Source organism: Oncorhynchus clarkii, chromosome 2 (genome assembly GCF_045791955.1).
Source record: "Oncorhynchus clarkii lewisi isolate Uvic-CL-2024 chromosome 2, UVic_Ocla_1.0, whole genome shotgun sequence".
In the NCBI taxonomy this organism is placed as follows: domain Eukaryota; kingdom Metazoa; phylum Chordata; class Actinopteri; order Salmoniformes; family Salmonidae; genus Oncorhynchus; species Oncorhynchus clarkii.
Window position 1 is genome coordinate 46,090,521 of NC_092148.1, and position 144,179 is coordinate 46,234,699.

Consider the following 144,179-nt stretch of genomic DNA (forward strand, 5'->3'; position numbering starts at 1 on the left):
AGGTCATAAAGTGATACTTCTCTAGAGGGTAAATGTTTGGGTATGAACTGTGAATCATTATCACCCAAAATGTGGGTTGTTATGATGTGGGACTTTTGAATCATGCCCAAAGCCAGAACAATGTAGAGCAAGGATGAAAACAGAGTTAAGACATTAAAGTGAAAGCAAATGCAATGCTTAGTCCATTTGCAAAATATTATCTCAAATGCAATATGGAAATTCTAAACCATCCGATTTGATGTCTTATTTATGTTGATGGTCACAAGTCGCATGGTGTCTGGAATCTGATCCACTGCAAAATCAAACATAAACACATTTTATGGGTATGGTATCTTAATTTTTTTTGCTTGTTTGCTTCCATTTGGGTGCAGAACTGCAGCAAATGTGTACAGTATACTGTATTAGACCTTGTTCAAGCGGGCGCTTGAATGTATATTTAAACCCAGAAAAAAATACAGTGATGATTATTTACCTTTTGTGATTATCTGGCAATTGGTGCTGGGTTATTAGCCGACAGTGGAAAAAGGTCTAGAATAACATAGACACACCAGGCTGCGGTTAATCAAGTCTTTAGCTTTAAGAGTGAAGAGGTGGTCTGGGCCTGGCGTGACAGCAGTAGCAACACAGAGAGATGATATTGTAGCTCGTTTGTGGTGAAAACTGAGCCGTACTGCTTTTTCCTGAAGAGACGTGTGAGGTATTCCTTGGGAGAACTATCCCAGGCTTCTGCATATTAGAGGGTGTGTTTTTAGGGATTACACACATCAACTGTAAGGAAAATGAGAAGTGTTTAGTCTGCTTGACCCGGCTCCTTATTATTGATGTTCAAAAGAAGCCAAACAGAGGTCCAGTGCAAAAGGGAGTGGTAGGTGTGAGGTTTTCAGCATTGTGCGCTTTGGCTAGGTGCTTGGGCCCAAAAAGTGGTCCAGTAGCAACAAGAAATTCAATGGCAGAACTCAAATTTTTTGAAAATGCAAGAAGTGATATCATAATTTCCACTTATTCAATGTGAGCATGTCTGCTGATACCATTCAGCTAGTTTTTTAACCCTTCTCAGATAATTTAGTTAATAAGTCCATTAGACATGTTGTGTCTCAGTCAGTATGGCATAGCACTTGCAATGCCAGAATCATAGGTTTGATTCTTGCTGGGGCCACCCATATGAAAAATGTATACACGCATGACTGTAAGTCGCTTTGGATAAAAGCATCTGCTAAATGGCAAATATTATAAACTGGGTGGTTCGAACCCTGAATACTAATTGGCTTACAGCCGTGGTATATCAGACTGCATCTCACGTGAATGATAAAATACGTATTCCTACTGCCTAATTACGTTGATAACCAGTTTATAATAGCAATAAGGCACCTCAGGGGGTTTTGATATACGACCAATATACTGCCTAAGAACAGCCCTTAGCCATGGTGTATTGGCCATATACCACAGCATTGTTGAATACTCGGTTTTGATTGGCTAGAAGGGCATTCTAGAATGGACATTAAAACAGATAACGGGGACAGTTGGAATATATATCATGACGCAATATCCGCCTACATGTGCAGATTGTACTTGTTACGACTTCTGCCGAAGCCGGTTCCTCTCCTTGTTCGGGCGGTGTTCGACGGTCGATGTCACCGATCTTCTAGCCATCGCAGATCCATTTTTCATTTTCCATTTGTTATGTCTTGTTTTCCCACACACCTGGTTTTCATTCCCTCATTACGTGTTATGTATTTAACCCTCTGTTTCCCCCATGTCTTTGTGCGGAATTGTTTGTTGTAAGTGCTTGTGCACATTGTTGTCTGGTGCGCGACGGGTTTTGTACCCATACGTTGTTATTCTGGATGCCGGTGGTTTTGGATATTAAACTGCTCCGGTTGTTACCCAGTTTTGCTCTCCTGCGTCTGACTTCTCTGCCACCAGTTACTTACCGCTTACAGTACTTGCTAAAAAGTTACAGAAAGTTAAGCCAACAACCACACAAACTGAAATTGGATGCATTGTAAACGCAGGTCCAACAAGGGAAAAACGTTGCTAGTTAGTAAGCTAGTATTGATTTGTTTTTTCAGAGACATATATTTTTTTAGCATCTGATGACGTAATGTGGTGAGTGATGAACATGTGGTGAGTGATGAACATCCAGCCTACAGAGGTTAAGTTATATAAGAAACCAAATGGCAAATTGAATAATTGAATTCAATAACCTCTGTTATTGAGTTTACAGAAAAATGTCTGGGTATGAGGCATAGACACACAACAACAAACTGTTTGTTGTGAATCTGTTTTATAAACCGCCACACAATTGACTCACCACACATCATGTGAAGTGGTTTGAAGCCGTCCTGACTGTGAGGTGAACCTCATTTGAATGAATGTCTGTGGCTCTGTGCCCTCCCATGCTGAGAGAACCCACTCATATCTGTGAGTGGCATCCCTCCAGGCAAATTACCAAGCCCAGGGGAACGAGCCTCTGTGTCTTGGGACCATGTGGCGTGCTATGATTCATAAAGACATTATTGATGCAGCACAAGCTTCTGTGAAAATATCAAGGGAGCCGAGTCAAAAAGATTAGACTCGTAAGTGGTGTCACTAAAGTCACGTAAAATACTGTTAATGAATAAGACCCATTGACCCATTCCTTTCGTTTCTATACACAGTAAAAACATCTCCTATGGAGTCAAATTCAACACTATTTTGAGGTTCATATGGTTCCTCCCCCATTTTGAGGTAAAACTACTCTGGTCATTGTGTTTATATTTTTGGAGTTAAAACAACACTAAATGGAGTGAGTTGATTAAACTCCCTTGCCATTTAGCACTTTTCTGTGTTGTTTTTCATTAACAATCAACTGTCAGAGTAAACAATGTCTCTGTCGATTTACCTCCTTTGAGTTAAGAAGGTGTAAAGTCTCATTTTCATATTTCTAAAAGTGTCACATTACAGTGGCTTGCAATGTGTAATCCAATCTCTGTTGGAAACCAACTAGCAGTAGGAACTTCACCGATTTGTATATCAACCATTACAATCAGAATGCCTGCCAAAGTAGGGGGGATAGAGTGCAGTTGGAGACCACTTCGTACAGTAGTTCCTCATGTAAACTGGAACAACCATCTCAGTAATGGATGCAATAAATCCAACCACTTACAGATTGGATTCGTTTTAAAAATGTTTTACTTATATTTGTGAAGCATAACATAAAAACCATCCATGCGAAATCATCATATTGAAACAAACTCTTTAAAAAATCTACCTACAACTGAGAATGCTGGGAAAGATGACAATGAGGCTCCTCCCAAATATGTAGATATTCCATAGATTTAACTCCATGTCTCTGGTAGAGCTAAAAGTACTCAGTGATCAGCACCAAATCCAGAGAGTGTATCACTCTGTTAAGATAACTCCAGTTGAGTTAAGATAATGCCAGTAAAGTCCATTTAAACCTAAAATGTTAACACTGATTTTAACTCTCCTTGATTTACTGTGTACTCTTTTCAGAAGTTATTCCATTGAATTCAAGTGTAGGATTTGTATGTGAGTACCATTATTACTACCAAGTAGTAACAGAGACACTGCCTCCAGACTTAAGAGACAAAAGCAACAGAGAGTGAAACAACCTTGATTTTCATCTTTAATTAAAAGCAAAAGGTTTATCCCTGCAGCACCAGCCTGCAGTCTCTAAAGGCCATTCCAATTACTGGCAGAAGACATAAAGAGCCCTTCAACTTTGAGTGGCCAGACTCAGTAATTTGAGAGAGAGGGATCGAGAGAGGGGGAGAAAGGGGCGAGGGAGAGTTGTGTACTTTTTTCCACCAGGGCCGGCGTGGCTCTCTCTGGGAGTGTGCTAGGCAAAGGGCTGAAGGGAGGAGTAGGCAGGGCTTTTTGGGGGGTTGCAAGAAGGAGGGCGTTTACTTCGGTGGCCCAACCCCTTCCATAGAGTAGAGATGCAGAAGCAACTCGGCTCCCAAAAGTAACTGGAAGACAGTTCCCTTTGAATGGAGAGTGAGTTGCAGAGGACTACACCGGCAATATGAGAGCCCTGCGTTTGGTCCTGCTGAGTGCCTTCTTGCCCCTGCTCTGTCTGCCCAGCCCCAGCCATGGAGGTAAGTGCAACAAGCCAAATTAGTTTGTCAAGCTATTAGTCTCCAAGCTGACCGATCCCCTGTTATGTCAGAAAGTCACAGCTGTAGCTATGGGGGTCATTCAAGTCAACTCTCACTTTCATGGGCTTCTCTCCTATACATATCAATTATAATCACTTGGGTTTCCGGGTTGAAGTTGCCTCTAATCGCTGACTTCGGTTCAGCTAATCGATCCTTCACCCTCCTCACTTTTGGGAGGTAAAAAAGAAAAACTGACATCGGACCCGGGCATAGGGGTAACTTCATCCCACACCATTAGATATCGATCAGTCAGGTTTCTTTCAAACACATTTTACTGCTGTTTTACATGAAATTACATACACCTGGAGAGATCTGCTGTAGGCGTTGTGCAGTGCTATAGGTCTCAGACAGCAGATGTTTAAGTTTATGTGTAATGTTTGCTCAGGAACAGTTTTGTGGGAGCAGTGTGTTGGTAGAGGGTACAGTCAGTGGTTAGATAGCTAACTTTAAAGGGAGGTGCGTTTGAGGTCCCCTCCTCGAGCTCTGAAAAGCTCTTTCAGAAGCAGCCCAGGGCCAGGGTAGGCAAGGTTTGATTTCACCCATCCAGGGAAATGATCTTTAGGGGGTGGAGTGTCAAGAAAGAGCTGGCTTCCTCTCTCCCTCCCTTCTCCTCTCTCTCTCCCTTCTCCTCCCTTGGCCCCACAGTTCTGAGATAGATTGAATCAGGAGCAGCAGCACCTCACGGTGCAGTTCCCGGCCACGAGGAGTTTTGGAAGTGTTTGTGGTTGGGGGAAGGCAAATCTGGTGTTCGCCCTGAATCTGGTGAGGGAATGAAACGATGCCTTTCAAAAGCTCACTGGATCCTACAGAAATCTGTACACATGGCAATTTGGCAGGAGTATCCCCGGCCCCATTGCACAGATGTTTAGTTTATTGTTTGTGCCAGGCTCTTAGATCTTTCAAATCACATTGGACATTTTACTCCAGTTAAACTCCAATGGGAAAACAGTGACGAGCCCCAGTCTGGGGTTGGGAATGCCACTTGGTCTGAGTGGAAAACTGCTTGTTAAGTCTAGTTTAGGGAATAATTTCAACCTTCAAAGCCTGTGTAGTGAATGTCATCTGTAGCACTGTAATGGGATGTTATCAGGTGATAGCATTGATATCAGTTGGCACCACAGTCTGTAGTGTTAAACTGCTGACCCGATAGCGCTAATGCTAAACAGATGTTCCAGAGTCTGCGCCTTTCTCCCCCCCCCCCGCCCCACCTTCCCTGTCACCCTCACCCTTCCAACCACAAGCTGTCAGGAACACCTCACAAACTACCTGGAATGTGCATCTCTGACCTCACCTCCTCTGTGTTTGCATCTTGTCCCTGTGTCACGGGGTGCCACATTGCTCGCAGCTGGAACTGGACGAACTTGTACGTCATTGTACGACAGCAGAATGCTATAGAAAAGTCACTCTAATGATTTCTCTGGTCTGTGGAGCTGTTGCTAAATGACTCGGGTTCATAAACCTAATTCTCCTTAACTGCTACGTTAATTGTCCTAACCTGCAACAAAAAGTCTAATCTGACAAAAGCTCTATCCTTTCCAGTCAAAACTACTACATCTCATTCTCTACCTCTGTGTATTTTGTGGCTATGGTAACAGAGCTAAACAAATATGGATTTTGAAGCTGGGCTTCTTGGAGCTTCTATACAAGGAGCCCATGTGTTCTGTGTGAGTTGCCAGAAGGGTAAACTGCATAGACTACAAGTGCCTGCACATTAGATTAATGAATCCAATACTTGTTTAAGGGAATTGACGAGATTAGTCGTTGGTGACTGGAGCTCTCTGACTAATGCAGCCAGCAACCCTGAATTCACCCCCCACTTTAAACAGTTTACTAACTAAAATGTTATGATACATTGTAAATGCACATTATGTAGATGCAACATACTGGGCATGCAAATCCGACAGTGTATAAATGCCCTTTGGACATCATCATAGAATAGGATGGCAACAATGTACAGTGCCTTGCAAAAGTAATCATCCCCCTTGGCGTTTTTTCATATTTTGTTGCATTACAACCTGTAATTTAAATATAATTTTATTTTGATTTCATGTAATGGAAATACACAAAATAGTCCAAATTGGTGAAATTAAATTTAAAAAAACAACTAAAAATATAAATAATTTATTTTTTTGTTTTTAAATGGAAAAGTGGTGCGTGCGTATGTACTCAGCCCCTTTGCTATGAAGCCCCTAAATAAGATCTGGTGCAACCAATTACCTTCAGAAGTCACATAATTAGTCAAATGAAGTCCTCCTTTGTGCAATCCAAGTGTCACATGATCTGTCACATGATCTCAGTATATATACACCTGTTCTGAAAGGCACCAGAGTCTGCAACACCACTAGCTAGGGGCACCACCAAGCAAGCAGCACCATGAAGACCAAGGAGCTCTCCAAACAGGTCAGAGACAAAGTTGTGGAGAAGTACAGATCAGGGTTGGGTTATAAAAAAATATCAGTAACTTTGAAAATCCGAATTAGCACCATTAAATCTATTATTAAAAAATGTAAAGAATTTTTGCACCACAACAAACCTGCCAAGAGAGGGCCACCCACCAAAACTCACGGACTAGGCAAGGAGAGCATTAATCAGAGAGGCAACAAAGAGTCCAAAGATAACCCTGAAGGAGCTGCAAAGCTCCACAGCGGAGAATGGAGTATCTGTCCATAGGACCACTTTAAGCTGTACACTCCACAGAGCTGGGCTTCACGGAAGAGTGGCCAGAAAAAAAGCCATTGCTTAAAGAAAAAAATAAGCAAACACATTTGGTGATTGCCAAAAGGCATGTGGGAGACTCCCAAAATATATGTAAGAATGTACTCTGGTCAGATCAGACTAAAATTGAGCTTTTTGTCCATCAAGGTAAATTCTATGTCTAGCAATAACCAACACCCTTCATCACCCCTCATGGGGATGTTTTTCATCGGCAGGGACTGGGAAACTGGTCAGAATTGAAGGAATGATGGATGGCGCAAAATACAGGGAAATTCTTGAGAGAAACCTGTTTATCTTCCAGAGATTTGAGACTGGGACAGAGATTCACCTTCCAGCATGACAATGACCCTAAGCATACTGCTAAAGCAACACTCGAGTGGTTTAAGGGGAAACATTTAAACGTTTTGGAATGGCCTAGTCAAAGCCCAGACCTCAATACAATTGAGTGGTGTGACTTAAAGATTGCTGTACACCTGCAGAACCCATCCAACTTGAAGTAGCTGGAGCAGTTTTGCCTTGAAGATGGTGCAAAAATCCCAGTGGCTAGATGTGCCAAGCTTATAGAGACATACCCCAAGAGACTTGCAGCTGTAGTTCCTGCAAAAGGTGGCTTTAACAAGGTATTGACTTTGTGGGGAGAATAGTTATGTACGCTCAAGTTTTCAGGGTTCTTTTTGTCTTATTTTGCATCTTCAAAGTGGTAGGCATGTTGTGTAAATCAAATGATACAAATATAATCTATATAATCTATGGATTTCACATGACTGGGAGTACAGATATGCATCTGTTGGCGACAGATACCTTTAAAAAAATGTAGGGCAGTGGATCAGAAAACCGGTCAGTATCTGATGTGACCACCACTTGCCTCATGCAGTGCAACACATCTCCTTCGCATAGAGTTGATCAGGCTGTTGATTGTGGCCCGTGGAATGTTGTCCCACTCCTCTTCAATGGCTGTGCGAATTTGCTGGATATGGCGGGAACAGGAACATGCTGTCGTACACAGCAACCCAAACGTGCTCAATGGGTGACAAGTCTGGTGAGTATGCAGGCCATGGATGAACTGGGACATTTTCAGCTTTCAGGAATTGTGTACAGATCCTTGCGTCATGGGGCCTTGCATTATTATGCTGAAACATGAGGTGATGGTGGCGGGGGAATGGTACAAACAATGGGCCTCAGGATCTCGTCACGGTATCTTGTGCATTCAAATTGCCATAGATAAAATGCAATTGTGTACGTTATCCGTAGCTTATGCCTGCCCATATCATAACCCCACCGCCACCTCGAGGCATTCTGTTCACAACGTTGACATCCGCATACCGCTCACCCACACAACGCCATCTACCCAGTACAGTTAAACACAAGATTCTTCCGTGAAGAGCACACTTTTCCAGCATGCCAGTGACCACCGAAGGTAAGCATTTTCCCACTGAAGTCAGTTACGACGCTAAACTGCAGTCAGGTCAAGACCCTGGTTAGCACACAGATGAGCTTCCCTGAGACGGTTTCTGACAGTTTGTGCAGAAATACTTCGGTTGTGCAAACCCACAGTTTCATCAGCTGTCCTGGTGGCTGGTCTCCGACAATCCCAAAGGTGAAAAAGTTGGACGTGGAGGTCCTGGGCTGGAGTGGTTAGACGTGGTCTGTAGTTGTGGGGGCCGGATGAACGTGCTGCCAAGTTTTCTAAAACGGCATTAGAGGTGACTTATGTTAGTGCAATTAACATAACATTTTCTGGCAACAGCTCTGGTGGACATTCCTGCATCAGCATGCCAGTTGCACGCTTCCTCAAAACCTGAGACATCTGTGGCGTTGTCATGTGAAAAACTGCTCATTTTAGAATGGCCATTTATTGTCCCCCGCACAAGGTGCACCTGTGTAATGATCATGCTGTTTAGTCAGCTTCTTGATATGCCACCTGTCAGGTGGATGGATTACCTTGGCAAGGGAAAAATGCTCACTAACAGGGATGTAAACAATTTTGGGAAACATGATTTTGTGTATGGAACATTTCTGAGATCTTTTATTTCAGCTCATGAAACATGGGACCAACACTTTACAGGTTGCGCTTATCATTTTGTTCAGTGTAATTCACTTGTTTTGACAATGGCCCATGGGGTGACAGTCGTGATAAGATCAACCTCTTACATTAGTTCTTGATCTTCGCTATGTCTGCTATAGGCTGTAAACCCAAACTTCCTGATATTGTACATCTGCTTTAGGCAGTATACCCAAATGTCCTGACATTGTTTAATGAATGGTATGTGCACTGAGCATTGTTATTTGCATTGGATAAGTGCCCTCCACTGGCTAAGACTAGTACTGCTACTACTACAATCGGAATCAGCCCCAAAGGACACACAATTTTATTACAACCTTTTGCTTGATACTAGGGGCGTAGGCACGACTGGGTCTGGGTGGGTGCAGGCACAGGTGTAGGGGATCCAGGCCCACCAAATAGGCTTGAGGAAAAAAATGCTTTAGTCGTCAGTGTTCCAAATGGGACGTTATTTGTCTTTATTTGACTTGCATTGTACTTGACTTGGGCAGGACCTCAACGAAACTGAGTACCGGCACCATTTCTTCTGCTTGAGTTCCTGCACCTCCTATAGAATACTAGTTCAAAAGTATTGAGAAGTTCCTGCAACTAAATATAAACGGTACCGGCACTCGAAATGAGTACTGACACCTATTTCAGTCCAAGTCAAGCACTGGTCTAAACATGCATATACCATCAGATAGAATTCATAGCAAGCAGTAGGGAGGGGGTGGGAAAATGAAAGGAATATACGAAAGGGATATTGACAATAACAATAATAATAATACAATAATAATAATATATGGTATTTGGCAGATGAGTTTCAGAACACTAAAGGACATCTTACATAAAATCTGGTGCTTTACATAAAATCAATTTCAGTTAGGCCTATGTAATGAATATGAATTATTCTTTATTTACAAGGGGGAAAACTATAAAAACAAATTGTGAAAAGAAATCAGCTCCTGGGTGGCACAGCGGTCTAAGGCACTGCATATCAGTACAAGAGGTGTCACTACAGTCCCTGGTTTGAATCTAGGCTGTATCACATACGGCCGTGATTGGGAGTCCCATAGGGCGGCACACAATTGGCCCAGCGTCGTCCGGGTTTAGCCGGGGTAGGCCGTCATTGTAAATAAGAATTTGTTTTTAACTGACTTGCCTAGTTAAATACAGGTTAAACTGCTTAATTTCCAAATAATATGTGGGCTCTGGCACGTGTCACTTTGCGCTGATACCATGTCCAGAAAACAGCAGCTATCACTGTGTTGACTCTCTAGCCAACTTGGCTAGCAAAAACAAGTAAATGTGATGTTGGAGCATTTGCCAAGTTATTTGATATCAGTGATTTTGCCATGAAGGGCTTCCAGTACATTCAGAGACAATGATCAGCGCTACAAACATTTTTATTAAACATTCCTAGAAATCATGAAACACGCTTCTCCACTTCGACAGACGCTCGATCCCTCCCTCCGCTGAGACATGACATGAAATAAAAAAATTGAGTTATTTAAATGTATGCTCTGTTGTGCCTTGCAAGTAATAGGATACAACAACCGTCCCTTTACCAGTGTAATCATATAGCCTAGCTTGAGACTCGAGTTTTGAAATATAAGGGACTCTACATTATTATGAAAGTAGGCAAATGCATGGGGAATTGAATTGAATTGGAAATAGAACTTTGTCCAATGCACTTTAGTTAGGCCCTATAGGCTATTTGATAATTTAACTGATATCACACAATGCATTGTAGGCACACTTGATCTCCCGCGCCCACATAGAATAGCATTCTACTTGCATTGTGACTCATAAAGTGATCTTGACTAAGAAAAGGTTGTGGACCACTGTTCTGGTCTATATAGGCTACAGCCTATTATGAGGTGCATTAGCATACTGTTTAGCAAAAATGTTTGCTGTGATGGTGTCTCACGCAAACCTGATCTAATTCGATTGGCCAACATGCTAGTGATTAACACTAGAAAAGCCTGGCCTCGTTGGATCCCTTCGGGCCAATGACGTGTCTTTTGAAAGTCAACAGTCTAATAAACACATTTCATATATACTATCGGAAGAATAATCATTTGGTTGTGTTTATGAGGGTGTTCGGTAACGCTATACAAAATAATGTATTTCAAAGAACACAATAGAATTCATTTGTTTATGTAACTGTAGGCTACATGTACACAATAAAAAAACAAAACAAACAATTCAAGTGTTAAAATCCATTAAATAAACACCATCACAAAGAACAGAAATTATTCATTAGTTAAGGGCAGTTCTTAAGGAATGAATTTATGAAAAAAAAAGTATTTCAAAAGAACAGAATGGCATATTGTCTGTTTAAATATATTAATGTGCTTTGAGTGTTGCAAGTGCACGTGGGAGCTCAGGGGGTCATTTTTAAGAGTTTAGTAAGGATAGGTGATTTGGAAACTGCAGAATCGTCTCTTTTTGATACTATATAGACATCAAAACGTCTTACATGCTTGTCACTCTGTAGGAGAATTTGCTAAAGATCACTTTCTGAGTCAAAATGCAAGCCAAGATCTTATTAATTTAATATAAGTAGACATGCACTCAATTGACTGTAGCGCATATGGGGCCCACAAGCTAATGGTGGCTGAAAACACAATCATCGCGGGATGAACGAGTGACGAATTTCCAGCCAAGGATGGTTCATTTAAAAATAATTCCTTCCTCCCTCGCCCCTTGCCCTGCAAGTGCATCATGACGCCTGACGATTATACGTCATCAGAGGTGTCCACTTAATTTGAGGGCTGAGGGGATAGGGTGTGTCTTAAGTGTTTGGACCGCAACCTATGGCTCGAGGAAGCTCAGATCACGTGTCTGCAGTTATCTGATTGGCCAGCGACAGGCCTGTAGGTGCACTTGATTTGCTCTCTGGGCCTGTCGGGTAGGGGGAGTTCTACCTTCAGACACATGTAATGGTTCAATATGGGAGCCCTGCCTACCAGGCGCTGGGGCTGCTGAATCAAGTGCACTTACCGCCAACATCACAAAACAAATAAAAACAATAGGATCGCAGGGCTTTAATCGTTGTTTTTTTTACGACCGGTTGGTGACCACTGGTTTAGGTGTAGTTTTGATGGGTCATCATCAGATGCACAGGCCTGGCAGGGAAAAAAAGAACATGTCCTCTTAAAACTGCTTATAACACAAATTCTGTTTGTGATATTAAGAGTCTAACACAATAGTGTGTTATATAGACTTATTTAGGAAAAGTCAAATATGGGGGGACTTAACTTTAAAAAAGTTGTTTTAGTCTAACTATAGGTCTATGGTTTATTATATGTAGGTCTGTGTGAGTCGCATGTTAAATGCAAGAGTCATGGATTTACGTAGGCCATCACATGTGTGGGGTATAGTATACAGTAAAGCATAGGGTAAGCTATACTTTTATGATAATTTAATGTTGATTTAAGTTCCCAAATTTTGGACCACATACATTTTTGCTGGCTCTGCCATCAACGGATTTCTGCCTACGCCACCGTTTGAAATCATATGGAAATAAGAGGATGCCATAACATTGCAGAGCATGGGAAAGAAAATCAATGTTGACAGTGTTCTAATGAAGGTAAAGCTCCCTCCTCTTCCTGTCTGCTTTTTATCCTGGCAGCTTAAGACAGCAGGTTTCACTATTCGAGTGAGTTCTGTGTTATTAATGACCTTTCTGCCTGTGGCCGGGGGCAAAATCCGTTGTGAGAATCCACATTTCTTAATTTGGACATTCCCTATGCCTTCTCCAGCTCTTCCCCCACCAGGCGGAATAAGTGTAACTTTATAACCCTAGTAAAACTTACCATATGATAGGGCTTTCCATCTCTGCTTGTACTTATTCGCCTGAGATATGGCTTTTTCTTTGCAACTCTGCCTAGAAGGCCGGCATCCCGAAGTCACCTCTCACTGTTGACGTTGAGACGGGTGTTTTGCAGGTACTATTTAATGAAGCTGCCAGCTGAGGACTTGTGAGGCGTCTGTTTCTCAAACTAGAAAGTGCATTTGTGAATATACCCAAGTCAAAGCCAGTGTTTCTGTCCCCGAAAAGTGCAATCGTTACATTTTCTCCCTCAAGGTAGTAGGAAAAACAAGTGTAACACAAAGTTAAACAGCACCGCCCAGCATATTTATTGTTGATAAGAACTGTTTGGGAATGTAATGCCGTGGATTTCATGATCAGACCGTGTTAGCCCGATCCGCTAAGGTCAAGGCATTACATTTCCCCTTTGGCGACCAATGAAGTACTGGAGAAGATCTTATCATATCTGCTTTTGAAGAAGTCTGTGTTAGCCCATCGAGCTGAAGAGTAGGCATGAGATCAGGGAGCTAACCAATGTCTTCAGTTCTCAGGCAAAGTTATCATTTTAAAACATCATTTTCTGATAAAAACAGTATCTGATTTGCCCAATAGGCAGTACAAATCTGCTTCTCTAAGCTAATGTAACAGTGTAAATAAGTTGTTCAATTCCTGCATAAAATGGGTAATACAGACAGGAAGTCTCTCCAGTGCCTCGACCAGCACAACTGGGGTTACCTCTACCCGTCCCGTCCGGAGCCAGTCCCAGTGGGATGCAGAGACGCGGCATTGGACCACTTCTAGGGGTTCACCCGCCGCTTCTGGGCTGTCTTCAACCATCCCCCTGACGGTAGAGAGGCTGGGGAATGGCTCTTCCATTTGAGGCAGGGGACGAGGAGCACCCAGGAGTTCACCCTGGAATTCTGGACCTTGGACGCCGGAGCAGGCTGGAACGACAGGGCCCCCATCGACCACTACCGATGCAGCCTGCGTGAGGACGTCCGACATGAGCTGGCCTCCACGGTAAAGGATGTGCAGCGATCGCTAGGGTTTGCCAATTACTACCGAAGATTTATCCTGGGTTTTGGCCAGGTGGATGCTCCCATTACCTCACTGCTGAAGGCGGGGTCCTGTATGGTTGCAGTGGTCGGCTTAGGCGGACAGAGCTTTTGAGCACCTGAGAGCTCTGTTTACCTCGGCTCCCGTGCTGGACCATCCGGATCCCTCTTTTGCATTCATAGTGGAGGTGGACGCGTCCGAGGCTGGGATAGGAGCCGTGCTCTCAAAACGCTCGGGTACGCCACCGAAACTCCACCCCTGTGCTTTCTTCTCGAAGAAGCTCATCCGGCGGAGCGTAACTATGATGTGGGGGACCGGGACCTGTTGGCTGTGGATAAAGCGTTGAAGGCTCCCGGCCTCCTGCCTGGTTGCGCCGGCCATGTGGGAGCTGGACGCGGACATTGAGCAGGCATACAGAGCCCGCTCCCCTCCAATGTCCCATCGGGCGTATGTACTGATGTACGTTCCGTCTGCTGTCCGTGACCACGTCATCCTCCTCTGGTCATCCGGGGATCAGTCGGATGGTGCGCTCTCTGACTGGGAAGTACTGGTGGCCCACCTTGGCAAAGGACGTGAGGGTTTATGTTTCCTCCTGCTCGGTGTGTGCCCAGTATAAGGCTTCGAGACACCTGCCCAGAAGTAAGCTACATCCCTTACCCATTCCACAACGACCTTGGTCACACCTGTCGGTGGATTTTCTAAACAATCTTCCTCTTTCACAGGAAAACACTACGATCCTGGTCGTTGTGGATCGTTTCTCTAAGTCCTGTCGTCTCCTCCCTCTGCCCGGTCTTCCTACGGCCCTACAGACTGCAGAAGCCCTGTTTACTCACGTCTTCCGGCACTACGGGGTGCCTGAGGATATACAGTGCCTTGCGAAAGTATTCGGCCCCCTTGAACTTTGCGACCTTTTGCCACATTTCAGGCTTCAAACATAAAGATATAAAACTGTATTTTTTGTGAAGAATCAACAACAAGTGGGACACAATCATGAAGTGGAACGACATTTATTGTATATTTTAAACTTTTTTAACAAATCAAAAACTGAAAAATTGGGTGTGCAAAATTATTCAGCCCCTTTACTTTCAGTGCAGCAAACTCTCTCCAGAAGTTCAGTGAGGATCTCTGAATGATCCAATGTTGACCTAAATGACTAATGATGATAAATACAATCCACCTGTGTGTAATCAAGTCTCCGTATAAATGCACCTGCACTGTGATAGTCTCAGACGTCCGTTAAAAGCGCAGAGAGCATCATGAAGAACAAGGAACACACCAGGCAGGTCTGAGATACTGTTGTGAAGAAGTTTAAAGCCGGATTTGGATACAAAAAGATTTCCCAAGCTTTAAACATCCCAAGGAGCACTGTGCAAGCGATAATATTGAAATGGAAGGAGTATCAGACCACTGCAAATCTACCAAGACCTGGCCGTCCCTCTAAACTTTCAGCTCATACAAGGAGAAGACTGATCAGAGATGCAGCCAAGAGGCCCATGATCACTCTGGATGAACTGCAGAGATCTACAGCTGAGGTGGGAGACTCTGTTGATAGGACAACAATCAGTCGTATATTGCACAAATCTGGCCTTTATGGAAGAGTGGCAAGAAGAAAGCCATTTCTTAAAGATATCCATAAAAAGTGTTGTTTAAAGTTTGCCACAAGCCACCTGGGAGACACACCAAACATGTGGAAGAAGGTGCTCTGGTCAGATGAAACCAAAATTGAACTTTTTGGCAACAATACACACCTGTTACATGGGTATTGTTACGCGTCATACTTTTTGTCTATTGTTCCGTGTTTGGGCACATTTATGTACTTTTGTGCTTTCGTTGGACCGGAATAACAAGTGCGCCTATTCACTACACTCTGCTCTCCTGCACCTGACTTTGCCTCCAGTACACACAACGCATTATACATTATCTACATTTTTACTCCAAGACGTCGGCAATTTGAAAAACTGAAAAATTTGATTGTGCATTGAACCATGATGTACGCTGTAGTTTCAAAACTCTGTAGATAGGGCTAAAACAATGACGCAATATCTGAATTCCGACATCTTTATGCACCTTCTCCATTGTTGTAGTTGAGTTGAGAGTGTCTTGGGAGAAAAACTGTCATTAAGTTGTCATAAAATGTACGTTTTGTATCATGCATTAGCAATTTATGTTATCAGCAACTACCATTGTTTAGTTGGCTTCAAATAAGCCACTCTTTACATGTCTATTTCTGAATCTAAGAATATCGTTTCCATGTGGGTTTTATGCTAGCGAAGGATGCCCTTTTTTAGGAGTGCTGATCATATCTATTTTATAACTGAACATTCATCTATACTGTGTCCCATCATTGCAGGTAATTTATTGTTGACGATCGTACAAAGTATAAATGGTTTTATAAGCTCATGAGCACCAGCTAGCTTGTTAGCGTGGTTGTTAGCTTAGAAATATGTGGTGCATTCTATTTCTTGGCCACTAATGTGACATCGAGTCACTTTTCAGGTACATTTGACATATTTTGATGATAGTAGTTTATTGTAATGTTGTAGACATGAGATTACGTTTGAAAACTATTTATTTGTATTATTAGAAATAGGAAGAAATAATAATAATAAATATCTACTATACAATCACCAGGACCTTTTATAGACATTCAGAATGTCTTTTTGTTAGTATATTATACAGCAGATCTATGGAGAAGTGTTGTTGGAGTGCTATTAATATGCCTTTTGATGACTGAACATTCATCTATACTGTGTCCTATCAGCTTGGTAATAAATAAACTATCCATCCACTACTCCATCGTGTGCTGACTCACTGACTAGGCATGGGACCGAGAGTTCACACTGAGACAATACAATTTTCATATAATCAAATTGTATTTGTCACATGCGCCGAATACAACCGGTGTGTAGACCTTACAGGGAAATGCTTACTTACAAGCCCTTAACCAACAATGCAGTTTTAAGAAGAAAAAACGAGTTAAGTATTTACTAAAAAAAACTGAAGTAAAAAAAAAAAAGATTCTTATTTTAATTAAATAAAATAAGAAAAATAGAAAAAAAAATAATTAAGGAGCAACAGTAAAATAACAGTAGCGAGGCTATATACATGGGGTTCCGGTACAGAATCAATGTGCGGGGGCACCGGTTACGCGAGGTAATTGAGGTAATATGTACATGTAGGTAGAGGTAAATTGGCTATGCATGGATAAAAATAGTATCCAGTGTTGGGATGATTCAATGGGGGAAGTGTGAAAAAAGAGCCTGGTCTGATGCTTAACAACATGGCAATACCTTGATCAAAATATCTCTGTTTCTTCCCCATTCTAATATAGACAAAAGTGCTTCTGTGAGAGGCTTAGAAAATGTTCCGATTGCCATCTCAATAGTTCCTGATTTCAAGTATGCCTACTATTTGATTGTATTTTTTTGTTCTTTCAATTAGGTTGAGATAGTAATGGAGATTAAAAAAAGGACTTGTAAGAGAGCAATTAACTGTTATCCCAAGAAAACGTTTTTGTTATTTTACTTCAGGACCCATGAGAACCTTTGTAACAATATATCGGCTTGGAGCCAAGCTTTACATCAGCTATGGCCAAATCTACGTGATCTAATGATCATACAAGGGAATACAAGGGAAAATGCATTCCTTAAAATGACTGAATATCTGTTATGAAAATGTCAACATACAGTATATCTTTGAAGACATACTTGTGAGGCTTTGTAATATAAACCCTCCATGAAACTTTCCTTCTGTTAATAATATAAACATAGACAGCCTTGGTGGTCGCTCACATGTTTTAGTGAGTCATCGGCTACTTCCAAAATGGCACACTTGAGTTGAATATAGGTCTATTGCTGCTGGTCTGTGGGAGTTCTCTTGGGTCCACACAGTGTCTGAGTGTGAGTCATACACTCATGAGGCCACTGTGGTTAAATCATGGGATACTGTATCTTACACTAACACAACCAACACATTTTGAGTCCTCTCAATGGTGCTTGTTAGAAATGTTGTGGTAGCGTTTTTGGGAAAACTCTCCCTTTTAACTATCTCAAAACCAATGGAAATCCAACATTAATTTTCCTCTAACATCCTTGTATGTTCTATCTAGAGAGCATTTCTTTCCAGCAACCTTACACAGAAAATATAACATGATTGTCTGTTGTCTTCAGTTGACCTGAATATGCAGTTTGAATATCTCCTGCCATTTTATGTATCGCAACATGGCTTTGGCAGGCAGACAACAATATGCAAGGAGGGCGACACAGAGGCATATCAATGCCAACTTCTGTCCTGTTGAAATCTTCTTCAGGCCTGATAAAACCCTGAAGTGTTTCTGGGTAATTTGTAGCCTGCCTGTTCTCGTCAGAGGCTGGGTCCTATGGGAGAAAATCAAGGGGCCTGCTGGGGTAGCTTGGTTCTGCTCTTGCAGCTGACAAGACGTGACTAAATTGTGCTGGATAAATATAGCTGGGTGTAGCCCGACCCAGTAGCGTAATGCTTCACATGTTGCAGAGAGGAGAGGGGGTGTGAGAGGGGCTGCTTGGAAGCTCTGGGGAGAGGAGAGGAGGAAAGGTGTGCAGAGTGGTAGTTCACACAGATTCCAGTGTTCAGGGGCTAGAGCATGTTGTCATCTCCCAGTCACGGCAGATTGAAATAGACAGAGGAAATGGTTTGTTCCATGGAGCTCTGCCTGACTGACTGCAACGTCTTCTTCAGTAGCTGCCTCGGGTGCTGAGGGGACTTGCCAGGAGACCAAGCCCTTGTCTGAGCTGATATAATAGCCAAGGCTAATACAGTCTTTATTGTGTGTTTATTTACAGCACTTGAGATCATTGCTGTTTAATGCTCATTGTAAACCAAACAAATGTGTACTGTCTTACACAACATTCTGAAGCTCTTGAATGTTTATTTGGTACATAGGGATACATACTGAATGTAATAAGACAAGTCTCCATAAAATGTTATTGTATAACAAATTGTTGTTCTATGTTGCTCAATAACAATCAAATGGTGAACAATAATGCTAGCTAAATTATTGGTTTTGGCAAAACAGTACAACTCGCAAAGTAGACAAATCATAGGTCAAATAGAAAAACACTATCAAATGGAAGCAGAATCAATGTACAATGACAAGAGCTACCCAGTATTTTGAGGTGAAAGTATTGGAATATGCTCCCACAGCCACATAACCAGTGCATCAGGTCACATACACTATATATACAAAAGTATGTGGAGTCCCCTTCAAATTAGTGCATTCGGCAATTTCAACCACATCCGTTGCTGACAGGTGTATAAAATGGAGCACACCACCATGCAATCTCCATAGACAAAAATAGGCAGTATAATGTTTTAACTGGAGAGCTCAGTGACTTTCAACGTGGCACCGTCATAGGACGCGTCTAGGAGCGACGACAGCTCAGACGCGAAGTGGTAGGACACACAAGCTCACGGAATGGGACTGCTGAGAGCTGAAGCGCAGAAAACTTGTCTGTCCTCGATTTGCACCACTCAGTACTGAGTTCCAAACTGCCTGTGGAAGCAACGTCAGCACAGGATCTGTTTGTCGGGAGCTTCATGAAGTGGGGTTCCATCAGTGGAGGCTCCTCAGATGAGAAACGGGAGGACCATCCTACTCAGTGAACTTCATAAAAATATAAAACAATTTAAAGTTATCCTTTTTAGATGAAACTATACTAAATATATTGACATTTCACCAAATAATTGATTGAAACACACTGTTTTGCAATGAAGGTGTACAGTAGCCTCAACATCACTCTGTAGGGTAGTACCATGGTGTAGCCGGAGGACAGCTAGCTTCCGTCCTCCTCTTGGTACATTGAAATCAATACAAAACCTAGGAGGCTCTTGGTTCTCACCCCCTTCCATAGACTTACACAGTAATTATGACAACTTCTGGAGGACGTCCCCCAACCTATCAGAGCTCTTGCAGCATGAACTGACATGTTGTCCACCCAATCAAAGGATCAGAGTATTAATCTAGTACTGAAAGCATAAGCTACAGCTAGCTAGCACAGCAGTGGATAAACTGTGGTGAGTAATTGACTCAAAGAAAGAGAAAGACAGTTATTAACAGATTAATTTCTTTAAAAATGAAGGAGAAGTGAGAGAGAGTTTATCATTTTTTTCACTTTCAGTTTCACTTAGCTAGCAAATGCGGCTAGCTAGTTTAGCCTACTCAAACACCCGGCTCAAGCCAGAGGGAAGCTATGTTAGCTAGCTGGCTATGACTATCCAACACAACACTGGAACACCTTCAAGTCAAGGTAAGCTTTTGGTTTTATTAATTTATTGCCACCGGGGCCCACCGGTGTAACTTCTTACTGACTAAACACTGTAACGTAACTGCATGATTGTAGCAGGTTTACTAACACATTTCTAGTTAGCTAACGCACTTTTGTACATCGCGCTGTAATGTACAATTTACATTATTTTAGCGCCCAAAAAGTGTAATATGAATACCATTGTAAAGCAACATTTCTCCCCGTTCCAGCAAAATCAATGACGAGACCTTCAAGCTGCCTGATTGAAGAAGGCAGTGAGCTTCATCGGGTCTTTTTTTAAATGGCGTGAAAGTGAAACCTACTGCGTGATGTGTCATTACATACCCATTTGAAATATTGTTTTTAGGGCGGTGCTAAAGTTATCTTCAGAAAAAAACAGCGGCCGTCGTGGCTTTTGAGAGTCATGATGGCAGTGATGACGCAAGAAATTAATGCATTCAATTGTACAATTGACTAGGTATCCCCCTTACCCTGTCCCTTTCTTGTTTTTAATCTGCCAGAGAAGTGCTACATCTGGTTGAGAGAGGCAGTACGACACAAAATGAGTTGCATTATGCGTGCTGTAAGTTAATTACATCATGACACGTCACAATTTAAGGTACAGTGTCAGAGGGGTCAGTTATTTCAACTTTTTAACTCCAGTACTATCAGTCCGTTACCATGTCAATCAACGCTTGAATAGAAACGTAGTTCATACCCCAGATTTTGATGCCAACACAGTCGCTACAATCCCATTAGTTTTCATTGCAGCCTTGTTTGAATGCTGCGGTTGCGCAAATTTGTACGGATTGGCGTTAGTCAACAATAGCTTTATTAGCTATGTTGACTAGGATGTTACTTTAGCTAATATGGGGACAATGATGTAGGCTGTCTGTAGCGGTTATGACATGGTTTGGTTAGGAAAGTTTTTTTTCGCCTGGTCACATACAGCTGATGTGTTGTGCATTGAAGTCCACAAAAGAAAGGAAATGGTGAGAGTGCATAGAGGAGAGAAGGAATACAACGTGGTGTTTACGTGTGACCAGGGGTGTATTCATTCCGCCGATTCTGGTGAGATACGTTTCTTAAATGGAATCAAACAAAACGGGGATAAAAAATACCTGAATTTGTCTAATAGAAACTCTTGTTTGCAATTGTTGGACTAATGATTACACCCTAGATAAGCTAGATGCTATATAACTAGGCTATAACACAGCATAAATGGGTGGGTCTAATCCGGAATGCTGAATGGTTAAAATCACATTCCAGGGCCCTCCCGAGTGGCGCAGCGGTCAAAAGCACTGCATCGCAGAGCTTGAGGCGTCACAATAGACACGGGTTTGATCCATGGCTGTATCACAACTGGCCGTGATCGGGAGTCCTTTAGGGCGGTGCATAATTGGCCCAGCATCGTCCGGGTTAGAGGAGGGTTTGGCTCGGTGTGCTTTACTTGGCACATTGTGCTCTAGCAACTCCTTGTGGCAGGCCGGGCGCCTGCAGGCTGACCATGGTCATCAGGTGAACGGTGTTTCCTACGACACATTGGTGCAGCTGGCATCCGGGTTAAGCGGGCAGGTGTTAAGAAACGTGGTTTGGCAGGTCATGATGTTTTGGAGGACGCATGACTCGACCTTCACCTCCCGAGCCTTTGGGGAGTTGCAGCGATGAGACGAGATTGAAATTGGGGAGAAAAAGGGGGTAAAATACAACAAACAACATTTTTTTAAATACATTTTAAAAAGCGTTCCAGCCTGTTTCTATACCAGAAGTTTCCACTATGAAAAGCATTCAGACATTATCTCACATTTCTTTTAGACTAACATTTTTTAAACAGTGGAGATTTGTATAAACCTTTCTGTCTGTCTCTCCAACATTTGCAACATTGTTTTAATATTCAAATTCCATCTCCAGCTGTCCTATAGTAATGAATGTGTCGGGAGTCAGGATGAGACAGACACAGGCAGGCAGCTTTTCTCAGCCAGTCAAAATCATGAACTAGCATAATTTGTATGGATATATACAAAGAACTATCAAACAGGTCAAACTAAACAAAGTGTAGCTAGTTTGCTGTCTTTATAGCTTCAGTTTGAAGTGATTATGTTTTGTTGTTGGCTAGCTCCTCTGAACAACAGTGTCCTGATGAGAGAGCACATGTTCTATGCCAGGAGAAATCGTGAATCATTAGCTTATTGGTATGAAAGCATCCAAATAAATTTCACTAGAAAACAGCTTAAATGCAAATGCAGCTGCAGCTACTTAGATGTTATTTTGGCTGCAGAAATTAAGTTAGCCGTAGTTGGCTAGCTAGCAAGCAAGGGATAAGCCAGTATGGCAATGGAACATTCAGAATTAACTACTGGGTCGCGTCTATAGACCCAAAACATAAAGACTGAACTGGGTCGTGTCTCTTGTGTTGGGACTATGTCTTGTGGAAGGATGAAATAGTGTAAATAAATTAATCAAAATAAAGTTTTTAATGAAAATATGTCAATCATTATTTGAATATGTTGGTAACCCATTGTATAAAAGTGATAATGTCCTTGAAGCCGGTGTTTGGAGGATATATTGGCACGATTTGCCGACCCTCAACTCTCGGGCCTAACATCACCCATGCCAATATATCCTCCAAACACGGGCTTCTCGGGTATTATCTCGTAAATAATTAGTTGGCTATTAGGCCAAGGAACTTGGTGACACCACTTACCAAATAATAGGCCTTTCTAATATCCTATACACTAGCAGACTTAAATCATCAAGGCCTCAAATCATCAGTAATTAAATACAAGTCATTATTTTAAAAATATATGTAAGTCCTCTGCTTGAGGACCCCCCATGCTTCACTTGTCATTAGTCAACCACAGATTGGTTCATAATAATAGACTATTCCACCCTGACAGTTTCCCTGCTCTTTTCACAAGTGGCACATGGCATATGGAGATTGTTATTGGCCAATCATGTCATCAAGTGGAAATAGGCTACAGTCATAGAGCCTCTGTGTATGGCAAAAGTTAGGAGATGTCTAATCAATAGAAGTTAAAAGTTAAAGGAGGAGGACAGGCTGTAGCCTAGGCAGCCGATAGTGGTGTGCTCTAGATCATTTTCTCCCCGCCTTTTTACCTTCAAAGATAGTTAAGGAGGAAAAGTATGCCTTTGCAGCCTAAATGGAGGATGCTTTATGAACGAGCCGGTCCACGGGGACATAAATGTACTACCAAGAATGTACATCAAGCCTAGACGATTGTGCAGATCTAGCGCCCACCACTGCCGGCTGCCTAGGCTAGGTAGGCTACAACAACCAAGAGTCAACAGGTAGGCTGCTACTTGATATTATGAATGGAGTTGTAGTTATTTTTAACTCTAAGACAAGAAAGCTCATGGAGCCTCAATTAGCCTAGCTCACTAGCTGGCTAGCCTCTTCCAGTTTTATGCAGTCAAGACGGTACTACATAATCATAATGGATGATACATAACTTAACTATGGAAGTTATTAGTCTGCTATAGCGCAAGTCGGCTTGGCTTGTTGCTGTCTCTAGTCTCTACCTCCCTGCACCCAATGTCACTCACAGCAGTAGCACGGCCATTCCCCCACCTGCTAGAGCGGGGGATTGTTTTTTTGGCAGACTACAAACCTTGTTGTGTATTCCTACTCTCCCTCAGGCTTTATCAGCTCTGGTTAATAAATTAGCTTAGAAATATACCTTTCTGCTGCTTCCTTCACCTTGGATCGGACCGAGTCCAGTTGTTATATAGTGTCCTTTAAAACGTGGTTCTATGTGTAAAAAAAAGATTTATGCATATCGGGTCCGGGTGGGAAAGCTCCAGGTCCATTTTGGAATGGGTCCAACTTTTTGAATACTTGTAATGTGTAATGTATCTAAAGCTCTGGCCAAAAAGACTATGACATGACATACTCTTTTTGGCCAGACAGCATCAGATACCATGCGTTTGGAAAGTATTCAGACCCTTTCCCTTTTTCCACGTTGTGTTACGTTAAGGCAAAAAATCTCATCAATCTAAACACAATACCCAATAACGGCAAAGCGAAAAGATGTTATTAGAAATGTTGGCAAAAAAAATTAAATAAATGAAATACCTTATCTACAGTCAAGTCATGTCCTTGGCATGCAGTCACAGTTGACTGAAGAAAGTCATTTTACATTTGCTGTGTTTTTATGTTTCTATTCAATTTATTTCACATCCTAAGCAAAAGAGAATAATGTATTTTCCTTATTCATCATTTGTCGGCATTACATAGCTATGTTAAAACTTCTCTAGGATAGGGGGCAGCATTCGGAATTTTGGATGAAAAGCGTGCCCAAATTAAACTGCCTGCTACTCATGCCCAGAAGCTAAGATATGCATACTATTAGTAGATTTAGATAGAAAACACTCTGAAGTTTCTAAAACTGTTTGAATCATGTCTGTGACTATAACAGAACTTATTTGACAGGCAAAACCCAGAGGACAAACCATTCAGATGTTCGTTTTTTTAGGTCACTCTTTTCAATGGGGTTTCATTGGGAATCCAGATTTCTAAGGGATCTTCTTGCAGTTCCTATCGCTTCCACTGGATGTCAACAGTCTTTAGAAATTGGTTGAGGTTTTTCCTTTGAGAAATGAAGAGGTAGACATGTTCAGAACGAGGCTAGAGAGAAGTGTACTCTTTGTTAGAGGCACGTGACCTGAAAAGCATGCTCCACTTTGTTTTCCTCCGGTATTGAACACAGTTAATCCCGTCTTAAATTTTATTGATTATTTACGTTAAAAATACCTAAAGTTGTATTACAATAGTAGTTTGAAATGTTTGAACAAAGCTTACAGGTAACTTTTGTAGTCATGTTGGGCGAGTTGGAACCTGTGTTTTTCTGGATCAAAGGCGCCAAATAAATGTACATTTTGGATATTTATCGACGGAATTAATCGAACAAAAGGACCATTTGTGATGTTTATGGGAGATATTGGAGTGCCAACAGAAGAAGCTCGTCAAAGGTAAGGCATGAATTATATCTTTATTTCTGAGTTTTGTGTCGCGCCTGGAGGGTTGAAATATGATGGTCTGTTTGTTTGCTTGGGTGCTATCCTCAGATAATAGCATCGTTTGCTTTTGCCGTAAAGCATTTTTAAAATCTGAGACGTTGTCTGGATTCACAACAAGTGTAGCTTTAATTTGATATATTGAATGTGTGATTTCATGAAAGTTTAATTTTTATTGTAATTTATTTTAATTTGGCGCTCTGCATTTTCACTGGATGTTGGCCAGTTGGGACACTACCGTCCCACATATCCCAGAGAGGTTTTAAAACCTTTTACTAAAATGGGCTAAATCAGGGTCACACAGAGTGTTTCTTGGTAGTCTTAAACAAATCTACTTTGAAACAAAAGTATGCACCTCACACATGATTATGAGCTTAAAAAAAGAAGACACCTGTACCATGTCAGATATAGAGTTGTAATGTATTGAATTTTGAGTTTGCATCCCTATATTATACTTTATATAACAAACCCTTTGACATAGGACCATCGGATTTTCAGCATTCATGTTGAATAATTATCAAATGATGACAAATATTAATAACATGAGGTGTCTGTGTCAGTAAGTGGTCCTGTGCGATGACAAACATAGTAGTCAGAATGGATCACTATTTAATGAATTATCTTGATTTGTAGCTACTTGAAAATAATTCACTGTAGGGATCGAACTTAATAAACATATTTTAGAGCCCAAAATAGGCGTATGTTTATTTTTCTGTAATGCTTTTCTGGCTATCGTTATTTATTTTAGGCATTCTAGGGCAGACCAGGGCTTTTGGCACCACTACGCAGTAACCGACCAGCAGAGCTTGTGACTTCATGCTCCAGACTGGCCTCTTACTGTTTATTAAGCATGTGACAAATTTGATTTTATTTAATATTAGAGACCTTAAAGTTAAAGCTGCAATATGTAACTTTTTGGGCAACCAAACCAAATTCACATGGAAATATGAGTTATAAATATGGCATTCTCATTGAAAGCAAATCTAAGAAGCGGCAGATCTGTTCTATGTGGGCTATTTCTATGCTTCCATTTTTTTTTTTTTTTTTTACATTTTGGTTTTGTCCACAGCTTCAAACAGCTGAAAATACAAGATTTTTGGTTATTGAAAATGTATTTAAATGCATTTTACATGGTACAATAATTCTCTACAGTATATGCTTGTTTTGCCACATAAACTGAAATTAGGCTAGCTATTAGAATGTTAGCAACCAAAGGTGAAAATGTATTATTAATATCATACATTTGGCATCCTATTTGTAGAGCTAATGGTAACTACTTCAAAACTTCCAAAGATCCAATCAACCATAGATTAATGACAGGCTACCTAGCTACAAGCTCAACTGAAATGTAGCTTGTTTCCAAACCTAAGCAAGGTACATGGAGGTAGGAAACTGGATGGTTGACTTGTTCTCACCAAAGTGCACTACCCTTCATATACCAGTAGGAGTCACTATTCAGGCAGGAATCATTGGACTGTGGCTTCACATTTTATTTCAATTTACCTCTTTATTTAGCTTGATGGCATGATGTTGAAACGATGACGTTGAGTCAAACACTATCAACATTGAAACAAGGTCAAATAAAACATGTTTAATCAAATATAAAATTGAACATAATTTCAACCATATATATTGAATATAAAATTTAAAATATTAATGTTTTTATGTGGAATTTAACACAATTTTAACGTATACATAGTTCTGATGATTATATTGAATATATAACAACGTGTTAGTCAGGTTATGTAAAGGTATTTACAGTGGAAGTTGTACCCGAATTTCAATGCTAACAACGCTGGTTGAAATTAAATGAAAATAGTACTGATTGATTACTTTGTTCAAATCCAATAACAAATTACGTTAAAACAATGTTGACTCAACCAGTGTGTGCCTAGTGGGAAGTATGTTCTTTGCCCTTCAAATAGACATCTTGGTTCACTGGCCATAGTTCACTGGCCATGTCAATTAAATAGAATCTCAATTCAACGGCTCAGACACAAGAGGCATGTGGCAGGGTCTACAGTCAATCACGGACTACAGGAAGAAACCCAGCCCAGTCACGGACCAGGATGTCTTGCTCCCAGGCAGACTAAATAACTTTTTTGCCCGCTTTGAGGACAATACAGTGCCACTGACACGGCCTGCAACGAAAACATGCGGTCTCTCCTTCACTGCAGCCGAGGTGAGTAAGACATTTAAACGTGTTAACCCTCGCAAGGCTGCAGGCCCAGATGGCATCCCCAGCCGCGCCCTCAGAGCATGCGCAGACCAGCTGGCCGGTGTGTTTACGGACATATTCAATCAATCCCTATACCAGTCTGCTGTTCCCACATGCTTCAAGAGGGCCACCATTGTTCCTGTTCCCAAGAAAGCTAAGGTAACTGAGCTAAATGACTACCGCCCCGTAGCACTCACATCCGTCATCATGAAGTGCTTTGAGAGACTAGTCAAGGACCATATCACCTCCACCCTACCTGACACCCTAGACCCACTCCAATTTGCTTACCGCCCAAATAGATCCACAGACGATGCAATCTCAACCACACTGCACACTGCCCTAACCCATCTGGACAAGAGGAATACCTATGTGAGAATGCTGTTCATCGACTACAGCTCGGCATTCAACACCATAGTACCCTCCAAGCTCGTCATCAAGCTCGAGACCCTGGGTCTCGACCCCGCCCTGTGCAACTGGGTACTGGACTTCCTGACGGGCCGCCCCCAGGTGGTGAGGGTAGGCAACAACATCTCCTCCCCGCTGATCCTCAACACTGGGGCCCCACAAGGTTGCGTTCTGAGCCCTCTCCTGTACTCCCTGTTCACCCACGACTGCGTGGCCACGCACGCCTCCAACTCAATCATCAAGTTTGCGGACGACACAACAGTGGTAGGCTTGATTACCAACAACGATGAGACGGCCTACAGGGAGGAGGTGAGGGCCCTCGGAGTGTGGTGTCAGGAAAACAACCTCACACTCAACGTCAACAAAACTAAGGAGATGATTGTGGACTTCAGGAAACAGCAGAGGGAACACCCCCCTATCCACATCGATGGAACAGTAGTGGAGAGGGTAGCAAGTTTTAAGTTCCTCGGCATACACATCACAGACAAACTGAATTGGTCCACTCACACAGACAGCATCGTGAAGAAGGCGCAGCAGCGCCTCTTCAACCTCAGGAGGCTGAAGAAATTCGGCTTGTCACCAAAAGCACTCACAAACTTCTACAGATGCACAATCGAGAGCATCCTGGCGGGCTGTATCACCGCCTGGTATGGCAACTGCACCGCCCTCAACCGTAAGGCTCTCCAGAGGGTAGTGAGGTCTGCACAACGCATCACCGGGGGCAAACTACCTGCCCTCCAGGACACCTACACCACCCGATGTCACAGGAAGGCCATAAAGATCATCAAGGACATCAACCACCCGAGCCACTGCCTGTTCACCCCGCTATCATCCAGAAGGCGAGGTCAGTACAGGTGCATCAAAGCTGGGACCGAGAGACTGAAAAACAGCTTCTATCTCAAGGCCATCAGACTGTTAAACAGCCACCACTAACACTGAGTGGCTGCTGCCAACACACTGACACTGACTCAACTCCAGCCACGTTAATAATGGGAATTGATGGGAAATGATGTAAATATATCACTAGCCACTTTAAACAATGCTACCTTATATAAATGTTACTTACCCTACATTATTCATCTCATACGCATACGTATATACTGTACTCTATATCATCGACGGTATCCTTATGTAATACATGTATCACTAGCCACTTTATACTATACTATGCCACTTTGTTTACATACTCATCTCATTTGTACATACTGTACCCGATACCATCTACTGTATCTTGCCTATGCTGCTCTGTACCATCACTCATTCATATATCCTTATGTACATATTCTTTATCCCCTTACACTGTGTACAAGACAGTAGTTTGGAATTGTTAGTTAGATTACTTGTTATTACTGCATTGTCGGAACTAGAAGCACAAGCATTTCGCTACACTCGCATTAACATCTGCTAACCATGTGTATGTGACAAATAAAATTTGATTTGATTTGAGTTTTGATTTGATTTGATTTGATTTAAATAGATCTCAGCTCAAAACACTTCACTTGGACCTCAATGGAAGGAGAGCATTGTATTCATGAATCCTGTAGCATGTAATCTGGTTGCTACTCAAAGATGGAGACAGAAGCAAGGCAGTCCTAATTGTATCAAAGCATTCTTTAGCAAATACCGTCCTGAAACCGCTTTGCATTCTTTGTCATCCAAAATGTATTTTTTATTTTTTATTTAACAAATTCTCAGAACACAATGCAATGCCACAGATGTTTTTCAAGTGCAAACATACACTTCAGAAAGTCAAAGATAAGTGAGATTTGGTCCACAGTTGAATGGAACATGTTTTTATATTCCCATAGTCTCACAGAAAAGTCATGAGCACATTATTGGAGTGAAACGTTCAGGTTTTACCTGCCATCTGTCTTTGTCTAAACTTAAACTATAGTTGGCATTCCAGAGACATTCTGTGGTCGACAAATAGATACAGTTTGGGAGCTGATACTGGGAGAGCTTTGTTCAACTGTCAAGTCAAGGAAGCAATCCAACTATGGAGCACTGAAGTTTTACTCACAGTGTCTGCTCAGCATTTAGGATCCCTAGGGAGAATCACTGGCTGAATTATTATTTTTTTGCGTAGGTTTTTTGCCTTTCTTTTTTACGGCAAGAATTTGCAAGATTCAAGCAAACCCATTAATTATCTAGGGTTAAGCTGCATATCTACAGAATATTCTAATAGGTACATCTTTCACTTGTCTAGATCATCAGAGTCTGTTTACATTCTGTCCAAATGGTGACCATTTTTCAAACCATATGGTTGCAAACCATATAACATCAGATCTCTAAATGTGGGATGTACACTACACGAACAAAAGTATGTGGACACACCTAGAAATTAGTGGAAATCGGGTATTTCCCCCACACCCGTTGCTGAGAGGTGTATAAAATAGAGCACACAGCCATGCAATCTCCAATGACAAACATTGGCAGTTGAATGGCCATAACTGAAGAGCTCAGTGACTTTCAATGTGCACCATCATAGGATGCCACCTGTCCAACAAGTCTCTTTTTTGTCCTACTAGAGCTGCCCCTGTCAACAGTAAGCGCTGTTATTGTGATTTGGAAACGTCTAGGAGAAACAACATCTCAGCCGTGAAGTGGTAGGCCACATAAGCTCACAGTACTGGACCACTGAATGCTGAACCACGCAGTGCATAAAAATCGTCTTCACCATCTGCCAGTCCGACGGACAAATCTGTGTTTGGCAGATGCCAGGAGAACGCAACCTGCCTCAATGCATAGTGCCAACGGTAAAGTTTGGTGGAGGAGCAATAATGGTCTGGGGCTGTTTTTCATGGTTCGGGCTAGGCCCTTAGTTCTAGTGAAGAGAGATCTTAACGCTACTGCATACAATGACATTCTAGACGATTCTGTGCTTCCAACTTTGTGGCAACAGTTTGTGAAAGGCCCTTTCCCTGTTTCAGCATGACAATGCCCCCATGCACAAAGCGAAGTCCATACAGAAATGGCGTGTCGAGATTGGTGTTGAAGAACTGAACTGGCCTGCACAGGGCCCTGACCTCAACCCCATTGAACACCTTTGGGATGAATTGGAACGCCAACATCAGTGCTTGACCTTACTAATGCTCTGTAACTGAATGGAAGCAAGTCCCCGCAGCAATGTTCCAGCATCTAGTGGAAAGCCTTCACAGAAGACTGGAGGCTTTAATAGCAGCAAAGAGGAGACCAACTCCATGTTAATGCTATGATTTTGGAATGAGATGTTCAATGAGCCGTTGTCCACATACTTTTGGTCATATAGTGTGTGATTATATATATCATTCACTAACAGATCAGGATGATCACTTTACCAGAAAAATGTTATTAGTCAATTTTACAACATGGTGTAAAGTTCTGACGATGGTCTGTATCTGACCTATTCATGACTTAATTCAAGAATGTGTCTACTTGGAAACAATGGAAAAGTTGTTAAACAATTTTACTCATGGAGAGAGGGGAAAGGATAATATATAACGGGCTGTTCCATTTCAGTCATTCACTCAGTATAACATACTATGGTGAGTCCACAACCAGTCATACAGTATTAACGCCCCGCTGGCCAATAGATGCCGAGCCCACCCTTAGAAGCCCCGCCACTATAATATCAGGCTCGCATTAATTTCCTAAATTCTTCACTCTTCAGCTCACCTGAAGGAAGAACATGTCACGCAATTTACATACTTTTCAAGCACACAAAAACTACAAGATTTGGCTCTGACTTAGATGTCTGTTAGTGGAGAGAGTGTTCTTTTCCCCCTAGATATTGCGAGTTTTGGGTCATGATATTGCTTTTTTTTGTGCTAAAAGCTAACTACTCTCTGCTCTGCTTGTGTAGCTAATGCTTCCTTTCTTGGGTAGGATTTGTGTTTACTAAAAACCCAATACTTTCTGCTGTTCTGCTTCTTTGCTTGAGTAAGATGGCCAGTGGTGAGAGTTCAAAAAGGCTTACCAGCTGAGTTTGATCCTCCGACCGTGCCGTAGGGCATGTGGTTTCACAATAAAAATGTGTGATACTCATGAGTGCTGTCCTGTTTGCCTGGGGTGGAAACATGCTCAGCAGGCTTTGGCTCAGACCAGTTAGTGTGACATTGTCTCCGGTGGTGTTCAACTTCCATTGGGCGTCGGGCTGACTTTGTGAGAAAGATTGGGGCTGTTGGTGAAGGGTCATCCGTTGAAGCAACCTCAGGAATGGGGTTGTCTGAGGCCGGGAGAGAGCAGCAGCAGTGGTCGGAGTTGATAGGGGTGTCATCCCAGCAGAATGAGGCTCATTACGGTTTCTCTGACAATGTAATGAGTCCGGATTCCGGGGATGATATGCTACCCCTGGTTGGCTCTGGATGGCTTTGAATTTGGGTGAACCATTGGTTGTTAATGAAACTTTGATGGAGCAGTGTCGTTGGACGAAAGATCACCTGGGGGTGGATTGACTGTCTTCTCCCCAGTGGAGTTCTTCCAGGTTTGGGGGAAGGTATTTGCCTCCTGTCACTGCATCAGTGAATCATTGCGCAACCCTGTTTAAAGATTTAGCCAATTAGCTAAAGACAACCTGGGATTCCCCTCATTCAGTCAGGCTGGTGCTACCAGGTTATGGCGAGTTCATGAATGTAGAGGGTATGGAGGAGGCAGGGCTCGTTTGTACACCGCCGATGGATGGAAAGCTGGAGTTACTTAGCTCCAGAGACTAACAAAGGGGCTAATCCTAACATGGTGCTTCCGAATAAACAGTGCCGCTTCTCGGCGGATCAGCTGGACAAAGTGTACCAGGCTGATGGTGTAGCGGCCCGGTCATTGAATGTGGTTACAATGCTGCAGATGTATCGATTTGCTGAAGGAGCTGAATAAGACCGTCAAGGCAGGGAAGCCAGTTTTAGAGCTTCTCGACAAAATCCGTGCTGCGTCTGTCCCTCTGTACTATCCTGGCTGTGGGGAAAAGTATGGGGGTGATGGTTGCGGATTTCTGAGACTGACAGGTAGATGTATTTTTATGAGCCAGTTTCACCAACAAGGTTGTTTGGCTCGGCTATGGAGTACTTACAGGCTCCTATTGAGGAGAAACTAGCTCATCAAAACAGGTCCCTTTCCCACAGAAATCTTTCACGGAGGCGGCTCAGCAGTTCCTGGAGCGTGAAGGAAGTGGTCGCATTCCGGCTCTGTCTGGCAAGGTTTCAGCTAGGGCACTCTGTATTACAGGAGTGCCCCACAGGCTTGTGCCTGTGGTTATTGGGTCTATGATAACTGTGGTGCTCCTGGGACTTCTGTTGATGCATTTGTTTCAGCGCCGGGTGATTGCTATGTGTCTGGACGCATCTCACCACTGCCATTGGTTGCTCAAGTTATCCCCATCGTGCCTAAGGGCATTGACTCTTGGAGGGACCTGCGACTGCTGTTGCAGGGGGTTCTCATGGGCCGGGTAGTGTCCCGCAGGGTGATCACGACAGACGCATCATTACAGTGTGTGGGCGACTTGGAAAGAGGGATTTGGTCAACAGCGCAAAGGGCACTTCATATCAATTACCTAAAGCGACTGACTGTTTTGCTAGTGCTCAGGCATTTCCTTCCGATGTTGGAGGTCCAGCATGTGTTGCCTCTCTGCATTGTCGTCTGTTCTTTCAATGAGGGATCTGGACACTTCGTTGGGAAAGGATGCTTTGGTGTATGAGTGACTCTGCTCTATGTGCTTCTCCGGTGGAACTGATTCTATGAGATGGTTGTATACATATGCAATTGGTGTGGATTTGAGGGTTGGTGTGAAGTTAAAGGAGTTTCTCCTTTTCAGAGCTCTTTGGTAGACATTTTGATGTTCTTGCAAGAGCTTTTTGAGCTGGGCCTTTTTCACATGGAAGGTTTACATATCAGCCATCTCGGCGTGTCATATAGGGATTCACGGCTCCACCCCTGGGTCTTATCTTCTGGTGGTGAGGTTCCTGAAAGGCGTATCTTGGCTCAGACCAGTGTCTAAGCCTATGGCACCAACCTGGGACCTGACTGGTCCTGGATGGCCCGTGTCCAGTGCACGCTTTACTCAGGTATATTTCCACATTTGTGACAATTTTTTTGTATTTTTCGCTAATCCAGCTCAAGGTATGGCGCTTTCTCATTGGATTGTGGAGGCTATCTCCCTGACATTTGACAGCAAATGACAAGGCTTTCCTAGCAGTGTGCTTTCTCACTCCACTAGGGGTGTGGTGGTTTCTTGGGCATTGTTCAGGGGCATGTTGGGAATTTATTCAGGTTACCACAGTTCTCTGTTTGAGCCTTAGGCTGCCTTGGGGTGTGGCAGCGCGTGAAGTGCGCATTATAAGGATTACCACAGATTCCTGCATGTTTGAGCTTTGGGCTGCCTTGGCAGTGTGCGAGTGCACAGTTTCCAGCTTACTGCAGGCTTCCTGTGGGTTTGACGTGGTTCTTCGACTCTGGTCGACACTATGCAGCATGCGTGTGCTTTACCAATGTGTAGCAGGTTCTGGTTCCCTATATGGGGCTCATGAGGCTCTGACAGTTCAGGCTTCTCTGGTAAGTATTAGGGAAAAAGGAGGCTTCTGTAACCCCTTTTTGGAGCCGGTGGAACCTGTGTGTTCTTGGGCTGCCTCCTAGTTTGGTACCCATTGAGCCAGCTTGGGGCGTGATTGTATCTCCCCATAGTGTGTTATACCGGGTGATCGACTGAAAGGAAACGCAAAGTTATGAATATAACTACTGCTCCTTGAACGAGGGAACGAGGTATAACATATTTTGACCAACGCCATCAGTGGGTTTGGGATCGCTGAAGAGCGGTAATGAATTCAGGAAATTAAAGTGTGCCCTGGGATTACATCAGGAAGGTGGGGCTTCTGGCCGCGGGCTCGGCATCCTTTGGCCCGCTGGGCATGATTTCAGACATTGACTCCCCATAGTAGGTTATACCTGTACGTTCTGATAAAACTTGCTCATTGTTATAGAGATATGCCCTTCCCTTAGACTTCATATGGGCAAGCTCGGCTTGGAGTGGAAGACTGAGTGAAATACCTCAACGTTTCCACTTATAAATGAGAGCATTGGTCTGGCATTCCACTTTCTTACACATCAGATTCGATTGATGAGTTCGTAAGTTTCCTTTTTGATTTGAATGTCACACGATCTGGAGCAGAAGACCTGTAACTAACATTTCAACAGTGATGGCAAACGGTAATGACGCTGACTCCAGTCCAACCGTTACGGAGTCACACTACCCCCCCATTTTCAGAAAATCTAGGACGTTCTGATCTCAGAAATTACAGCTACCATTGCCACTCAGCTTAAAAATGCCATTGATGCCGCTCTGGCCCCATTCTCTGCTGTCCTGGATGGTGTCCGAGCCACTGCGGATGAACAAGGCCGCCAACTTGACGGCTTTGAACATGACCTATGTGACTAGAGTGACCGCATAGTAGCCATTGAGAAAACAGTCGCCCGTCTGAGCTCCGAATACCAAAAGCTGATTGGCAAGGCCGATGACCTGGAATCCCATTCTCGCCGTTGCAATCTTCATGTTGTTGGTATACCAAAAACTTGAAGGATTGGACTCAGTTAAGTTCATGTCAGATTTCTTTGCGTAGGTGCTGGGTCTGGCCATCATTCCATCACCCCCGAAGCTGGACAGAGCCCCACCGCATTGGCCCTTCCCCAGCGGGCGTAGATGACAACTTAAAGCCTAGAGTGTTTATCGTCCATTTTCACTACTACCGTGACAAGGAGCGCATCCTCCAGAGGCATGGCAGTGACCAGCTACACTTCTGCAGACGCAATGTGTTCTGTCCTTTCCTGATCTCAGTTCGAGTGTCACCAAGAAGAGAGCTAAATTCCTTGATGTGAAACGCAACCTTCACGAGAAGAAAGTGAAATTATCATTCCGCTTACCTGCTCGTCTCCACGCTTAACATGCCACGAGGTTCAGCAGTCACTTCTGAGCCGTATCTTGGATCTATAACCTACTCTTTTGCCAGGTAGCATGCATAGCCTAGCCTACCCACCAAGTTGAAGGTATGTTAAGATTTTTATTTTTAATATGACAACATTTTTGGGTGAACTGGAGACTCCCACAGTTGAGGCTGAAACTGCAGATGACCTTGAATCTCCTCTCAGCCTTGAAGAAGTTATTTAGTCTATTAAGTCAATGCAGAGCAGCAAAGCTCCAGGGCCTGATGGGTTTCCAACTGAAATTCCATACCAAGTTAACCCCTTTCCATTATTTTTTTTATATTCAGACGCTGTTTAACATGATTTATTCTAAACAATTCTCCAACTCCCCTGAGGTGGTAATCTCCCTAGATACAGAGAAGGCATTCGAGAGAATTGAATGGGAGCAACTATTTGCTGTTCTTAAAAAATCTCATGGACCCGTCTCTTATATTCATCTCCCCAGGCCAGTGTCAGTACCAATGACACCCATTCTAATTATTTTGGGGTAGTAAAACCAAATGCATGCTTTTCAACCGTTCGTTGCCTGCACCCGCACGCCTGACTAACATCACCACCCTGGATGGTTCCGACCTTGAATATGTGGACATCTATAAGTACCTAGGTGTCTGGCTAGACTGTAAACTCTCCTTACAGACTCATATCAAACATCTCCAATCGAAAATCAAATCTAGAGTCGGCTTTCTATTCCGCAACACAGCCTCCTTCACTCACGCCGCCAAACTTACCCTAGTAAAACTGACTATCCTACCGATCCTCGACTTCGGCGATGTCATCTACAAAATTGCTTCCAACACTCTACTCAGCAAACTGGATGCAGTTTATCACAGTGCCATCCGTTTTGTCACTAAAGCACCTTATACCACCCACCACTGCGACCTGTATGCTCAAGTCGGCTGGCCCTCGCTACATATTCGTCGCCAGACCCACTGGCTCCAGGTCATCTACAAGTCCATGCTAGGTAAAGCTCTGCCTTATCTCAGTTCACTGGTCACGATGGCAACACCCACCCTTAGCACACGCTCCAGCAGTGATCATCCCTAAAGCCAACACCTCATTTGTCTGCCTTTCGTTCCAGTTCTCTGCTGCCTGTGACTGGAACGAATTGCAAAAATCGCTGAAGTTGGAGACTTTTATCTCCCTCACCAACTTCAAACGATATCTGCTATCTGAGCAGCTAACCGATCGCTGCAGCTGTACATAGTCTATCGGTAAATAGCCCACCCATTTTTACCTACCTCATCCCCATACTGTTTTTATTTATTTACTTCTCTGCTCTTTTGCACACCAATATCTCTACCTGTACATGACCATCTGATCATTTATCACTCCAGTGTTAATCTGCAAAATTGTAATTATTCGCCTACCTCCTCATGCCTTTTGCACACAATGTATATAGACCCTCTTTTTTTTCTACTGTGTTATTGACTTGTTAATTGTTTACTCCATGTGTAACTCTGTGTTGTCTGTTCACACTGCTATGCTTTATCTTGGCCAGGTCGCAGTTGCAAATGAGAACTTGTTCTCAACTAGCCTACCTGGTTAAATAAAGGTGAAATAAAAAATTTAAAAATAAAATTTTGCAATGGAACATGGGACACGCCAAGGCTGCCCACTGTCCCCTTTATTATTTGCCGTTGCCATTGAGCCACTTTCAGTAGCTTTACGGGCATCCTACTCTTTCCAAGGTGTAACATAGGAAGGAGTTGAACATAGGTTATCATTATATGCAGATTATTTGTTACTCTATGTAAATAACCCTGTAACCGGTTTCCCTTCTATCCTTTATATTCTGGAGAACTTTGGCTCCTTCTCCAGATACAAGCTGAATCTCCTGAAAAGTGAGTGCTTCCCAATCAATCCAGCAGCGCTACAGCTCCAGCAGACAGACTTGCCTTTTCAGCTTAGCCACTCTGGTTTCAAATACCTTGGAGGGAACGTCATTTGTTCATTACATGCTCTTTTTCTGCAAACTTTTCTCCCCTCCTTAAGCAAATTAAATATCATTTTCAGAGATGGGATAGCTTACCACTATCACTTGGATTAATGCTATAAAAATAAACAGTTTACCCCAATTCCTTTATCTATTGGAATCTATGCCATTGTTTTTACCAAAGCTGTTTTTTAAGTCAATCAATCAGGCTGTTACCACATTTATCTGGGGAGGAAAAGTATCCAGAGTCAATAGATCTTAACTTCAGAGATGCAAGTTTAGTTGAGGGCTTGCACTACCCACATTTTTATTCTATTACTGGGCAGCCAACTTTCAGAAAGTGCCATTCTGGTTACATGCTCCAGATACCCCATGGAGCCACCTAGAGGCACATTCTTGCATTTCTGCTTCTCTTCCTGCTTTACTCTGCTTTTATCTCCCAGCAACCCCCCTCTCACTACACTGGCAATCCTATACTGGTTTCCAAACTTAAGATTTGGAACCAGTTTTGATGGCATTTTAAATTCTCCTCTGCATCTACAATGGGTTCTATTGATAAGAATCACTTATTCCCCGCTTCCCTAATAGATAATGCTTTATCGTACTGGACAAGGAAAGGTATTAAGTCCTTCCAAAACTTATATGTAAATGGAATGTTTTCTAGTTTTCCCAATCTGGCCTGTAAATTCTCTTTGCTTCCATCTCACTTTTTCCATTACCTTCAAATTAGGCATTGTGTCTCCCCCCAATTTTCTGTCTTCCCTGCTTCACCCCCTTGCCAACCCTGGGATGGTTTATTGACTCTATTACCGCAACAGAAAGCAGTCGTTTCTAAGATCTATCTGTGTATTATGTCATTGCACAAACACTCCACCAACAAAACTAAATCTGCTTGGGAATGGGAATTGGCTGTTGAATTTACACAGGGGTGGTGGGATGAGGCGATTGATATAGTATGCTCCACTGCATCTTGTGCTCGTCTTGGTCTCATACAATTTTAGGTTTTACATAGAGTGCATTTTCCAAATCCAGATTGTCTGTCTGAAATATATACAAATGTAAATGATGAGTGTGATAGATTTTCTCACCATGTGATCTTATTCACATGTTCATTTAATGCTCCAAACTACACAATTACTGGGATTCGATTTTTAAAATTGTATCTGAGGTGCTTGAAATGAACCTGCAGCCTTGATAGCTATTCCAAAATACTTATTCTCCTTGAACCCCAAACATGCCGATATTGTTGTCTTTACATCCTTATTAGCTCGACATACAATTATTTTTCAGTGGAAGTCTGCTCAGCCCCCCTATATTTCTCAATGGCTCAACGATGTAATGTTCTTCCGAAAGCTTGAGAAAATTAAGCATTCTCTTAAAACTTCTTGAGTGTAGGGGGCAGTATTTGATGAAAAACCTACCCAAATGAAACTGCCTATTTCTCAGGACCGGATGCTAGAATATGCATATAATTGACAGCTTAGGATAGAAAACACTCTAAAGTTTCCAAAACTGTAAAAATATTGTCTGTGAGTATAACAAAACTGATATTGCATGTGAAAGCCTGAGATAAATCCAATCAAGAATTTACTCTTATTTTGAAACCTCTGTGTTCCTATGCATCCCTATATCAACCATATTAATTTTTCTGTGGCTTCCCTAAGGTGTCTACAGCCTTTAGACATAGTTTCAGGCCTTTATTTTGAAGAATGAGCGTAAACGTCCACATTTTCCTTTTGAAAATGCCCTATGTGGCATCGATATGAGTCAGATACATGTGTTGTAATGTCAAAATTGACTACAAAGTGTAAATAGGATCATTTTGGTCATAAATTCAGTCTCACCTAAAACAGAGATTTGCAAGATAATTAGGGGTGGGAAATGATGTCACCAAATGAAGGGTACCGTAACAGTTTGCCTTGGGTTGGGTAAGAGGGGAAGAGGCGAAGTGAGAAGGCTCACTCCGCCCAAAATCTGTCCACAAAAATGAGACAAATTTGCTACTTGAGGCTTATTTGATTGAATAGAAGTTACATAATGGTTAGGTTATTACGAATGCACTAATATAAGTGGATGCACGCGGCCTTTCGTCAACTATATCAGAGTTGTTCACAAGGCTATCTGCCCCCTCATTGGCTAGAATGGTCCCACCTGATCTTACCTGCCTTCTATCTTTGAGGACATGTATTTCCAATGTTAGAGCAATCACTCAACTATCTTGTCAATATAATAGGACATCTTTGGTTTGGTGTATTTCAATCCTGCCCACAGCAGGCAGCAAGTAATCATCAATTCGAAGCGCAGGTGCACGAGAGCTGATTCTAATACCATGGTCAATTCATACACAAATATTAAAAGCATTTAATGAGAACTAAAAGAAGTGCAACATACAAGTATTGGCCCATTCACATTGTGTAATTTATTGACGGTTCTTAACTAGGCCCACAGATAGGCTACCCAAAGTCAAACCAACTTCACCATGGTCGCACACCGGCAGGCTGAAGCTAATTGGCGAAAGAAGTTGGCTAGCTTGTTAGCTAGTCTAGGCTACTTACAAACACAAGACGTGGTTAGACTGTTTCAAGTTATCAAGAAGGGTGAGTGACTGTAACTGTGTACTGTTTTGGCAGAGGGAAAGTACAAATGCTTCCCATATTCAAACACACACAAGAGACACTTTCATCAGAGCACCACTCCAAAACCCAAATCTCGTTCTGTCACATATCCTAATGAGGAGAATTGAAACCGAGGCTAAATCAGGAAGTTCAGCCCCCCTTTAACATCCAACAGAGAGTGGAGTTTGAGTATGAAAGAGTAACAAGTTACCCAGCAACAGATATATGAAAAGGGATTATGTGCTTATACCATTCAACAGGTCTGTGAATATGATGTAGACTTATATAATTCCTCTCTGTTGAGTAAACATTATGTTCTGACATTAGCTATTCATATCTCCCTTGAGTGGTCGTCTGCCAAACTGAATGCATGATTATATTTCATGTGTGCAGCCTTATTTAAACCAGGTCTGCTCACTGAACTTGACAGATGCTGTTTGTTCTGCCACGTCAGATGAAAGGGTAAAAATAAAACATGTTATAAATGTATTATGAAGCAGTGGTGCTGTTGCCATGAAAGTAAGTGACGCCTCTGGAAACTAGAATAAACGCCCCAGAACCTGAAGCCAAGATCTGCTGGCGAAACGTGGATTTCGAACTGAAAGAAGGATCTCTTTCTTCCCGAAATACATATTTTACAGTTCACCAAAAATCCCTCCCCTTCTGTACATTTTGTACCCTTCTGTTGAGTATTTATTTCCTGCTGTTCTTTCCTCTGCTCTGACATAGCAGTGAGTGTCCGGTGGACATCAAACATTTGAGACACAAAGGCTCCTTTTACAGTAATCAACATGAAAAAAAATGTTTTATGCTGTTTGTTTGCTTTTCCTTTTTCGGGACAGTTTCCCCTATTACACCCTCTAGTAGGGCCTCTCCCGTCTGCGAATGGATTCGCCCTGTACCTCATAAAACAGTTAAAAAAAGAGCCCTCTTCCCATGGCTCCAAAACCACCTCAAAGCTTGGTATGGTGGAGTCTGGAGGAAAGCTGCGCAGAAAAAAAACAGCACTTCATGTCATCAGGCATGCACGGCTGCCGAGGCACAGGGTTTCTCTACCTCCCTCAACCCCCTCTTTTGCTGACAGAGTTGAGAGAGAGTCTGTGTTTGCTTAGTTTAGCCAGTATGCCCTAATGAATTAATTGACTCCACCATCCACTTAATCTCTTCAAATGAGCGTGCAGTGATTGGGTGTTTAGGCCCGTTGAGTTGAATCTCTCTGGGAAGGGGGGGAAAGCAGACCTCCCCTCGGGAAGCCAAAAGAGAAGACCGGCTGAGTGTTGTTTGTACCCCTCTGTCGACAATATTACTGAGCGCTTTCTACCAAGGAGAGTCTACTGCACCAAATGGCTTCTCCCAGCGTGTTCTCTCTGTGACATTCTGTAGTTATGACAGACTCACTGCACAATCTGATAGGAGCTGTGTATGCTTGGGAATACCCCTTGGTGCAAAAGAATATACAGTACTGAGTACACACACGTGCACACACACAGACACACACACACACACACACGTGCACACCTGGCTGGTCGTTGGCAACTGAAGTGCATCAAGAAGAGTCCCACAGTATTACAGCAGTTGTTGTTGTTTGTTTGTTTCTCTGGCTGTCTTCCAGTGGGCGGGAGGCAGTATGTGTGAGACTGTGTATCTGTGGTTCCCCTGGAGTGTGGCTGTGGCTTACTGGGCGGATTCTGTTCAGCAAAGGGCTCAGTGTGGGGGGAGAATGGGTGATGCGGCAGGGTTAGCAGCCAGAGACACCAGATCACACGTTGCTTGTCATGATCACAAATGGATACGTTTTGAAACACATTAAGAGCATAGTGTACCCGTTATAGTGTCAGAGTAGTGACATTTTACATGAAGTTTACCACCATGATAAATTCATGAATGTCATAACAATTTATTTAATGTGCCCAAAGTGAAAGGTAGGCTGTCATTCAGTTGCCAAATAGCGCAAAACAACTTATCCTTTCACCCATTACAGCTAAAGTCGGAAGTTAGAAGTCATTAAAACTCGTTTTTCAACCACTCCACAAATTTCTTGTTAACAAACCATAGTTTTAGCATGGCACAAGTAATTTTTCCAACAATTGATTGCATACAGATTATTTCACTTATAATTCACTGTATCACAATTCAAGTGGGTCAGAAGTTTATATACACTAAGTTAACTGTGCCATTAAACAGCTTGGAAAATTCCAGAAAATGACGTCATGGCTTTAGAAGCTTCTTATAGACTAATTGACATAATTTGATTCAATTGGAGGTGTACCTGTGGATGTATTTCAAGGCCTACCTTCAACCTCAGTGCCTCTTTGCTTGACACCATGGGAAAATCAAAATAAATCAGCCAAGACCTCAGAGAAAAAATTGTAGACCTCCACAAGTTTGGTTCATCCTTGGGAGCAATTTCCAAACGCCTGAAGGTGCCACGTTAATCTGTACAAACAATAGTACGCAAGTATAAACACCATGGGACAACGCAGCTGTCATACCGCTCAGGTCTCCTAGAGATGAACGCTCTTTGGTGCGAAAGTGCAAATCAATCCCAGAACAAGAGCAAAGGACCTTACATATACAACAGTATCTATATCCACAGTAAAAACAAGTCCTATAATCGACATAACCTGAAAGGCCTCTCAGCAAGGAAGAAGCCACTGCTCCAAAACCGGCATAAAAAAAGCCAGACTACGGTTTGCAACTGCACATGGGGACAAAGATCGTACTTTTTGAAGCATGGGGGTGGCAGCATCATGTTGTGGGGGTGCATTGCTGCAGTAGCGACTGGTGCACTTCACAAAATAGATGGCATCAGGAAAATTATGTGGATATATTGAAGCAACATCTCAAGACATCAGTCAGGAAGTTAAAGCTTGGTCACGAATGGGTCTTCCAACTGGACAATGACCCCAAGCATACGTCCAAAGTTGTAATAAAAAGGCTTAAGGACAACAAAGTCAAGGTATTGGAGTGGCCATCACAAAGCCCTGACCTCAATCCTATAGAAAACTTGTGGGCAGAACTGAAAAAGCGTGTGCGAGCAAGGAGGCCTACAGACCTGACTCAGTTGCACCAGCTCTGTCAGGAGGAATGGGCCAAAATTCACCCAACTTATTGTGGGAAACTTGTGGAAGGCTACCCAAAACGTTTGACCCAAATTAAACAATTTAAAGGCAATGCTACCAAATACTAATTGAGTGCATGTAAACTTCTGACCCACTGGGAATGTGATGAAATAAATAAAAGCTGAAATAAATCATTCTCTCTACTATTATGCTGACATTTCACATTCTTAAAATAAAGTGGTGATCCTAACTGACCTAAGACATGGAATTTTTACTAGGATTAAATGTCAGGAATTGTGAAAAACTGAATGTGTTTGGCTAAGGTGGCTAAGGTGTATGTAAACTTCCAACTTCAACTGTATATAGGGGGTACCTGTACAGAGTCAATGTGTGGGGGCACCGGTGTTGAGGTAATATGTACATGTAGGTAGAGTTATTAAAGTGACTATGCACAGATAATAACGAAGAGTAGCAGCAAGGTAGAAGAGGGGTGGGTGGGTTATGCAAATAGTCTGGGTACCCATTTGATTAGCTGTTCAGGAGTCTTATGGTTTTGGGGTAGAAGCTGTTTAGAAGCCTCTTGGACCTAGACTTGGTGCTCCTGTACCGCTTGCCGTGCAGTAGCAGAGAGAACAGTCTGTGACTAGGGTGGCTGAAGCCTTTGACAATTTGTAGGTCCTTCCTCTGACACTGCCTGGTATATTGGTCCCGGATGGCAGGAAGCTTGGCCACGCTGATGTACTGGGCAGTTGATGAGAATGTGGGAGAGCTCGATCCTCCTTTTCCTGTAGTCCACAATCATCTCCTTTTTCTTGATCATGCGGGAGATTTGGTTGTCCTTGCACCACACGGTCAGGTCTCTGACCTCCTCCCTATAGGCTGTTTCATCATTGTCGGTGATCAGAGTTTTAGTTATATCGTAAGCATAATCAAACTGCCTTACTGTGTTTGAACTGTACTAAAAGAATAGCCTCTTTTTACTTTTTAGTAAAACGTAAAATGAGGCTTTTCTTTTAGTACACTGACACTGTTGTGTCATCAGCAAACTTAATGAGTGTGTTGGAGTCGTGCCTGGCCATGCGGTCATGAGTGAACATGGAGTACAGGAGGGGACTGAGGGGATCGAGAGGCCCATGTGTTGAGGATTAGGGTGGCGGACGTGTTGTTACCTACCCTTACCACCTGGGTGCGGCAAGTAGTCCAGGATCCAGTTGCAGAGGGGAGTGTTTAGTCCCAGGGTCCTTAGCTTAGTGATGAGCTTTGAGTGCGCTATGGTGTTGAACGCTAAGCTGTAGTCAATGAATAGCGTTCTTCCATAGGTGTTCCTTTTGTCAAGGTGTGAAAGGGCAGTGTGGAGTGCAATAGAGATTCCATCATCTGTGGATCTGTTGATGCGGTATGCAAATTGGAATGGGTCTAGGGTTTCTGGGATAATGGTGTTGATGTAAGCCATGACCAGCCTTTCAAAGCATTCCATGGCTATAGATGTGAGTGCTACTGGTCGGTAGTCATTTAGGGAGGTTACCTTAGTGTTCTTGGGCACAGGGACTATGTTGGTCTGCTTGAAACATGTTGGTATTACAGACTCAGTCAAGGACTGGTTGAAATTTTCAGTGAAGACTCTTGGCTGTTGGTCAGCGCACAATCGGAGTACACGTCCTGGTAATCCGTCTGGCCCTGCAGCCTTTTGAATATTGACCTGTTTTAAAGGTCTTACTCAAATCGGCTACAGAGAGCATGAACACACAGTTGTCCGGAACAGGTGATGCTCTCATGCATGTTTCATTGTTACTTACTTCGAAACGGCATGGAAATTATTTAGCTCGTCTGATAGGCTTGTGTCACTTTGCAGCTCTCGACTGTGCTTCCCTTTGTAGTCTGTAATAGTTTGCAAGCCCTGCCACATCGGATGAGCATTGGAGCTGGTGTAGTACGATTCAATCTTAGTCCTGTATTGACACTTTACCTGTTTGATGGTTCGTCGGAGGGCATAGCGGGATTTCTTGTAAGCTTCCGGGTTAGTGTCCCGCTCCTTGAATGCGGAAACTCTACCCTTTATCTCAGTGCGAATGTTGTGCGAAAACAGTCCTGTAGTTTAGCATCGGCTTCATCTTCAATGTATGTGCAAAGTTTTAGACTGATCCAATGAACCATTGCATTTCGGTTCAAAATGTTGTATCAAGACTGCCCAAATGTGCCTAATTGGTTTATTAATAACTTTTCATGTTCAAAATTGTGCACTCTCCTCAAACAATAGCATGGTATTATTTCACTGTAATAGCTACAGTAAAGTGCAGTTAGATGAACAAGAATTTAAACTTTCTGCCGATATCAGATATGTCTATGTCCTGGAAAATGTCCATGTTACTTACAACCTCATTCTAATCGCATTAGCCTATGTTAGCTAAACCATCCCGTGGAAGGGACACCGATCCCGAAGGAGACCAAATGAATACTGTAGCTATAGATAGATCAAATCTCCAGTGGAAGGTGCTGCCCAGCCTATTGTTTGGAATAAGTCAAGGTCATTGTATCAAATTCATTGTATTTTATACGTTTGTCTATGTTGAACATTTGTTACAATGATTACATAATCCTGTAGCTGAAATTTCACTCTCAAAACAGCTTTTTTCAAATCCTATGTATTTTCCACATAGATTCCACATCTAAATAAGTAGACAAATTGCATTGAAACAACACTGATTCAACCAGTTTGTGTCCAGTGGGATTGCTCTTTTTTAAGATGAACTAAACTCTATTGTAAATTTGCTTAAATTGGAAATGTCTCATCTGACATTGATTTCTCTAATCCCATATTGGATACAGTGTTGCTGATGTTCAAAGAAGATAGCTGGCCTTATTCAAACTAAATTATTACCCAGAGCTTTTGTGTACTGTTGTTTGTGATAACAGTTCTCGGGTCGTCAAGCTGAACAGCAGAATTATGGAGACATTAGCCATGTCACACAGTCTAGCATAAGTTTCCATCCGAGTGGATTCCAAGCTGGTTCCTTTATCCAGTACCTCCATCCTTGTTGACCTTGTTTTTCTAGATCCATCTGGTAGGACAGGATAGGTACAAGAAATATAGCAGAAACTGTACACACAGTCTAACACGGAACCCAAACCGGCTGCGCGCATGCGCCATTGTGCGCCATCGTGCATAAATGTATTTTGTTCCCCCAAACCAAACGCGATCACGACATGCAGGTTAAAATATCAAAACAAACTCTGAACCAATTACATGAATTTGGGGACAGGTCGAAAAGCATCAAACATGTATGGCAATTTAGCTAGCTAGCTTGTAGATGCTAGCTAATGTGTCCTATTTAGATAGCTTGCTGTTGCTAGCTAATTTGTCCTGGGATATAAACATTGAGTTGTTATTTTACCTGAAATGCACAAGGTCCTCTACTCTGACAATTAATCCACACATAAAACGGTCAACCGAATCGTTTCTAGTCATCTCTCCTCCTTCCAGGCTTTTTCATCTTTGAACTTATATGGTGATTGGCATCTAAACTTTCATAGTATTACCACGACGACTGGCAAAACAGTTAGTCTTTCAATCAACCACGTGGGTATAACCAATGAGGAGATAGCAGGACTTGCACCGCGATCTGCGTCAGAAATAGGAATGACTTCTATTTTAGCCCTTGACAACGCAGACGCTCGTTGGCGCGCGCGAGCAGTGTGGGTGCAATAATTGAATAACATCGATTTCTAAATTTATTTTGCAATGCTCGCGCACGCGAAGTGTCCGTTCTGATCAGCATGTAACAGTACGATGTGCATTTTAAGACACCCTCATTCTCAAGCATCACCCCTTCTTGAGCCAGAGGGTGTCCCAAAATGTACATGATACATTAGAGGGCAAGCTATTGAGGAGATATTACCTTATTGCTTTCACCTAGCCCTTTCTGATCCATGAGGGGGAATGGTCCATTACAAATCAGTCCATGCTAGCCAATAATACATGCCTCTTTGCCTTTGTGACTCATTCTCACAGAGGGTGCAATACGTCCAACAAAATCCATAAATAATTAGTCCCAAAAAACTCATTTTTCCGTTCACAAGTTATTGACATAGATACACAGACCTGGTACCGTTCACAAGAGATAAAACTATCTATAATCTCCCATAATCCTTTGCAGCTGGGATCTGCATTCCCAGCACAGCAGTAGTCCATAGCATCTCCTGACCCGAACATCCATCTATCCATCCCCATGCACCTATCTACACAATCCACTCACACTCACCCCCCTTAACAAGTTTGCTCCATATAAGCACATCCCATATGCGCAGAGCAACAGTTTGCTGTGAACAGTGTCTTGAAACCCCTGTAATTCATTCTGGGTGAGGGGGGGTTTAGCGGATGTCATCATAAATAATTGTAATAGTTGAATAAATGCCCTATTTTCCCAGACTAAAAGGGCGGTGACGTGGCGCTCAAAAGCTCCCATTCTTCAAACATTGTGTAGTCTGGGGTCTCTTTGACCTTATCCTGTACTGTGTCCAATGTCTCCCTCTCTCCAAGAATCCCCAAATAGCACCCAAGTTCCAAATAAGGACCAACACATCTATCTGCAGCTGTAGATTTGCTCCCACAATGCACTGTTCTGACATTTTATATAATACACTCAAACAATAGTGTTAGAAATTCTGAGACATTTGGAATAAATTCTGAATGCCTTCACATCAGTACTAAGAATGTGTAGATTTAGCTTCATAGAAATTAAGTTAAAGTCCTAACATGGGCTTTTATTGTTGACAATCTGTGAACAGTTTAGGCTTGTTAGAAACATTCAGATGTTGTTCCGCAGAGAGTGCAGAGAATGTTTTCAAAGTTAAGTAAGTTTACGAAAGGGAAAAAAAGGACTGGCTTGGTGTGAAAGACTCAATGAGTGCTAATGAGTCTTCGTGAGTGTCTGTCATGTGCAATTTGGTTTTTCACTCTCTTTTTCACTCACTCTTCATATCTAAAAATAGATCATTGCGTTGTAGTACCATGAAATCCAATGTTGGCCATAAGCATAGCTAAAGTATTTCTAACAACCCCCATGAAACTCAATGAAAGCATTCACATCTATTGGAATTTTAACAATATTAGGATAGCTTGCAAATTGGTTCCTTGTGTTGTTTGTTGGTAAAATGGTGATGCTTAAGTCAGATGTTTTTTCACTTCTTGTGAGGAAAAACATTTTAAGAATGTTGCAGCGCTTCCAAGCCAAACCTCAAGGTATGTTGACAACAACACGCCCAAGATATGGGGGACTTTTGTTGAAAAAAATGAAAAATAAACAAGTTGAAAACAGAACGCTGACTTTAAATTTAAATACCAGTCTGAAAGATTCTCAGAGCCGTGAAATATTTTGAACTGTAAAACCATGATTACCATATTCCAGTCTATTAGAAGTCGATTCCCTTGTGAGGTATTAGATTGTGCATGTGTAGACCATGCCACATACGTTCAGAAAGTATTCATACACCTTGATTTACTCCACATTTGGTTGTGTTAGAGCCTGAATAAAAAACTATTAAAAACTATTCACCCATCTACACACAATATTCCATAATGACAAAGTGAAAACATGTTTTTTGAAATTTAAGCAAATGTATTGAAAATGAAATACATAAATATTTAATTTACATAAGTATTCACACCCTTGAGTCAATACATTTTAGAATCACCTTTGGTATCGATTACAGCTGTGAGTATTTCTGGGTAATTCTCTGGTAACTCACCTGGATTGTACAATTTTTTTTGCAGTTTTACTTAACTTTTATTTTTATTCTGTGCAGGCTTCCTTCTTTTTACTCTGTCAATTAGGTTAATATTTTGAAGTAACTACAATGTTGTTGATCCGTCCTCAGTTTTCTCTTATCACAGTCTTTAAACTCTGTAACTGTTTTAAAGTCACCATTGGTCTCATGGTGAAATCCCTGAGCAGTTTCCTTCCTTTCCTGCAACTGAGTAAGGAAGGACACCTTTATCTTTGTGGTGACTGGGTGTGTTGTTATACCATCTAAAGTGTAATTAATAACTTCACCATGCTCAAAGCAATATTCAATGCCTGATTTTTTTTACCCATCTACTAATAGGTGCCCTTCTTTGCAAGGCATTGGGCTGGTCTTTGTGGTTGAATCTGTGTTTGAAATTCACTGCTCGACCAAGGGACCTTACATATGTATGTGTGGGATTTAGAGATCAGTTAATCATTAAAAATTCATGTTAAACACTATTATTGTTCACTGAGTGAGTCCACGCAACTTATTATATGACTTGTTAAGCACATTTTTACTCATGAAAATATTTAGCCATGTCATAAAAAAGTGGTTGAAAACTTATTGACTCAAGACATTTCAGCTTTTCATTTTTTATTTTATAAAAATGTAATAAAACATAACATTCCACTTTGACATTAAGGGGTATTGTGTGTAGGCCAGTGACACAAAATCTCAATTGTATCCATTTTAAAATCAGGCTGTAACACATAAAAATGTGAAAAATGTCAAGTAGTGTGAAGGAACCCTATATTCTCACACATATCAACTTTTCAGCATTCTGCATGGATTTGTTTGCTTACTTAGAGGGTAAGCAACAGTAAACACATCTGCAGATCATTTTGGTTTTGTTCGCACTGTAAGAAAGTCCCCATTTTGGTGTTCTCTGCATTTGTTGTGCAGATAAGTGTATTCTTTTCAGTTTAATGGGGCAAAAGGAAGAACGGAAAGGTTCATCTTTGCAGTTTATAGGTTCTCCTCCCTAATAACTAACAGGTAGTCTGAAAAATAGAGGAACATCCTCTTTCAAATGAGGTCAGAATTTTTTTAAGGCCAAACATTCTGTGAATGCGTTGGTTAACCGAACGTTACATAACGTTCAGAGGAAGACATATTGTGTCCTTTAAGACATATTTCAGCGACATGATGGAATATGATTGCTTCTGAACATGTAAGCTAAACATCTCTCTGCTAGTTCCATTAGGCACTGGTTAACCAACTTCTTTTTAACCCGAAAATGGTTCAACAAAACCCTGTGTGCAGGCTTTGTCATTGCCACAAACATGGATACAGATTTCTCAAGCAATGTGTTATGTATAGGTTTCATTCTGTCTTTGTCATTAATATGTTATACCACAGTACTGTGATATACCCTTGTAGGTAAGTGAGGTATCTTAGTAGGAGAACTGAAGGGCCTAGACATCTGGTACACATACGGCGAGTGTGTGTACTCGTTAATAAATTAGGAGTGAAATGGGATGGGAAGGAGGTGGACGAATGAACATATGCCCCCCAGGGGACTGTCACAGCATCATCATAATGACGTACTATCAGCTTGCAACTACAGAGATAGAAGACATCCCCAAATGCCTTTATGCCTTGCTGCTGTAGAAATGGAATATGGGGGAGTGGATCTACTTGGTTTGAATCAAGAACAGTCAAGAGTTTACAGATCATTGCCTCAGAAAGCTGGCTATCGAACAATGCATCCATGGTGGATAATGTCAGATCATTAGAACTTTACATTTGTTGAGTATGAAACAAGTCTAAAGACTTAGATTATGGTTATAATATCTCTTCATTCAATATGGAATATGTTACTACATGTTGTTAATTTACATTAGATATTCATCTCACACACTCACTCATCTTTGCTTGCTCCTGGGAAGGTAGTGCCTTTTTGCTAGCTCCTGAGAGCGTAAGGCATCGAGCGTAGTGCATCCTTTTCTAGGTATGCATTATGAATGCACAAGTTACTAAATATGTCAGGAATAGAGGCCATTATGGAATTAGCTAAGGATGCTAGCTACAGTAATACATAATGTTGTTATCGCTAACCCACATCGAAGATAGTCACCCTTGCGTCCTTTGCATGGACCAACTTGATAGAGTCAATAACGCATTCACGCACAGAAATGCAGCATTGATTTTAGTCAAGTGCTTTGTCAAAAAGTCCTCTGTGGTACAGTCTCTATAGAGTTGCCTCCAGCTGTGAATAGAAGAGACATCCTTCACTTTCCCTTTTTTCCTCAGCGACCCAGTCTCTCAACCATGTTAATAATCTTCTCTTCTTCTCCCTCCCATTTACTGTGTGTCAGCCAAACCCGTATTCATCACAACTTGACACCAATATCAATATTGTTTGCCTGAAGTGTGCAAAAAAAAAACATATAGAGGCGAAAGAATGTGGTCGTAAATCTAGATAAAGCCGTTGAGCTGTCTCCATTGTATGTAAAACTATGTTGGTAGATGTGTGTTTTATGCAAGAAATCTGTGCTTGCCATCTGCAGGGTAGAGCATATTTTATTCCGTAGAATGATTCACACAGGAACCTATATAGTGCTTTCATCAACAAAATTACACTGTGATAAGATCAAAGATCTTATGATGGACGATTGTTTTGGCATGTGTGGGCCGAAACCGAGATGTATGTGTTAGCCTATCCACCAGATTGAATACAGGAAGACGTGGAGTGGACATAAATAATTCGGATAAAGCAGCAACACTGTTGCTTCGCCCTACAAATGTATGATCTTAATTGTATCACCCTGTTGCAGCAGAACTTTTAAGAAGGATTCTGAAGTTTGTAAATTCTACTAGGAAATTTCAGACTTAAAAAATCCTGCAGCAACAGGATTATTTTCCTGCTGTGCAAACAGGATCAAATTCAGATCCTACATCTGCATATAGACTCATTATCTGCTTAGTTAAATGATGATGATGATGATGCTGATGATGGTGAAGCTAAAAGATAATAAGCGTTGGAGTACGCCTAATGCATTATGCTCTGTGGTTGTCTTGGAAAGCTAATGCTAATTTCATGCACAATGACTAGCAACTAGCATACTACCCGGGATATTGAGCATGTTACGCACTGTGTATTACAAAGAGGGTCATTTGGGATTAGGAGCAGAAGCCAATTCATGCAAATGGAATGAAGAGATAACAGTAAATCAATTGCAGACAATGAGGTGCAATTGCTTGTAATTACATTGGTTTAACCACTGGGAAAGCTGTTTGAACAACAGCGTCTAAAAATTGCTTCATGATTGTTATAATCTAAATGCAAATAGGGGAATAAATACTCTACTGTTTTTCCATCGTCTTGCCAGCTCTTTGACACATTGTTCGCATACAATAATGATGTATGAAGTTCCTTTCGCTCTCCCTTTCTTTTCTCTCTCTGTCTGGTCCAATCTGTCTTTTAACAAATCTCTTTCTCTTTCCACTCTCTATCTGTCTCTGTTTCTCATTCCACTCTCTTAGTGTCTCTCATTTTCTCTCTGTCTCTATATGCAGTGAGCTCCAAAAGGGACAGTGACAATTGGGACAGTGACAATTGTTGCGTTGTTTTGGCTCTGTACTCCAATACTTTGGATTTGAAATTATACAATGACCATGAGGTTAGTCATGTGCAGACTGTCAGCTTTAATTTGAAAGGTATTTTCATCCATATTGGAAGAACCGTTTAGAAATTACAGAAGGTTTTGCACCTGAAATGAATGTGTTCTACATTAATGTGGATGCTACCATGATTACAGATGGTCCTGAATTAATCGTGAATAATGATGAGTGAGAAAGTTACACAAGCACAAATATCATACCCCCCAAAAATGCTAACCTCCCCTGTTATTCTAATTATGAGAGGTTAGTATGTCTTGGGGGTATATTTGTAGAACTGCTAAGAGATACTGTATATTCTATTATTATTTACAATAAAAGTGACTCCAAAGTTACACAATACATTATTTACCATTCCTTTCTATTGGGCATAAAATAATCTAAAACACAACCAAAGCAAACAGCAAATGCATCCATGCATCCTTGATTACCAACAACGACGAGACGGCCTACAGGGAGGAGGTGAGGGCCCTCGGAGTGTGGTGTCAGGAAAATAACCTCACACTCAACGTCAACAAAACTAAGGAGATGATTGTGGAGATGATTGTGGACTTCAGGAAACAGCAGAGGGAACACCTCCCGATCCACATCGATGGAACAGTAGTGGAGAGGGTAGCAAGTTTTAAGTTCCTCGGCATACACATCACAGACAAACTGAATTGGTCCACTCACACAGACAGCATCGTGAAGAAGGCGCAGCAGCGCCTCTTCAACCTCAGGAGGCTGAAGAAATTCGGCTTGTCACCAAAAGCACTCACAAACTTCTACAGATGCACAATCGAGAGCATCCTGTCGGGCTGTATCACCGCCTGGTACGGCAACTGCTCCGCCCTCAACCGTAAGGCTCTCCAGAGGGTAGTGAGGTCTGCACAACGCATCACCGGGGGCAAACTACCTGCCCTCCAGGACACCTACACCACCCGATGTCACAGGAAGGCCATAAAGATCATCAAGGACATCAACCACCCGAGCCACTGCCTGTTCACCCCGCTATCATCCAGAAGGCGAGGTCAGTACAGGTGCATCAAAGCTGGGACCGAGAGACTGAAAAACAGCTTCTATCTCAAGGCCATCAGACTGTTAAACAGCCACCACTAACATTGAGTGGCTGCTGCCAACACACTGACAATGACACTGACTCACTCCAGCCACTTTAATAATGGGAATTGATAGGAAATGATGTAAATATATCACTAGCCACTTTAAACAACGCTACCTTATATAATGTTACTTACCCTACATTATTCATCTCATATGCATACGTATATACTGTACTCTATATCATCGACTCCGTCCTTATGTAATACATGTATCACTAGCCACTTTAACTATGCCACTTTGTTTACATACTCATCTCATATGTATATACTGTACTCGATACCATCTACTGTATCTTGCCTATGCTGCTCTGTACCATCACTCATTCATATATCCTTATGTACATATTATTTATCCCCTTACACTGTGTATAAGACAGTAGTTTTGGAATTGTTAGTTAGATTACTTGTTGGTTATTACTGCATTGTCGGAACTAGAAGCACAAGCATTTCGCTACACTCGCATTAACATCTGCTAACCATGTGTATGTGACAAATAAAATTTGATTTGATTTGATTTTGAGTAACACGTTTTATGTAATCATTGTGTAGTAGGAATATGGGACCAAATGCTAAACGTTTGACTACTTTAATACATATACTGCATAAGTGAATTTGTCCTAACACTTTTGGTCCCCTAAAATGGGGGGACTATGTACGTAAAGTGCTGTAACCCTTTCTTCAGTACTTTGTTGAAGCACTTTTGGCAGCGATTACAGCCTCAAGTCTTCTTGGGTAGGATGCTACAAGCTCGGCACACCTGTATTTTCGGAGTTTCTCCCATTCTTCTCTGCAGATCATCTCAAGCTCTGTCAAGCTGGATGGGGAGCGTCGCTGTACAGCTATTTTCAGGTCTCTCCAGAGATGTTTGATCGGGTTCAAGTCCAGGCTCTGGCTGGGCCACTCAAGGACATTCAGAGACTTGTCCTGAAGCCACTACTGCGTTGTCTTGACTGCGGGCTTAGGGTCATTGTCCTGTTGGAAGGTTAACCGTTGCCTCAGTCTGAGGTCCTGAGCCCTCTGGAGCAGGTTTTCATCAAGGATTTCTCTATACTTTGCTTCGTTCTTCTTTCCCTCGATCCTGACTAGTCTCCCAGTCTCTGTCACTGAAAAACATCCCCCAGCATGATGCTGCCACCACCATGCTTCACCGTTGGGATGGTGCCAGGTTTCCTCCATCGGGATCTTGGTCACCTCCCTGGCCAAGGCCCTTCTCCCCTAATTGCTCAGTTTGGCCGGGTGGACAGCTGTAGGAAGAGTCTTGGTGGTTCCAGACTTCTTCTGTTTAAGAATAATGGAGGATACTGTGTTCTTGGGTACCTTCGATGCTCCAGAAATGTTTTAGTACCCTTCCCCAGAGCTGTGCCTCATCACAATCCTGTGTCGGAATTCTATGGACAATTCTTTCGACCTCTGGCTCAGTTTTTGCTCTAATATGCAACTGTATAGACAGGTGTGTGTCTTTCCAAATCATGTACAATCAATTTAATTTACCACAGGTGGACGCCAATCAAGTTGGATGATCAATGGAAACAGGATGCACCTGAGCTCAATTTCGAGTCTCATAGCAAAGGGTCTGAATACTTATGTAAATAAGGTATTTCTGTTTTACATTTTTTATACATTTTCAAAAATGTCCAAAAATTTAACTTTGTCATTATGAAGGATTGTGTGTAGATTGATGACGAAAATGTGTAATTTAATCCATTTTAGAATACGGCTGTAACGTAGCAATCATGTGGAAAAGGGAAGGGGTCTGAATACTTTCCGAATGCACTGTAACTCCTGCCCACTGTGGTGGATGGAGTGGGGACTAATTTATGATTACTAGGAGGCTGAGAGTCAGAGTTTTCCCCTCAGGGGGACTTCTCACTGAAACAGCACATGTTTAAACCATTAACATTGGGATGTGTGTTTTGTGGTCCACAACCGCAACAGAAAAAAAAATGGGACTTGAATAATAAAGCGTAACGCAACATTCTTACCGCATTGACTTTTAAGTGGGCTGAAAAGTGGGGTTTGAAAGTGGTGAAACAGTTTGTATGTTTTTGCGATTTGAAGACAATTCTATTCACTGTGCTGCCTCCCATTGAACCTTGAGTCCACCACCAATCAATTCCTGTTGATATATATACAGTTTATACTGTATGTCTAGACCTCATAATGTGCTAGACCTTTTGTACAATATCATCCTTTGAGCCAAGTTTAGATTGCATCTTGATTGAGACTGGTCCATAAAGTAATTGCAGAGGCTATTAAGTAACCCACAGTCAATCAACAGTGATTACTGGGTTTCACTGTAAACTTTGTTTTGTAGAGTTTGTGCATCCTATATCGTAACATATTTGGGGGCTCGTCGGGTATAAATCAATAGTAGATGTACAATACAGTATTTCACAAACACATTTCAGACTTATTTCATGTTTATCCTGAAAACCTACTTGGATAGATGGAATTGGCCCTCAGGGTTCCCCATTTCCCAATATGAAATAATATCTTGGACTTATCTATCTCTGCACAGTTGGTTAGAGAGCGTACCATGGACAGCCATGCCAGAGAGTGAGAATGTGGCTGAGCTGAGAACCTGTTTCGGATTAATCTGAGTGGGTTTTCTCTCTGTCTCTTAATGACTCCCAACCTACATTTTCCGTGGCCAACGATACTATCAATCTTTAAGTTAGACATCTAAAAACTTCCCGAAACAAATTGTCATGGTATAGGAAAGGAAAATGGATGAATAGATGGATGAAAATTCAGAGATGGAAGATTAGACAGGCTTTTAAGTCGTTTTGCAGTGTTCCCTGGCTTTCCTAGCGCCCGTGTTTATTTTGGGCTGTGGAGAGTGGTGGTAGGGCGAGGGAGGGAGGCAGAGGGGGGTGAGAGGTGGGGTAGTGTGGGGTGGCTTGCTCCTAATTTCTCCCAAATGAGAGGCAGTCAGTCAGTAAAAACAGGGTGGGGCCCCTGAGTTGTAGCGTTGTGGAAATGGTGCCGGGAGTGGCGGGAGAGCTCCAGCTAAGGGTGGAGTGACCAGACCAACCAGAAAACTGAATACAATGATTGAGTGGTTGTGGAAAACCTAGCTGTTGGGGGAAAAAGTGAGCGAAGCAAGGCGGAGGTGGAGTGGGCAAGGAGGGCTGGGGGAGGGGTAGCTAGACAGCTTCAGGAAAAGCATTTATGGGGAGCTTTAATACAGTGGACTAGGATAGGGAGGGGTGGACGGTGAGTTGGCTTATGGGAAAGGAAGGGGGAGTGGTGGGGGGGGGGGGGCAACCTGAGCCCTGCGGGGTCTTCATCTGGTCTGCATTAAGGGGCTAATGTTGTGCTCTGATCTCACACACACACTGACTTACACACCAGGGTTGTAAGCCAGATAGGGAGCAACGCAGCTTTCTGCTTCTGTATCACAGTTTCCTCTCCACAGACTGTACACACAACCAGGCATGCTTGGCTAGGGGCTCACACGCCACAGCCCATAGAGAGAGCTCTGCTCTGGGCTCTGCCTCAGACTAAGGGACTCTTTACTTTCCCCCTTTCTATACCCCATTCAGCTTATCCATATACCTGATTCACTGCACAGAACACAGCGTACAAAGGAGCCAGTAAAGAGAAATGTCTTTATGAATCAGGTCTCAACTATTGTCCTTTGTTGACATTCAGAGGGTGATTTATGACAGAGATCTGCTACCGAATTGTTCTCCACTCCATTGAAAGGCCAATGTCATAGGGATAATTAGCTGTTGCGTGAATGAAGGCTGCTCTCTAGTGCTCATAACCAGAGTCATAACGGAGCAAATGTTAATACTGGTGAATACTGAATTAATTATGTTTTTGAAATGTCAGGAACAGTGGATTAGGTTAAAGTGGCAGGACTACAGACATGGAGGTAAAGGTGATAGAAACTCTGTATGGAATATTTTACATATGCATATCTGTAAAGGTGCACTGGTAGTGGGTATATGGAAAGGAAAAAATGAAGTATTATACACATCAATCATCTCTTTCCAATATAGTGACATGAGGCTATGGTTGAACTTTATGCTACTGGTCTCATGTCAGAGTAACTACAGCGTAATAACCTATGTAATTACACTGTAACAAGCTAGTAAGTGCATTACATTATGGAGTAATTAGTACTTACATGTTCTCTCCATTTTTGTATTTAGCAGTGGTAAATGCCTGTACTGACCTAGCTACATGGTAATTTCCTCCATGCTTATGTATTTGTACTGTAGTTACCCTGTAACGAAGCCTATGTAATTTAAAGTAATACTTTATTACAGTGCACTTGTCTATTGACTCAAGTGTCCCCAGGCATTGCTGACGCGGTCCACAAGTTCGATGAAGGAGTCTTCAGGAGACAGCACCCTGGGGTTTTGAAGTCCCTCCTGCAGGTCATACGAGCATAAACAATCACTTGTTGTTAGTCCCGGTGGGGGGGCTGGTCAATCATATGATGTCACGGGGGGATTATTTAAACAGAACCCACCCGCAGGGACCTTGGAGGTTGATGGCTTCCGTAGCTCGCCTGGGCCTTACAGAGGCGTCCTTTGTAAGGCCTGGCTATAAACCAGGCAGGGCTCAGGCCTGGTACAATGCTCCTGTTGAGGCTTCTGTTTTTGTTCAAATGCTGTTAGGTGAGTGAGATTCATTTGGGTGTGATAAACTCTAAACCAAATAGTGAACCTGTTGTCCTGCTTGCTATAATGGAAGACATACAATTATTTACATACAAGGTAAACAATGTTGGTGATTTCAGCCTGAGGTGTCTTTTCGAGGTGTCTAAATAGGAAAGAATGAAGGATTGTATGACATCACTTGGTAGATATCTGGGGCAAAAGTGTGACACCAATCATAATTTTGTTTTGATGAGACACTTTTTTCCAAATTTCCCCTCTTTGTTGGTGAACCAAGCCCAGACAACAGAGACTCTGCACGCAGAGACATGCAAATGGTATCCACTAGTTCATCTGACTCTGCGAAGTAGATAAAGGGCTTCATTGCTAAAATCCCAAAGTATCCTTTAAATCAAAGTTATTCTCCACCTCAACTTTCCCATGTTTTTTCCCTCATTTCTCTTGTCGATTTCACAGCTGAACTTTTCTATGTTATGCTTCTCTCTAAGATGGAAGGGTCCTATGTTTTCCCACTCCATGTGTAAGCGCGGTGAGTTTTTACGAAGGAGCAGAACTGTTGTAACTATTCGCAGGGAGAAGGCCACCATCTGAGTCATGTCCAATGGCCACCATATTAAATATTTTATTCATCTTCCCCCCGGCGGCTTTTGTGAATCTTGAGGGAACGCGGAGGTAGATGGGAATCTGAAAGGAGGCTAAAATGATGTTGTGCTTGCCTTCACAATGCATGGGTCCCGTGTGAGAAATAGCTCCTCAATGACTGTAAATGTATGTCCCTGGTATGTTTACATACACCTTAGCCAAATACATTGAAACTCAGTTTTTCACAATTCCTGACATTTAATCCTAGTACAAATTCCCTGTCTTAGGTCAGTTAGGATCACCACTTTATGTTAAGAATGTGAAATGTCAGAATAATAGTAGAGAGAATGATTTATTTCAGCTTTAATTTTATTCATTACATTCCCAGTAGGTCAGAAGTTTACATACACTCAATTAGTATTTTCACTTAGTAAATTGTTTAACTTGGGTCAAACGTTTCGGGTAGCCTTCCACAAGCTTCCCACAATAAGTTGGGTCAATTTTGGCCCATTCCTCCTGAAACTGGAGTCAGGTTTGTAGGCCTCCTTGTCAAGTCAAGCTCAACAGGGTCTTCTTTCCCCGCAGATTCCGCCAAGCCCGTTCCCTTGGCTGTGGTTCGTTAGATAGTAGGTAGGGACAGTGGGAATCTCGTTCATCCATTCATGCGCGTCACTAATTAGATGACACGCTTTTTCAGTTCTGTCCACAAGTTTCCTATAGGATTGAGGTCAGTGCTTTGTGATGGCCACTCCAATACCTTGACTTTGTTGTCCTTATTAAGCCATTTTGCCACAACTTTGGAAGTATGCTTGGGGTCATTGTCCAACTGGAAGACCCATTTGCAACCAAGCTTTAACTTCCTGACTGATGTCTTGAGATGTTGCTTAAATATATCCACATAATTTTCCCGCCTCATGATGCCATCTATTTTGTGAATTGCACCAGTCGCTCCTGCAGCAAAGCACCCCCACAACATGATGCTGCCAACCCCATGCTTCACGGTTGGGATGGTGTCTTCAGCTTGCAAGCCTCCCCCTTTTTCCTCCAAACATAAAGATGGTCATTATGGCCAAACAGTTCTATTTTTGTTTCATCAGACCAGAGGACATTTCTCCAAAAAGTACGATCTTTGTCCCCGTGTGCAGTTGCAAACCGTAATATGGCTTTTTATGGCAGTTTTAGAGCAGTGGCTTCTTCCTTGCTGAGCGGCCTTTCAGGTTATGTCGATATAGGACTTGTTTTACTGTGAATATAGATACTTTAGTACCTGTTTCCTCCAGCATCTTCACAAGGTCCTTTGCTGTTGTTCTGGGATTGATTTGCACTTTTTGCGCAAAAGTACCTTCATCTCTGGGAGACAGAGCGTGCCTCCTTCCTGAGTGGTATGATGGCTGCGTGGTCCCATGGTGTAATATTGTTTGTACAGATGAACATGGTACCTATAGGCGTTTGGAAATTGTTCCCAAGGACGAACCAGACTTGTGGAGGTCTACAATGTCTTTTCTGAGGTCTTGACTGATTTCTTTTGATTTTCCCATGATGTCAAGCAAAGAGGCACTGAGTTTGAAGGTTGGCCTTGAAATACATCCCCAGGTACACAGACTGCGTGGTCCCATGGTGTTTATACTTGCGTACTATTGTTTCTCCAGATGAACATGGTACCTTTGAAATTGCTCCCAGCATGCACCAGACTTGTGGAGGTCTACAATTTTGTTTCTGGGGTCTTGGCTGATTTCTTTTGATTTTCCCATGATGTCAAGCAAAGAGGCACTGAGTTTGAAGGTAGGCCTTGAAATACATCCACAGGTACACCTCCAATTGACTCAAAGGATCAGACGCTTCTAAAGACATGACATCATTTTCTGGAATTTTCCAAGCTGTTTAAAGGCACAGTTAACTTAGTGTATGTAAACTTCTGACCCACTGGAATTATAAGTGAAATAATCTGTCTGTAAACAATTGTTGGAAAAATGACTTTCATGCGCAAAGTAGATGTCCTAACCGAGTTGCCAAATCTACAGTTTGTTAACAAGAAATTTGTGGAGTGGTTCAAAAATGAGTTTTCATGACTCCAACCTAAGTGTATGTAATCTTCTGATTTCAGCTGTACATATTTTAAAATAGCAAATGGTTTAAAGCATAAATGTTGATTTATTATAAATATTGATTGAATTTTTTGTCAATATTTTAATTAACATTTTGAAAAAGACACTGGGAATTTGAATACTTTTCATACGGTAGACTTTGTGAGATTGTAAATAATGTTACACTCCAGATTCTTAGGGCTATGTAAGTTATATCAGAGGTAACATGAACCTTCATCACTGGTATTTATGTGAGAAGGCGGATGTGAACTCAGGTCTCCTGCTTGTCAAAATACCACCTCAGTCCACTCAGCCAGTCATCAGGATAAAACTGTTGTGATGAACCAACCTTGTTACACTGATGACATGGGGCTCGATTCAGACTTGAGATAAGTAGACAACATGGACTCAATTATGGACTACAGTCATACATGTTTTTAGTCCACTTTAAATCATCTTATGTCTGAATACGGCCTAGGGATAATTTTGGGGGGTGAAATTCCACCTTTATTTTTTCATACCTTCATAACAGAAGATTGAAGGCAAAATGGGAACTACAAACACTGTGCTTTTGTACTGTTCAGAATTCTCTGAGTCTGATGCATAGAGGTGAAGGGAGGGCATTTGTGGGCAAGTGTGCCCTCTAGTAAACTCTACGGTAAACTATAAAACAGGTAAGTTTGCGGTGCCATCCTTGATATCCGGCCCTTCACGAACTCAGACAGTTGAGGGCACACCAAACACTCAGATGAAACTCTCCAAAACAATCCAAGAAAGTATGTGTCAATGAAACGTGAATACACAATGTTAACACGGCGAAGAAGGAAACAGAAAAGGAATTCACTCAATAAGAACATTTATTTTGTGTATCATTTTGGCTGCTTATGCTAATAGTCTAAGTAAAAGTCCTAACTTTACTGTACTGTGATTCAATTAATCTGAACAACCTTCCATGTCATGTATTGTACCATCATCTGAATATATAGACTCAGGACAGGATATTAGAGTAATGGATGACTGACTAGTGAATCGCATTGAAACCTTTACATTTTTGTTGTCATTTGATAATTTGCAAATAATTTGCTTCAGTCATGTCTTGAAAACATTATTTTGTACTCATTCATTATTATACTGGACAAATGTATTAATTAGTATTTTCACAAATCATTTTTTTCTTGTGTCCTTCGTTTGAGCATAATACTGTACATTTGACCATTTGTAATTACCGATGAGGAGTTTATAAACACACCATATAAGAGCAGAGAATATACAATAAGAGGTGAGACTCCCATTTACAATATTTGGAAACTCCAGATGAAGGAATCCAATTGTGCACTAGACAGGATTGGAAACACCATCATAGTGGTTAGGAGCTTTAGAGAGACGAAACAACCCCAAAAGAGAAGGGATCTAATTTTGCACTACACAGGACTCGAAACACCATAAAAGTGTTTTCAAACTTTTCCGGGTTAGGGCTCCCAGTCTCTGGCAATGTGCAGCACAACTCTTGATTATGTGGTGTTACAACACACCATGTCAGAACACCTCAGGATGAACGTTTCAATACACCTTAAATCGGTCCCAATACCCTCACAACCATGTGTTTTAATACTCCAGCAAAGTTAAGGTATCGTCTCCTTTAAGGTGGTGGTGGCAGCTCAGTTGGCACTAGTTGGTCTTACAAAGCACTTCAATTTTACTGTGTGGGTTTGGTTCCTTTAAAGAGCAGCTAGCGTGCTGAGTTTTGCATGTGAATAACACTGAAGGTGTTGCAATGAAGTTGTTTAAAAAAACATCTTGGTGAAAAGGGCTCAAATCTTAGATTTGAGAAATAAGTGCAGCCTAGTAACAAAATACAACTCTGGGATCCTCCTTTTAACAGTGGCCATCAAAATTGCTTTAAAAAGGAGTGTTTTCCCACGACTGTACTACGAAATGTTGTACAATGACTGGCCATTTATATTTCACTCCCTGTGTCGCACTCGGAATTTGATTGCACCTCTAGCGGAACATTATTTTCTCACATAGAATGCAACCGGCTGAACAAGAATAGGTCAACTATTGTACTATGGGGTTGTCTGATTTTGCTGTTGCTTACTCGTGTTGTTGGCTGTGGAAAATGTTCTGTGGACAACAATTTTTCATTAAATAATTCAAATAACCAAAGTTTGGCGGCCTACCTACCAGGTCTCATTTGGATCATAGCGAGAGCTGGCCCAATTTAACCCCTGTACATTATTGTCATTAAACTGAAATAGATTCATTCATATCACTTATAATGGTCTCATACAGTAAATGTCATCATATCCATTAGTAAATCTACTCTATTGCTGAATAGCAGCAGCAGCCCATCCCTCATGTAATTATATCCAGAGCATCACCCTGCACTGGCTGGTATAGTGGGCAGACACAACCCAGTAAGGAAAACAAATTACCAACATGACCGCTATTCATAGGCAAGTTGACCAGAGTTTTACCACTGCTACGCAAGTAGATGGTTTGTTTGGTGAATCAGTGGCTGCCAGTGGCTGTTGCTATGGCGGAGGGCACACATGGAAAAAATGGTTTCCATGGCGATCGTACAGATAAACATGCTGATGTGACCTGCATTATGATAGGGACTGTGACACAAGGAATCTACAAATTGGACAATAGGACCACATCAGTATTAATAAAAAATCATTTTGGAATAAAGCTCATGTTGGATATACAGGGGTATGGTTATGTACACTAATCCTGCACACCTGTATCTGATCTGGGTGGCGTCTTCATCTCTAGAGAATACATGCAAACTTGATCAGAACAATGGAAATGCCATGGAAACGTTTGGGGGAGAGATACCAAATCTCCTTTCCCCCCCAGCAAAATGTGCCTACATTTAGGTTATTTTTTTATGTGTGTTTCACACTATCTTGAGGTAAAAATCTGAGTATAATGCTTTTCTGGATGTCAACCCCAACACATATTCATGTCATCGTCACCAATCAACCACATTACAGTTAAAAACTATTTTGACTACCACCACTGATTTCTGTATGCTAGCTACGCTACCAGCTTATACGAACAGGAGTTAGCATTTAGCAGTAATTTCTTCTAAACCTGAAAAGGGACAACTTCTAAATGTTATGCAGCGAAAACATCCAAATATATCCAAACTGGATATTAGTAACCACATTGTGGGCCTGTTACAATACATAAATCATGACGGATTTAACGAATATCCACTTTGTTAGATCAGATTTGTTGAATGTGTGCCAATCCGGCGTCCTTCTTCTATCCGCCATGGTCTGCATTTCATTGACCTCTTTACTGCATCTATAGCCAGAGGAATCTGACTCATCACCCTGCCAAGTCACAAGGCTAAAAAGAAGCAGACCAAACAATGCATAGCTTCCTTCCCCTGTGCCCTCTTCCTCATGTGTTTTCTGGGCATGTGTTGGGAGCTCGAAAGCAAAAACTCAGCTAACAATTGTAGGGAGAGAAAAAGGTTTTGTAATGTTACCTGTAATGTTACCCTAATGTTTGACTGTCTAGATACCTGTTAGTTAGGGGGGAACAATCTATGTATGTTTGCAAAAACCTCCTATAACCTCTTTAGCATGTTTTGGCGTTAGCGTCAGGAGAACATTAATGTCAAACAGAACTTTCCCAGAATGTAGTTACCATGTTCTCATAATATCCAATATTAATGTTCTATGCATTTTTCATGGGACGTTGCAAGAACATTAATGTGTCCAGTTTTCTGAGGGTTAGGAGAATATTTCATCGACATTACACCAAACATACACAGAACGTGTTTGCCATGCTCTCAGAATATAAGATATTAATGTTCTAGACACATTTCATGGGAATGTTGCTAGAACATTCTGAACATTCATGTGTCCAGTTATCTGAGGGTTATTGTTCGAGACATGTTTCTTTGGAACGTTGCAAGAACATTCCTCTGTCCAAGGACATAGGACGTTCTGTCATGGTCCCCTGGAGGAATTTGCCTAGTTCCCGGCTTGTTTCGGGGACGTCCCTAAAGGACGTTGCAATATGGTCCCAAAAAATCTGAATTTCTTTCATTACACATCACCCCTTGTTACTATTGCTAAATCCATCATTGAACCACTAATCCACTAATTTACAAATCTTTGCCTCTTGGCAAAGTTAGGGACATCCACACATAGTGCTTTCAACCTACATATTTGACACAGGATTACATTGTGCATGTTTATTTATACAGTAATATTTATTTAACAAGGCTCACTGGGGATTTGAACTCACAACCTCTTGGTTCACAGCATTTCCAATCTTCCTGCTACGCCAGCACATCTGTGTCGATGATTGATTTCACTTCAAATTAAATCTCAGCCCTGTTATTTCTCAGAGTGTTTACAGAGTAACATTAAAACAGAGTAATGTGCCCCAGCATCACTAGACTTTACAGAAAACCCCCAAATTGCTGAAATAAGTCAATCAAATCAATGATGAGAGAATAGTGAGATGGTGGTGTAGCAGGAAGCTCGGAATGCTGTGAACCAAGAGATTATGCATTCAAATCCCAGGTGAGGACATGTTGTATAATAACCACTGTATAAATTAACATGCACAATGAAATCAAATATGTAAGTTGAAAATGTTTATGTGAAAAGCACTGTTTCTGTGTGAGGGTGTCCCTTGCCAACATACAAAGAGCTGTGAATGAATCAGTGGTTCACCAATCATACGCTGTACAACAGTAACAAGGGGGGGTGTATAAAGAAACATTTTGTAGAAGAACGTTTCATTAGGACCATCTGGAAACACCCTAAAAACATCTTTAGGATGTTTCCAGTTGGGAACCACACAAAAACATCCAGGGGACCATGACAGAACTATGTTTTAAATGTCATTGGACACAGGAATGTTCCTGAAACGTCTCCATGAAATGTGTCTCGAACATTACATGTAATATTCTGAGAACATGGCAACCGTGTTCTGTGTATGTTTGGAGTGACGTTGATGGAATATTCTGCTAACCCCCCATGAAATGTGTCCAGAACATGAATATCTTATATTCAGACAACATGGCAACCATGTTCTGAGTATGTTTTGTGTGACGTTGATAGAATATTCTTCTAACCCTCAGAAAACTGGACACTGGAACAGTCTTGAAATGTTCCAATGAAACATGTTTGAAACATTAATATTGAATAGTCTGAGAACATGGTAACCAAGTTCTGTTTTACATTAAGGGAATGGTCTCCTGGAAACAGTCCTTGCACTGGAGCATTCCTATGAAAACGTTAGGTAACGACGTATTGAGACTCTTAAGGGAATGTTCTCTAAAGTTGTGGGAACATTTGTTGTTAGCTGGGAAGAGAGCAGGGGTTGAAAGAAGGGGATGAAAGACAAGAGGGAAATGAATTCACTGGTCTGAGAAATAGAAGACACTTTCAGTTTCCTCCGAGCACTATAAATACAACCTCAGTCAGTCATCAAATTATAGCCATCTGCATTGGCTGCTGCCCAGGACACTGCCCATGCACAATACAGCAGTGTTAGCTTGGGTGTGGCAGCTAAGGGGGATAAGAGCTGTCTTCAGATCAGTTCTAGTGCATTCCCAGAGGAGCTGTGATGACTCTCACATACTCAGACAGACATGTGAGACCAAACCTCTCAGCTGTTTTACAACCCGGGTCTTCTGTCTACTCTGGTAGAATGTTAACCATAACTCAAACTTAATGATGCTTTACCATGGATCAACAAGGCTAGTTTTCACCTAGGCTGTACGCTCCCTGAAGGCCATTTCTTTTCAGAGTTAGCACCACATATTTTACAAATGCTATCTAACTGGTCCTGAACTTCACCCGCAATTTGACAAAGGAAGTTCTCACATTTTTGTCTTCTTTGGCCACAGAGTGACTATCTCTAGGTTGTGGTCTAGGTTTGTGAATCATACAGACCTCTTACCTCTGTGAATCATACAGACCTCATACCTCTGCTCACTCTTTGAGTGGGCTGATGGTAGTAAAGGCTGTCAGCCAATAAAGGTTGAGAAATGCCTCGAAACAAAGCATGGTACATTAAAACCCCATGCAAATTCCTTTACACATGTATTCTATTCACAGCACTCTAGGGGAGGTAGTGAATTCCAGGTGCTCTGCTGAGACTAGGACCATTGTATCTCATTACAAAATGGTGCTTCTTCCCCACAGGCTGGAGCAGTGAGCTCAGCACAGACCAGAAAATCCCTAAGCAGAATTGTTTGGCATCACCCTCTACTTCAGTATTTTATCCCCTTTTCTCTGTGAACAATCCAGCTAAAGCTCCGGCTTAAGGACCATGAAGCTCATTGTGATTTGCTTTGTTAATTTAATTGACTTTTAGAGAACAGTTTATTTTTATTTTTCGTTCCAAGCCGCAGGCTCCCGTTCTATTAGCAGAAGTCTCATATTTGGAAGACCTTATTTGGACCATGTCCCCAGAGTTCTCTGAAGTGTAGCATATGCAGCTTGGACACAATCAGAAACGTATAGACATGGCTTCCTGACAATCTTCAGTATTTGCATATAGCCATAATATTTGTCTGCATTTCGGCTCCAGTCTCTTCGGAGGCACGGGTTCAAATCCCACCGCTGCCACCAATAACAGATTTCTGCCTTAATTATAATGTTATTATGCTCATTTTAGAGGGAAGTAAACTCTCATTTGTGAAAATTTTTATCGTTTTTTGCAACTTGTTTATTTTCACTTTGCCATGGTTTGTAAATATAGTACGTATAATATAGTAATCATCTGCTGTGTATGTTTGTACATGTGATAACAGTTACAATTATTGTATCGTTCAACATTGGGAGTTGCCTACATTGTGTATCCTTGGCAAGAGAGCAGAAGTGTGCTGTGTGCCACTAAAGGTCACTGTGTGCATTTGGCTCTGTACGGGGACAGTTAATTACAACTGTCTTTGTTCATGAAAAAGCAAGCTTTGCACCTTCAAATGTGCACAGTGTGATCACAAAGGCCCTGGGCGAGACGCTAAAAGTTGTGCCGACTGTCTTATTTTAGTTCTGTATACATGTGTTTGAGGGCTCTCTAATGCAGTATTTTGTTTTCCAGTGTTTGTTTCAGATCTGGTTGGAAAGGGATAATTTTCCAGGATGAGAAAGCGTGGGACAAACATACCCTGGTTGCGTTTGGCAGTAGGCCTAAGGCCGTTAATGTTGATAAAACACAGATACTGACTACCACTCAACCATCTAAACACACACACACACACACACACACACACACACACACACACACACACACACACACACACACACACACACACACACACACACACACACACACACACACACACACACACACACACACACACACACACACATTGAATAAGTTTTGAAGACATATTTTTACCTTTTATAGTTACAATAATGAGTCAGAATAACTGCCCACATTGCACTTTATACAGCACAAAGTCTTACAATTAGATCTGTCTCTTGTGGTGGCATTGCGCCATCCACTCTTGGCAAGAGTGCTCTGCTGCTGGCTTGCTGGGTGCTCTGTTAGTTTTTGAGGGACACTGTGACCTCTTTGGAATGTTCTGGGTGAGATGTAGCGATGTCTGTCTTTTCCTCCTGGTCCCCAAAACATCTGCATTGTCTGTCGTTCAGAACAGTGTCAGAGTTCCACTTCGATGAATTCCAGAAAGGCGCTCTGGCTTGACCTATAATCCCCAGAAGGCGAGTGTGCGGCTTGTGGAAAGCCCCCTTCTATGTCTCTTGGCTCTAGCTTTGGAAAACCCTGCCTTGGAAACAGGGCCTTGGAGGTCAAGCTATTGCTATTTAGGAGCACAAGCTATTGGGAAATAATTGGCTTCCTGAGTGGTTTACTGTTGGAGAGGGGCTCCGGAGAACGTGGTCCAAGGCAGATGGCTGAATTTGCATATAGCTGGAAAGGAGACAGCCAAAAAGCCTGGGAAACCCTACAGCCCATAGTTGGCTCACAGAAACCCTCTCTAATGATAATGACTGATGTCTCAGTGAGAGAATCCTTTTGAAGTGATGAGGACACCTCTTCAGAGAGCAACAGCTGTACTAGGCCTGATAATGTTTTAGTTCCTCCAAAAATAGCTTTTTCATGTTGGTCAGTACAGATGTTGGTCAGCATAGATGCAATGGACCATGATACAGAGTTGCAGCTGAACCAAGATACAATGAAAGAAAGTAAAAAATTATGAAAGGTTAGAGCTGGGACGATAAACAGAAAATTACCAACACCGACATTGCATTCCTCTTACCAAAGCATTTTGCATAGGCCTACGTTGGTGATTTTGCTTCACATGTTGTATGTAGATTGTTCTAAAAACCATTATCTGCTCAACAGTAATAGCCTATACATTACGTTGATGCCTGCAATGATGGTATCTGCCTGTCCCTTTTTTGCTGTTGGCTACTGTGTGAGCAGACCACTCTCACTCCCCCTCCCCTACTATGCGCACAGAGGAGGGAGAGATGCATTCTGAGAAGCTCAAGCATATGACCATTGCTCAAAATGCAATTGCGGGACAAATACAGTTTTCAAAGCAACTACTGTTATTCCAGTTACAGAGAGGAGAATCACAGCTTTCTATGAGTATATACTGTATTGCTTAGCTACCAATATTGAGTTCATGACAACATTTTACAACCGGAGTAAGTTGTAGTATGGTTTTGATTCGCCCCTGGAGCAAGCAGAGTGCGCCATTTGCAGTGAATGGGCCTACATCAAGTAGCCTTGGAAAGTTTTTCTAGGACATTAGAATACATTTACTGATAGATTAATCAGTTAGTCTACATGGCTATATAGCAACAATATCATATTGTAATGACCACGATAGATTATAAATGAGAGAATGTCCACTACAGTTCTTGAATTGACGGTTTACTGACTTCAAACTCACAGGTTACTGTCTGGCTGTAGCCTACGTCATATAAATCAGACAATCACAGCTACTCAACTTACTGTCGGGACAAGAAGAAGAGAGAGAACAATGACAGCATGGCATATAACGGACGTCTCAACTAACCTGAATTCAATGTGAAATCACCCAAAAATGTCACCAAGTCATTGGATTTAGGTTCAAAGTTGGGTGAAATTCCATTACGTTGATTACTTATTTCAAATCAAATCAGTTTTCCACGTCGATTCAGTATAATCACATAGAATGTTTTTGTTGATTTGATGTGGAAGCAACATTGATTCAATCAGTTTTTGCCCAGTAGGAGGCTACCATCTCAGTTGTCTTACTTTGCACTGGAACAAAATGTTTAGAGCCCTGTCGCTAATGTAAAGTAACTGTCCATTTAAAAAAAAGTACAAAATATATTTGTTGTTATCCAGCAAACTAGTTACATTTACCACCATATGACTTATTGTCCATATCGCCCAGCTCTATGAAAGGGTATCAAGCTAGTTTTCTGTTGATATCCTTATGCCATTTGGTATCAAGAATCCCCACCACACCTTTGTCAATAAAATTGGCCACTATATGAATTAATGAGTGACTGTATACTTAACAAAAATACATCTAACCATATTTATTGACTGTTCAAAGAAAACTGTGTCAGAATTTTTATTTTCTTTCACGCTCCTCATTTTTGTCTCTCCAGCATCCTACTTTGGGGACAGTTTCTGCAAGATCACTTCGATCCAAGATGTCTCCTCCTTTCACCTGTCGCTGCAGTTCAAGACCAGCCGACGAAGTGGACTCCTCCTCCTGGCTGCAGGGATGCAGGACTACCTATTTCTGGAACTCCAAAATGGGAAATTACAGGTTAATATCAACACCCGTCTTGTCGGAAAGGATTCTATTTACAATGTACTATCAGACCACCTTAACCCAAGGCAACCTAGCAAGCTGTTGCAAAGTGTATTTTACACAGGTTCATGGTGTTATTAAACCACCCAGAAATGTGCAAGGCATGGTTATTTAGATGGATGACTGATTGTGAATCCTAGATGGCAAACATGTTTTGTCAGCTGGTTCACAATATTTCAGTTTATAGTTCTATCCAGGATTGGAATTGGAAAAAGTCACTCTGGGGACTGACCATGTCAAATCCTAGAAATTCAAATTAAACACAGATTTACAAAAATGATTTCACTTTGGGGACTCGGTTCCTATGCATTCCCGCGCCCCCCAATTCCAATTCTGGTTCTATCCTGTGGAGATGAGGCACTAAAAGTATTAGAAAAAGGACACCTGTCTTAAAACTTCCTATAAATGTCCAATATTGTAATTGAAAGACTGACAACAGCATCTGTGATGTCACTTTCCTCTTTCCAAACCAAACATGTACTTCAACCTAATACACTTAAAGATTATAACAGAAGTGAAAGCAGGCTGGTGGTGTGTGCTCATTAAAGAAGCATGTATGTGACAGTTTCAATTAGATGGTACTCTGAAATCATTCTACATTGCTTTACTGGTTGACACTTTAAAATGGGATTCCTGACATTTTAATACCATAATAAATGTCTTGGCAGAGTCTGTGAGGAGCTGAATTCGCATCACATAAACAATCCCTAAATTGTGTACAATAAACAAGGCTTATTGTTTTTAGAGTTCTTGTGCGTTTGCTATTAATAACGTTTGAATATGATAGAATCACAAGAAAGCTATGATGCTGCTCACACAATTCTTAAAATGCTTACCCCGTTCTCCTCTGATCCATAAGAAGCAGTTTGTAAGGACAAGATAGTTGAAAGAGAGATGCCCCCAAAAAGACAATCACAAGTCTATGCTAGATTGATTCCTCTTTGATATCATCTTTCAAATCCTTTTAGATAATCGTTCATGGAAAGAAAGGCAATGAGGAAGGAATCCTTTCAAGAATATAATGACAGTCCAAAAAACATGCAATTATTGAGCTTCATAAAATAGCAATGACACTTCTCTTCTCCCGTTTTTCACATAGGTGCGAATGAACCTTGGGGCCGGTGAGATGGTGCTATCATCATCTCTGGGGCTGCAACTGAACAACCTCCTGGAGCACAAGGTGTCTATCACGATGCAGGAGGCCAAACTGACCATGCTGATCGATGATCTCTTTTCCACTTTCATCTCTGTGCCTGAAACCCAGGAGGACCTCAACATTGACATGGGGGTTTACATGGGGGGAACCGGAGACTTAGACGCCCCATATCTCAGCAATGCCATACCTCCATTCCGTGGCTGCATGACCAATGTCAAGTTGGAGTCCCATCAGTTTGATATTCTCGACTCCGAGCCCATTGACTGCCATGATACAAAGGAGTCCTGTAGCAGTGAGTTTGAGGTTGGTGATGGAGAGGCGACTAGCTTTATCAGCCCAGACTCATTTGTGTCCTTCCCTACTTGGAGCGGGGCTAGTGGTAGTGAAAGGACCTTGGAGTTTCTCATGAAGACCACCATCGAGGATGCCCTACTCACCTTCCACCCTGGACGAGAGTCAGACTTTATAGCTGTTGGCGTTGTGGGCGGTTACCTAAAAGGTGTGGTGGACTTTGGGAGTGGGATTGTGGTACTGGACAACCCCAGAGTACAGCTAGATGATGATCAGTGGCATAGGATCAGAGTCACTGTAGATGCGAGTGTGTTTGAGGTTAACGTAGACAGCCAGCCTGCCTCTCTCTCTCTAAGGGGCTCAGAGCGATTGGATCTAGTTGGCAATCTGTATATGGGGGGGATCCAGGGCAAGATGAAGGATGTGTTTCGTGATAGTAGCTTGTCTCGTATGGAGGAGGTAATAACATCTGAGTCTTTTATCGGATGCATGGGAGAAATCAAAGTGAACCAGAAGGAGAGAAGCCTGCAGGACGCGTTGGTCACCAAAGACGTCCATGTGAAATGCGAGGGAGAGGACTATGACTACTCAAGTTACTATGATTTTGAGGCAACCACAACTACGGCTCCTGTTCGGATCCGATATGTCGACGCTGACCCTAATGAAAGACATTGCTACCCAACTGACAACACACCAGAGGCCTTCCGGAACATTACAAAACTTATTGAAGTCAACCCTTTGCTTGTGCCCGAGGGTGGGGAAGCTTTTCTCGATATTAACAACCTTAGCCCTACATTTAACCTAAACACTGTGGGAATCCGCCAATCCCAGATCATTTTCACTCTACAAAATGACCCTTGGTACGGACTCGTAGATATGAACATCAATACCAGACGTACCAAAAAGTTTACACTCCTGGACGTGGTCAACAAGAAAATCAAGTATCTCCACGACGGCAATGAAAAGTATGGCGATCAGATCCAGTTGGAGGTGTTTGCCCATAGTAACAGTTACCTTCCAGGATGTCTTAAAAATCCCCACCAGTACATTCTCCCAGTGGAGATCATACCTGTCAATGACACACCACAACTAAGCGGAGGAAACATTTCCATCACAGAAAACGGTCGCACTCGCTTAAATCCCAACCTTATCAAGATTGTGGATTCGGACACTCGCTGTGAGGAATTGATTGTCACCGTGACCTCAGAACCTCCCAGAGGGGTTGGCTACTTAGAAAATGCCCAGCAACCAGGAAAAAGTATCAAAGAGTTCACATGCAGGCAGTTGAAAGACGGCAATATATATTTTGTCCACAGAACTGGGAGCGGTGGGATAACTCTACAGGTATCTGACGGACAATCCATAAGTCATTCGACCACTTTTAAACTGTCCATTACACAGCCCCAAATGAGCCTTGTGACCAATACTGGCCTTCTGTTGTCTCAGGGAAGCAATTCTTCCATTGGGATCCAGAACCTGGCCGTCATTGCCACCCCTCGTAATGGAGATGTTGTGTTTAATGTCACACAGGCTCTGAGATATGGTGAATTGCATGTTCTCACTCGCAATGGTTTGCCCAAACAGGTGACATCTTTTCACCAGTCAGATTTGGAGCAAGATCGCTTGAGATATGTTAGCACAGTTTCAAGTGACCTGGAGGACGTTGTGTCAGATCATTTTCAATTTGATGTCCATCTTGGACAGTTTTCCCTATGGAACAATACTTTTTTGATCAAGATCACACCCTCCCAGGTTAAAATGGCCCAAGTAGTTCCCCTTGAGATTGAAGGCAAGGTAGAGCAAAAGGCAATAAAACACACTGATCTTGAAGCAGAAGTGAAGGGAAAAAGTGTAGCCCCAGAAACTATAAGATACATCCTTCTGAAGGCCCCCACACTGGGTACTCTTCAAATGATTGGCAGGAAGCTAGTTGAGGGAGACAGTTTCACCCAACAGGACCTCTGGAATGCCCAGGTCAGCTATAGAGTCCAGGTGCAAAGGGCGGTGGCTAATGAGGACCAGTTCCAGTTCAGAGTCTTTGCAGAGAATCAGTACTCCCCTATGTATACCTACCCAATCAAGATCCAGGCTGATTCAGACGCCCCTGTTTTGACTAATGAGAGACTCATTGTCTTGGAGGGCGGGGAGAATATTCTGAACAAAGACTATCTATGGGTTCAGACATCCATCTCGACAAACTTTGTTTACAGGGTGACGCAAGACCCCAAGTATGGCCGTCTCATCAGGGAGTCCCCATCTGGACAGCCCAGGTTCGACGGGGCCATTAGAATGTTCAGCAATGAGGATCTGAATCTAGATAGGCTGATTTACCAACATGATGGCTCAGAGTCTAGCGATGATGAGTTCTCTTTCCTGGTATTCGAGCAAGCAGCAGGAAGTGAAAACATCAGAATCGATGGTCAAGAGTCTATGAGCAGCATGTTTAGAATATCTATTCAGTCCAAGAACGACCACGTGCCTCTTAGAGTGGTTGATAAAACCTTCAACGTGGTGCGAAACGGACAACGTTTGCTGACCACAGAAGATATCCTCTTCAGGGACAATGACTCAGGGTTCAATGATACCCAGTTGGTCTTTGTTCGCACAGGCATTCTCTCAGGAAATATTGTCTCCCCATCAGACCCCTCGCAGCCCCTCTTTCGTTTCACTCAAGCAGACGTGAAAGACCAGAATGTTCTATTTGTGCACCATGGAGCAGACCGTGAGCGCTTCCAGCTCCAGGTTTCTGATGGCCTGCATAAGACCACAGCCCTGCTGCAGATCCAGGCTGGTGAGGCCTACCTCCGTGTGGTGAACAACACTATGGTTGTTATGGACCATGGAAGCACAAAGACGCTCAACACCAGTCTGTTGAGTGCAGAGTCCAACATGGACATTAGAGACGCCAGTGACATTAGGTACCAAGTGACATCACCCCCTAGTGATGGGAAGATCATCGTGAGTGGGATTGAGGCCTCTTGGTTCACACAGGAGGATCTGAAAAAAGGTGTGGTGTCCTACGAGCATAACGACCAGAGTCTGAGCTCCAAGGACTCGTTTGGCTTCACTGTGGAAGCGAAAGGATTTTCTGAGGAGGGTACATTCAGAATAAAGATCTTCAAGCAAGGCTATCTGTCTGAGCCTGTGGTCATCACCAATGAGGTCATCATCTCCTATGAGGGAGAGCACACTGTGATCGACCAAGATCATCTTAAGGTATGTTTACATTATATTCCCCTCTACGTTTACCAATCATTGACATCCGCTACCGCCAACTGAGTGACTTAGTAGACTGTAATTGTGCTTATGAAGCAGTCATTAGAGTTGGAAGTACCCAAGCATGCACCCTCAACAGTATGTACACTTTATGGCTGCACGATCTGGATAAAATATCTAATTGCGATTTTTTTTTGGGGGGGGATATTGCAATTATGAATAGCGATTTTCGAAGCACTTGGGTGAAAACGTCAGACTTAGTTAACACAAGAGTCAGGGTAGAGAACATCACTTCTAAAATGAGATCATATGAATGACTACATACTATGCTAACTGAATACAAAATCAAATGAAACAAATATTTTCTAACATTGTTATAGGCTACATATGATACTAGATAGTATACTTACACCAACATATTAACAAACATTTTTACCATGATCATCAAAATATAGTGTGCATTTATTAATAAATTAGTGAAAAACATTGAGTTCCTATTTTACCATTATAAGTTCCTAAATAACCTAAGTTAATTATTTATTCAGGCAGCCATAACCTGCAGATGGAATAGGAAACTTATGATTGTGCAATTATGTATAAGTAGCCTCAATAATTATTATAATTGAAATTGCAAGTCTTAAAAACATGTAACGTGTAGCCTACCAATTGCAAGGTGCAGCCTGTGTCCAAAACATTGGAGTCTGGTCTAGTTATTCAACGAGACGTGTTTCAACTTGTCTCTTAATTTTGTTATAGTGTTGGGATGACAACTTGGGAGAAATATGTGCGAGATGGAATCTTGTATCTCCTTTCCAGCTTGTTTATCATCTTCTTGAAGCGGTCTTTGCTGACTGTGTAAGTAGGAACCATGTCTTTGGCTATGTGTTAGCCTCTGTGATATCTATGTCTGCGCAGGGTGTTATTTTGGGCGTTACACTTGAAAACCCATCAATGCCTGTTGAAAGTAGGTGGATGGTTGTGGCTTAGTTGCTTTGCTGCTTTTGGGCACTTTTTTTGTACAATACAATTGTTGTAAAGTAGGGGATGGTTATTCTTCAAATGATTTAATACATTTGTTGTGATGCCTCGTGTTGTTCCCATAACTCTGAGTCATTTTTTGCACAACACTTGCATTGGGTTGACATCGGTTTGCCTGTAGCCAAAATATTGCCATACTACTGAAGATGTGCCTTCTTTGGCACCAAATCAACATTCTCATTAGCACTAGCAGCACTCATGTTTCGAACACTCACTGATGTAAAGCCACAGAGTTCCTTACTGTACTGTCTTTGGTAAAGACCTTTCTCCCCTCACCAGCACCTAACTGCGCAATGCATGTGATTGACCAGCAGGTGCATACCATGCACAGAGTAAGAGAGGCCGCTTGTGATTGGTCAGTATGCTCTGCGCATGTAGAGTGAACAAACAGTCTAGTGCATCTCATTGGAAGAGGTACCAAAATCTAGTTTTTGTTGTATCAACAGTGTCAAAAAAAGGACAAAATTGTAGCCTCTTGCGATACGAATATTGCACATGTCAATATCGCAATTTCTATCTGAATTCGATTAATTGTGCAGCCCGAGTACACTTGTACAGTTGTTGTTCATTCATTCATCCTGTTCATTGGATAATTCTTCAATTCATTCATAGTGTTTATAAATTCACTTTTAGTCTCTGTGGAGCAGACTCAGTTTCACATGACATACAGTAATCACACAAACGTGGTGTAAATGTGATGTGTAACCCCAGTCCCTGATGTAAATTAGGAATACTGTGCCTTCGCTTCGGAAATATTCAGACCCCTTGACTTTTTCCACATTTTGTTACGTTACAGCCTTATTCTAAAATTGATTTAAATATTTTTTTCCTAATCTATTAAGCATTCAAAACTGAAATATCACATTTACATAAGTATTCAGACACTTTACTCAGTACTTTGTTGAAGCACTTTTGGCAGCGATTACAACATCGAGTCTTCTTGGGTATCACGCAACAAGCTTGTCACACCTGTATTTGGGGAGTTTCTCCCATTCTTCACAGCAGATCCTCTCAAGATCTGTCAAGATGGATGGGGAGCGTTGCTGCACAGCCATTTTCAGGTCTCTCCAGAGATGTTCAATCGGGTTCAAGTCTGGGCTCTGGTTGGGCCACTCAAGGACATTCAGAGACTTGTCCCAAAGCCACTCCTGCATTGTCTTGGCTGTGGGCTTAGGGTCGTTGTCCTGTTGAAAGGTGAACCTTCGCCCCAGTCTGAGGTCCTGTGTGCTCTGGAGCAGGTGGTCATCGAGGATCTCTCTGTACTTTGCTCCGTTCATGTTTGCCTCGATTCTGACTAGTCTCCCAGTCCCTGCCACTGAAAACATCCCCCCAGCATGATGCTGCCACCACCAAGCTTCACCGTAGGGATGGTGCCAGGATGGTGCCAGACGTGACGCTTGGCATTCAGGCCATCTTGGTTTCATCAGACCAGAGAATCTTGTTTCTCATGGTCTGAGAGTCCTTTAGGTGCCTAAACTCCAAGTGGGCTGTCATGTGCTTTCTACTGAGGAGCGGCTTCCGTCTGGCCACTCTACCGGAAAGGCCTGATTGGTGGAGGGCTGCAGAGATTGTTGTCCTTCTGTAAGGTTCTCCCATCTCCACAGAGGAGCTCTAGAGCTCGGTCTGCTGACCACCAGGTTCTTGGTCACCTCCTTGACCAAGACCCTTCACCCCTGATTGCTCAGTTTGGCCGGGTGGCAAGCTCTAGGAAGAGTCTTGGTGGTTTTAAACTTAATTTAAGAATTATGGAGGCCACTGTGTTCTTGGGGACCTTCAAGGCTCCCGAGTCTAATGTACTTTATCTCAGTGCAAGAGGCGTCAGTCCCTAGTTCGTATCCAGGATGTATCACATCCAACCATGATTGGGAGTCCCATAGAGCAGCGCACAATTGGCCCAGCATCGTCCAGATTTGGGCCAGGGTAGGCCGTCATTGTAAATTTGTTCTTAACTGACTTGCCTAGTTAAATAATGGTTACATTTTTTGTTTTAATGTTACAAAAATAAATCTGCAGAAATGTGTTGGTACCCTTCCCCGGAGCTGTGCCTCGACACAATCCTGTCTCAGAGTTCTATGGAAAATTACTTCGACCTCATCGCTTGGTTTTTGCTCTGATATGCAATGTCAACTGTGGGACCTTTCCAAATCATGTACAATCAATTTAATTTACCACAGGTGGACTCCAGTAAAGTTTCAGAAATATCTCAATGATGATCAATGTAATCGTGATGCACCTGAGCTCAAGGTCTGAATTTTTATGTTTATTATGTTTGTTTATTCTTCACTGACTAGTTAAACCTTTATTTAACCAGTCAGTGAAGAATACATTCTTATTTACTATGACGGCCTTCCAAAAGGCAAAAGGAATTTAAAAAATACAATATAAATATACAGTTGAAATTGGGAGTTTACATACACTTAGGTTGGAGTCATTTAAACAAATTTTTCAACCACTCCACAAATTTCTTGTTAACAAACTGTAGTTTGTGCATGACACAAATCACTTTTTCAACAATTGTTAACAGACAGATTACTTCACTTATTATTCACTGTATCACAATTCCAGTGGGTCAGAGGTTTACATACACTAAGTTGACTGTGCCTTTCAACAGCTTGGAAAATTCCAGATAATAATGTCATGGCTTTAGAAGCTTCTGCTAGGCTAATTGACATAATTTGAGTCATTTGGAGGTGTACCTGTGGATGTATTTCAATGCCTACCTTCAAACTCAGTGCCTCTTTGCTTAACATCATAGGAAAATCAAAAGAAATCAGCCAAGACCTCAAAAATAAAATTGTAGACCTCCACAAGTCTGGATCATCCTTGGGAGCAATTTCCAAACGCCTGAAGGTACCACGTTCATCTGTACAAAAAATTGTACGCAAGTATAAACACCATGGGACCACGCAGCCATCATACCTATCAGGAAGGAGACACGCTCTGTCTCCTAGAGATGAACGTACTTTGGTGCGAAAAGTGCAAATCAATCCCAGAACAACAGCAAAGGACCTTGTGAAGATGCTGGAGGAAACAGATACAAAAGTATCTATATCCACAGTAAAACGAGTCCTATAATCGACATAACCTCATAGCCCGCTCAGCAAGGAAGACGCCACTGCTCCAAAACCGCCATAAAAATGCCAGACTACGGTTTTTCAACTGCACTTGGGGACAAAGATCGTACTTTTTGGAGAATTGTCCTCTGGTCTGATGAAACAATTATAGAACTGTTTGGACATCATTAGGTTTGGAGGAAAAAGGGGGAGGCTTGCATGCAGAAGAACACCATCCCAACCGTGAAGCATGGGGGTGGCAGCATCATGTTGTGGGGGGGGCTTTGCTGCAGGAGCGACTGGTGCACTTCAAAAAATAGATTGCATCATGAGGCAGGAGAATTATGTGGATGTATTGAAGCAACATCTCAAGACATCAGTCAGGAAGCTAAAGCTTGGTCACAAATGGGTCTTCCAAATGGTCAATGATCCCAAGCATACGTCCAAAGTTGTAATAAAAAGGCTTAAGGACAACAAAGTCAAGGTATTGGAGTGGCCATCACAAAGCCCTGACCTCAATCCTATAGAAAATTTGTGGGCAGAACTGAAAAAGCGTGTGCGGGCAAGGAGGCCTACAAACCTGACTCAGTTGCACCAGCTCTGTCAGGAGGAATGGGCCAAAATTCACCCAACTTATTGTGGGAAGCTTGTGGAAGGCTATCTGAAATGTTTGACTAAAGTTAAACAATTTAAAGGAATTGCTACCAAATACTAATTGAGTTTATGTAAACTTCTGACCCACTAGGGATGTGATGAAAGAAATAAAAGCTGAAATAAATCACTCTACTATTATTCTGATATTTCATATTCTTAACATAAAGTGGTGATCCTAACTGACCTTAGACAGGGAATTTTCACTAGGATTAAATGTCAGGAATTGTGAAAACATTTATTTGGCTAAGGTGTATGTAAACATCCAACTTCAACTGTAGGACAAAACACGCATCACGACAAGAGAGACCTAAGACATCAACACAGCATGGTAGCAACACAACATGACAACAGCATGGTAGCGACACAATATAGAAGCAGCACAAAACATGATACAAACATTATTGGACACAGACAACAGCACAAAGGTCAAGAAGGTAGAGACAAAAATACATCACGCAAAGCAGCCACAACTGTCAGTAAGTGTGTCCATGATTGAGTCTTTGAATGAAGAGATTGAGAAAACTGTCCAGTCTGAGTGTTTGTTGCAGCTCGTTCCGGTCGCTAGCTACAGCGAACTGAAAAGACGACGACCCAGGGATGTGTTTGCTTTAGGGACCTTTAACAGAATGTGACTGGCAGAACGGGTGTTGTATGTGGAGGATGAGGGCTGCAGTAGATATCTCAGATAGGGGGAGTGAGGCCAAAGAGGGTTTTATAAATAAGCATCAACCAGTGGGTCTTACGACGGGTTTACAGAGATGACCAGTTTACAGAGGAGTATAGAGTACAGTGATGTGTCCTATAAGGAGCATTGGTGGCATATCTGATGGCCAAATGGTAAAGAACATCTTGCTGCTCGAGAGCACCCTTACCTGCCCATCTATAAATTATGTCTATGTAATCTAGCATGGGTAGGAAGGTCATCTGAATCAGGGTTAGTTTGGCAGCTGCGGAGAAAGAGGAACGATTACGATAGAGGAAACAAAGTCTAGATTTAACTTTAGCCTGCAGCTTTGACATGTGCTGAGAGAAGGACAGTGTACAGTCTAGCCATACTCCCAAGTACTTGTATGAGGTGACTACCTCAAGCTCTAAACCCTCAGAGGTAGTAATCACACCTGTGGGGAGAGGGGCATTCTTCTTACCAAACCACATTACCTTTATTTTGGAGGTGTTCAGAACAAGGTTACGGGTAGAGAAAGCGTGTTGGACACTAAGAAAGCTTTGTTGTGGAGCATTTAACACAACATTCGGGGACGGGCCAGCTGAGTAGAAGACTGTAGCATCTGCATATAAATGGATGAAAGAGCTTCCTACTGCCTGAGCAATGTTGTTGATGTAAATTGAGAAGAGTGTGTGGCCTAGGTTTGAGCCTTGGGGTACTCCCTTGGTGACAGGCAGTGGCTGAGACATCAGCTTTTCTGACTTTTTACACTGCACTCTTTGAGAGAGGTAGTTAGCAAACCAGGCCAAAGACCCCTCAAAGACACCAATACTCCTTAGCTGGCCCACAATAATGGAATGGTCTACCCTATCAAAATCTTTGGCCAAGTCATTAAAAATAGCAGCACAGCATTGCTTAGAGTCAAGGGCGATGGTGACATTATTGAGGACCTTTAAGTTGCAGTGACACATCCATAACCTGAGCGGAAACCAGATTGCATACCAAAGAGAATACTATAGATATCAAGAAAGCCAGTCAGTTAATTATTGACGCGTTTTTCCAACACTTTTGATAACCAGGGCAAAATAGAAATAGGCCTGTAACAGTTAGGATCAGCTTGATCTCTCCCTTTAAATAAAGGACAAACCATGGCTGATTTCCAAGATATCGGAACTTCCCGAGAAAAAAGAGACAGATTAAAAAAGGTTGAAGATAGGCTTGGCAATGATAGGTGCATCAACCTTAGAGAAGAAATGGTCTAAACCATCTGACCCAGATGGTTTTTGGGGTCAAGTTTCAGGAGCTCCTTTAGCACCTCGGACTCAGTGTCTGCCTGCAGGGAGAAACTTTGTAGCGGGCAGGGGAAAAAGAGGGAGAGGCATCAGGGATAGTCGGATTTGAAGGGGTGGGAGATGGGGAAATGTTGGATGGGCAAGGAGGCATGGCTGAGTCAAATAGGAATCCTGACTTAAAACTTCTTGATCCTACTTGATGTCTCAACTAGGCACCTGGAAATGCAAATGCACTACGCTAAATGCTAAATGTACTCGTTAAAACTCAAACGTTCATCAAAATGCACATGCAGGGTATAGAATTAAAGCTACACTCGTTGTGAATCTAGCCAACAAGTCAGATTTTTAAAATGCTTTTCGGCGAAAGCATGAGAAGCTATTATCTGATAGCATGCAACACCCCAAAATGCCCGAAGGCGACGTAAACAAAAGATTTAGCGTACCCGGCGATACACAAACGCAGAAATAAAATATAAAACATTCATTACCTTTGACGAGCTTCTTTCTTGGCACTCCTATATGCCCCATAAACATCACTATTGGGTCTTTTTTTCAATTAAATCGGTCCATATATACCCAAAATAGCCATCTATGGAAGCTGTGTAATTCAGAAAAAAACATTGTTTTAAAACGCAGCGTCATTTTTTTAAATTAAAAAAGTCGACGATAAACTTTCACAAAACACTTCGAAATACTTTTGTAATCCAACTTTAGGTATTAGTAAACGTTTATAATCTATCAAAATGATTACAGGGCGATGTGTATTCAATAGCTCCTCGTCTTCAAATCAATGGCCGACAATGTGCACTTCAAAACATCCTGGCGGAGACCGGAAGAAATGGAATCCAGTTAGTTGGATTTACCAACAAAAAACTCCCCGGATAATGACGACAATGGCGACATCGTGTGAAATCTGCAGGAATTGCATGCAGGTCCATAATTAATTTTGTGCCCTTTTATCAATCCATGCAAGTGACGCATGGATATTATTTTTAGCTTTCAGTGAGCAGTTTTTCTTGCGCTTTTCGATGAAACACACGATCTGTTATAGTCACAGCCGTGATTTAACCAGTTTTAGAAACTTCAGAGTGTTTTCTATCCACACATACTAATCATATGCATATACTATATTCCTGGCATGAGTAGCAGGACGCTGAAAAGTTGCGCGATTTTTAACAGAATGTTCGAAAAAGGAAGGGGTAGGCTTAACAGGTTTTAATGAAGTGGTGATTAAAGAGCTCAGCCATGGGCTTCTTGTCAGTAACAACCACATCATCAACTTTAAGGGACATGGGAGGCTGTGAGGAGTGTTTAATCTCCAAGTCTTTAAAGTAACTAACTTTGTCCTTTTGGATAGCTTGAGTGCACTTATTTCTCATTTGCCTGAACGAGAGCCAGTCAGCCTGAGTATGCCTGTGCCGAGCCTTTCGCAAAATGCAATTCTTGAGGTGGAGTAACTACAATATCACGGTCGACCCAGGTGCTGAACCTGTTTTTAATTACAATTGTCTTAATGGGGGCGTGTTTGTTAACAATACCACTGAAAATATCAAAAAAGAAGGTCCAAGTGTCTTCGACAGAAGGGATCAAGTTGATTCTATACCATTTTACAGAGGCCAGTTCATGAAGGAAGGCTTGCTCATTGAAGTATTTTAGCAGGCGTCTATGATAAATCAGGACAGGTCCTTTCACTGAACAGCCACTATGAACACAGGCTGTAAAACAGTGATCACTAAGGTCATTACAGAAAACACCTGACTGATACCTATCAGGATTATTTGTGTGGATAACATCAAGAACAGTAGCCTTTTCTGGGTATTTGGAGTCATACGTTGTGGGATTGGTAATAACCTGAGAAAGATTTAGGGAGTCCCATTGCTTTAGGACTTGGTCAGGTGGTTTAAGCATGTCCCAGTTTAGTTCAGCTAGCAGGACTAATTCAAATTTAGTGTAAAGGGTCAGGAGAGAGCTTAGGGCAGGTAGGGTACAGGCCGGTGCTCATGGAGAACGATAGCACCCAGCAACAGTCAACAAAGAGCTATTTGAAAGTTTAATACTTAAAACCAGTGTTAGGTTCTAATTCTCTAAGTAAAACACTCAACGGACATGATGAAAGCTTAACCAAGTTTAATTCTTCCCAGAGGGTCAATACAGCTGCATGCAGACAAAACATTTTTCAACCACCACAAGTATATATACACTCCAATTTAGGCACTCCTCCTTCACTCCAATCCTTACATATTTTATGGTTTGACAGGAAGACAAAGTGATAAGGGAGAAACAATGGTGTATTACCCTAAGGGGATCTGACCTGACCTCAACCCCCTTGATGCCTAATCCAAAGATCTCCACTCGTATCCCCTATAGCAATCCAGTGACTTCCTCCCGTCCACCCAACACATTCCAAAGCCATCTGGCTCCTACAGATAACCATTAACTTCTGATGTAAAAACCAGTCTCTATCACTCTTAGATACTACACTTCTGAGTATACAATGTTCCAAGTTTATCCCAGAATCTAACACCAGCAAATCCAATTGTTTAGGGATGGACTTGGTGGAGACAACCGAGCACTGAAGGTGATCCTTGGTAAAGATTGCCACTCCCCCACCTTTGGAAGATCTGTCTTGCCGAAAAAGGTTATAACCAGAAAGGTTATCAGTATTCAAAACAATCTTCCTTAACCACATCTCAGTAATGACCAACACATCTGGATTGGAGCTGTGAACCCACACTTCCAATTGATCTATTTTAGGTAATAAGCTTCTAGTGGTGTTAACGTGCAGAAAAACCAGGCTTTTACGAGAGCAGAAAACAGTGAAGCAGATATCGGAGCACAAGTCAGAATTGGGGCTAGCAACAGTAGATGGGCCAGGGTGTACATGCACATTTCCAGATATCATCAACAGTAATACAATCAAGGCACCGCATAGGACAGGGAGAGCCCTGCAGTGCTGATTTATGACATCTGAATGTGCATCAGATGGCAACAAGATCATATTGTACAGCAATTTCATGAGGCAATATGAATACAAAGCCGGCGAGAGGTGATTAGAATAGGATGGGAGGTCAAAAGTCTGTGTAACCAATAGAGATTCAGAGTCCCGAGTGTGGGAACAAACAAAGTCTGTTCCACGGTTGGGGAAAGAAAGTTTGTAGTCAACAAAGCATGCAGGAGTCATGAGGCAAATAGCAAAATAGTAAAATGCAGAAGAAAAATATAAAATATATAATGACTTGGGGATTAACCATTGTAAGTTCAGAGTCACTCGCCCCAACAGTGCCTGTGTGCTGGAGGCGAGCAAAAGCTCGGGAGAGAGGTTTAGGGGTGTGTGGTGGGGGTACCTGTACCAGACAGGGGAAGACAACCAGGGCAGACGGTGAACAGATCGCCAGGTGGAATCTAAGTAGCAGTGCAGCAGGCAATGGGAGTAGGTGTCACACCCACTTGGGAGAAGCTTTTACTTCTGGAGGCAGATTTATAATATATATATATATATATATAATATATGTTTTCGCTTTGTCATATGGGGTATTGTGTGTAGATTGCTGAGGAATTGTTTTTATTTAATACATTTTAGAATAAGGCTGTAACGTAACAAAATGTGGAAAAAGTCAAGGGGTCTGATTACTTTCCGAATGCGCTTTTAATCTTGTTTATGTACTTAATTATAGTCTATTTAGTGTGGAAAACACTCACTAAGTACACCCTAAGGATATATCTGGAATCGTGTTGTTTCGAAGATGAACACGAGTGCACTTCATTTTGAGAGCCTATTGATGAAGTTACATTTTTTTCAATGCATATTGCATTCCTGTTTTCACCTCGAATTGTGAAGTAGTAAGAAACCTATTGAAAATTGTGCTTGATATTTGAAGTTTAATTTCTCAGAGAACCTTGTTCTGTTCTTTTCTCAGTATTGACTTAAGAAGGACCAAGATGTACAGACATTGAAACAATTATTGAGAAATGTCGAACAAAGCTCAGGTTGTCCTTTAAATGTGGCCCTATTGACCATGGGTTTTGTGGAGCTTACTTGAAGTGCATTCTCACATTTAGTTGGAGAACCAATGCTTCCCACGGTTATGTCAAGTTGGCTGGATGTCCTTTGGGTGGTGGACCACTCTTGATACACAGCAAACTGTTGACATGAAAAAAATCAGCAGGGTTGCAGTTCTTGACACACTAAAACCGGCGCGCCTGGCACCAAATTAGCGTAAAATAATATAGTTTTTTAGATATCAATACCAAGCTTTCCCAAGTGACCAAAAATAGGGCGTTTTTTTAAGACCGTATAGCTATGAGTCATAGCAACTGCCCCATGCCTAATTCACATAGGAAAAATGTGTATTTCTAACTAATGTTGTGATTATAGATGTAGAACAGTCAAATATTCCAGAAATGATTTATCCCTGAGGCAAAGCATCTCCCAAACTCAGTCCTCGGGACCCATAGCACTACCCCAGCACTGCACAGCTGATTCAAATAATCAACTATAATCAATAATCAACTAGCTTTGAGATGCAGCTTTTACCTATTTTGAAAGATGCTTGTTTTCAGAAGCGCTTCAATCAGGCCACAAAAGTGCCAGACCCTGAATCTTCTTTAATTGACCAAGTTATGAGGGCTTTAGATGAAAAACTATTGTGCATCGAATGTAATTCATATACAATGAATCAAAGTCAGTGGAGACTGTCTGTTTATTCCATTGCCAAATTTGATAGGTTGTAAAAACCTTTAGTATGCTGTTATTGTGAATATAGGCCTACTTCTGTCATACAACATAAGGGAAGACATAGTAAATGCTACGGTACATTGATGTGTTCATCTTAGTAGCAGAAGGTTTTTACAGTGGTGCTGGAACAAATTGACTGAATGTATATGGAATGTACTGACTGAACTAACTGGTCCCTAAAGTATGTATTTACATGGTAAATTGTAAGTTGTAAGTACTATGTAACAATGTGTAGGCTACTCACAACATAGTCACACACTGCACCTGTCCATGTAATTACCATGTAAATGCATAGCTATTACATAGGTGTTCTACAACCATGTAAGTACAACCATTTAGATAGTCAATACTTGAAAGTGAATCTGAACCTGGTCTCCCAACATTCTCCCCCCAGGTAGAACAAGCAGACATCCTGCCCTCTGAGATGGTGTTCACCATCAAGGAGCCTCCTCGTCTGGGCCACGTGGTCATGCTGACCAACCACTCGGACAGTACGGCTGCGCCCAGCCTCGACTACATACACTCCTTCACCCAGGAGGATGTCAACAGGGGGCGCATCCTCTATGTCTCTGCCTCCATCCAGGGCAGTGACGCCTTCGCGGCTGACGTCAGCAACGGGTTCACCACCGTGGATGACCTCCGGATGATGGTGGACATTGTGCCTCGCCTCATCCCCATCCAGGCCCTCAACTTCAGTGTGAGGGAGGGCGGTGGGATGGCCCTTACCACTGAGCTCCTGAATATTTCTCACCCATTCTACAGTGCGGTCAACGTGGACTTCGTCGTAGAGGAGCCACCGCAGCATGGGGATATCCGCTACTTGGATGGTGACGAACAAGAGCTCACCTTCTTTACCTGGGAGGAGGTGAGTGCTTTTCATAGGTTTCGTTTTGGAGGGGGTAGGGGGGTGGTTGGTTTGTTGATGGATTGATTTAGTTCATTAGCTAATTTAAACGTACACAGATATCCATATCAACTGTTAAGAGGTGAACTCTGGTATGTGTCACCCCCTGTGATAAAGACAGTATATTTATTCAAATTCAAATGATCAAGGATTTTAAAAAACATAACATTTCTATTTAGATGCCAGGAATTGAGCTACTCTCTCTCCCCACATTTGAAGTGTTATTTGTTTGTTAATCTTTCTGAAAAGAAGGAACCATGAGAAAATACAACACAAAAAGGGATTCCTTAGTTTAATTGAAAATGGAGTTTGACTTATCCGTTTTGACTTGTTTGGAAACAAACCGAGTCCCACCAGACCACAAGCCATATAATTTATATGCACCATAGCATTTTCTGTCTTAATTACAAGATGCTCACAGAATAATATCCACCTTCCCTGACTTTGATCTTGCTGGTTGTTCGAGAAGACAACCAAGGCCACACTAAGTTCACTTTGCTGTTGTTTGCTCAGTAACTCTTTTCACAGTAGCTGCTCACTATTCTGTGCGTTGCTTCTCTGCTGTTTTATGATTCTGTCCATAGTATTAGATAGAGAGAAACTACAGTATGTGAGACTGTGAGTTGTCTAGTCTCCAACCATGTGGTCCTGAGGCCTAGCACTTGGAAAGAATGAAAAGGAGACATGAGTGGTCACTTGTGGTTGAAAAGCCTCATGCATTCTGTATGTACCAGGGAGCCTAGTGGAGCTTGTGAGTCACTCCACTTAAGGCTAGCCTGCTACGTGTATAGCTCAGCTCTTCTCCTCACTCATACACTACTCTTCTGAAAGGGTTGTGGAAAAACTGACGGTGATGTTCGGCAGCCCGAAGCCAAAATAAACTTGCCCATATATTCCTATAATAAGGCATGTGCACACAGCCCTCCCTCGCTTTGCTCCCAGACAGACTTTCTGAAAGACCCCACTATGTGTTTCAATTCAACTGGGACAAGCGCATAGCCATGATTCAGGTTAATCTGATTTGGATTTTTAGAGGAGAAAATGTGGGGGGAAAACTTTGACATAATCGTCTGCCATCCTGGACACGTTTTCTCTCTGGATCGGTGTATTTTTGTGTGCACTCTCTCTGTACATAGTCAGTGAGTTTTTTTCCTCTTATGCAAGGACGACCAAAAAAAGTTTAGAGGACAAAACACAACACTTCTCCAAATGAGTACCACATTTAGAAGTAAATCTGCAGACTGACTCGGTTGAGGCAGGATTAGAACCAGAGCATAATTGTTTGTAAATTAAAGATGGTTATGCTTGGACTGATTATTGGACATGATTTGGAATTTCTTGACTCACTCATGTGGGAGCAGTGGTTCTTTTCATGCTCAGGGCCCACTACTCAGCGAAACTCATATTGGCTTAATTGCTGCGTAAAGACATTTTCGTGATAAACTCTTCGTCACGCAGGGGAAGTTTGTGAGGTTATGTCAGAGTATTGTAGCTTACTGCAAGTAGGAGATGCAGTGGAGAAAATTAGAGTGAGGGAGCTTTACTCCTGTAGCTGAAGTGGTTGGCACTTCTCATTATAGACTGGTAGTCATCATAAGTATGAATTAAAGAGGCCACAAGAATGGCAAAAGGTACTTGCATGTACTGCACATATAACGTAGGAACAGAACATACAGTAAGTAGTATTGTAACATAGTACATTACATGATGAAGGGTGTGTCAGAAAGGTCAGAGATCATTTAAACACTTTTCTAGAGGAACCACTATATTGACTTTTGTTGTGATGTTTAGAGCTTTGTAAACAAACTGGCTTGGAAGTGGAACATTCTAGACTATCAAAGGTACGATAAACAAATCAAATCAAATTATATTTGTCACATACACATGGTTAGCAGATGTTAATGCGAGTGTAGCGAAATGCTTGTGCTTCTAATTCCAACAATGCAGTAATAACCAACGAGTAATCTAACCTAACAATTTCACAACAACTACCTTATACTCACACAAGTGTAAAGGGATGAAGAATATGTACATAAAAATATATGAATGAGTGATGATACAGAACGGCATAGGCAAGATGCAGTAGATGGTATCGAGTACAGTATATACATATGAGATGAGTAATGTAGGGTATGTAAACATTATATTAAGTGGCATTGATTAAAGTGGCTAGTGATATATTTACATCATTTCCCATCAATTCCCATTATTAAAGTGGCTGGAGTTGAGTCAGTGTCAGTGTGTTGGCAGCAGCCACTCAATGTTAGTGGTGGCTGTTTAACAGTCTGATGGCCTTGAGATAGAAGCTGTTTTTCAGTCTCTCGGTCCCAGCTTTGATGCACCTGTACTGACCTCGCCTTCTGGATGATAGCGGGGTGAACAGGCAGTGGCTCGGGTGGTTGATGTCCTTGATGATCTTTATGGCCTTCCTGTGACATCGGGTGGTGTAGGTGTCCTGAAGGGCAGGTAGATTGCCCCCGGTGATGAGTTGTGCAGACCTCACTACCCTCTGGAGAGCCCTACGGATGTTGGCGGAGCATACCGTACCAGGCGGTGATACAGCCCGACAGGATGCTCTCGATTGTGCATCTGTAAAGGTTTGTGAGTGTTTTTGGTGACAAGCCGAATTTCTTCAGCCTCCTGAGGTTGAAGAGGCGCTGCTGCGCTTTCTTCACCACTCTGTCTGTTTGGGTGGACCAATTCAGTTTGTCCGTGATGTGTACGCCGAGGAACTAAAAAATTACTACCCTCTCCACTACTGTCCCATCGATGTGGATAGGGGGGTGCTCCCTCTGCTGTTTCCTGAAGTCCACGATCATCTCCTTTGTTTTGTTGACTTTGAGTGTGAGGTTATTTTCCTGACACCACACTCCGAGGGCCCTCACCTCCTCCCTGTAAGCCATCTCGTCGTTGTTGGTAATCAAGCCTACCACTGTAGTGTCGTCTGCAAACTTGATGATTGAGTTGGTGGCGTGCATGGCCACGCAGTCGTGGGTGAACAGGGAGTACAGGAGAGGGCTCAGAACGCACCCTTGTGGGGCCCCAGTTTTGAGGATCAGTGGGGTGGAGATGTTGTTACCTACCCTCACCACCTGGGGGCGGCCCGTCAGGACCTAGTTGCACAGGGCGGGGTCAAGACCTAGGGTCTCGAGCTTGATGATGAGTTTGGAGGTTACTATGGTGTTAAATGCTGAGCTGTGGTCGATGAACAGCATTCTCACATAGGTATTTATCTTGTCCAGATGGGTTAGGGCAGTGTGCAGTGTGCTTGTGTCGTCTGTGGACCTATTGGGGTGGTAAGCAAATTGGAGTGGGTCTAGGGTGTCAGGTAGGGTGGAGGTGATATGGTCCTTGACTAGTCTCTCAAAGCACTTCATGATGACGGAAGTGAGTGCTACGGGGCGGTAGTCGTTTAGCTCAGTTACCTTAGTTTTCTTGGGAACAGGAACAATATTGGCCCTCTTGAAGCATGTGGGAACAGCAGACTGGGATAAGGATTGATTGAATATGTCCGTAAACACACCAGCCAGCTGGTCTGCACATGCTCTGAGGACGCGGCTGGGGATGCTGTCTGGGCCGGCAGCCTTGCGAGGGTTAACACGGTTAAATGTTTTACTCACATCAGCTGCAGTGAAGGAGAGTCCGCAGGTTTTGGTAGCGGGCCGTGTCAGTGGCACTGTATTGTCCTCAAAGCGAGCAAAGAAGTTGTTTAGTCTGTCTGGGAGCAAGACATCCTGGTCCACGACGGGGCTGGTTTTCTTTTTGTAATCCGTGATTGACTGTAGACCCTGCCACATACCTCTTGTGTCTGAGCTGTTGAATTGTGACTCTACTTTGTCTCTATACTGACGCATAGCTTGTTTGATTGCCTCGCGGAAGGAATAGCTACACTGTTTGTATTCGGTCATGTTTCCGGTCACCTTGCCCTGGTTAAAAGCAGTGGTACGCGCTTTCAGTTTCGCGTGAAAGCTGCAATCAATCCATGGTTTCTGGTTTGGGAATGTTTTAATAGTTGCTGTGGGTACGACATCGCCAATGCACTTGCTAATAAACTCGCTCACCGAATCAGCGTATTCGTCAATGTTGTTGTTTGATGCAATGCGGAACATATCCCAATCCACGTGATCGAAGCAATCTTGAAGCGTGGAATCAGATTGGTCGGACCAGCGTTGAACAGACCTGAGTGTGGGAGCTTCCTGTTTTAGTCTCTGTCTATAGGCAGGGAGCAACAAAATGGAGGCGTGGTCTACTTTTCTGAAAGGAGGGTGGGGGAGGGCCTTATATGGCCTTATAATGCCTCGCGGAAGTTAGAATAACAATGATCCAGTGTTTTACCAGCCCTGGTAGCACAATCGATATGCTGATATAATTTAGGGAGTCTTGTTCAGATTAGCCTTGTTAAAATCCCCAACTACAATGAATTCAGCCTCAGGATATGTGGTTTCCAGTTTACATAGAGTCAAATGAAGTTAGTTCAGGGCCATCGATGTGTCTGCTTGGGGGGGAATATATGCGGCTGTGATTATAATCGAAGAGAATTCTCTTGGTAGATAATGCGGTCGACATTTGATTGTGAGGAATTCTAAGTCAGGTGAACAGAAGGACTTGAGTTCCTGTATGTTGTTATGATCTCACCACGCCTCAGTAATCATAAATCATACACCCCCGACCCTCTTCTTACCAGAAAGATGCTCGTTTCTGTCGGCACGATGCGTGAAGAAACCAGCTGGCTGTACCGACTCCGATAGCGTGTCTCGAGTGAGCCATGTTTCCATGAGGCACTCTCTTATGTCTCTCTGGAATGCTACCCTTGCTCGGATTTCATCAACCTTGTTGTCAAGAGACTGGACATTGGCGAGTAGTATGCTCGGGAGCGGTGTGCGATATGCCCATCTCTGGAGCCTGACCAGAAAACAGCTTCGTCTGCCCCTTTTACGGCGTCGTTGTTTTGGTTTGCTGGCTGGGATCCGATCCATTGTCCTGGGTGGTGGGCAAAACAGAGGATCCGCTTCGGGAAAGTCGTATTACTGGTCGTAATGATGGTGAGTTGACGTTGCTCTTACATCCAGTAGTTTCTGCCGACTGTATGTAATAAAACCTAAGATTACCTGGGGTACCAATGTAAGAAATAACACGTAAAAAAACAAAATACTGCGTAGTTTCCTAGGAACGCGAAGGGAGGCTGCGATCTCTCTCGGCACAGGAAGTATGTAAACAAGCTCAACCAGGTGCAGAGAGAGGAGTTTCATCAGGAATGGTGTTGCTTCTATAAACATGGAGCCTCCATCTGATCGAAGCACTCATTAAAATCACATCCACGCATGCATACACAAACACACCACACCACCATGCACACACACACACACACACAACACACACATACAGCAACCGAGCATTGACCCGTTTGATGCTGTACAAGCACTATCCTGGATTAGCAAAGCTCTTCCACATACTGTGGTAAAGTTGAATGACTGTCCCAAATATAAATATCAGAACACCACATTGTATCTCAGCATGGAACAATGTGACGGCCACATGTCGAACAAGAGCCATTCATTGTTTTTTGTCCTTGAGCAGAGGCTGATTTTCCCGCTCACTTTCTCCGATCAGTAATGAAACCAAGTGTTTTTCCAGTTAGTTGGCTTCCATCTCGGATCAATTTGAATCTCCCTACTACAGTTTTGGTGCAGCAGGCCCCTCTCACCACCAAGTCATGCTCCTCTGCATGTAGCCTAAATAGGAAGTCCTACCCATTAATTGGAAACAATGCTTCTGTATGCATTTCCTAAAATGCTCAGGGCCGGTATTCACAAACAGTTGGACTGTATTCTTAGAGTAGGGGTGCTGATTTAGGATCAGGTCCCCCGGTCTTATTTAGGTATTATGATTTAAAAAGCTAAACGGATCCGTGATCAGCACTCCTACTCTGAGACCATGAATACGGAGTGCTTGTTAGAGTATTGTCTTACTATACCTCACCTGTGTATTTGCATATCCGAACATCAAGATCGTCTGACGAAGTGGCCTACACTTTAACATGTAGCCTATGTGACTCACCACCTGGATTTGGTCTTATGTAGCAAAATTTGAAATTGTATTTTTTATATTGGATAACGGTAGACTTAGAGCTACAAAATTGTATATCATACACTGCATTTTTTAGGAACTTTGGGAAAGTAATTATGCTTTGAAAGTTGATAAACCTGTAAATTCACTTTTGTCCTTTGAACGTTTTGGTATCTAGTGAAGAGCTCTTCTTTGTCTACACCCATTCAGCATTGTTCACACCCTCCTAAGCTTTAGCCCCACCCATCTCGTTTCGCTTTTGGAGCGTTCAGAATGCACACTTGACGCTCTGGCCGATTTGTTAACCTCTTGATAACATGAAAACAGCCTAACCAGCTCTGCTGGCAACAATTTCATTACTTTTTGTGCTGACGTTTACTGACACCGGCCATATTTAATGGGTGTTGTACACTTTAGCTTCAGACATGTAGCTAGCTAGCTAAGTAAACAATGAACCTAGCTAGGTAAACAATGTGTAAGATCCCACACGTAATGTAATGTTAGATAAAGAGCCAGCCAGCTAACGTTAGCTAGTTAAACAACAATGAACATAGTGCCAAATCATGTTGTTACTATCATGCATGAATCTGCTGGGAACTAACCAACCAGGTCCAATGTTAGCTAGCTAACATTAGGCTCTAACTAGCAAAGCAAACGGCTCTGGGATATGAATAATAATGTCATACACGTAACGTTAGCTAGGGAGCCAGCCAGCTAACGCTAGCTAGCTAACAGTAAACTTGAGCTTGAAATGAAACCACTATGTCTAAATGAGAATTGTGTAATATCTGAACATGTAGCTAGCTAGACTATCTTACCCTTATACATCATCATGTATGATGGATGAGTATCCCTGTCACGGATGCCATGCCACGGTTGCCCTTAGTTTGAAGATGTAATCTGGAGACAGGCGTTTTCTCCATCTCTTTAGCTATCATACTTTCGCGCCACTGATTTGAAAACGCAATCCTCCAGAGAGTGGAGAGCAACCCTTACACAGCTCCACTACACAATAAAACATTTTAAAGCCGCGTTCGACAGGATTACCAACACAGACTCACCAGCTCAAATAGACAGAAGCCTCTATATGGCAGACCAATCCGAACTCCTCTCTCGGCATGTCCAGCCCACTCATTATCTCAGCCAATCATGGCAAGTGGGAAGGTTGCTGACTTTTTCTGTGGCTTAACCAACAAGGCTCGTAATTTAACAATTGTATTTGTATTTACAGATGGCATACAAGTTTGTTATTAAGGCGCATGAAAGTTCACATGTTCCAGAAGGCATTTTGATTAAAAACAAAGTTGTGACTTGCGACATAATGTACGCCTAGTTTCCTGAAACGGGTCACCTATGTTATTGATCAGTAGAGGGAGAGAAAGACACAGTGATCCATTGTCTGTCTGTCCTCTGGACTCCAAAATACTGGGATATGAAGACCTTGATAGAGTATTCTTGATCCATCCATCTACGAAACATGTGCATGATATATTTTACACACATTAATAATTGCTTTTTGTTTGAGTGTAACAAACTTCCAACATGATAAGATAGTGATCAACATCTTGAATTATCACCTTAGTCCAAAATGTTTTGCCCAAAGGTTGCCAAATTTTGACTAAACATTCCTAGACACAGGAGCTATTATAGCTTTGCTTGAGACTGGCATTAAACAACACCACTGTGTCCATTCTGCCAATTCTGTTTGCCTACCACTATTGTGTGACAGGAGAACTGACTAGTCTGTGTGACCCCCACGGCCCCTTTTGTTCTCTACAGGTGAAACTTGGACACATCTACTACTTGCATGACAGCACGGAAGGTGGCGAGGACAATTTCACACTCTCTGCCTCAGCCTATGAGATAGAGCGCCGCAGCCTTCCCGTTACCTTCACTGTCACCGTCTTCCCGGTCAACGATGAGGCACCTAAACTGACATGCAACACAGGACTGGAGGTACTGAGCTGTCGGTTTACCACAACAGTCGACTGCTGATACCTATATATTTGATGAGTGCAAACTCCTTTTAATTGCAGTGTACTGTATTTCACCAGAACCAATACAAACACATTTGTTTTATGCTCCAGTTTAGTGCACAAATTTAGGACACTCAAAATCCATTATACTTGTCAGAAGTTAACAGTGTTTGTTTGTTTGTTTGTTTATTGTTTGTTCATCTATGCTATCATTTTTGTTTTGATAAGCCTTCTCAGTGGGTTGCCTGAAAACAACTTAATAGCTAATTAACTATATTCATAAGTGATTTACACATTGCCACTAGTTATTAATAAGGACAGAATTGGTTTGTAAACATCTTACTAATTAATGTACTTGATAATGAATACCTTAATTAAGTAATACACATCTGGCAACACTTTATATTGGTAACCCTTTTACGCCTAAGGTTCATTACCAATTTCAGTCATGGATATATTGTATTACCCGTCAATTCTTGAAAGCAAACAGTAAGGCCATGTCTTAAATCTGACTTGCCTACTTACTTAAACTGCATACTGTGTACTAATCGTGCTACATACTATTTAGAACATACTGTTTAGTAAAACGAATGCAGTATGCAACAAATATCAACATACTAGGCAAATCCTACGGAGAATGAGTCATCTAATGCGCATTTCCGTTGATTCCCACCATTCGTTTATTTTGGCACAGCGCGTTCCCTCAACTGATTATCAGCTGTTGTCAGACACACGTGGGTCTCGAAAGACAATTATTTCATCAATATTGTGTAGTGAAGTCTACTAAATGAGTATGACATTCTGGCATTTAAAGCATACTACATTTTCAAAATTTCAATAAAAAGTAATTTTTTCACATATCCAAAGTGCCTACTATTTAGAACGGAAATATGGGTATTCGAACACGGCCTAAGTGTTTCAAAAATTCTGAATGCAAATTTTACTGTAGAGACACAAAATGGCTGGAAAAAGCTATAATCCTCTCACATACAACTGGAAACCGAGTGTGTCATTCAGCTTTGTTCACTCTGGCCTGTGGTTCGGCGTATCCACGGTAACCCGTATTTTGGGAAAACTGAGATGACAAGACCTCAGGCTTTTGGTGATGCCAAGGAACCAGCCAGTCTCTCGCACGGCCACAAAATGTAATATAATGATATGTCTCTCTGTCCGCATGCAGGCCTAGTGTTCATTCATACCAGCTCTAGCTCCTCCTGTGAATTCTCTCCTTAGCTTCCCTAGAACTGCTTCTGATTTTAAGGCAGGAAATGTGAGCATAGTGACCTACAGCAAATGATCAGGCATGACGAACAAGATGGTCCGGTCATGACTCTGATTGCCATAGATCCTGTTGGCCAGGCCCTTGCTACAGCTGTCTTCTATTAGGATATTTTCTCTCACTCCGTCTATCTTTCTCTCTCCTCTCCCTCTCTTTTGCTCTAATCTCTCTCTCTCTCTCTCATTTAATCTCACTTTCTCTCTCTCTCATTTAATCTCACTTTCTCTCTCTCATTTAATCTCACTTTCTCTCTCCCTCTCTCTTTACTGGGATTTGGAGACGGATACAATTAAAACATTGACACATTGAATCATATTGTTGGCTTCAAAAGAAATGAGACATCCGTTTTGTCAGATCAAGTTAAATTTGCAACCCTTCTTCCTGAGGAGAAAAATCCATTGATTGTTATATAAACAATCCATTTCCAACCCAATTTAGATATAACTTGCCAAAATGACTCAGGGAAATTTCTTGGGTGATAGTGATGCAATGTTGCCATCTAGTGGAAAGTTAATGGAATAACTAATCATTTCATGGTGTACACACCCCCCAAAACATATTAACTTTATTGTCACGTACACTGGATAGGTGCAATGAAATGTGTTGTTTTACTGGGTCAACCATAGTAGTACAGCAACCCTGGAGCAAATTAGAGTTAAGTACTCTGCTCAAGGGACACATTTTTCACCTAGTCAGCTCAGGTATTTTAACCAGCAACCTTTTAGTTACTGGCCAAATGCTATAACCGCTAGGCTACCTGCCACCCTACACAGTACTACCACCAGACAGCAGTAAGAAAGAATAGGCTTGGCAGAGCACAGGCTGCATTTGCAGCAATCGTCAATTTACATTGTCCATAGAGTACATACAAGTATATGGAGGCCTACATACAATATCATTTTTGGGGTATATAAAACTCAACTAGTATGCTCATACATATCTATTAAAAGTAGTTGAAACATTCTCATAGTTGCTGGTTGAATATGTCACAATGGGTATGATAAACATTCTAAACTTAACTTTTGAATATAATGCACATCTTGTTTTACATATGCTTTTTTGAAAATAGACTCACCAAAAGTTCATGGAGATGTATCCCTTTCCTTAACCAAGACCAAGCTCTATTCTCTGGGCTTCTCTCTCAGGTTTTAGCTGGAGAGGAATCGGACATCACCACCAGCATGTTGAATACAGAAGATGCAGACACCCCCATCAATGAGTTGGTTTATTCCATCGAGTCAACCATCAATGGGTTGGTGGCTCTAAAGGTGGAACCTGACGAAGAAATTCAGAACTTCACACAGGCACAAATTAACAATGGGGAAGTCATCTTTATCCATGAAGGTAAGGCTGTTTGAGCTTCTACCTACAGCCTCAGCTATCTCACTGACCCCAATTGACTCACTGGCCACAAATTCACTTTCAGGCTGATGAATCAATCTTTGTCGAAATGTTGGTAAATAAATTATTTCATCGGAGCTACTAGAGTGTGCAGCTCTTTCTTTTCTTTTTAAGGATGCAATTGGTATACCTTGTCTAAGACCTGAAAAACTGTGTTAGCTCCCAAGGCTTTAAAATAGCAAAATTAAGAAAGTCTCACACTCCATGTACAATCTCCCAACAATTGAATGGGTATTTGCCAACGTTTCGGCATCACTGTGCCTTCCTCGGGGTAATGTCATGAATACTTGAACCAGGTTATGTAGACACACAGTACAATTAGTGTAACCAATGACAGTAGTGAGGGGTGTGTCATAATGATTAAGTTCATTCAAATGAATTAGTGAAACTGTTAAAAAAGAGTATATGGCATATTAAATATATTACGCTATTGTTATCATATAGAAACATAATGGAATACTGTACATCATATTAGCATCAACATACATTATTGTTTCATTCAAATTCACATAATAATTTCGTATTTCATTTTTGTTACATGTAATCTTTTGGTTCAACCTTAATGTATAATGAGCATCGTCAACAGGGGGAACATATTAGGTGTACGCTAATAAGCTGTACAAAAAACAAAAAAAAATGCAGCTCAATCAGGTGTAAGAACATTGGCTATCAAGTAGCAGCTCACTTTGTTGAAGCTAACCATCCCATCTCCTCCCTTAAATACACAGGCATTGAGCATGTTGCTCTACCAAGGAAAGGAGGTCACATCGAGATCCTACTACTACAAGGGAGGCTTACTGGATATCCTATCTAAAAACATTGACCCCTAGTGGTCTGAATATTGACTTTGATCTCAGGGCCTTCTTATGAACAAATGTTCCTTTATGAACAAGTCTTATAAATTGAACAATTATTTACAGTTTATTAGCGTACACCTAATATGTTCCCCCTGTTGAGGATGCTCATTATATATTAAGGTTGAACCAAAAGGTTACATGTAACAAAAATGAAATACAAAATTAAAAAAAATTGAATTAAACAATAATGTATGTTGATGCTAATATGTTGTACAATATTCCATTGTTTCTATATGATAACAATAGTGTAATATATTTAATTTGCCATATACTCTTTTTTAACAGTTTCACTAATTCATTTTAATGAACTCAATCATTATGACACACCCCTCACCATTGTCATTGGTTACACTAATTGCACTGTGTGTCTACATAACCTGGTTCAAGTATTCATGACATTACCCTGAGGAAGGCACAGTGATGCCGAAAAGTTGGTAAATACCCATTAAATTGCTGGGAGATTATACATGGAGTGTGCTACTTTCTTTATTTTGATAGTTTACTTGCCGTTAGTCACCACCTCCAAACAAGCTATTATTCTGGGTGTGCGACCAGCTCACGTCTTTTTTTTTTTAGCTCCCTAGGCTTTGTAAGCTTTATCTTTGACTGATGGTCAACCTATGCCACCTACTATTCTGAACTGTTCCTTCAGGTCTGGAGTCTGGAGGCTTCAGTTTTACCGTGACAGATGGAGAGCACACCTCGCCTCTCTACCGCTTTGTCGTTACAGCTAGACAGCTCACCATCACCATGGAAACCGGGGAGGAGCTAAAGATCTTTCCAGGTGAGCTACCAAAAGCAAGCTGGGTCATGAAGTAGTGAACCCAATTTAACCAGACATTTATGATGAACAAATAATGGCCATTTCAAATTGACTCAGCATGGCTTTGTTTTTTGTTTTGTTGATTGGATAACAAATAGGCCTCAATATCAGAAGAATAGTTCCATGGGTATTTTGTAGCCTACAATTAATACAATTGAGGATGTGTAATGTTTAGCTTTGTTTTCCCTTCTAATCCCCTTTTCCCCTCTTTAAATCACAACATGTTGACATTCCACACTTAGGCATGAAACACACTGTGAATCTCACTGTCGAGACTGCCTATTTTTTTCTCATGCGTCGAAATCTCTAAGCGGTATGCCGATGCTTGTATCACTATCAGAAGCACGTGATCAATGATCAACCACCTGATTGGTTTGATATTGGTTTCGGTAGAAGACAAAAAGGCTACACTGCACATGTGCTACAGCGTGTGCAACGCCATCTATAATAATTTGCTGTTCTTTTGACCAGCAGGTGCCACTAATATACACAGTGTTGATTAAAGCTTCAAGTAATGAACCTATTTTTGACACAATTCGCGGGAAATGCTAAACTCTTCATGAAGGTTTATTTTCCCATCATTAGTACCAACCCGGTAGTGACGAACCTGGCAATGCTCGTCAGTGGCCAACAACTTCACTTTGAGCCAATCAGAGCGCATGAACCCCCAGATGGGGAGCAAGCAAGAGTGACAACAAAATGGGGGGAAAATGGCATTTTCTTCATACATCCACAGTTAAATGTCATGAGCCAGTCACACTTCATATGCAATGTAGGCTATGGGATGGTAATGCTCACAACACTGAATACTTCCTCCAAGCTAACTAACCACTGTAGCTAGTATTGACATTATAATTAAATTACAATGGATTAGTTTCCATGAAACAGCTGCCGGTGTTAGCTGCCATTTTAGTGGAGTGTCCTTAGCTAACTAGCTAAGATGTGCTAGCTAGCGAATATGCTAACATTAGCTAGATAGGTAAACAGTTGGCTATGGGCTGGTGCTTGCATTATGGAGAGTGAATTAAGTTGTTTATTGGTCATCTTGCTAAGTAGTTATCTAGCTGTGGCCATCTGGCTAGTATCAACAAGGGCTTTCTACAAAATAGCAACATTAGCACAGTTAGCTAGCTAACATGGGAATCTACACCATAAACTAAGCAACACACATGGACATGTATTGCCAAAAAACCCTACTGCCACCTTCTGGTTTGGTGTATTTTAACAAGGCTGAGTGGCAGACGACTTCAAAGTCTTTGCTGTGTGAACACAAAAGAGATTGACTGCAAACACTGTTCAGAGGTGCTAAGTAAGTACTATCGGCAGGCAAACGTTTGACAATCCTACTGGTGTCTGAGCTATTGGAATGTCTGGCCTTAAAGGCTTAAAAGGTGTCAATGAGAAGAAGCTAAGAGCTACAATGACAGGGCATGTGTTTTATATCCTGCATTATATTCACTTATAGTGAACCTGTACCATTTTTACAATTTTACAGGAACAAGACATGCCATCACCAGTGCCATTTTGAAGGCAGTGACCAATGAGGATGGAGATGAGATAAGCTTCTCATTGGTCAGGCCTCCTCGCCTGGGAAGACTGATCTTAGCCAACGACAGGAACCAGTTTGAAGAGATCACACGCTTCTCTCAATCAGATGTAAGACAGAGGATCTCCAGATGACTGAGAATTATTATAATTTCATTTCCATTGTTCCATCAACTATTTTAAGAACATTCCAATGAATGGATAAGATATTTACTTCCCTGGCCTGTGGGAAAAGTGTCCAGTCAGTGCATCTGGTTTTCAATTTAGGATGAGTTTGGAAACCAATACTTAGCTAATGCTGTAAGAGACAAGCCAATGTCAACGGCCCTGATCATGTCAGCAGGAAGCTATGTTCCATATTTATGTATAAGTTGATGGGAAAAACAAAGGGAAGCTAAGGAAAATATTACATACAGTACATGCATCCAATGTAGGATCTTAATTTGACCAGTACTGACACAGCAAAATAAACTTGCAGCAACAGGATTTAAATGTTTACTCCATAATGTTGCTTGATCAGTGGTTAGGGTATTAGCTGGCCAAAAGTAGGCTACATGAAAAGTGCAATACTGTTAATATGTGTGTTAGTGTGGGTTTTCAGTGAATTTACACTACCGGTCAAATTGAATTTTGTGATTTACATACACTACCGGTCAAAGGTTTTAGAACACCTACTCATTCAAGGGATTTTCTTTATTTTTTGCTATTTTCTACATTGTACAATAATAGTGAAGACATCAAAACTATGAAAAAACACATTTGGAATCATGTAGTAAACAAAAAGTGTTTAACAAATCATATATTTTATATTTGAGATTCTTCAAATAGCCACCCTTTGCCATGACGGCTTTGCACACTCTTGGCATTCTCTCAACCAGATTCACCTGGAATGCTTTTCCAACAGTCTTGAAGGAGTTCCACATATGCTTAGCACTTGTTGGCTGCTTTTACTTCACTCTGCGGTCCAAACCATCTCAATTGGTTTGAAGTCGGGGGGGATTGTGGAGGCCATGTCATCTGATGCAGCACTCCATCACTCTCCTTTGTACAATAGCCCTTACACAGCCTGGAGGTGTGTTGGGTCATTGAATGATAGTCCCGCTAAGCTCAAACGAGATGGGATGGCGTATCGCTGCAGAATGCTGTGGTAGCCATGCTGGTTAACTGTGCCTTGAATTGTAAGTAAATTACAGTGTCACCAGCAAAGCCCCCCCACGCCATAACACCTCCTCCGCCATGCTTTACGGTGAGAAATACACATGCAGAGATCATCCATTCACCCACACGCGTCTCAAAGACAAGGCAGTTGGAACCAAACATCTCAAATTTGGACTCTTGACCAAAGGACAAGTTTCCACCGGTCTAATGTCCATCGCTCATGTTTCTTGGCCTAAGCAAGTCTCTTTATTATTGGTGTCCTTTATTATTGATGTGTATGTTACTTGAACTCTGAAGCATTTATATGGGCTGCAATTTCTGAGGCTGGTAAGTCTAATGAACTTATCCTCTGCAGCAGAGGTAACTATGGGTCTTCTATTCCTGTATACCCCCCTACCTTGTCAAAAAGATTGGCTCAAATGTATTGAGGAAAGAACAGGCATACCTGTTAATTGAAATGCATTCCAGGTGACTACCTCATGAAGCTGGTTGAGAGAATGCCGAGAGTATGCAAAGCTGTCAAGGCAAAGGGTGACTTTTTGAAGAATCTCAAATATGAAGAGTATTTTGATTTGTTTAACTTATTTTATTTTACTACATGATTCCAAATATGTTATTTCATAGTTGCGATGTCTTCACTATTGTTGTACAATGTAGAAAATAGTAAAAAATTAAGAAAAACCCTTGAATGAGTAGGTGTTCTAAAACCTTTGACCGGTAGTGTATGTAAATCACAAAATTCATCTGCATCAAAAAAAAACATGATTCACATTTTAATAATTTAGCAGACACTCTTATCCAAAGCGACTTTCAGGAGTAATTAGGGTTAAGTGCCTTGCTCAAGGCACATGGATAGATTTTTTACCTAGTCGGCTTGGCATTCGAACTAGTGACTTTTTGGTTACTGGCCCAACATTCTTAACCGCAAAATAATGATACAAAATAGACTTTGCATACTGCATTACACAATGCATTCAGAAAGTATTCAGACACCTTTACTTTTTCCACATTTTGTTACAGCCTTGTTCTTAAAATTGAATAAATTGCTTTTCCCCCTCATCAATCTATACACAACACCCCATAATGACAAAGCAAAAAGTGTTTTTGAAAATGTAGCAAATTTATTTTAAATGGAAATATCACATTTACCTAAGTATTCAGTACTTTGTTGAAGCACCTTTTGGCAGCAATTGCAGCCTCAGGTCTTCTTGGGTATGACGCTACAAGATTGGCAACCTATATTTGGGGAGTTTCACCCATTCTTCTCTGCAGATCCTCTTAAGGTTGGATGGGGAGCGTTGCTCCACAGCAATTTTCAGATCTCGCCAGAGATGTTCGATTGGGTTCGAGTCCGGGCCCTGGCTGGAAAACTCAAGGACATTCAGAGACATGTCCCAAAGCCACTCCTGCCTTGTCTGTGTGCTTAGGGTTGTTTTCCTGTTGGAAGGTGAACCGTCGCCCTAGTCTGAGGTCCTGAGCACTCTGGAGCAGGTTTTCATCAAGGTTCTCTATACTTTGCTCCGTTCATCTTTCCCTCGATCCTGACTAGTCTCCCAGTCCCTGCAGCTGAAAAACATCCCCCACAGCATGATGCTGCCAGCACCATGCTTCACCTTTGGGATGGTGTCAGGTTTACTCAAGATGTGGTGCTTGGCATGCAGGCCAAATTGTTCAATCTTGTTTTCTTCAAAACAAATAATATTGCTTCTCGTGGTCTGAGTCTTTAGGTGCCTTTTGGAAAACTCCAAGTGATTCTGTCTGGCCACTCTACAATGAAGGACTGGTGGGTGGAGTGCCGCAGAGATGGTTGTCCTTCTGGAAGGTTCTCCCATCTCCACAGAGGAACTCTGGAGCTCTATCAGTGACCATTGGGTTCTTGGTCACCTCCCTGACCAAGACCCTTCTCCCCGATTGCTCAGTTTGGCTGGGTGGCCAGCTCTAGGATGAGTCTTGGTGGTTCCAAACTTCTTCCATTTAAGAATGATGGAGGTGTTGTTCTTGGGGACCTTCAATGCTGTATAAATGTTTTGGTACCCTTCCCCAGATCTGTGCCTCGACACAATCCTGTCTTGGAGCTCTACGGACAATTCCTTCGACCTCATGGCTTGTTTTTTACTCTGACATGCACTGTCAACTGTGGGACCTTTATATAGACAGGTGTGTGTCTTTCCAAATTATCTCCAATCATGTGAATTTACCACAGGTGGACTCCAATCAAGTTGTAGAAATATTTCAAGGATGACCAATTGAAAGAGAATGCACCTGAGCTCAATTTCGAGTCTCATTACAAAGGGTGTAAATAAGGTATTTAGTTTTATGTTTAATAAATTAGCAAACATGTCTAAACCTGTTTTCGCTTTGTCATTACGGGGTATTGTGTGTAGATAGATTTTTTTTAATCCATTTTTAGAATAAGGCTGTAACAAAATGTGTAAAAAGTCAATGGGTCTGAATACTTTCTTAATGCACTGTATGCTCCCATGTGTGGTTGATTGGTGTGTTGCAGACACATTTTTGTGGTGTTGAAAAGTTCAGCTCAGGACACAATAACCTCAAAGAAGCACACATAGGCACATTCCAGTCTACCTTCCATCACATTCCCAGTCTAGTTACTGGCCCAGATCTATCTTCAACACTACACTAGCTCAGTGGCAGTGGAGGCTGCTGAAATACTGCTCATAATAATTGCTGGAAATGAGCTAATGGAAAGGCATGAAACATGTGTATTTGATCCAATTCCACCTATCTGCTCCAGCCATTAACACAAGCCTGTCCTCCCCAATTAAGGTGCCACCAACCTCCATTGTTCAGTGGTAATCTAATTTTACAATACAGGATGCTAAATGAAGATCATGAACATGTCCAGCCACAAATAAAAATCTATGACACAAATTAATCAAATAGATGACAAAACAGGCAAGATCAGAAAAGCACTTGATCAAAAGTTTATTTAGAAGTTTTTGATCTTAATTACTCCTAATCTCCAGGCTCACATAGTGTTATGTTTATCATCACCATCACTCAGAAACTAGCTACAGGGGTTTAAAAGTAAACACTGACACGGTGCTTATGGTGAGTGGGTTGAAAGTAATACACACGCACACCAGACCTGGGTTCAAATACATGTGTATCTGATATTTATATATTTTTTAAATCACTTTTTCACTTTATTTTCACTTTAACCTCGAGGTTCCAAGATGGCGTAGCAGTGAAGACGTGTTTGTTTGTGCTCTCGTGTACTTTTGTATTTTTCGTATTTTTTGTATATATATTTCAATTTATTTTCAATCTCTTTTTTAATTTGATTATACCTTCCGGTAACCTGCCTCACCCAATGTGATACGGAATCGCTATTATTTTCAATTTTAGAACACATTCAAGAACCTCCAGAAGCTAACCAGCTAATTAGCTACAAGCTATTTAGTCACTGTTTGCCACTGCTAGCGGCTTTTACCTTCTGCAGAGATACCAGCCCTGTTTTTAGCCTGGATAATACTCGCTAGTCTACCAGTATAGGACTGTCTCTCCACAACAACGCCGGATTCCTGCCGTAATCCCTGGACCACTACTTCTGATCTTCACAGCTAGCTTGCAGCTAGCTAGCTCACAGCTTGCTCACACTCACCGTGGCACCCAGTACCGAAGCTATCCATGAGGCCCACCTCCCGGCCTACTCAGCTGTTCACCCGAACCCCACTCATACACGGCTAGAGCCCAATACTCCACCGGATCCTTGCTGTAAACTCTGGACCATGGCACCGGATCACCGCTGCTACCGATTGGCTATAGTGGCTAACGCCACTGCCACGGAGCTAGCACCAGTTAGCCGTGTTAGCCATGAGCCAGGCGCATCTCCCGGCTAGCAAACTCAATTCTACAACACTTCTTTCGCCATCTGGCTTGGATTCTCTGTCGACACGGCGCCCCGCCGCACCACCACGACTGGTCTGCCGACGAATACTCCATCCGCTGTGCCTTCAACCGGCCTCCGTCGGAGCAGACGCTCCTACTAGCCCCGGGCTACTACCTTTAAACGCTGTGTCGCCCACATGCTAACGTAGTGGCGGCTTCCCTGTTCCATCTACTGCTGCCCCCTGGACACTATGATCACTTGGCTACATAGCTGATGCCTGCTGTCCATTATTTATTTTTATCTGTCGGCCCCAGCCGCGAACTCAGGCTCTGTGTGTAGTTAATCCGACCCTCTCTGCCTAGTCATCGCCATTTTACCTGCTGTTGTTGTGTTAGCTGATTAGCTGTTGTTGTCTCACCTGTTGTTTTAGCTAGCTCTCCCAATCAACACCTGCAATTACTTTATGGCTCGCTGTATGTCTCTCTCAAATGTCAATATGCCTTGTATACTGTTGTTCAGGTTAGTTATCATTGTTTTAGTTTACAATGGAGCCCCTAGTTCCACTCTTCATACCTCTGATACCTCCTTTGTCCCACACCTCCCACACATGCGGTGACCTCACCCATTACAACCAGCATGTCCAGAAATACAACCTCTCTTATCATCACCCAGTGCCTGGGCTTACAGTGGGGCAAAAAAGTATTTAGTCAGCCACCAATTGTGAAAGTTCTCCCACTTAAAAAGATGAGAGAGGCCTGTAATTTATCATAGGTACATTTCAACTATGACAGACAAAATGAGAAAATAAAATCACATTGTAGGATTTTTTATGAATTTATTTGCAAATTATGGTGGAAAATAAGTATTTGGTCACCTACAAACAAGCAGGATTTCTGGCTCTCACAGGCCTGTAACTTCTTCTTTAAGAGGCTCCTCTGTCCTCCACTCGTAACCTGTATTAATGGCACCTGTTTGAACTTGTTATCAGTATAAAAGACACCTGTCCACAACCTCAAACAGTCACACTCCAAACTCCACTATGGCCAAGACCAAAGTGCTGTCGAAGGACACCAGAAACAAAATTGTAGACCTGCACCAGGCTGGGAAGACTGAATCTGCAATAGGTAAGCAGCTTGGTTTGAAGAAATCAACTGTGGGAGCAATTACTAGGAAATGGAAGACATACAAGACCACTGATAATCTCCCTCGATCTGGGGCTCCACGCAAGATCTCACCCCGTGGGGTCAAAATGATCACAAGAACAGTGAGCAAAAATTCCAGAACCACACGGGGGACCTAGTGAATGACCTGCAGAGAGCTGGGACCAAAGTAACAAAGCCTACCATCAGTAACACACTACGCCCCTAGGGCTCAAATCCTGCAGTGCCAGACGTGTCCCCCTGCTTAAGCCAGTACATGTCCAGGCCCATCTGAAGTTTGCTAGAGAGCATTTGGATGATCCAGAAGAAGATTGGGAGAATGTCATATGGTCAGATGAAACCAAAATATAACTTTTTGCTTAAAACTCAACTTGTTGTGTTTGGAAGACAAAGAATGCTAAGTTGTATCCAAAGAACACCATACCTACTGTGAAGCATGGAGGTGGAAACATCATGCTTTGGGGCTGTTTTTCTGCAAATGGACCAGGACGACTGATCCGTGTAAAGGAAAGAATGAATGGGGCCATGTATCGTGAGATTTTGAGTGAAAACCTCCTTCCATCAGCAAGGGCATTGAAGATGAAATGTGGCTGGGTCTTTCAGCATGACAATGATCCCAAAGACACCGCCTGGGCAATGAAGGAGTAGCTTCGTAAGAAGCATTTCAAGGTCCTGGAGTGGCCTAGCCAGTCTCCAGATCTCAACCCCATAGAAAATCTTTGGAGGGAGTTGAAAGTCCTCATCCTACTCCTCCTCTGTTCCGCGGGTGTTGTGGAGATAAACCCAGGCCCTGCATGTTCCCAGGCACCCTCATTTGTTGACTTCTGTGATCGAAAAAGCCATGGTTTCATGCATGTCAACATCAGAAGCCTCCTCCCTAAGTTTGTTTTACTCACTGCTTTAGCACACTCTGCCAACCCTGATGTCCTTGCCGTGTCTGAATCCTGGTTTAGGAAGGCCACCAAAAATTCTGAGATTTCCATACCCAACTGTAACATTTTCCGTCAAGATAGACCTGCCTAAGGGGGAGGAGTTGCAGTCTACTGCAGAGATTGCAGGCTAAGTAATGTCATACTTTCCAGGTCCATACCCAAACAGTTCGAATTTCTAATTTAAAAAATGAGTCTCTCCAGAAATAAGTCTCTCACTGTTGCCGCCTGCTACCGACACCCCCCCCCCCCCCCCCCCCCCCCCCCAGCTCCTGGACACCATTTGTGAATTGATCGCCCCCCCATCTAGCTTCAGAGTTTGTTCTGTTAGGTGACCTAAACTGGGATATGCTTAACACCCCGGCAGTCCTACAATCTAAGCTAGATGCCCTCAATCTCACACAACTCATCAAGGAACCCACCAGGTACAACCCTAAATCTGTAAACAAGGGCACTCTCATAGACGTTTCCTGACCAACTGGCCCTCCAAATACACCCACGCTGTCTTCAATCAGGATCTCAGCGATCACTGCCTCATTGCCTGTATCCGCTACGGGTCCGCAGTCAAACGACCACACCTCATCACTGTCAAAAGCTCCCTAAAACACTTCTGCGAGCAGGCCTTTCTAATCGACCTGGACCGGGTATCTTGGAAGGATATTGACCTCATCCCGTCAATTGAGGATGCCTGGTCATTCTTTAAAAGTAACTTCCTCACCATCTTAGATAAGCATGCTCCGTTAAAAAAATGCAGAACTAAGAACAGATATAGCCCTTGGTTCACTCCAGACCTGACTGCCCTCGACCAGCACAAAAACATCCTGTGGCGGACTGCAATAGCATCGAATAGTCCCCGCGATATGCAACTATTCAGGGAAGTCAGAAACCAATACACGCAGTCAGTCAGGAAAGCAAAGGCCAGCTTTTTCAAGCAGAAATTTGCTTCCTGCAACACAAACTCCAAAAAGTTCTGGGACACTGTAAAGTCCATGGAGAACAAGAGCACCTCCTCCCAGCTGCCCACTGCACTGAGGCTAGGTAACACGGTCACCACCGATAAATCCATGATAATCGAAAACTTCAACAAGCATTTCTCAACGGCTGGCCATGCCTTCCTCCTGGCTACTCCAACCTCGGCCAACAGCTCCCCCCCCCCCCCCCCCCCCCCCCCCCCCCACCCCCGCAGCTAATCTCCAGCTTCTCCTTTACCCAAATCCAGATAGCAGATGTTCTGAAAGAGCTGCAAAACCTGGACCCGTACAAATCAGCTGGGCTTGACAATCTGGATCCTCTATTTCTGAAACTATCCGCCGCCATTGTCGCAACCCCTATTACCAGACTGTTCAACCTCTCTCATATCGTCTGAGATCCCCAAGGATTGGAAAGCTGCCGCAGTCATCCCCCTCTTCAAAGGGGGAGACACCCTGGACCCAAACTGTTACTGACCTATATCCATCCTGCCCTGCCTATCTAAGGTCTTCGAAAGCCAAGTCAACAAACAGATCACTGACCATCTCGAATCCCCCCGTACCTTCTCCGCTGTGCAATCTGGTTTCTGAGCCGGTCACGGGTGCACCTCAGCCACGCTCAAGGTACTAAACGATATCATAACCGCCATCGATAAAAGACAGTACTGTGCAGCCGTCTTCATCGACCTGGCCAAGGCTTTCGACTCTGTCAATCACCATATTCTTATCGGCAGACTCAGTAGCCTCGGTTTTTCTAATGACTGCCTTGCCTGGTTCACCAACTACTTTGCAGACAGGGTTCAGTGTGTCAAATTGGAGGGCATGTTGTCCGGTCCTCTGGCAGTCTCTATGGGGGTGCCACAGGGTTCAATTCTCGGGCAGACTCTTTTCTCTGTATATATGTTGCACACCAGTATCTCTACCTGCACATGACCATCTGGTCATTTATCACTCCAGTGTTAATCTTCTAAATTGTAATTATTCGCCTACCTCCTCATGCCTTTTGCACAAGTGTTATTGACTTGTTTATTGTTTACTCCATGTGTAACTCTGTGTTGTTGTCTGTTCACACTGCTATGCTTTATCTTGGCCAGATCGCAGTTGTAAATGAGAACTTGTTCTCAACTAGCCTACCTGGTTAAATAGAGGTGAAATAAATGAAATTTAAAAAATAGTCATTGAGCATTTTTCAAATACACCTCAAAACAAGTAATTGTTATTAATGGTTATTTGCATAAATCATATTCTGCTAAATCGTATTTCAAATACTAAAATACAGTGACTCAAATACACTCGCATGCATTTAACCCAAGTATTTAAAAATTGTATTTGAAAATACTGTGTATTTCCAAATACATTAAAATATTCAACTACTTATCTTTTCAAAATAAAATATATCTGAATATGTCCTTTGTCCCAATACTTTTATCCTCTAAAATGGGGTGACTATGTACAAAAGTGCTGTACTTTCTACACAGTTCACCAAGGCTGCACTTTAACCTCATAGTTATTGTTTAATTTCAAATCCAAAGTGCTGGAGTACAAAGCCAAAGACATTTGTCACTGTCCCAATACTTTTGGAGCCCACTGTATGTGAAAGTAATTGAGATATTTGAACCCAGTTCTGACGCCCACACAAACACGCTCGCTCTCTCACTCACTCACAAACGCGTATACACACACATACAAACACACAGCTACCTGGGTCGTATTCATTAATTAAGCGCCAAACTAAAGATTACATGCTGAAACAGGGAGGGACTACCTGGTCTTGTCTAATGAGAAATGCTCATTTTTGTTGCTAAACATTTAAAACGTTGCCTTAATGAACAATGTCCAATCCTCTGCTCTTCCCCACAGCTGGAGTCCGGGGCCGTCTTTTACGAGCACCAGATGCCTGAGAAGCCCTTCTGGGTGGTCCGGGACTCTGTGGAGCTCCTGCTCTCCTCCCCTCCAGCCCCCGCTGTGCATCACGTCCTCCCCATCACCGTGTCCTACTCCGCAGCCAGCCACAACATCTCCTCACAGCTCTGGAAGAACAGAGGTAGGTAGACCCACATGGATCTGGGCAGGTGCCATGTCAAAAGTGGTGGATACCAAAGAAAATGGTGTCCAGGTCAGTCATTGTATGGGATTCAAGGCGTTTCACAACATCTAAAAATGCAGATAACTGTGTACTAGCTAGCACTAGTGACTATTCCGGTGGTTCTACTGAGTAAGATATATCAAGCTGACTTGACATACAGTATGTATTTGACACAGGTCTGGCTGTCTGTTATCAGTGTAAGATATGCATGTGTGTCAGGCAGCAGTTTGTAAACAAAATGTTCTGTAAACAATATTGCTATTGCAGGTTTATTGAATCAGGTCTGTTCATGGCATAATTACAAAGAAGCATTACAAGAAAATAAAAAAGTTATTTCAAATGTCATATAAAGAAAGGGTATGTGGCCCTATACATCAATGGATAATCTTGTATATTATTTTTCTTTTCAGGTCTGGACATAGTGCAAGGTCAGAGGAAGGTGATTGACAGTTCCATCCTGGACGCCTCCAACCTGCTGGCCAGCCTCCCCGAGGCGGAGCGAGGTCTCTTGGACGTGGTCTTTGAGGTGCGCCGCTTCCCGGCCCATGGGAGAGTCACCCTGGGGGGCCTGAATCTGCCCCAGGGTGCCCCCTACTTCATGCAGGAGGATGTGGCGCAGGGCGAGCTGGAATACCTCCACGATGACTCTGGAGCCTCCGTGGACAGCTTCTCCTTCCGAGCCCGGCTCAACTCCCAGGGCCGCGGCATCCTTCACCCTTCCCCAGCCCAGGCAGTGGTCCTGGAGGAGGTCTTCAACATCTCGATCCGGAGAAGGGACTCTAGTCCTCCAGAGCTGGTGAGCTTGGACGTTCTTCTGGAGGTTCTCCAGGGCTCCATGACGGTGATCACCCAAAAGTACCTCAACACCCGCGACGAGGACAGCACGCCTGATGAGGTGCGCTTCACAGTCTCCAAGGCGCCTACCAACGGGCGGCTGGTGGATGCCACCAAGGGCGACCACATCTCCACGTTCACCCAGGAGGCGGTCAACAAGGGCCAGGTGGGCTTTGTCAGTGACGGAAGCCTGTCGGACGGCTTCATAGAGTTCACTGTGTCGGACGGGAAGCACCACACTGAGCCGCACACTCTCCATGTAGGAGTCCTGGCCCGGACGCTGGTGCTGGCCAAAGCCCCAGAGATCCAGGTGCTGCAGGGGGACGACGAAACCCTAGTGACAGAGGAGATGTTGAGGGCCACCACAGGTGGCCCCAATGAGGAGGAAGTCCTCTACAAGATCACCAGTGTGCCCAAGTACGCTGCCGTCATGGTGGACCGGCAGCCCACGTCGGCCTTCACCCAGACCCAGATAAGGGAGGGCCGGGTGAGCGTTCGCTTCATCAAGTCCACCTCGCCCCGGGACAGCGTGGCCTTTGTGGCCCGGAGCCGGGCGGCCAATGTCTCCTCTGTCCTCAACATTACGGTCAAGCCTCTGGCCAACATCCCCCAGGAACTCCTGCTGCCACGGGGTGCCACCGTGCTGCTGGACAAGAAGCTGCTGGATGCCACGCCGCTGGCCAACAAGACCCGGACATCACCCACCTTCAGCGTCATCCAGCAACCGCAAGGCGCCCGCTTCGTGAGGGCTGGCGGGAGAGGGCCAGAGGGAGATGGCCAGCCCGTGGACACGTTCACCCAGAAAGAACTGGATGAGGGACGTGTAGCCATGGAGATCCTGAATGGAACAGGAGGCAGCCAAGCTCAGGACGTGGCTCGCTTCCTGCTCAAGGCGCACGGGGTCCCTCCAGCTGAGTGCGTTCTCTCCTTCAAGACGACCCCTTACAACGCCTCAGCGGTCTACCCGGCCACTCTCCTTAAGGTCCCTGGCGGGTCTGCATGGTCCAATAGCAACGACCTCCCTGGAGGGGCGGGGTCCCCACGCATCACCCCAGCCAGCCCTCGCTGGAGGGGCAACATGGACTGGCCTCAAGGAGGAGATGCCCCTACCACTGCCTACACTGACAAAGACTCCCATAGGAAACCAGTGGTGTCCAGGAGGAACAACCTGTGGTCCATCCTCATCCCCATTCTGATCCTCCTGCTCCTCCTCCTGCTGGTGGCCATCTTGGCTTTCTACTTGGTGCGTCGCAACAAGACGGGCAAACACAATGTGCAGACGGTGGCTGGCTCCAAGCCCAAAAACGGAGAGATCAGCCAGGAGACCTTCCGGAAAACCGACCCGGCCAATAACATCCCCATGTCCCAAATGGACTCCAAAGACGCCGACCCAGAATTGCTGCAGCACTGTCGGACAACGAACCCGGAGTTAAAAAAGAACCAGTACTGGGTATGAGAGTTGACTGATTGCTTAGACATAGGAAACAGAGAGGAAGATCCTCTACCATTTTGAATGCGGCCTTCTTGAATCATTCCTTTTCAGTGTTAAAGTCCTTTTTGCCATGATAGTCTTAAGAAATGTGTATGTTTTGATATCATTGGACATTTCACTATCACATATTAACGTTGTGCCAATCCTCAGGTCAAGAAACACTGAATATTTCCATTGGTAAAAATGTCACCATTAAACTTAAGAGGGTTTTGCCTAACACGTATATTTATTTTTAGGACAACTGCTGGACATCTATGATGTACTTTTTCACAGGGCACAAATGAGGACATATTGTGCTTGCTAAAAATTTGTGTGCTGCCACAATATATTCAGTATGCTATTATAGGACAATATTACTAATTTGACTACATAAACAGATTTATTTGAAGTTTTGGTAATAGTTTTATTGTAGTTTTGCTTTAACAGTAAAGGTGGACAAGTGTGTACATAATTCAACTCAATAAGGTAGATCTATGCTGTATGAAGGAAAAGGAAAAACTGCCTTTTGTTTTTGATTATTATTCTATAAATGTATTATTGACCATGTATTTTTTTTGTTTGCTTTGTTGTTCGGCCCCAATTCAATCTAACTTCTGTTGCAGTATTTACAAAGCCACATATGACATTTGTCCTGTTGTAGAATCAAATCTGAGGGGTTTTGGGCAGAGCCTTCTATTTGGATATACACTACATCACCAAAGTATGTGGACACCCCTTCAAATTAGTGGTTTCGGCTACTTCAACCACACCCGTTGATGACAAGTGTATAAAACCGAGCACACAGCCATGCAATCTCCATAAACAAACATTGGCAGTAGAATGGCCCATGCTGAAGAGCTCAGTGACTTTCAACAAACCGACATAGGATGCCACCTTTCCAACAAGTTAGTTAATCAAATTTCTGCCCTGCTAGAGCTGCCCCGGTCAACTGTAAGTGCTGTTATGGCGAAGTGGAAACATCTAGGAGCAACAATAGCTCTGCCGCGAAGTCACACAAGCTCACAGAAAGGGACAGCCGAGAGCTGAAGCGCATAGCGCTTTAAAATAATCTGTCATCGGTTGCAACACTCACTAACAAGTTCCGAACCACCTCTGGAAGCAACGTCCGCACAAGAACTGTTCGTCGGGTGTTTCATGAAATGGGTTTCCATGGCCGATCAGCCGCAACCAAGCCTAAGACCACCATGCACAATGCCAAGCTCGCAGTCATTGGACTCTGGAGCAGTGGAAACACATTCTCTGGAATGATGAATCATGCTTCACCATCTGGCAGTCCAGATAAGAAGAACACTAAACTGAAAGCAGATATTAAAGAGCATTTCGATTACCACCTGCAGTTTTTTCACACTATAAGTTTAGAAATATCTCAACTTAGTATTTAGAACTAAGAAGAATCCTTAAGTTTTGCCATTGAGTTTAGGTTGTGAAAAGATCTATTTGGCACTATTGGAAATATTATTGTACATCTCTGTTCAAAAGTATATAGATGCATTACGAATAATGTCTGTTCAACCAACACTGTTGTAACTTTATTTGGTGGACCAAGAAATGACTACTGGGGTGTTTAGTTTTCTAACAACATCCCAAAGTTTGACTTATCTTTGTCCTCAGCTGGGCTGTCCCTCTAAAGTGGCTGTGTAGACAGCCTTAAGTGTATTTCCAGAGGTTCTCTCTTAAAATAACTGCACAGCCGGGCTGCATACCAGTTATTTTGCCCCCCCTTCCCTCCACCCCTCCTCCCCTTCACTCTTCACTTGTTGGAAGACCACCACCCCCATCCCATTGGCTGGCATACAGTGACTACATGGCCCAGATCAAAAGCCAAATCAAGCCCTGTTTCCCATCGGGGCGTCCACCCTGGCAATTTCCCACCATAACCCCAGCCTCTGGCCTCCTCCATGGTCTGGGGACGGGGTTGTGCTAGACGGAGAGCTGTGTTTTCCTTGGCTGTATCTGGCTTTGTAGTCTGACCCAGCCCACTGCAGGGCCTCAGACACTCACATGCATGCATGCACACACACATGCACACACACATGCACACACACACACAACCTGTTTGTTCCTTGATTAATGATAAACCGGGGTGTAGGTTTAACTACTTTTAATAACGAGATACTGTATATCTTTATATATAAATATAATCCAAATAAATGGCTCTGGTTATTTTTCCAATTCCAAATAGACTACCCTCACGGGAATATACTTCAATTGTTCATATGATGGCACAAGTGTCTCAGGGCAGTAATTGTGAAAAGATGCTCCCTAAACATTGCTAAGGCAGTTTGATTGAATTGACCCTAGATCTTTCAACCAGCTTTTAATCGTATCCTTTCATTTAGCCTTTCAATGCTAAAGAGTTGCTCAAAACTGAACCACTTGCTTGGATTCAAAGGACTGACATGACACTGATGACAAAAAACTGCATAGTATAACATTTCGGCACCACAGACAGGACGTGACTCATGAGTGGCTGTCTTAAAAGCAACTCTATTGGCTGACAAGCAGCGGTGAGGTCATTTTAGAACTGCCAGAGTTTTATTTTCCCAGCCTGCAATTAATGTTTAATAAAGGCTCTGATTTCTATATGTGAAGTTGAGAGAAACGTCTGTGATAGGATAGGTGTTTTACCTAAGCTCCACTGGTTGGATCATGTAGTATAGCACATTCTGTGAGAGGTTATTCTCTAGCTTGGTCCCAGATCTGTTTGATGTCTTTCCAACTGCTATGGTTGTTGTTATTTGGCAAGACAGCACAAACACATCTGCGGCCAGGCTAGGTATTCTGTGCTGATGAGCTTTTGTGTCCCATTAGCGGTTTGCATTCCATAATTAAGTTGACCAGATGAAGGTACAGTACAATCTTGCAATTTCAGGAGATACAGTGTACAGCTTATGCCATAAGTAATAACACTCAAATTGGCATCACATCCTGGTGGTGTTGAAATGTTTATCTATAGACTTAACCTGAAAATTAGCACAAAAACAATTCAAGATAGACATTGATGGACACGCATAGTTTGAGTAAGAAACTCCATCAAAATAACATTAAAGCAGTTATTTACTGTCAGTGCACTGCAGGGTGTTTTCTTTTCTTTTGATATAGTTATCTGATAGAAAATAATAGGTCGTAAGTCAAATCAACCACAATTTACAGAAACGTGTATTATTTTACTGTTACTACATTTACTAACCAAATGTCCTCTTTAATTTAATTTAACGGTGCCTATTACCTTGTATATGCTCTGTTGCTTTTAAATTAAATTAGCTGCTGACTGTTGTGAAGTTGTCAAATTAGGAAAAAATTTGTTCGGAATTAGACAATATAAAGGGTAAAGATAATTATCATATAATCACCAATTATATGAGAATATTGTTTGATGTATTTTATCATTTGATGAAAATCAATGGGCCTGAAGGTTAGTATCGTTACAAAATCTAACAGTATAACACATTTTGGCAACAGTTGTACATTTATTTTCCTTTGAAATGACTATATACAGTGCATTCAGAAAGTATTCAGACCTCATTTTGTTACGTTACAGTCTTATTCTAAAATGGATTTGATTGATTTTTTCCTCATCAATCTACATTCAAAAAAACTTAAATATCACATTTACATAAGTATCCAGACCCTTTACTCAGTACTTTGTTGAAGATCCTCAAACTGTGTCAGGTTGGATGGTGAGTGCCACTGCACAGCTATATTCAGGACTCTCCAGAGATGTTCGATCGGGTTCAAGTCCGGGCTCTGGCTGGGCCACTCAAGGACATTCAGAGACTTGTCCAGAAACCACTCCTGTGTTGTCTTGGCAATGTGCTTAGGGTTGTTGTCCTGTTGGAAGGTGAATTTTCGCCCCAGTCTGAGGCCCTGAGCGTTCTGGAGCAGGTTTTCTTCAAGGATCTTTTTGTACTTTGCTCCGTTCATCTTTCCCTCGATCCTGACTAGTCTCCCAGTCCCTGCCTCTGAAAATCATCTCCACAGCATGATACTGCCACCACCATGCTTCATCATAGGGATGGTGTCAGGTTTTCTCCAGACGTGAAACTTGGCATTCAGGCCAAAGAGTTCAATCTTGGTTTCATTCAGGTGTCTTCTGGCAAACTCCAAGTGGGCTGTCATGTGCCTTTTACTGATGAGTGGCTTCCATCTGGCCCCTCTACCATGAAGGCCTGATTGGTGGAGTGCTGCAGAGATGGTTGTCCTTATGGAAGGTTCTCCCATCTCTACAGAGGAGCTCTGGAGCTCTGTCCGTGACCATTAGGCTCCTCCTCCTGGTCACTTCACTGAACAAGGCCCTTCTCCCCTGATTTCTCAGTTTGGCTGGGCAGCCAGCTCTAGGAAGAGTCTTGGTGGTTCCAAACTTCTTCCACTTAAGAAGGATGGAGGCCGCTGTGTTCTTGGGGACGTTCAATGCTGCAGACATTTTTTGGTACCCTTCCCCAGATCTGTGCCTAGACACAATCCTGTCTACGGACAATTCCTTCGACCTCATGGCTTGTTTTTTGCTCTGACATGGACTGTCAACTGTGCAACCTTATATAGACAGGTGTGTGCCTTTCCAAATCATGTCCAATTAATTGGATTTACCACAGGTGGACAAGTTGTAGAAACATCTCAAGGATGATCAACGGAAACAGGATGCACCTGAGCTCAATCAAGTCTCATAGCAAAGGGTCTGAATACTTATTTAAATAAGGTATTTCTGTTTCGTATGTTTAATACATTAGCCAAAATTTCTAAAAACCTGTTTTTCACTTTGTCATTATTGTCAGTATTGTGTGTAGATTGATGAGGATAAAACTGTATTTAATCAATTTTAGGATAAGGCTGTAACGTAACAAAATGTGGAATAAGGGAAGGGGTCTGAATAGTTTCAGGATGCACTGTATGTACCAGTATTATATCTATTTTATTTAGATAGCTACACATTACCTTGTTACTTTTAGAGGCTGTTGCTGTTTTTTTTTTTTTTTTTTTAACTATTATCTGTAGAGCATGATATTACAGTATAATATTGGTATCAGATACACCATTCAGGAGATAGCTCAGGAAATGTCTGAATTGTGATTCCTTTTACAGTATTATTATAGGCAAGGAGCCTTGTTGTTTTGTTTCTGTTTAATTGATTAAGTCCATGCCTTGATGGCTATTTTTGAAATGTTATATTTTTAAATACCATTGCTTGTGCATACCTCATAGAATAAAAATAACTCTTTAAGACAAATTGTTTTTATTTGATTTGCAATGCTAATATGCCATATTTTCTATATTTGCACTTTTCCGCAGTTGTCTCTTTCCCTCTTCCTGTTGAGGGTGTCTTTGCATATCACCCCTAATATGTTTCTGCTTTTATTTATTTGTTTTGGTCACTTCTGCCATACATAGACTTGGCTATTTGGTTTGTCAGAGGTGTACTTTGTAAATGCAACCCAACAACATGTGCCTTCAATTGTCATAAAATTCCAATCCTCAGACAAATAAAGAGTTATGTCCATGGAATATGTCTTTGAGGTTGTTTTTGACTGTTTTATAGAAGATGATTTATACACAGAGGCCTTTGTGTGCTCTAGCTCTACTGTTACATCAGTTGCTTGATGACAGGTAGCTCTACTTACAAAGACTCACTGGTTGAGTGATATTTCATTTTATTTCACACAGAGAAACTTGTATACATTTTTTTGACTCATCTGAAAGAATTGAAATTACTGTAACTGAGACTAGGATTTGCACTCCCTCAGTGCAACTCAGATTTTTTTAGGGTGTCATATGTGCTATTTGACACCAGGTGGCGTAAGGGTGAAAGTAGAATTTTGAAGTAATGACGTATGTACAGGCATTCGTCAGCATTTAACAAGCCCCTCTTCAGACAATTTTTTCCTATGAACAACCTTTACTTTCAGGGCTTATATCTGCTTTTTCTGTCTTGTCAAAACAGCCCTCATGCTTTCATGCTAGTGTTCTGGATGTGCTTTTCAATGATATGCCACTGCACCCTATGAGTTTCATAACTTCCTAGGCCAACATACATTTAGATAGCTGTTTCTGCATGTGTTTGCTTTGCTTATGTCTTACATCATGGACAAACAATTGGATGGAACAGTACAGTATGTTTCCAGAGAGATTATGTCATGGTAAATTGGTTACACCCTACACCAACTTCACTCCCCAAACTGGGACTTGGTATCGAAGGAAATGCTTTTCTTCCTCCTACATTCCTTTGTTGTCTGTTTTTCTTCTATTCTGTAGCAGTTGGAGGAGGGAGGGAGGGAGGGGAGGGAGCATAGACTTAGATAGACACCACATCATTGTATCTGTTTCATTATGGCGTCTGAGGCCATCTCCATTTTCAAGTAGTTAATTTTCTTCTTCTTCTGCTTCTATGAGTTGGCAAACAAACTGAAAGGGTGCATACTGCCACCTAGAGTGTGTTGTTTGAACAGGTATAAAGCTAAGGTTGATGATTCACTGCCACCTGCAGTTCCGGAATGTTTGCTAACAAGTTTAATTTATTGGCTGACCCCTCATTACCTGGATGGAAATCATGTGATATTTCCTTAACCCATAGGAAGTCCCACCCAGTTGTCTACTTCAAGATGGTGAATGTCCTCAATGGCACTGCCCAGGATAAAATAGGCTTTTGAGCAGTGGAGTCCTCTATCTTTCTCCATGGGAAAGACAGACAGAGAGAAAGAGCAGCTGATTGCTGTCTGTGCTACAATCAGCCAATCAGTCTTTGTTCCAAGTAGACCAGCTCCCCCCTTAACTTCTCCCGAAAGAACATAAAGGAGAAAACAGGCAAATGACACAGAAACTAACAGGAGTAGTCAGTGTTTTTAAAGTGCGGAGGTAGTGGGACGTGGGCCTTAGAATAGCTGATTATGGTCTAAAACAACACAATAATGTAAGAGCTAAATGGTGATCTCCAATGAACTTCACTGAAAACAATGAGTATGTTGACATCACACTAATAATTCAATATTAAACAGATTATGGCAGTAGTCCGAATATGGCATTAGTCTTGTAAACACCTTAACCTACTTATCTTAATCGTTGTATTTGATCTATGCATATGCTAGCAAGAGTAGCACAAACCTCCCTCTTTGCCAAGTGAAGAAAAACTGAAAGTATGCATCATTTTTCACATACAAACTTTATATGTCCAAACTCAGAATCAATTAGGTTTCCCTAAAATAACATGATCGCTGTGGTAGAATGTTTATTTTGATTGGCGATGTTCTGCATTTATCAAAGTCCTATCAGATATGTCCAGGTAAACAGGATTACTAGAGCAATCGTTCTTCTTGCAAAGCATGTAAATGTTTTATTCAAACTATTATATTAATCTGACTATTCCCAATGTGCATTTGAAAGTATTCTTACAGTAAGGACTCTATTTTCGGCTGGCGCAAAGGAGGCGCATTCTTACAGCAAGTGTCAATAATGGACAAACAATTTACCTGTAAAACATCATTTTGCTTGCGCTGCAATACTTGAGGTGTGTCCTTAAAAACAAGCATAAAAGTTTGTGTTAGTTTTTTTTACTTAAATTTGTAAATATTTTATAAACTCATTTTTCTTAACTGCATTGTTAGTTAAGGGCTTGTATGTAATCATTTCACTGTAAGGTCTACAGCTGTTGTATTCCGCACACGTGACAAATAAAATATGATTTGATTTGAAAAGTGACAATTTCATGCAGCAACAGGGGTGTAGAGCTGCCGGCGCAGAGGAGCGGCGTTCCCTCACGTTTTTCTATTTGAGAATACACAGAGCTGGTCAAACTATTTCTGGAAAATGTATTCTGATAAATTCTAAATAAATTCTATTGAATTACCAAAAAAAACAAAAAAAACATTAGAATGACAAACCAAATAAATATGTATAGCAGCCTAGAGGTGGGTGAATGGTGGTTTGTTCCCTGTCTTCTCTATGGCGATGGCAAGAAATCTGAAGAACTATGTGTGCACTGCGGAGGCCCGTCAGAGGCCTGCAGTTAATAAAACTCAACGGACCCCCTTTCTACTTTTGCAGAGTGGAGCCCAGAACGATACAGTATGGGACCACTAGGATACGGTGACACCATTCTAAGGGGAACACCCAAACCAAAGTAGCCACCGCAAAGCCCAAGGAGCTTGACCCTCTCTGGAAGTTGCTGTAGTCCTGCTAGGGATATTTTTGACTGCCCGTTCTAGCTTGGTACGTCAGGGTGGGTAATTGGACATTTGAATTGGGGAAAGTTGGAGGTAGTAATGCATTTAGGTTATTGTTTATTGAGATGCATGAACGCACCAACAAAAATATTGATTTTATGGCCGTTTTAAAACTAATCTAATTGGTCAATTAATTTGATAGCATGTTTAATCAATCTGTTTTCTATTATTCTATAATAGGGTATATTGTAACTCAAATGTTTATTTATGATACAGTGTGTAAGCTACACAATACAATTAAATGCCTAATCGTAATGCAGCTTTCCTCGCAAACTGTGCAATGATATTAAGCTATATGTATTTGTATTTATATTAGGCTATAGCGTATAAATAAACACAGCAAAAAAAGAATCGTCCTCTCACTCTCAACTGCGTTTTTTTTCAGCAAACTTAGCATGTGTAAATACTGTATGAACATAACAAGATTCAACAACTGAGACAAACTGAACAAGTTCCACAGACATGTGACTAACAGAAATGGAATAATGTGCCCCTGAACAAAGGGGGACTGCACCAGATTTGCCAGTTCTTGCTGTGAGATGTTACCCCACTCTTCCACCAAGGCACCTGCAAGTTCCCGGACATTTCTGGGGTGGAATGGCCCTAGCCCTCACCCTCCGATCCAACAGGTCCCAGACGTGCTCAATGGGATTGAGATCCGGGCTCGTCGCTGGCCATGGCAGAACACTGACATTCCTGTCTTGCAGGAAATTACGCACAGAATGAGCGAATGGCTGGTGGCATTGTGGCATTGCTGGAGGGTCATGTCAGGATGAGCCTGCAGGAAGGGTACCACATGAGGGAGGAGGGTGTCGTCCCTGTAAAGCACAGCGTATAGATTGCCTGCAATGACAACAAGCTCAGTCCGATGATGCTGTGACACACCGCCCCAGACCATGACGGAGCCTCCACCTCCAAATGGATCCTGCTCCAGAGTACAGGCCTCGGTGTAACGCTCATTCCTTTGACAATAAACGCGAATCCGAGCATCACCCTTGGTGAGACAAAACCGTAACTCATCAGTGAAGAGCACTTTTTGCCAGTCCTGTCTGGTCCAGCGACGGTTGGTTTGTGCCCATAGGCAACGTTGTTGTCGGTGATGTCTGGTGAGGACCTGCCTTACAACAGGCCTACAAGCCCTCAGTCCAGCCTCTCTCAGCCTATTGCGGACAGTCTGAGCACTGATGGAGGGATTGTGTGTTCCTGGTGTAACTCGGGCAGTTGTTGTTGCCATCCTGTACCTGTCCCACAGGTGTGATGTTCGGATAGACCGATCCTGTGCAGATGTTGTTACACGTGGTCTGCCACTGAGAGGACGATCAGCTGTCCGTACTGTCTCCCCGTAGCGCTGTATTACGCGTCTCACAGTACAGACATGGCAATTTATTGCCCTGGCCACATCTGCAGTCCTCATGCCTCCTTGCAGCATGCCTAAGGCACGTTCATGCAGATGAGCAGTGATCCTGGGCATCTTTCTTTGGGTGTTTTTCAGAGTCAGTAGAAAGGCCTCTTTAGTGTCCTCAGTTTTCATAACTGTGACCTTAATTGCCTAACGTCTGTAAGCTGTTAGTGTCTTAATGACCATTACACAGGTGCATGTTCATGAATTGTTTATGGTTCATTGAACAAGCATGAGAAACAGTGTTTAAACCCTTTACAGTGAAGATCTGTGAAGTTATTTGGATTTTTACAAATTATCTTTTAAAGATAGGGTCCTGAAAAAGGGACTTTTTTTTAGCTATATCACATAGTCATAGATTTATTAGGCTTTAGGCCTGATGCAAATGATTATTGTTTCTTCCTAGACTGGCTGAATGCACAGCTATCCTTCAGCACCACAAGTTGGTTCAACTTTTTTAACATCATTGCACAATCTTGCCGGTGTCCTTTCAGCACCACAAAGGGAGCACCAATTGCTTAAAATGACATCTCATCAATAGTCATATTATTATTATTACACGTATCACTTCTCACAATGGTCATCATTTAGTAAAGTTAGAACAAAGTTGAATCAATTTCTCGTAAGATCACATAATGATGAATTAGCATTTTACGTAACAGAACCGAATATAATACCATGGCATAGTATGTCTATAATGTTACTGTTACACCAAAAACACATAATTTTGCATTTTTTTGTACCATTTTCTTAACAATACAAAACATACACATGCGAAGGACAACATACAGACGCTCACAAACATCCACAACATAACCCCTGCCCAGACCCACCTGCTCACACCCCCATTTCCAGCACCCGCATCACTTTCCGCCACTTGGCCTCAAAATGCACAATTTTGTTTCTCTCCGTTGCCCACGTACTTTCGACATTTAGATAATAAAGCATTAGATCTTTCTATTGTGTTGACAATGGAGGACTTGTTGATTTCCAGTTTAAGTATACGTTTTTTTAAAGATGATTGACAAGAAAAGTATTGTCCAACCCATCGCGTATATAACTCCACCCTCATATGCCATGTCTTGAAATATGCAGACAGGGATTAAAAGTACATTTATATTGTACATCTTCTGAAAGCCAACTTTCTAGCTCCGCCCATGACTTTGTCTTTATAACATTTCCAGAAGGCATGGATTATTGAGTCATTGTTAGTTTTACATTTAAGACATGAATGACACTGCCATTGTGCTGTAGAATTTGTGAATTTTGTCTTGTGTAATAAATTAGACACTAGTTTATACTGGATTAAGCAGACATTTTCCTTAACTGAAATATTGTTGGCTATGTTCCAACATTCTCTCCATCTTGTCCCAATATCAGTTATTTTTAAGTCTTGGTTCCAAATGAATATTTTTTTCTAAGAGAATCTGGAAGGTTTTGTTTATCTTTATGAATATCCTTTTCTGACTCATATAGGATTCCCTCAAGATTGCTCTGAAATTTCTTGATATAATACTTAAGTTGTATGTATTTAAAAATAGCTACGTTGGTCAGTCTAAAATTGCTTTTCAATTCTGTCATGGAAATACGTGTATTTCCAATTACCAAGTAATTTACGTTTTCCATGTGGACCAATTTATCTGTGTATTCTGAAAAGCTATCTAATTATTGTTCCATAGGGTTGTGTTTTTAGGGATTGATAATGGTTCTTATAGAATATGATTCATTTTCTTCCATATTGTTATAGGGATCTTAACTACGAAGTTGTGCATGTTCTTAGCTTTATCATTTGAGAATAGACACATGAATGAGTATGCGTATCATCAATTTATACCCATTGTTCCTCTTTAGTGTGTTTAACTATACACCAGTGGAGGCTCCTCAGAGGACTAAGGGGAGGACCATCCTCCTCAGTGAAATTTAATTTTTAAAAAAATAGTGAAAAATGTAAAAAGTTATCCTTTTTAAATAAAACTATACTAAATATATTCATATGTCACCAAATAATTGATTAAAAATACACTGTTTTGCAATGAAGGTCTATAGTAACTTCAACAGCACTGTCTGGGTAGCACCATGGTGTAGCCAGGGGAAAGCTAGCTTCCGTCCTCCTCTTAGGAGGCTCGTAGGCCTCACCCCCTTCCATAGATGTACATGGTTATTATGACCAATTCTGGAGGACGTCCTCCAACCAATCAAAGATTTTGCAGTAGGAACTGACATGTTGTCAATCATATAATTAGGATCAGAGAATGAACCTAGTGTGTTGTATTGGGATTGTGCCACAGAACATTATGGGGGTTCTATGTGTTAGAACCACTTTCTTCCGGTAACGTTATTTATTTGGCAAAGTTGATAACACATAATCACTCTGGATAGACACAAGCAAAAACTCATGACATAAATGTTGCAGCAGCCTAGGCTACACCTAAACACTAGAAACCTGACATGCTGTACGGTATGAAAATGAGACTATTTTTCAATTTGATCAATTGTAGGCTACTAATAAGAGCAACTGCATACAGCCTATGTGAGCTGCTGTCCATTTGGTCAGGGTAACTAATTGGTAATGTTATGTATTTAGTCCATTTGCGTGTCAGGAGAAAATGTGAATGTGATCAAATTGACAGATATGAGTATATTTTTACAAGGCCTGCAGTTGCACAGGCCAACATGCATAAAGCAATCTAAGCTCTGTTTTCTATATGTCTAGGTAGAGGAAATCCAGTCTAAATATCATTTATATGAATAAATATAAGGTAGCTGCAGTTTGACAGGGTTTTTTTCAGGGTTTTTTTTTTAAACCATGTGACTTAATTAGGAAGACTTGTCTCATCGTAGCCCATGTAAAACAGCTTTACAACTGATTAATCACTGTCATACCTTATAAGGTCCAGAGTTTTCCTAGTTAGGTTAACATATAAGGAAAAACCCCAGACCCCAGGGGGTAAAAATTGTCCCAATGCTTTTGGGACCTATGGTGCCACCAGTCTGCATGCAGTTTTCAGTTATCGTCAGGTATGTGGATGATCAGGGCTTTATTCATCAACGAAACGTTGACTTTGGCTACTTTGATGTGTCAAGTGTGCGAGATGCGCAGTCTGTGTTTGATTTGATGAATTTTGAGATGTCTGAGTTTAACTTCATGGAGAAACTCGTTGTCCAAACCTACGATGGCACAGCTGTAATGGAATGTATCTGCTATTTGTATGTACAGCTAAGTCCCCTCCTGTTCCTTGATTAAGAGGTGATGACTACTCCACTCCCATTGTCAACTTTCTCTTGAGATGAACTGAAGCCATGTCTCATGTCCCCGCCCATCCACTGGCAGATTGAATGTTTCCCCTCCAAGCACCCTGAGTACCCCTATCAATTTTCTCTCATTACTGTATGTAGAGTCAATCACATACAAAAACACAATCACGTTATTACACATAAATGATTTTACTCCTTGCTTGGAATAATCTTCCCTCGTCAGGGCACACACACACACAGGAGCTCTTCGTTTTCTCTCAGTTCAGTTCTCAGTTTGTTCAGTCCAAAGAGATAAAGTTTGTTACGGTGCTAGGGTTCAATCCAATGTTTGGGCTCCTTTTGGGAGAGAGAACACTCAGCGGTGTGTTGTTCTGCAAAGTTTCTCTGATTCTTCTGTCTGAGCTGGATAAAGCTTCCTTGATCTGTATTTTGGTTCCACAGAGATACGATCATTCAACCCACCTGATTGGCTGCGCCTTGTGGTATTTGAACTTATTTCTAGTGAGTAAGTCCTTTTATTTATAGGAAGAATCACAGAAGGCGGGCTCTACTGGCCGGTCTGTGTAGTTGGGACCTCCCCATGATAGCGGGGCGGCAGGGTAGCCTAGTGGTTAGAGCGTTGGACTAGTAGCCGGAAGGTTGCAAGTTCAAACCCCCGAGCTGACAAGGTACAAATCTGTCGTTATGCCCCGTCATTGAAAATAAGAATTTGTTCTTAACTGACTTGCCTGGTTAAATAAAGGTAAAATAAAAATATAAGGATGTTCATATGGTATAAACCTGAGATTTACTCATAAGACTTCACAGCATGTTTTTCTTGTCCGGAAGACAGTTTCACAGTCTTTAACTAGAATACAGAGCCTGTGAACACATACACTGTTCGATTGCCAATAGCAGTTAGGGATAGGAGATATCCCATATACTATGTTGAAGAATGAACAGGTCAGACTAAACCTACCTAATTCTGTTTTATCCCTAACTACCATTGGCAATCGAACAGTGACTGTGTTCACAGATGCATGAAATGATCCCTAGACGGCAGTGTGCCACCTCAGGGGTCTCCCAGTCAGCTGTGACCCAGCCTGGGATCGAACCCAGGTTTGTAGAGACACCAGTAGCACTGCGAAGCAATGTATTCGACCGCTGCGCCACTCGGTAGGCCCCAAGCTTTTCACATTTCACTTAACACACATTACCTGTCGTTGTTGATGAAACTATCTGTGTCATCAGGGCAGTAAACAAAGCTTGAGAAATAACATAATCTTGGAAGATACAGTACCAGTTGAAAGTTTGGACACACCTACTCTACACACCTACTCCAGAGTTTTTCTTTATTTTTACTATTTTCTACATTGTAGAATAATAGTGAAGAAATCAAAACTATGAAATACCACATATGGAATCATGTAGTAACCAAAAAAGTGTGAAACAAATTCAAATATATTTTAGATTTAATATTCTTCAAAGTAGCCACCCTTTGCCTTGATGACAGCTTTATTAACCCATTTCTGTGTTCATGCAAGTGGTTGACTGTACAAATCCTCACAATCAGTAGCTGTAATTTGGCAATACGCCCAGACCTTGTTTTGAGAACAAACGAAAGATATCTCAGATTCAAGTTTTTAGCTTAAGAGAAGAAGCCTAGTGAGATATTGGTCTGTCATATGTTATGAACCAGTATTGGTCTGTCACATGAATGAAACGGTAATGATTAATGAATTATACTAAATCATGCAAATATAACTTGTCTCGGTATAGCCGTATATAAGAAAACTTCTGGGACTGTCCGGGCAGAGCTCCTGATTAGCATGTGTACTATGGTGCATTGAGTTAGTTGGAACCTCTCCAGCGACAAATAAATAATGATTTATTTAAGATTGACTTAGAGAGTCCCTGTTAATGACATTTCCAATATATATGCCCCAGACATGGGTTCCACCTTAGAGGCTAATGTGACATTTTCGTCTAAATTACAGTAATTTAGAGTGGCATGGAAATACGATGACTTTGCTAAAGTGGGCAAATAATTAGTACGAAACAACTTTGCCATATATTGATGTCGTCAAATTTGCTGTAGAGCAAAGGCAAATTTTGCCATTACTTTCCTAGCAAAGTTTGTCGGAAATAACTAGCAATGCTAATGTTAGCTAGCTAAAATACGGTGGTCTCCTCAATCTTAGTTAGCTGACTAAAGTTCTACTGCATCTAAAGTCAATCTGACATCATAATGATGACAAAAGGTTTTCCTACTAATTATTTGTGTCACGCCCTGACCATAGAGAGCCCTCAGGGTTCTCTATGGTGTAATAAGTCAGAGCGTGACTAGGTTTTTTTTCTAGTTATTATAGTTCTATGTTGGTGTGCGAGTATGGTTCCCAATTGGAGGCAGCTGAATATCGTTGCCTCTAATTGGGGATCATACCTAGTGTCCCTTTTCCCACCTGCGTTGTGGGATATTGTTTTGTTTAGTGCCTATGTGCACGTTTGTTAATGCTTTGTTGTTTTGAAGTTTCACTGTAATAAATATGTGGAACTCTATTCCTGCTGCGCCTTGGTCCACTTATTTATTTGACGGACGTGACAGAATATCCCACCACTACAGGACCAAGCAGCAGGACCAAGGGGAGTTGAACATTGGAGGAAATACTGGGTGGATGCGAGACCCTTCCTTGGCGGGAGTTGCTAAGGAGTATAGGAGGACAGCGACGACGCCGGGGTCCACGGCCACAAACAGCCCAAGGGCAACCCCAATATGTTTTTTTTTTTGGGGGGGGCAAGGGGCGGTCAGCTGAGCCGAGGAGACAGCCAGAGACCGTCTGGGAGTCGATGGAGCAATTGGAGGAAGGAGATCAGAGAGAGATGTTGGTTAGGTGTATTCTGCAGCACACTCGCCCTGAAGAGCGTGTCATCAGTCCGGTGCAACCTGTGCCGGCTCCATGTTCCAGGTCCCCAGTGTGTCTTTCCAGCCCAGTACGTCCTGTGCCGGCTCCCCGCACTCGCCCTGACGAGCGTGTCATCAGTCCGATGCAACCTGTGCCGGCACCAGGTATGCTGCAGAGTTAAAGATAAAGATATAAGATTCAAAAATAGTGACACGAGAGCTAAATACACATTGAATAACAAATAACAATCACAAGGCTTTATAGAGGGAGTACCAGTACCTAGTCAATGAGCAGGGGTACAAGGTAATTGAGGTAGCTATGTACATATAGGTAGGGGTAAAGTGACTAGGCAACAGGCTAGATAATAGACTAAGCTGTAGCAGCAGCGTATGTGGTGTGTAAAAGTGTGTGGAGTGTGTGTGTTTGGCGGGGGAGGGGGGGGGGGGGTTGTCATTATGCATGTGTGCGCATGTAATGTGGGTGTATTTAGTGTGTGTGTATGTGCGTGTTGGGGTATCAGTGGAAGTTTGTGTGAGTGTGTGTGCTTAGAGTCCAGTGTGTGTGCTGGAGTGTTAGTTAAAAAAAGGATCAACGCAGGTAGTTTGGGTAACCGTTTCATTAGCTATTTAGCAGCCTTGTTTATGCATGTGTGCCCATGTAATGTGTGTGTGGGTGCATTTAGTGAGTGTTTGTGTGTGTGTGTATGTGTGTGTTGGGGTGTCAGAGGAAGTATGTGTGTGTGTGTGGGTAGAGTCCAGTGTGTGTGCATAGAGTCAGTGCAAGAGTGTTAGATAAAAAAGGATCAATACAGGAAGTTTGGGTAACCATTTAATTTGCTATTTAGCAGCCTTGTTTAGCAGTCTTATGGCTTGGGGCTAGAAGCTATTCAGGGTCCTGTTGGTTCCAGACTTGGTGCACTGGCACCGCTTGTCATGTGGTAGCAGAGAGAACAGCCTATGGCTTTGGTGGCTGGAGTCTTTGACTATTTTTTGACCACCTGGTACAGAGGTCCTGGATGACAGGGAGCTCGGCCCCAGTGATCTACTGGGCAGTACTCAACACCCTCTGTGCACCTTGCAGTTGGGTGCCTTGCAGTTGCAATACCAAGCGGTGATGCAGCCAGTCAAGATGCTCTCAATGGTGCAGCTGTAGAACCTTTTGAGGATCTGAGGGCCCTTACCAACTCTATTCAGGCCCCTGAGGGGGAAGAGGTGCTTTCGTGCCATCTTCACTATTGTGTGGGTGTGTGTTGACCATGTTTATTCCTTAGTGAAGTGGACACTGAGGAACTTGAAGCCCTCGACCCGCTCCACTACAGCCTCATTGATGTGGATGGGGTGTGCTCTCCCCTCTGTTTCCTGTACTCCACAGTCAGCTCCTTTGTCTTGCTGACGTTGAGGGAGAGGTTGTTGTCCTGGTACCACACTGCCACGTCTCTGATATCCTCCCTATAGGCTGCCTCACCGTCGACCCGTCAGCAAACTTGATGATGGTGTTGGAGTCATGCGCAGCCACATAGTCGTGGGTGAACAATAAGTACAGGAGGGGACTAAGCACACACTCCTGAGGTGCCACCGTGTTGATGGTCAGCGTGGTATATGTGTTGTTGCCTAGCCTCATCATCTGGTGTCGGCCCGTCAGGAAGTCCAGGTTCCAGTTGCAGAGAGCGGCGTTCAGTCCCAGGGTCCTGAGCATGGTGATGAGCTTGTAGGGGACTATGGTGTTGAATGCTGAGCTGTAGTCAATGAACAGCATTCTTACATACAGTAGGTATTCCTTTTGTCCAGGTCTGTGAGGGCAGTGTGGAGTGCAGTAGAGCTTGCGTCATCTGTGGATTTGATGGGGCGGTATGCGATTTGGTCCAGGGTGTCTGAGATGATGGTGTTGATGTGAACCATGACCAGCCTTTCAAAGCATTTAATGGCTATAGATGTGAGTGCTACGGGGCGACAGTCATTTAGGTGTTCCTGGGCAGGGGGACAATGGTGGTCGGATTGAAACAAGTTGGTATTACAGACCGGGTCAAGGATATGTTTAAAATATCAGGGAAGACACTTGCCAGCTGGTCAGCGCGTGCTCTGAGTACGAGTCCTGGTATTCCATCTGGCCCCGAATATTAACCTGTTTTAAGATCATACTCACATCGGCTATAGAGAGCAAGATCACAGAGTCACCCGGAACAGCTGGTGCTCTTATGCATGGTTAATGCATGAGTTACGCTTTAAAGTGTATTTGCTGTCCAGCCAAATATGTTGAAGGTAGGTAAGGGATAATGATGTACAGTATTATGAAGTAATTGTTATGCATATCAACCATGACCACTGATTTGACCTATGACCCCTATGTTAGATAAATGACCATACTAACTCAAAGAGAAAAACAACAAGAATTGCACTTAACCCTAATTGCTCCTGTAAATCACACTGGATAAGAGCGTCTGCTAAGTGACTACAGTTTAAATGCACTGTAAATGTAATGTTTTATAAACATATTTAGATTGTAGATAATGCACATATCAACAACATTTAGGGGGCAACTTTTTTTCCATCTTCGTAACATTGCAAAAATCTGAAACTTTTTGTCCAAAATTTATGCAGAAAAGCTAATCCATGCTTTTGTCAGCTAATCCAAGTTTTTGCAGACTTGGTCACAACCTTTAAGTCTTTACTGAAGACTCATTTCTTCAGTAGGTCCTATTATTGAGTGTAGTCTGGCCCAGGCGTGCGAAGGTGAATGGCAAGGCACTGGAATGAGGAATCACCCTTGCTGTCTCTGCCTAGCCGGCTCCCCTCTCTACAATGGGATTTTCTGGCTCTGACCCTATTATGGGGGCTGAGTCACTGGTTTACTTACTGGTGTCTCTCATGCCGTCCCTAGGAGGGGTGCATCACCTTGTGCCAGGCTTTTTTTGCTATACTTGACTTGAGTGGGTTGAGTCACTGACGTGATCTTCCTGTCCGGTTTTGCGCCTCCTCAGGCTCATGAGAAGGGGGAGATCTTTGTGGGCCTTGTCTCAGGGTAGTACATGGGTGGTCTGTTGATTTCCCTCTAGTGGTGTGGGGGCTGTGCTTTGGAAAAGTTGTTGGGGTTAAAATCCTGCCTGGTTGGCCCAGTTCTGGGGTATCGTCGGAAGGAGCCAAGGAACCCCCCCCCCCCCTCCCATCTCCAGTATCTATGCTGCAATAGTCTATGTGCCGAGGGCTAGGGTCAGTTTGTCCTATTTGGTGTAATTCTCCTGCTTTATCTGGTGTCCTGTGTGATCCTAAGTATGCTCCCTCTAGTTCTCCCTTCACTCTCTCTTTCTCTCTCTCTTTTATTTTTGGACGCTGCTGGTCATCTATGAACATTTGACCATTTTGAAAAACGATCTGGCTTTAATGGCCATCTACAGTGCATTCTGAAAGTATTCAGACCCCTTGACTTTTTCCACATTTTGTTACGTTACAGCCTTTTTCTGAAAGGGATTAAATAACGACATTGACTCACCAATCTACACACAATACCCCCTAATGACAAAGTGAACACACGTTTTTAGACATTTTAGCAAATTTATGAAATAAAAAAAACAGAAATACCTTATTTACATAAGTATTCAGACCCTTTCATATCAGACTCGAAATTGAGCTAAGGTGAATCCTGTTTGCATTGACCATCCTAAAGATGTTTCCACAACTTGATTGGAGTACAGCTGTGGTAAATTAAATTGATTGGACATGATTTGGAAAAGCACACACCTGTCTATATATGTCAGAGCAAAAACCAAGCCATGGGGTCGAAGGAATTGTTCGTAGAGCTCTGAGACAGGATTGTGTAGAGGGACAGATCTGGGGAAGGGTACCAAAAGCTTTCTGCAGCATTGAAGGTCTCCGATAACACTGTGGCCTCCATCATTCTTAAATGGAAGAAGTTTGGAACCACCAAGACTCTTCCTAGTGCTGGCCATACAGAGCAATCGGGAGAGAAGGGCCTTGGTCATTCTGACAGAGCTCCAGAGTTCCTCTGTGGAGATGGGAGAACCTTCCAGAAGGACAACCATCTCTGTAGCACTCCACCAATCAGGTCTTTATGGTAGAGTAGCCAGACTAAATCCACTCCTCAGAAAAAGGCACATGACAGCCCGCTTGGAGTTTGACAAAATGCACCTAAAGACTCTCAGGCCATGAGAAACAAGATTCTCTGGTCTGATGAAACCAAGATGGAACTCTTTGGCCTGAATGCCAAATGTCACATCTGGAGGAAACCTGGCACCATCTCTACGGTGAAGCATAATGGTGGAACCATCATGCTGTGGAGACTGGGAGACTAGGTAGGATCGACGGAAAGATGAACGGAGCAAAGTACAGAGAGCTCCTTGATGAGAACCTGCTCCAGAGCGCTAAAGATCTCAGAGTGGGGCGAAGGTTCACCTTCCAACAAGACAACAACCCTAATTACACAGCCAAGACAACATAGGAGTGGCTTCAGGACAACTCTCTGAATGTCCTTGAGTGGCCCAGCCAGGGCCCGGACTTGAACCCGATCGAACATCTCTGGAGAGACCTGAATGTAGCTGTGCAGCGACGCTCCCCATCCAACCTGACAGATCTTGAGAGGATCTGCAGAGAAGAATGGGAGAAACTCCCCAAATACAGGTGTGCCAAACTTGTAGAGTCATAACCAAGAAGAGTCGAGGCTGTAATCGCTGCTAAAGGTGCTTCAACAAAGTACTGAGTAATGGGTCTGAATATTTATGTCAATGTAATATTTCAGTTTTTTACTTTTGCCAAATTTCTAAAACCTGTTTTTTCTTTGTCATTATGGGGTAATGTGTGTAAATTGACGAGGGGAAAAAACTATTGAATCCATTTTAGAATAAGGCTGAATAAGAATAACAAAATGTGGCAAAAGTCAAGGGGTCTGAATTCTTTCCAAATGCACTGTGGTCTTAAAACCCACACCCCGGAGCCTGGTTCCTCTCTATGTTGCTTCTTAGGTTCCTGCCTTTCTAGGGAGTTTTTCCTAGCCACATGCTTCTACATCTGCATTGCTTGCTCTTTGGGGTTTTAGGCTGGGTTCTATATAAGCATTTTGTGACAGCTGCAAATATATAATACATTTGGCTTGAGGTATGAACATTTTCACATATCTGTGACCAATGGTTCTCCATAATGTTTTCCTTTAGATCTGTTTCCCATTTCTTCCATGTCGGTTATTTTTCAACCCTTGATATAACTTGGCAATCAACGTCTTTAGCGTAGCAGGTTATTTCAGTATGTTTAAATTCATCTAGATTCTGCCACTCACAAAACAGGTTGGACCATCCACATCTGTCGAGACTTTGAGGCAAATTTATCTCAGGAACAAGAAGTAAACAGATTGCATCAGATTTCATTAACCATGGACCACTGGCAAAAGTTTGCAGACTCAGCAGGTTCCAGTGTCCTAGTATCGTTTCCAACCTGTGTGAGATCAAGTTGGTTCAGGACTATTGAGTGCTGTCATTAAGCTCTAATATCATTGAAAGCCCAGTGTTGTTGACTCTGGGGTTCTTCACTGAAGTCTTTCTCAGACAGCTTAAGTACTAAGGATGTGACTGTTTACTTGTCTTAGAAGTGTGCTGACAGCATCTAAACACAATTGTTTCTTAAGTACATGGCTTATGTATACATAGTACAATAACCTCGATAATCAAGGTTATCCAGGTTTGTGTGTGTGTGAGTGCATGCGTGTTTTACTGACTCTGAAGGATAACATGCCTCTGTCTACTTTTCATTCATGTAGTCATTTATTTCCCCCTCTTTTTCAGGAAATGTTTACAGACAGATCATTGAATAGCAGGAAACGTGTGTATGAGACACAAAAACATGGTTCAACTACTTCAGATGAGAAAATTACCAAAATAAAACTTGAGAAAGATATTGACCCTTTCAATGTGTCAACAAAAGTTTGAGTCTGTTTTACTGACAAGAGTGATGATCAATGGGGCTGGGTTTATACCATTCTCATAAGTGTCTGGACAGAAGAATAGAGTTTCTCAGTGAAGGTGTAGCCAGTGATAGAGTTGATATGAAAGCTGGCCTCCACATCATAGAAAGAGACCTGACTCATCTCATAATCCACAAACACCCTCAACCTTCTGGGGCTTCTGATTAATAGAGGACAGAGGTGTAAACAAGACCTCCATACTTACACTGAATATACAATACATTAAGAACACCAGCTCTTTCCATGACATAGACTGACCAAGTTAATCCAGGCGAAAGCTATAATCCTTTGATGTCACTTGTTAAATCAGTGTAGTTGAAGTGGAGGAGTCAGGTTAAAGAAGGATTTTTAAGCCTTGAGGCAATTGAGACATGGATTGTGTATGTGTGCCATTCACAGGGTGAATAGACAAGACAAAAAAATGTAAGTGCCTTTGAATGGGGCATGGTAGTAGTTGCCAGGCACACTGGTTTGTGTCAAGAACTGCAATGCCGCTGGGTTTTTGACTCTCAACCGTTTCCCGTATTTAAAAAGAATTGTCCACCACACAAAGGACATCCAGACAACTACACAAAACTCTGGGAAGCATTAGAGTCAACATGGGCTAGCATCCCTGTGGAATGCTTTTGGGGGGTTGTCATGGAGACTCTGTTTTGTATCTCCAAGTGTCAATTGTTTTCCATCTTCAGACAGGATGAGATAAGGCTGTTCTGTATTAGTGTCTAGAATCACATCCACTGCATACTGCTGCATCCCCCACAGTTCAACACTATATAATGTGAGCACATCAGTGAACACATCCAGACAGATACAGCATAGGAACTGCTCTTCAGACAGGAGACTTCTGGGTGCAGTCATAGCTAGGAAGAATAAATACACTATTTTATATAGTTGCAATCCCCTCTAGATTCCAATAGAGTCTTAATCTGGAAGGCAAGACGATTTTGAAATCTACAATACTTGGGTTTTTAACAAAGTGTTCTTGGCATGCATTGCTTTAATCATTGTACATTGAACAGTATTGACTGCTTGCGTTGATGCATCAGTAGATCATTATTTTCACAAATTTGTAGGGGTTCCAACGAACAAGAATGTGGTCAACAGAAATATAAAATAAAAAAGCTACAACTAAAATAGTTTCATTTGAAGTTCATTTTAAAATCTACTGTGTGGATTAGTAACAATCTCCCTCTTCTCTTCCTCTCTACACTCTCTCTCCACCTTCCTTTCTCTCTATTTACCTGTGTGTATTATCTGTTATTTCACATCAGTTGGATGTCCACAGGAACAGAATAGTCAGTGGAGTTATGTGACGCGACTGGAGTTGTGTGAAGTGAGTTGAGTTGAAGAGCGGGTATGACTTACGCAACTTCCAAAGGTAACAATGGCAAAGATCGTTCTTGCAAACGGCCAAATGAAGCCTTGTACATTGTTTGAAAACAGGATCTGACACATTGTTCTATGTATAAACTTTCTTATATAGTGCCTTCAGAAGGTATATAACCACCTTGACTGTTTCCACATTAAAATTGTCACTAATCTACACACATTATCCCATAATGTCAAAGTAAACTTGTGTTTTTCGAAACGTTTACAAATGTATAAAAAATGAAACGCTGAAATGTCTTGAGTCAATAGCCTACTCATACTATCAACTATTTTACATAAGCTGACCGGTCTATTTACTGTGTTGGCAGGATGTTTTAATCTTTAGCAGTCTGCTATGCTGTTTCTGAAAAATGCCAACTTTTGTGGGAAAATTGGAACATGCACATTTTGGGGTATATTTTGTACTTACATGAGGCCCCAGGATTGCAAAGCACTTAGTGATTTACCCAAAAAGTATCACAGCTATAGTTGCTGCCAAAGGTGTTTCTAACATGTACTGAAAAATGTTAGACTTTATCTTCCACTTTGACATTACAGAGTATTTTGTGTAGATCGTTGACAAAAAAATTACAATTAAATTCATTTTAATTCCACTTTGTAATGCAAGAAAATGTGGAAAAAGTCAAAGGGGGTGACAACTTTCTGAAGGCACTGTATCACTGGTTATTTGGACAAATCACAATTCACTTACACCAGATTTCCGGAAGGGGACGGGGCATTTCGCCCATAGACTGAGAGTTGCCCCTTGCTATTGTTCCGTACACAACTCCAACATGAGCAAGGTCACAATATAAACCCTCTTGAAAACTTGATATAAAGTAAATAAATATAGAGTATACAGAAACATATAAATATTGATTATTCAGAAGCAAGAGGAGTCACATAAAGTCCATTAACTAATATGTACCCACGGGATAAGCACATTACAGTTCACCACTGTAAATGAAAATACACTCTCATGCCCTTGATATATCTGCACACTATCACAACAGTCCAGAGTCATTACATTTTTCAGGAGTCCACTGTAACTTGACTTACAGTGCCTTCAGAAAGTATTCATTCCTCTCGACTTATTACCACATTTCGTTGTGTTACAGTCTGAATTCAAAATGTCATTAAATATATATTTTCTCTCAACCAGCTACACACAAAACCCCATAATGCCATGTTTTTATACTTTTTTTCCAAATGTATTGAAAGGATAAATAGAAAGGATTAATAGTGTCAGTTTCTCTGTGATCCACTGTACACAAACAGTCCATGGATGCATGTGTGCGTGTGAACCCCAAACAGCTGTTCCTGACTCACTGTAAGCAAGCCTGTACGGACGTGTGTTTTTGAACCATGCAATTACCTTTTACGCAACCTCAGCTTCCTGACCGGGAGACAGTGTAATTTACTGGTGCTTGGTGGTGACAGAAGAAGTGCAGCATTAGAAGGGTCACAAAACTTTAAAATAGCTTCTTTTCATCCTCTTATTTACTTTCAATATTAGTCCTAATCAGTGCGGGTCCCTATTGCTTAATGAAACTTCTGAGGCATCGGTCTCTGTGTTTCATTGTGAGAAACTGTGCGTTTATGTGGTGACCCCACTTACACCCACCTCAAAACAATCTAAATCAATAAAATAAAATAAAAATGTATTTGTCACGAACAGTGAAATGCTTACCTCTGGGTCCTTTTCCAACAATCCAGAGTTAAAGATATAAAATAAAACATAGAAATCTACTTTGTGCATGACACAAGTAATTTTTTCCAACAGTTCTTTACAGACAGATTATTTCACTTATAATTCACTGTATCACAATTCAAGTCGGTCAGAAGTTTACATACACTAAGTTGACTGTGCCTTCAAACAGCTTGGAAAATTCCAGAAAATTATGTCATGGCTTTAGAAGCTACTGACAGGCTAATTGACATCATTTGAGTCAATTGGAGGTGTACCTGTGGATGTATTTCAAGGTCTACGTTCAACCTCAGTGCCTCTTTGCTTGACATCATTGGAAAATCAAAAGAAATCAGCCAAGACCTCCACAAGTCTGGTTCATCCTTGGGAGCAATTTGCAAACGCCTGAAGGTACCACGTTCATCTGTACAAACAATAGTACGCAAGTATAAATACCATTGTACCACGCAGCCGTCATACCGCTCAGAAAGGAGACGTGTTCTGTTTCCTAGAGATGAACGTACTTTGGTGCAAAAAGTGCAAATCAACCCCAGAACAAAAGCAAAAGACTTTGTGAAGATGCTGGAGGAAACAGCTACCAAAGTATCTATATACAGTGCATTGCGAAAGTATTCGGCCCCCTTGAACTTTGCGACCTTTTGCCACATTTCAGGCTTCAAACATAAAGATATAAAACTTGGACTTGGACTTTGACTTTGCCATTCTAACACCTGGATATGTTTATTTTTGAACCATTCCATTGTAGATTTTGCTTTATGTTTTGGATCATTGTCTTGTTGGAAGACAAATCTCTGTCCCAGTCTCAGGTCTTTTGCAGACTTCATCAGGTTTTCTTCCAGAATGGTCCTGTATTTGGCTCCATCCATCTTCTCATCAATTTTAAACATCTTCCCTGTCCCTGCTGAAGAAAAGCAGGCCCAAACCATGATGCTGCCACCACCATGTTTGACAGTGGGGATGGTGTGTTCAGGGTGATGAGCTGTGTTGCTTTTACACCAAACATAACGTCTTGCATTGTTGCCAAAAAGTTCAATTTTGGTTTCATCTGACCAGAGCACCTTCTTCCACATGTTTGGTGTGTCTCCCAGGTGGCTTGTGGCAAACTTTAACTGACACTTTTTATGGATATCTTTAAGAAATGGCTTTCTTCTTGCCACTCTTCCATAAAGGCCAGATTTGTGCAATATACGACTGATTGTTGTCCTATGGACAGAGTCTCCCACCTCAGCTGTAGATCTCTGCAGTTCATCCAGAGTGATCATGGGCCTCTTGGCTGCATCTCTGATCAGTCTTCTCCTTGTATGAGCTGAAAGTTTAGAGGGACGGCCAGGTCTTGGTAGATTTGCAGTGGTCTGATACTCCTGCCATTTCAATATTATCGCTTGCACAGTGCTCCTTGGGATGTTTAAAGCTTGGGAAATCTTTTTGTATCCAAATCCGGCTTTAAACTTCTTCACAACAGTATCTCGGACCTGCCTGGTGTGTTCCTTGTTCTTCATGATGCTCTCTGCGCTTTTAACGGACCTCTGAGACTATCACAGTGCAGGTGCATTTATACGGAGACTTGATTACACACAGGTGGATTGTATTTATCATCATTAGTCATTTAGGTCAACATTGGATCATTCAGAGATCCTCACTGAACTTCTGGAGAGAGTTTGCTGCACTGAAAGTAAAGGGGCTGAATAATTTTGCACGCCCAATTTTTCAGTTTTTGATTTGTTAAAAAAGTTTGAAATATCCAATAAATGTCGTTCCACTTCATGATTGTGTCCCACTTGTTGTTGATTCTTCACAAAAAAATACAGTTTTATATCTTTATGTTTGAAGCCTGAAATGTGGCAAAAGGTCGCAAAGTTCAAGGGGGCCGAATACTTTCGCAATGCACTGTACATAGTGAAACGAGTCCTATATCGACATACCCTGATATGCCGCTCAGCAAGGAAGAAGTCACTGCTCCAAAACCGCCATAAAAAAAGCCAGACTTTGGTTTTCAACTGCACATGGGGACAAAGATCGTACTTTTTGGAGAAATGTCCTCTGGTCTGATGAAACAAAAATAGATCTGTTTGGCCATAATGACCATCGTTATGTTTGGAGGAAAGGGTAAGGCTTGCAGGCCGAAGAACAACATCCCAACCGTGAAGCATGGGGGTAGCAGCATCATGTTGTACAACATTGCACCAAATGTACAATGACCCCAAACATACCTCTAAAGTTGTGACAAAATGGCTTAATAAGGACAACAAAGTCAAGGTATTGGAGTGGCCATCACAAAGCCCTGACCTCAATCCTATAGAAAATGTGTGGGCAAGGAGGCCTACAAACCTGACTCAGTAACACTAGCTCTGTCAGGAGGAATGTGCCAAAATTCACCCAACTTATTGTGGGAATCTTGTGGAAGTCTCCTTGAAACATTATACCCAAGTTAAACAAGGCAATGCTACCAAATAGTAATTTAGTGAATGTAAACTTCTGACCCACTGGGGATGTGGTGAAAGTAATAAAAGAAAGAAAGAAACTATTATTCTGACATTTCACATTCTAAAAATAAAGTGGTGATCCTAATTGACCTAAGACTGGGAATTTTACTAGGATTAAATGTCAGGAATTGTGAAAAACTGAGTTTAAATGTATTTGGCTAAACTTCTGACTTCAACTGTATATACAGGGAATACCAAAGAGCCCTTTAGCAAGGGTAAGTAAGTACGTAAGTAGTAGGCCGCTCTGGATAAGAGTGTCTGCTAAATGACAAAAAGAAAATGATGAGGCCATGCACTACCCAAGCAGTGGTTGATGGGGAGGGACACTATTCACGCCAGTATGCATTGCATGGCTATGCACTGTATCATTGTTGGCTGAAGTATCTTGGTATTCAAAATAGTTAAACCTACGGCCAGGTTTGCCATTAATAATGAAGAAATATGATATGGTGTCAGATTGGTAGTCAATCTGAAAAGATGGAGAAAATAAAGGATTATACCAACTGGGCACAAACTGGTTGAATCAACGTTGTTTCAACGTAATTTGTCAATGTATTGTGATGTGGAATTTATGTGGTAAATGCACTGGATTTGAAAAAAGTTAAATTAGTGTGAAATTTAACCACACGATTATGCTACCATGGTAACCAAATTTCAACATAGACAAACCTTGAATAAAATATATTGAATTTGTACCTTTAAAACAACGTCAGATCTTCAAAGTTATATCCACTTCAGAAAAAAAACAATAGGCTGGGCAGCACCTCCTACTGGAGAATTGATCTATCTACAGCTACCCTTTGGTTTCCCATCCAGGGTTTTAAACAAACTCTGCTTTGATAGTGTATTTGTCCCTGACTATTACCAATGTGCTATCCTGAGAATGATTGTGGAGAGATCTCCACTTAAATACTAAATCAATTCACTGTTGCTATTGAGGGCATTCCAAAGGGTAAGTGTAACAGAGCAAATTAAATGTGGCCATACTTAATCACTTATTTATCATTGATGATGCTATTTAGGCTTGTATTGCATTTGCAAAGTCATCAACAGCTATTGTTTCAATTCAACCCAGAATGTAACTAAAAATACACAATAATCGAGATGGAGACGTAAATCCAAAATATAAATGATTCATTTGTAGACAAACTGGAATTAAAGCCAGACAAAGTCAGTGGTACCGATGGAACTATCCAAGCAGTACTCTCCTCTATTCAATCTGTATTGCTGAAGCTTTACAGATTGCGTGATAGAAATGTAAAGATCATTTCCGATTGAGCCGACATAGTGTATGTAGCATTTACTGTGAATGCAGTCTCCACTAACCCGGGAACATTGCCTTTCAATCAAGATGTAACGCTGATCTTCTGCAATATGGATTGAATAGAGGCATAAATGTTCGTATTTAGTTTGGTTGTCAACCAAATATAATTCAATGTTACTTTTGTAATACCGTATATAGCCTGAATTTAAGGCTATTTTACAAACTAATGTATAAAATGAGTGACACATCCATGGCCACTGGATCGGACCAAGGTGCAGTGTGGTATGCGTACAAAACGAAACGTGAAGCTATACAAACGAGTGCTGACAGGCACATAGACAAGATCCCACACCAGAAAGTGGGAAACATGCCTAAATATGATCCCCAATCAGAGACAACGATAAACAGCTGTCTCTGATTGGGAACCATATCAGGCCAACATAGAAATACAAAAACCCCTAGACCTACAACAACCCTAGACATACAAAACCCTAGACATACAACCCCCCCCCCCCCCCCCCCCCCCCCCCCCCCCCCCTCCCAAATGTGCGGACTTCATACCGCAAACCTGAAACTATAGGGGTGGGTCCGGGTGGGCATCTACCCTCTGGCGGCTCCGGTTCTGGACCTACCCCCCCCCTCCTTACCCTGATCCCTCAGCCTTTGTGGAACCGGACTGTGGATCATCGCTGGAGGCTCTGGACTGCGGATCATCGCTGGAGACCCCGGACTGGGGACCGTCGCTGGAGACCCCATACTGGGGACCGTCACTGGAGACCCCGGACTGGGGACAGTCGCTGGAGGTTCCGGACTGTGGACCGTCAGTGGAGGTTCTGGACTGTGGATCGTCGTTGGAGGTTCCGGACTGTGGACCGTCGTTGGAGGTTCCGGACTGTGAACCGTCGTTGGAGGTTCCGGACTGTGGACCGTCGTTGGAGGTTCCGGACTGTGGACCATCGTTGGAGGTTCCGGACTGTGGACCGTCGTTGGAGGTTCCGGACAGTGGACCGTCGTTGAAGGTTCCAGACTGTGGACCGTCGTTGGAGGTTCCGGACTTGAAACTGTCGCCGGAAGCTCTGGACTGGAAACTGTCGCCGGAAGCTTTGGACTGGAAACTGTCGCCGGAAGCTCTGGACTGGGAACTGTCGCCGGAAGCTCTGGACTGTGGAGGCGCACTGGAGGCCTGATGCGTGGGACCGGTACTGGTGATACCGGGCTGATGACACGCACCTCAGGGCGAGTGCAGAGAGGAGGCACAGGATGTACTGGTCTGTGGATGCGCACTGGAGACCTGATGTGTGGGACCGGTA

General features: G+C 42.3%; 1 protein-coding gene across 1 annotated transcript; it reads left to right on the forward strand.

Moving 5' to 3' along the window:
• The first annotated feature begins 3,976 nt into the window (after positions 1 to 3,976).
• On the forward strand, positions 3,977 to 119,835 carry LOC139368373 (chondroitin sulfate proteoglycan 4). The gene is made up of 10 exons (XM_071107161.1): positions 3,977 to 4,100; positions 70,698 to 70,861; positions 72,006 to 75,569; positions 87,400 to 87,870; positions 95,755 to 95,931; positions 98,376 to 98,574; positions 100,141 to 100,272; positions 101,807 to 101,967; positions 111,785 to 111,968; positions 112,421 to 119,835. Exons 1-10 carry the CDS (start codon positions 4,028 to 4,030, stop codon positions 114,298 to 114,300), a joined length of 7,005 nt encoding a protein of 2,334 aa, XP_070963262.1. The 5' UTR covers positions 3,977 to 4,027; the 3' UTR covers positions 114,301 to 119,835.
• Positions 119,836 to 144,179: the final 24,344 nt, after the last annotated feature.

Coding starts and splice junctions, on each gene's coding strand:
- LOC139368373 (XM_071107161.1), top strand. CDS start 4,028: ATGAGAGCCCTGCGTTTGGTCCTGCTGAGTGCCTTCTTGCCCCTGCTC. Junction 100,273..101,806: donor GGAGCTAAAGATCTTTCCAG/GTGAGCTACCAA, acceptor ACAATTTTACAG/GAACAAGACATGCCATCACC. Junction 101,968..111,784: donor CACGCTTCTCTCAATCAGAT/GTAAGACAGAGG, acceptor TCTTCCCCACAG/CTGGAGTCCGGGGCCGTCTT.